The sequence below is a fragment of the Micromesistius poutassou genome, assembly GCF_964030765.1.
Source record: "Micromesistius poutassou genome assembly, chromosome: 4".
NCBI lineage: Eukaryota > Metazoa > Chordata > Actinopteri > Gadiformes > Gadidae > Micromesistius > Micromesistius poutassou.
Window position 1 is genome coordinate 2,344,131 of NC_140274.1, and position 112,486 is coordinate 2,456,616.

At 43.7% G+C, this 112,486-nt stretch overlaps 7 protein-coding genes and 5 pseudogenes across 12 annotated transcripts in view; 4 read left to right on the plus strand and 8 right to left on the minus strand.

Moving 5' to 3' along the window:
- Positions 1-1,066, plus strand: part of LOC311342368 (histone-lysine N-methyltransferase PRDM9-like) — a gene marked incomplete at its 3' end in the record, with an annotated part of 4,709 nt that extends 3,643 nt beyond the window's left edge. Inside the window, 1 exon segment of the mRNA XM_084467213.1 lies at positions 201-1,066. Coding sequence (XP_084323339.1) covers positions 201-1,066 — 866 coding nt within the window.
- Positions 1,067-4,919: 3,853 nt separating this feature from the next.
- On the minus strand, positions 4,920-31,665 carry LOC311342241 (putative E3 ubiquitin-protein ligase HERC6). Its single transcript, XM_084467068.1, has 23 exons — positions 31,372-31,665; positions 30,696-30,849; positions 30,500-30,570; positions 28,770-28,997; positions 28,454-28,545; positions 23,656-23,783; positions 23,355-23,497; positions 23,076-23,128; positions 22,694-22,785; positions 22,503-22,562; positions 22,268-22,364; positions 21,927-22,107; positions 17,828-17,979; positions 17,549-17,671; positions 17,201-17,299; positions 16,263-16,442; positions 14,470-14,616; positions 14,117-14,286; positions 13,833-13,899; positions 13,657-13,727; positions 6,827-7,010; positions 5,868-5,970; positions 4,920-5,765 (listed from the first exon to the last, which is right to left on the minus strand). Exons 1-23 carry the CDS (start codon positions 31,571-31,573, stop codon positions 5,545-5,547), a joined length of 3,018 nt encoding a protein of 1,005 aa, XP_084323194.1. The 5' UTR covers positions 31,574-31,665; the 3' UTR covers positions 4,920-5,544.
- Positions 31,666-56,445: 24,780 nt separating this feature from the next.
- On the minus strand, positions 56,446-57,806 carry LOC311342369 (C5a anaphylatoxin chemotactic receptor 1 pseudogene; annotated as a pseudogene). Its single transcript, XR_014684117.1, has 2 exons — positions 57,758-57,806; positions 56,446-57,468 (listed from the first exon to the last, which is right to left on the minus strand). The product of XR_014684117.1 is annotated as a C5a anaphylatoxin chemotactic receptor 1 pseudogene (transcript).
- Positions 57,807-61,066: 3,260 nt separating this feature from the next.
- LOC311342251 (C5a anaphylatoxin chemotactic receptor 1 pseudogene) lies at positions 61,067-62,796 on the minus strand (annotated as a pseudogene). The gene is made up of 2 exons: positions 62,751-62,796; positions 61,067-62,461 (listed from the first exon to the last, which is right to left on the minus strand). The product of its transcript is annotated as a C5a anaphylatoxin chemotactic receptor 1 pseudogene (transcript).
- A 2,301-nt stretch (positions 62,797-65,097) lies between these two features.
- LOC311342252 (C5a anaphylatoxin chemotactic receptor 1 pseudogene) lies at positions 65,098-66,999 on the minus strand (annotated as a pseudogene). The gene is made up of 2 exons: positions 66,954-66,999; positions 65,098-66,664 (listed from the first exon to the last, which is right to left on the minus strand). The product of its transcript is annotated as a C5a anaphylatoxin chemotactic receptor 1 pseudogene (transcript).
- Positions 67,000-69,315: 2,316 nt separating this feature from the next.
- Positions 69,316-70,867, minus strand: LOC311342370 (C5a anaphylatoxin chemotactic receptor 1 pseudogene; annotated as a pseudogene). The gene has a single exon. The product of its transcript is annotated as a C5a anaphylatoxin chemotactic receptor 1 pseudogene (transcript).
- Positions 70,868-80,666: 9,799 nt separating this feature from the next.
- Positions 80,667-82,379, minus strand: LOC311342250 (C5a anaphylatoxin chemotactic receptor 1 pseudogene; annotated as a pseudogene). The gene is made up of 2 exons (XR_014684118.1): positions 82,334-82,379; positions 80,667-82,044 (listed from the first exon to the last, which is right to left on the minus strand). The product of XR_014684118.1 is annotated as a C5a anaphylatoxin chemotactic receptor 1 pseudogene (transcript).
- Positions 82,380-85,560: 3,181 nt separating this feature from the next.
- LOC311342264 (C5a anaphylatoxin chemotactic receptor 1-like) lies at positions 85,561-86,850 on the minus strand. The gene is made up of 3 exons (XM_084467091.1): positions 86,807-86,850; positions 86,027-86,584; positions 85,561-85,688 (listed from the first exon to the last, which is right to left on the minus strand). Exons 2-3 carry the CDS (start codon positions 86,570-86,572, stop codon positions 85,623-85,625), a joined length of 612 nt encoding a protein of 203 aa, XP_084323217.1. The 5' UTR covers positions 86,573-86,584; positions 86,807-86,850; the 3' UTR covers positions 85,561-85,622.
- A 3,244-nt stretch (positions 86,851-90,094) lies between these two features.
- On the minus strand, positions 90,095-91,221 carry lbhl (LBH regulator of WNT signaling pathway, like; the record flags this gene model as incomplete). Its single annotated transcript, XM_084467214.1, has 3 exons — positions 90,095-90,165; positions 90,366-90,678; positions 91,150-91,221. The coding sequence occupies 3 exons, from the start codon at positions 91,219-91,221 to the stop codon at positions 90,095-90,097; spliced, it is 456 nt and encodes a 151-aa protein (XP_084323340.1).
- Positions 91,222-96,163: 4,942 nt separating this feature from the next.
- On the plus strand, positions 96,164-97,033 carry LOC311342372 (adiponectin-like; the record flags this gene model as incomplete). Its single annotated transcript, XM_084467215.1, has 2 exons — positions 96,164-96,221; positions 96,636-97,033. 2 exons carry the CDS (start codon positions 96,164-96,166, stop codon positions 97,031-97,033), a joined length of 456 nt encoding a protein of 151 aa, XP_084323341.1.
- A 284-nt stretch (positions 97,034-97,317) lies between these two features.
- polr2i (RNA polymerase II subunit I) lies at positions 97,318-99,989 on the plus strand. The gene is made up of 6 exons (XM_084467095.1): positions 97,318-97,464; positions 98,064-98,118; positions 98,495-98,568; positions 99,100-99,174; positions 99,380-99,431; positions 99,586-99,989. The coding sequence occupies exons 1-6, from the start codon at positions 97,403-97,405 to the stop codon at positions 99,646-99,648; spliced, it is 381 nt and encodes a 126-aa protein (XP_084323221.1). The 5' UTR covers positions 97,318-97,402; the 3' UTR covers positions 99,649-99,989.
- Positions 99,990-106,532: 6,543 nt separating this feature from the next.
- Positions 106,533-108,897, plus strand: snrpd2 (small nuclear ribonucleoprotein D2 polypeptide). Its single transcript, XM_084467096.1, has 3 exons — positions 106,533-106,634; positions 107,137-107,316; positions 108,471-108,897. Coding segments are annotated over exons 1-3 (357 nt in total). The 5' UTR covers positions 106,533-106,632; the 3' UTR covers positions 108,646-108,897.
- Positions 108,898-112,486: the final 3,589 nt, after the last annotated feature.

A 112,486-nucleotide genomic window follows, 5' to 3' on the forward strand; every position in this document is an offset into this window, starting at 1 on the left:
CAAAATAAAATATTTATGACTCTCTCTCTCTCTCTCTCTCTCTCTCTCTCTCTCTCTCTCTCTCTCTCTCTCTCTCTCTCTCTCTCTCTCTCTCTCTCTCTCTCTCTCTCTCTCTCTCTCTCTCTCTCTCTCTCTCTCTCTCTCTCTCTCTCTCTCTCTCTCTCTCTCTCTCTCTCTCTCTCTCTCTCTCTCTCTCTCAGGAGGGAAATCCCAGCTGACACCAGCACAGGGTTTCCCCTGTCCCAAGTGTCCGTATTCCTACACGTCTCAGATCTTCCTCCAGAGACACATGAAGAGGAGCCATGGTGACCTGTACGGCCGACTGCTGAGCAGCGGAGAACTCAAGGTGGAGACTAGTCTCCTCCCATACGTCGCAGCCTCCTCTCAAGAACCAATCGGAGCCTCCCCGGGAACCGTCCAAAGATCAAGCCAGATTCCAGCAGAAGGAGCCAGACGCCACAGTTGTGAGCAGTGCAGGAAAACCTTTAGTCACTCTAGAGATCTGAAGAAACACCAGCGCATCCACACTGGAGAGAAACCTTACCACTGTCAACAGTGTGGGAAAACATTTAGTCTCTCTGGTGACCTGAAGAAACACCAGCGCATCCACACTGGAGAGAAACCTTACCACTGTCAACAGTGTGGGAAAACATTTAGTCGCTCTGATAGTCTGAAGGAACACCAGCGCATCCACACTGGAGAGAAACCTTACCACTGTCAACAGTGTGGGAAAACATTTAGTCTCTCTGGTGACCTGAAGAAACACCAGCGCATCCACACTGGAGAGAAACCTTACCACTGTCAACAGTGTGGGAAAACATTTAGTCGCTCTGATAGTCTGAAGGAACAACAGTGCTTCCACACTGGAGAGAAACCTTACCACTGTCAACAGTGTGGGAAAACATTTAGTCAATATGGTCATCTGAACAGTCACCAGCGCATCCACACTGGAGAGAAACCTTACCACTGTCAACAGTGTGGGAAAACATTTAGTCGCTCTGATAGTCTGAAGGAACACAAACAACTTCACAGAGGAGTCTCCACCCAAACACACGTGAAGAAATAAAATGGTTCCGTTGGATCTGTTATTAGAATCAAATCTAACATGGTTCTTCCTGTTATATGTTAAAAGGGCACATGAACGGTATTAATTGTTTATCTTATCAACTTTATGTATTTATTTATATTCATGTCCATTTGAGTGAAGGTTTTTACCCAAAAAATTAACTGAAGAAAAATAGTTTGACAGAACATGTTATTAACTGAATTATTTATTATTTATTATTTATTTGTTAATTTGTCGTCAGTAAGGTATTGTAGATCTGACGTTATTGTTATATTTATTACATTTGTATTTATTTATTTATCCTGTAGAGATGCAAATTAAATCGGATGTGACAATCAGATGTCTGGTTTGTCTGGATAGAATAGAAGCAGTTGGACGAGCTGATGTCCCGTTACTGACCACCAGAGAGAAGCACAGCACCACCCGCATCACCCGATTGGCATTTCATAATAGGGTATAGGTGCTGGATTGAACCACTTTGGTAATGCCTGGGGCCTCTACGAATAGTCAAATCTTCTAACCTTTATGCCTCCTTTCCTTAACCTTTGTGGAAAACGTCATCGGGTCAAGGAAAGATGAAAAGGTGCTTCCTTTCACTTTACTAATCGACGTCACTGCGTGACGGCGGGTATTGCTGACCTCTAGCGGCTCTAGCGTGAAACTACAATTTTCCGAAGATTGACTACAACAAGCGCTCTTTAGATCCATGCGTCCTTCTCGTATTGATTTTAATCAGGTTATCGCCAACAATGAGAATCACTTAGGTCGGATTTGGCCAACGGGAATATTTGAGGCCACTTGAATCCAAATTCATATGTGGAAAAAAAAAAAAGAGGCTCAACTTATGTTGATGTTGAAATTAACTGCCCCCCAGTAGGCTAGTCTTTCTTAAATGTGAAGTCAGCATTTTATTTTCTTATGTTGTTTATTGTGTGCTTGCTAACCAGCAATCAATTAATTAATTTCGATTCAAATAATGTGTTTCTGGAATTGGTATCCATTATTATCAATTGTATTTTCTTCTCTTCTCTTCTTCTGCTTTACCGCGTCTCTCATGCGTCTTCGCGTAGAGTCAGTAAACTTCGTCGGTGGTTTATTTAAATATTGCCGCCGTAAAGGATTATGGGATACCAATATCTCCTTTCCTTTCGTAAAGGTTGGTCAGGAGTAACCTATGCTGAAGGAGGGTTAAAGGACGCATCGACGCTCCTTTCCTAAGCATTTTTAGAATTCGAGGCCAGTGGGGCTCCGACGGAGCGCTGCCGCGGGCAGCCCCGGGGGCTACCAGCCCCGGGGCGGCCAGCGTTCAGCAGGCAGCCCCGGGGGCGGCCTGGGCAACAATCCCCTTCTCCTCCAGCAGTTTCCGCCCCGGACATTGAACTACTGACCAGCTCTTCACTCTCGCAAGTATCCTGGAGGGGGCCTGGGAGTATGCCCAACCGGTCTACATGTGTTTTGTGGATCTGGAGAAGGCGTATGACCGGGTCCCCCGGGAGAAACTGTGGGAGGTGCTACGGGAGTACGGGGTAAGGGGTTCACTCCTCAGGGCCATCCAATCTCTGTACTCCCAAAGCGAGAGCTGTGTCCGCGTTTTCGGCAGCAAGTCAGTTTCGTTCCTGGTGGGTGTTGGCCTCCGCCAGGGCTGCGCTTTGTCACCAATCCTGTTTGTGATATTCATAGCCAGGATATCGAGGCGTAGTCATGGTGGGGAGGGGTTGCAGTTGGGTGGTGTGAGGATCTCATCACTGCTTTTTGCAGATGATGTGGTCCTGATGGCATCATCGGCCTGTGACTTTCAGCACTCACTGGAGTGTGAAGCGGCTGGGATGAGACTCAGCACCGCTAAATCTGAGGCCATGACTCTTAGCAGGAAACCGGTGGATTGCCTACTCCCGGTAGGAAATGAGTCCTTAGCCCCAGTGAAGGAGTTGAAGTACCGCAGGGTCTTTGGCTGGAGAATCGGAGCAGTGGGGGCGGTATTGCGTTCGCTTTACCGCACTGTTGTGACGAAAAGCGAGCTGAGCCGCAAGGCAAAGCTCTCGATCTACCGGTCGATCTTATCGTTCCTACCCTCACCTATGAGGGATGGGTGATGACCGCAAGAACGAGATTGCGGGTACAAGCGGCCGGGATGGGTTTTCTCAGGAGGGTGGCTGGTGTCTCCCTTAGGGATAGGGTGAGAAGCTCAGCCATTCGTGAGGAACTCGGATTAGAGCCGCTGCTCCTCTGCTTAGATTCAGTTGAGGTGGTTCATCTGGTAAGGATGCCCGATACTGGGCGCCTCCCTTGGGAGGTGTTCCAGGCACGACCAGTGGGGAGGAGATCTCGGGGAAGACCCAGGACTAGGTGGAGAGATTATATCTCAACACTGGCCTCCGAACGCCTCGAGATCCCCCCGTCAGAGCTGGGCCCCGTTTCCCGATAACGATGGATCCACATTCGTATGATCATTCTCACGAAGGATCTTTCGATGCTTCGTAAAATTTTTAGAGCGTTTCCCGAAACTCCTCTTAACAGGAACGCGCGTGCACTGCTCTTACGACGTTCGTAGGCTTGTAACTGTCCACTGACACGGTGCTGAAATGGGCTCGGTAGGAGGGGGAGACGCAGGAATGTAGTTAGATGAAACTACGTACATGTAGTTAGATTTTGTGGCAGCAAAAAAATATCTCCCCATTAAGGCCAACAGCAGAGAAGCCTACGAAAATAATTGACTAATATGAATGCTACAAATATTAAAACACAATTGATTAGGTCTAGGCCGACATATGCTATATCAGTCCTAATCCTGAACGCACCGTGTGTACATTTTTTCACGGCATTTTCCCCCCTGAAATAATTCCATATTACAAAAATAAAAAATATAGTTGTGTGACAACTATAGCATTTATCTAAATGTGCTGATTTCTGAAACATGCTTTGCGCAGCAAAGAGAGCAGACTTTCTCTGATTCCGCAGAAGGTTTCATTCATTCATTCAGTGATTGCCGTGCAGCGCACCCTCTAGTCTAGAAACTTTGGTGTCAACATTAAAAATCTGGTTTTATTATACGCCTTGTGACGTGGCGTTTGATCGGTAGCCTATGTATTTTTGAAAATTTAAATTGCTGCAATAAATGATGTTGTTGACTTATGTTGTTGACTTCTAACAGTAGTCTACGAGTAATATATCGGCGGTAACCACTGTTTTTGGGGTATTGCGAAATTGCACCAGCTGGACATTCAGTGGTATTGGATGTGTTTTATTAAAACACATCCAATACACTGAATGTCCAGCTGGTGACTCCACTGAGGCTATAGTAACGATGCTCTTAGCGCTCTACGAGTGCCCCTGGAGCCCTCGTTAGCTACGAGGGTTTTAACGACGTTTGTTACGCAACGATGCTTTCGGGAAACAGTGTGAAAACTCTACGATGCTCGTACGATGAACTTTACGAACCACGTAGGCTAACGATGCTTTCAAGAAACAGGGCCCTGGTCAATGTGGCCCGGGAAAGGGATGTCTGGGGCCCCCTGCTTGAGCTGCTGCCCCCGCGACCCGACCCCGGATAAGCAGATGAGGATGAGGATGAGGTCTAGTAGTTTGTTGACGCTGGTGTTTTATGAAGCTGTCCCACAGATGGTGCTGTTTCACTGTAAACAAACTGAAGTAGTTTAATAAGAGGGCAAATACATTGAGAAGTGTTTCTTTTTTTTATCTCTTTGTGCTAGACATGCAATTTTAGGTTATTTTATAAGGTTTATGTATTTAATATTAATGTTATGCAGAAGCATTTCATATGTAGAAAAGTTATTACTACTAGATTCTGGTCATTTAGACAATTAATTTCCAGTAAGAATAACAGTAAAACACATTTTTTTGAATGTCAGGTTTAATACAATGTGTGCTTGAAATATGATTATGAACCAAAGTAGTAACTGAATACAACAGCACATAAAGGGCATGTTTGTTCAGATAGGTTGTTTTGTTTATATTGTTTTGGGGTTATTGAAAGAACATTGAATATGAAGAATACACGTGAATAGACACATATACTAAGATGCACCAGACAGAACACCGCCTCCCTGAGTGCCGCCAATGAGTCAATGACCCTCTCCCACATTATCAATTAATGAATTGTGTCAAATAAACCTGCCTGTTAAATAAATGAGCTTGGTGTTTTACTTTCACAAATCGGCTGTGTCACTACCAAATCTGTCTGTTGGCGCATTCTATTGGCAATCCAGGCCGGTCATTCCTTCCAGGATTTATATGACGGAATGACACATCTGATCTGAAAGCGTTTCATTGCAACAGTCCGGAAAACATGGCATCATCTGATAACCGAACAGACACATTGTGTGCTTACATGATCAACAACTTAACGTCTTAAAAGCTAAATATATACCAGTGAGTCTACCAGATGGGTATCTGGAGCTAAATAAATGAACCCAATCAACGGATGTATGTTGTGACCTAACATCTTAAGGTGTGCTTTATCATTCCTCCCAGAAGCCTCTAGGGTGGTAAATGGCTGCCAACAGCATGCTTTTTAGAGTCCTTTTGGTGGGATATCTCCTGTAGTTGGGTAACAGTAAGAAGGAATAGCAGGTGAGGGCTTCTGGGAAATGGAGTTCAGTGGCATTGGGCAGGATCGCCACCGTCATCTTTACTTTCATTATCCCGATAATGGGCACACGATCCAGACCTGTGAGGAACACTGATGGCAAGACCGGTTATGATACAGATGATGTTACAAAGGTACATACATCATATGCATACTATGACTACTAAGTAATGTAGCAGCATGTTTAATACTTACAGAGAAAACGCTTCTTTTCGTCCTCGGTCAGTTCATCAAACACCTCCCAGAAGGTTATGATATTGGGGTGTGTTTCGCTGTACTCTCCTTCATACACTGTGTTCTGGGGGAGTTACAGACAGATTAACCATGACTCAACATTGCCATTTACTCATAGCGCAAACGCTTCTATCCGAAGGTACCGCAGTGAATCCAGATAAAACCCTGACTGAGTTTCAGAAAAGAAAGATGTCACGTGAATTGTAAATGATAACTTCTGACCCGATCATAATAGCTGTAGTCTCGGTGGCATACCCAGGAGAGCCATTTGGTTCTTTCTCATTCTCACCCTTCGTCTTGTTTTTCGTTTCGTTCTTCATTTTTTTAATATTATTCCTATATCCTGTCTCTTATCTCTTTCATTTTCTCCATCTTTTTTTTTTATTACTTGTTATCCATCCTTTTTCTCACTTTTCTCTATTTCTATTCTAACGTAGTTCACTCTCTTCTTTTCTACATTTACATTATTTTTCTTTTCTGTTGTTCTTTCTCCATCTTTTATTTGTCTTTTCTCAATATTCTCATTCTCCATCTTTTATCAAAATGTTTCTGCCCTCCATATTTTTCTCTTTTATTGCTCAATGTTTCTGTTCTTTGTCTTTTTAAATCTATTCTCATCTCCATCTATTCTCTTTCTGTTTTCAATTTCCTAATTTCTCCATCATGTTTTTCCCTTAATTTAATAATTTTTCCATTCTCTTTTATCTAACTTTTCTTGTACCGATCTTGTTCCGTAGTTTCATATTTTTAGATTGATCTTCTTTTGTATATATAACATAACAAAAAACAGATATTTCCTTGTGAAAACAGTATAATATTCAAACATTTAAATAACAGGAAAGTCAGGAAACAACCACATGCTGATATAATGATCTCCTCTCAATAAAATAGTGTCACTCGTTATGCCAAGTAGTGCAGACCTGCTTCATCACGTTCCAGTCAGTGAACTCCTGGCCCACCATCACGCCTCGTAACTCGTCCGGCTGGAAGAACTCCACCCCGTCTCTGTTGCACACCTTGAAGAAGCCCCTCTTGAACTCTTCGAACACCTTCTCAACGGATTTGTTGAAGACATAGTTGATGTAGGCGTTGACAAACTCTTTCCTGTGGATGGACAAAGTGCTATGCTTTAGAAAAAGCACACTTGTGTTGGTAAGCACCATTTGAACACGGTATAAATATTATTTACGGTGCAGGGGAGGGCCTGAGGGTTCTTATATCACATTTAAGAGCCTGCAAAACTATAATTAGTACTATTGTTTTACTAGGGTATAAAGTACATAACTGATATGCTTCCACTGCATAAGCTTTCTAGACCACGAAGATCTTCTGAGACCAATCTATTATTTATCCCCAGAGTAAACACGAAACATTGAATTTATTAGCAGGCTACACTGTGTCGCGCTGCTATGATGTTTGGGTCGATGCTTACGTAGCTGCCGCGGCTATCGCCATCCGGCTTAAACCCCACCCTACCATAAGGGGACTGTCGGTGGTGGAAACGCCAGCCAGATTTAGTGTAACCGAGCTGTCCTGCTCCGAGCTGCACCATATCACACCAAACTGTACCGCTCGGTGGAAACAAGGCATAAGAGTTGCCCCAACTCTGACCACTTAAAACAAGACTGAAGGCTTTTATGTTTGCTTTAGCTTTCTGATAAATCTTAAATACATTGCACTTTCTACAATGCTTTTTTAAAATCTTTGCCTTTGTTTTCTTTTATTTGTTTTCTTTTATTATTTCATTTTATTGTCTATGTGAAGCACTTTGAGTCTGCCTCGTCTGAAAAGTGTGTTATAAATAAAGTTGCCTTGCCTTGCCTTGCCTAACAATAATACATGTATTTCGGAATCTGCAATGGCTCACTAGCAATGTTGTCCATACATGTTTAATTGTACATAAAGGCTCCTGAATTATGCTGGTAGGGCCACTGAAATCAAATGATTTCATGTAGATGCACAACTTAACACCTTCAGCAAAGTCCTTATCCCGGTTTACCAATTATGTTAAGACGATTTGGGATTGGCCAGCCAAGCCAGTGAAATCAAGGTCCTTGGTTTTGAAGAAAGAAAGAGTAGTGAATAAATTCTGGTTTTCCACCTCAGAAACACAAATTGCTACCATCTCTCAGAAGCCTAGGGAAGACCTTGGACAACAGCCTCAGTGATATAGTGACTATTACGAACAGTTGCGAGGAGATGGAGGGTTGGCTGGAAGATGTTCACAGGAAAGGCATTCCAGTAAAAATCAAGGTGTGGATTTACCAGAACAGGATCCTGTGGTCACTGCTCCTCTAGGTGTTTCTGCCACCGTTTCAGACCTGGGAAGGGGCAGCAACGATACCTTTGGAAGTGGCTTGCTCTACTGAGGAGCCTGAGCAGCATCGCCCTCTATGGTAACATCTGCATACTAAGGCTCCCCCTGAAATCCACCAAGGAGGAATTTGAGAGTCTTGCATGCAAGGGAGGTGCTGCAGTTCAGAAAGTCAAGCAACCCTTGAGTCTATATTGCAGGGGAAGCAGTCAAGACCAGTAGGAAGTGGAGTGTAGAGGCTGCAGTTGAACAGGCAGAGTCATGGATATGCCATCAAGGCCTGGTGGGAGCAGTTTCCAGAGAAAGGACTGAGCTAGGAACCATCAAAAACCCCCATTATGACAAGGCTTGGGTCAAGGACCAGTGGCAACTACTCCAGAATGAGGTGAGAGCAGAATCAGGGCTTCTCAACAATGCAAAGGACTCTGCAGGGTGTTGTGTGCCTGTGGGCCATGCATTGACGCACCTAGCCCTAAGCTTCCCTATGCAAGCCCGGATCTACCATATGGGCAACCTGGGCAGTTGCCCAGGGGCCCTTGAGCCAATAGGGGCCCTTTGCGATTGGGTATTTTTTTTTTTTTTCCTCATGACTCAATTTAAACGCAAGCCACGGCGGCTGGCACTTCTCCTACAGCCCCTGAACACAGCACTCGATGCTCCTGCCCACCTTCACCTACTATCCAATCAGAATAAAATAAAATTTGTTTACAATAAACGAGGTCTCATGATTGTCTGTTCTACATGTCATTTTGATGATTTCACAGGTAGTGATTGGCAGCCGATCACAATGCACTGCTGATTGGCTAAAAATAAATCGGGGCGGGACCGATCAACATAACCGATTCGAGATCAGTTTTTCAACTAACGAATTACACAGTGTGTGTTTGTAACCGATCCGTGATCAGATATATGTTGCATGTTCGAGTAGCAGGGAAAATAATTTTAAACCAGCATTAACAGAAAATGGAGAGCAGCAATAAGCCGAGTGGGGCCGCCAAGCGAAAGAAAAAAAAGGAAAAGGAGGAAAAAGAAGCGGCAGCCAAGAAAAAGGTACAGCTAATAAGCAGCTTTTTCAAAAAAGCTCGGAATAATGAAGAGGAAGAAGACGTTAGCTTTGAAGCATCGACCGACACAATCTGGACTGTGGTCCTAACTTTCACCCCTGTTGGCTTTTACAATCTTTATCTTCATCATTTATTTCAACTTAATCTTATTCAAGTACAGTGTTTCCCACACATAGGCCAATGTGTGGCGCTGCGCCACAGATTGAACAACGAGCGCCACAAATTGATTCCGCTTTTCTTATTTATTTTTACTTGAACGCGATTTTTAAATGTAACTCCGCCAGCCCGTAATCGCGCCCCCGTAATGCTGCCAGTCCGACGTGTTCCCATTCCGACAGTCCTGTGCGCGTATGCAAATTAGCCATGTGCGCCAAACAGAAGAAGGGCCCTATCTTGCGACCGGCGCAATTGACTTTCTACACCGACGCATGTGTCATTGACAATTTGCTGTCAGGACTGAACAAACGCCTTGATGCATACAGGGACATAAATGGCCGCTTTGGTGTCCTGTTTGACATGGTCTGTGATGACACTGATCTTCGCAAAAGGGCCACTGCTCTCTCATCTTCATATCCAGGAGACTTGGATACTGCCTTAGCTGATGAGCTGATCCAGTTCAGGTCTTTTGTCAGCACTGAGCAAGATAAGACTCCTGCAAACTTGTTGCAGGTTGTGCTGAAGAATGGACTCCAGACAACATTCCCCAATGTTTTTGTGGCACTCAGGCTCTTTCTCACACTTCCTGTATCCAACTGTGAAGGTGAGAGGACATTTTCAAAACTGAAACAAATAAAAAATGAACTGAGGACAACCATGGGTCAGAAGAGGCTGACATCACTGTCCTTGATGGCCATTGAGTCGGACCTGGTGAGGGAGCTGGACTTTGAGGACTTGATCTCGGAGTTTGCAATGAAAAAGTCAAGAAAGAAGAACTTCTGAAGGTAAGAATCTATGTTATTAGTGTATTTGGTTGGCTAGATCACACAATACACAATATACACACCATGTACATCACCAAATAAATATCATAAATATCACACACATAGGAAGAGGGGTCTATAGAGTCCTCTACAGTATGTGCATCTTGATGGCAGCAGTGTGAAGTGTGGGTTGAGGGGCTGATCTGGGTCATTTGTTATTGTCTGTGCAAGGTGTGTGATAACTCTGTGATTGAGCTCTGGAAGCTTTGGTGTGGGATGGTTTGTGATTTTGGATTAATTCATTCATTTTATCATTGTCACTTGTATTTTTGAGTGAGATGGTAATATTTGGTTTACTGAACTGGACAGAGATTTGCTCTGTCCTCAGCTGGACCAGTCATTCAGCTTTGAACCAATAGGTGTGTAATTTGACATGCTCACATAATTGAAGTTGGCTGTAGCACACTGTGTATCTGTGTGTGTGTGTGTGTGTGTGTGTGTGTCTTTGTGTGTCTGTGTCTGTCTGTCTGTCTGTCTGTCTGTCTGTCTGTCTGTCTGTCTGTGCGTGTGTGTGTGTGTGTGTGTGTGGTCAGCGTGTCTGGTGGTGGCTCGAGTTGCCTGGGTGTAAATGTGGCCTCCCCTAAAGGTGTGGATGTTGGTGGGGGGGGGGCCCTCTGGGCTGACAGTGCCCAGGGGCCCCTGGGGGTACTGATCCGGCCCTGTCCCTATGCCCAATTAAGGGTAGGACTTGCGCTTTTAATGGCACAACAATGTATGAATTCTATTGAACTGCTGAACTGTTGTACTGCTGATCTGCTGCGTCAGCACAAAGTGTACAGACTACCTCGTGGAAACAGGAACCCTCATACCCCTCTGTCCCTGAAGAAAACGTAACATAGCTTTATCGCAACGACGCAAGTCAGCTGGCGACAGGTAGAGCGCACCCAGGACCCTCTCGGCAGCTCTTCTTCTTCTGCCTTCTTTTACTCAGATCTAGCTTATCGTAGCACTGACCCACGGGTCTGATAGAGTCACTCGTTGACTCTATCAGACCCCGAGGAATACTTCTTCTTCTCCTTCTTCTCCTTCTAGCTTATTGAAATACCCACACAGACTCAGGCTGTGAGGACAGAGCGTATTGCATTTATATCTAGCTTACTGAAATATCCCCCACGCAGACTCAAGCTGTGAGGATCGAGCATATTTCCTTTATATCTGGCTTATTGATCTAGCTTATCAAAACACTGCCCACGCAGTCTAACTGTGTGTTCACACCAAACACGACGGCGCGACACGTTTCAATACAAAGTGAACGTAGAGACGCGAATCGGGTGAAATTTGTTGTCGCCCAAACCTGCGACAAGATTTGATTGACGGCGCAACATTTTTCCACGTGAACGGCGAGCGCGTTCACGAGAATTTGCAGCGCGACAAATTAGCTGAAGTTGAAATATTTCAACTTTTCCGAGGCATTCGCGTGAGACAGCCAATCAGCGTTCACTCTCTGTGGGTAACGTGGGTGAAGTGACGTAAAACAGCCAATCACTGTTCAACCAGCTGGGCCAACCGTTCCCTGCACTCCGCAGTGAACCGCAGCTTGGAGGAGAAAGTGATTGTTGCCGTTTGCGACTCCTGGAGCTCTATATATCTATATATAATATTACATGATATTATATAAATTATATATAAATATCTATATAATATAAACTATATATATAATATCACGGCACAAAGCGGTGTGCGCCTCCGGATTATATTATTAACCCATAAACGACGGGCATTCCGATGTCTCTCCCTCTTCCACAACAGGTACAGACATGCAATGGTGGTTATCTCGGCCATGGTTGATGAGAATGAATTGGCATAAAGCACCGTTGGCGGGTAAAAGATGTTGTCCGACAAAATTCGCTGCACGATAAGTTCGCCTGACATAGCTGCACACATAACTGCACAGAGACAGATTTAGATTTGTCGCGCGGCAACATTCGCCTGTTCGCACAAACAGGCGAAAAGTGTGTCTTTTGGTGGGAACGCACAGTTACAGACTCACTCGTTGACTCTAACAGACATGCAAGGAAAGAACGTGTAGCCCTCTTACGAGGACCCCTCATGAGAATTTAGAATTTAGACTCTTCCAATGAATCATACTTTTCTCTAGGATTGTGTAAAACGGTTATGTATATTAGACTCTGTTAGCATTTAGGCTCTTTTTAAGAACCATACTTTTCTCTATCATTGCGTAAACAAGTTTTCGATCTAAATAAAAATACCTTACTACGTGTAGTAGTAGGCGAATAAATCAGTGCCTCAGTGATTGATCCGGCTTTCCAATAGGGGCCCGACCGACCGCCCACAGCTCTCCCAGCCTTCGCACAAGAGGTTAGTGGCGCATGATAAAAAAGGGTTGATGGTGACCAGTCCGGAGAGTGAGGCAATACAAAGAGGTTCAGACTTGTTCCCCACATCGTGGCCAATAGGGACTGAGGTGGTAAGAGACACCCCAGAGTTCGACATGTGTAGCCTAAAGTTAGTTTAACCTGATAGGGGCTTAACCGAGTGACCTGTGTTGGACGCATAGACCAGAGTCTTCCTCCACCGAGCTTAGCCGAGGATCTCTAACACGCACAAGAGGGCCAGCACAGGTTAAGCCCGGGGCTGCAGAGAAACCAGTATAGGGTACCCCCCCTCCTAGGCGACGGTCAGGAGAGGTCTTCCCACCTAGTGCGACTGAAGGTTCTCCCACAGCCCTCATACTATAAAAACCCATTATAGGTAAAACACTCGACAACACTCGGCTTACACTGCACTCGGCATCACAGGCGAGAAGGGGAGGAGGGCCTTCCATAACAATACAGAGGCTGCAGAGAAGGCAGTAGCGGTTGTACATTGAATTACGCCCCGGGCGAGACCACCTCCGTGCGCCCCCCCCTCCTTCCCCCCCGAAAAAGGAAGTGGGGGGTGGTGGCAGAGTTGTTGACGGGGGGGATTACGGGCTGGCGGAGTTGTTGACGCTTCTGTGCACGGCACCTTCTCAGCAAGCAGGGGCGCCCGCAGCCGGAGGGGGCGCCAACATGCCAACTCCCCACACAGCGATAGAACCGTGCCTAAAGCCAAGCTGAAGAGCTGGCTTGATCGCCCTCAACTGGGTCGGCTGGGAGAGGGTGTCTGTTCGAGCCGAAGCACCTCAGGTTACATCAGTGATGAAGAAAAGTTTGTTGAGATACTATTGTGATCTATATGCCTGCAGGTTGGTACATGTTAGTGATTCAAAATATTCAGCACAATGTTTGAATTCAGCTATATTGCCTTGTCTAGCTGTTGGATATATATAAAATGGTACCCTTTGGGTTCATGTCAACAAAGTAACTTTTTGCATGTTTTTATAAAAAAAAATATATTGTCTGGATGATACTGGATGATAATGGATTGACCTCAATCGTCCATAAACCTACTTGTTGGAACATGAGACAGGCTTCCCTTTTGCTGTTGAATCAAGTTCCACTATTCTGCCATCCCAGCCCACCTGCAACACACAATGACGCATGAGCCAATGAAATCGCGTGTCAATTAGAAAAGGCCTAAGGAAAGCCCATAAGGCCTTCTGTTTGTAAGAAGAAATTCAGCCTACCGTGAAGTTGAGGTCCAAATTGTCAAAGTCCTCAGAGGTGTAGTCTTCCAAAATGCAACACAAACTCCTGTAAGGATGGCCCCCACGGATTTAGTTGAACTGCCTCCTAAACCCTGCACTAGCCTTTGATATTTATTTGATTCTAGTTGATTCTAGTTGATAGAACCATTGATGTTTTTTAATTTAAAAAGTGTAAAATAAGCTACATGTTTGATTAGATAACAATATATTGACCACAGGAAGTCAAATTCCAGGCGATTTATTTCTGTAAAACTGTGACGTACCTTGCTACTACTGGCTCAAATTCTTTCATGTCTTCATAGGACGGTTTCACGTTGAGCAGCTTCTTGAAGAGAACTAATGGGAAAGGCAGGTTGATGATGTTGTAGTTATTCAAGGCAATGCCACACAGAACCCCGAACAGGAAGTACTTCTCCAATCTGGGCGGTTCAACCTGTCTCACACAAACACAGGTTGATGGTTGTTAGTGTGGAGTATATATATACACTATATTAGGAATAACGGTCAGAAATGAATTATCATACCGATATTTTATGTAACTTTAAGTGTATACTAATAATTGTGTGTTAACTGTGTAGACATAACAAAAGCTGTGAAGCTTGAAGGTTATTCTCACCTGGGCAGGGAACCAAGCTAGTGTCTTGCCTTCGTTATACATGAACATTTCTGACCCTGGGTCCATGAGCTCCTCAAACACGTTGATGAAGAAGTCTTTTTGGTTGACTGCTATGGAGGTCAGTTCCAGTTCTTCTTTAAAGTGCACCTAGATTACATTACAGGCTTTAGTCCCCTTGGAGTAAGTCAGCTTCAATGGATTCAACATTGCTCGACACCAGAACCCAAAGCCATAAAAGGGACAAGGAATTTCTCCCCCAAAGCCATTGAGATAGAGGCCCTAAGAAGGAACACAGTTAATAATATAATAATATTAATAATAATATAATAACATCTCAGTAATGAGCGGTCCGTCAACATTTTGATTTGGTTTGGAAACACAGCCATGAAAATCAACTGAAGGTGCTCAATCAAAGCAAATAAATAAGTCATGCTGGATTTCGGAGCGATTTTCAGCCATAAATGTGGAAATCGTTTTTTTCAATGTAAAGAAAGATAATTCTGTGTTTGGGTTGTCATGATCTCCCCTCAGTCATCTCATTCACCTTAGCTCCCAGTGTTTTGTCCGCTGGGCCCTCCTTCTCTTCACCTGCCAGCCACTCTCTGCTCATCAGTCCAACTGATCACTAATCAACCCGGCGTATAGACTCTCCTCTCAGTTCACTCAGTGCCAGATTGTCCTAGGTCATTTGTACTAGTCTCTCCAGCATTTTCCGGACTGATTCCCCGGTATCGACCCTGCCTGTCCCCGACCTGCCAGCTCAGTCTGTCCTGGTGATCCACCCTGCCTGCTCGGTCTGTCCAGGGGCCTCATGTACTAAGACTTGCGTGGATTTCTGACTAAAACTTTGCGGATGCCAAAATCTGGAAAGCTGCATGCGCACAAAAAAATCTGGATGTATCAATCCTTGCGTAAGCACGATTTCACGCAGATTATCTTTGTACGTCCCAATTAACGTGAAATTGAGCGCACATGCACAAACCCGTCTCTCCGCCCAGTCTCCTCCCTCATTTAATATGCTAATTAATATAAATAGGCCTGCAGTAGTGCGCTCTTTAGGAGAAAGGAGGAAATGGAGAAAGGAAGAAAAAAAAACTTTAGTGAATGCGAGGTGGAGGTGCTGATTTCGGAGGTAGAGGCCAGAAATAAGATCTTGTTTGGCTCTCTTTCCTCCGGAATCAGCACCAAAAGCAAAAAACTGGCATGGGAAAACGTTGTCAAGTTGGTCAAGCTCGCCCTATTTGAGCAAAGGGTGGCAGCTGTGATTTGGGATTGGCTCCTTTTTGGCCTAGGCCCGCCTAATTGTCAGTCTTGCCCGTCCAATCAGAGGGCTTTCCTTCGTTTACGTTCACCATCTAAAAAAGGCGTGCAAGTCAGCGCTCCACTGAGAGCTCAAGAATCAGTCACATCGCAAACAGCCTGCAGCTCCTCCCCCCTCCCCTCCTGAACGTGTGTGAGAGCCCTCCCACTATACAAATATAAGAAATAGTGCCGTCAGTTAAACGCACTATTAACGGCGTTAACGCAAACCCATTTTAAAGATCCCATGGCATGCTACTTTATGAATGCTTTTATATAGCTGTTAGTGGGCCCCTGTGAAGACTTGAAGACGTTCAAGAAATTCAGCCTTGGTGCAGAGTTACACTACGAGCCATTCCCACAATGAGCTCTCCACAAACGTTCCATTTTTAGAGGCGGGTCAAGGTGGAGGGTGGGGGTGTGGCCCTGAGCAGCTTGCGGCCACAGAACTGCGAGACACAAAAGAGAGAAAAGTTGACCACAGACTTATTTACCAAGAGTTGCCTCTTGAAAAAAGAGTGGTCGGCTGAAGACAGGTGGTGGAATGTATCTTCAACAAGATGTGTTCGTCTCAGTTTGAGCTGGAACCCTGGGGCCGCTTCAGGGTTGTGCTGGAGATTAACTTCAAAATCTGGCTTCACCATGGAGACATGTAACTCCAGACGGTGCTGATTCTGTAAGAAAAGAAGCAAGACCCGTCAAAACAAAATATACTGTTTGTTACTCATCCTTCTGGACCTCCTTCAATCTGTCTCCCCCACTCTGCATGCCGATGCCTCAGACACAGGTAGTTCCTTATCAAGAGCGCGATTCCTGGACTTGATCCCTCCCTTGTACAAAGTTGTAAGCCTTGTATGCCATCAGTCACCTCACTCTGAGACTGAGACTGAGTGACTAAAAGTAGCCTAAAGTAGCCTTTCACACATTGCAGTGGCAAATGGGCCTTCTACAGCCTGGCTATTCTATGAGTTTAGATCTCCTTATCAATCTATGTTAACCTTACAGCCTAGCAAAAATGAAATTATTATTACTTACATGACATATACATATATATTGCTATAGAATTTTAGCAATAGGTCTGACTGGACAGGCTTATGGCCTGCGACCACAGATACCAGATTTTCTACTTTTTTTGTTAGAGCCTTTGAATTATCTATTGCTGTCCACTGTCTTTTTTGCTGTTGCTGTCTGACTCCCCAAACTTAAAATCATTAATTATCAATTTTAATTAATAAAATGGTCCAGTAGGTATTAAATAAAATATGCCATTTATTCAATCACGCATTACTGCATATAGTAAAAAAATTGCCTGAATTATCATTTTGTAAAAGCAATAATGATCAGTTATGGTGCATCATTTCTACATAGTAGGCCATGTAGCATGTATTATTTGACAAAAACAATGGTGAGATATTCCCTCTGACAGTTATACCTTGAGATAATTTGCGTGGATGTTAAAGGCTGCCAACTTGCAAATGAGATTTAACACAAATGGATACCGGCAGAAGATGGCTGGTGCGTTCTCCTTTGCCTTAAATATAAGAAGAAGGACAATTCTTAATTACAAAAACTAAAACAACAAGTATCTAACATTTCTTGGAAAGTTTGACATTTTAGAGTATTTTATACTTTAACCACAACATTCCAGCACTAATGTTTTGTTGATGTAATGGTTGTAAAACAACTTCACACCTGTAAATATGATTTAGCACCTGAAAATACTGAATATGATATCTACAAATGAAAAGATATGAATACTTGATGAATGATTTGTTTCTACCTCCTTTTGTGAGTATGCAATCCAAAGGCCCACATCCTCAAAAACATTGTACTGTGAGTGTTCAATTTGGTCTACGTAGAAAGTATTCAGTGAAACCTTCAGAGACCGGCCAGCTTTATTAGCCTGTGAAAAATAATACATTGGTAAATAATAACAATAATTTAGAATGTTATGAAACCATATTATACAAATACTATAATAATGAAGTATAATAAGGGGCTCCTTTTAGCGTTGTAGAACGTGTCATTAAAAACGAATGAGAAAAGGCTAGTTTCTCACCTTGTAGAGCATCTTGAGGGTCTCCAGCAAGATTTTGATCTGATTGTCATGAGACTCCAGAAGGCCGTTCCTGAGAAGGAAGGACAGGGCCTGTTTGAACACCGCGATGTGATTGGTCAGGATGGCAGGGGGCAGGGAAGACCAACAGTCTCCTTAAACAACAATAAAAACAACATTGTACAAACACATTATATTCTTCCTGTAATAACATATACTACCTGAAATAACTAGAAACTAGAAAATGCACTTCCTATAGAAAATGTGGTGAGTGCTATAGTGCAAATTGAGGTTAAAATATGTTTAAAATGGCTGGAAACAAAAAGTGTCAAGTTAAACAAATAGCCGAAGTGATAAAGTTTGAACAAATGTCAGATAAAATATAGAATAGCTGAGCTGTTCTGATAAAGTTTGAATGAAGTCAGTGTTACAGTCAAGTAAGTATAGAAGACGTTAGTACTCTGTCTGGACTCGGCCCGCCCTGCTGAGGGCTATTCCATCAAAGTCGCTAACGAAAGCGGCGCTTAGTTGATTAACGCATCAACGCTCCATCAACGCAGTTCAGCCGCGCCTTGCTCAGGTTAGTTCAAACCAGGTTAGGGTTAGGGTTAGTTAATCCACGTTATCGTGGATTACGCGCGTTCACAAGATATGTAACCAGCCCAGAACCGTGAATGTCGAATCATGGATCAAATGTCCGAAAAGGACCGAGCGGGATCTTTTCCAGCGGCGAACAGAAGCTGCTTGTGGAGGTCTATGAGGAGTAGCCTACACGCATATGATAATATAATATAAGGCGTTAAGGATTGCCCTAGGTGCTTTTAAAACAACTCCTACAAGTGCATTATTAGTAGAATCTAAGGAAGCCCCTATTCATTTAAGGTATGAACAATTGTCTTTAACATATTGGGTTAGGCTAAAAGGAAGTGTTAACAACCCATCTATTTCAGTGCTTAGTGATTGTCGGGAATATTCTAAAAAGTCCAATGGATTTGAATTTGGTTGAATTTGGTTGGAATATTGACAATTTAGTGAATAATTATGGCTCCATGGCTGCTCCCTGATCCAGAGGTAAACATTAATTTATTAGCAGAAAAAAGCGAGCATCTCACCAAGCAAAGCGACCTCCCACACAACAGCAATGGAATTATATTTTATTATATTTTATTATATGCCTTGTGACGTGGCGTTTGATCGGTAGCCTACATTTCGGCTGCACATTTATTTTTGAAATTTGAAATTGCTGCAATAAATGATGTTGTTGACTTATGTAGTCTATGAGTAATATATCGGCGGTAACCACTGTTTTTGGGGTATTGCGAAATTGCGCCAGCTGGACATTCCGTGGTATTGGATGTGTTTTAATAAAACACATCCAATACCACTGAACGTCCAGCTGGTGACTCCACTATAGTAACGATGCTCTTAGCGCTCTACGAGTGCCCCTGGAGCCCTCGTTAGCTACCAGGGTTTTAACGATGTTCCACCTGCCTTGTGCCACTCCCTGCCCACACCTGACTCTCTGCCACAGCTGATCATTAATCAGTATCAGATTCTACCAGAAGGTTTGGTGAGATACTCTGCCTGGTTTTGCTCTGCTCTGCCTGCTCTGCCAGTATACATTGGATTCTCTGTGTCGTGATTTTCTGTTTTGGGATTTGGAACTTTGCCTAGATCTTTTGTACGTTACATTTTTGACTCTTAAGTTTGACTTTTGACCTGTCTGCCCTTTGTTTGAATCCTGAAGAAAATGAATACATATTTTTGCCAATTGCATCTGGTTTGCACCTGGGTCCTTATCTGCAAGTCTTAAAGGTCCCATGGCATGAACATTTCACTTTATGAGGTTTTCTAACATTCAGCTGCCTGCTGAATGCTGCCCGTTGTCCGGGGTTGCCGTGGTAGCGGGCAGGTCATAATCAGGCCATATAGAATGCAACATATTTAATAGCCTAACTTTCAAATAGATGGGAAAAAACATGAACGTCTGATTCGCAATAACGAGGCCTAGTGTTACGAGTAGCGTATGTGTGTGCGAGAATGGCAGTGTGTGTTTGTGAGTGGCGTCCGATAGTGAGTGGACGAGCGAGGAGAGCGAGCGGCAGCGTGTGTGTGTCAAGCTGCTTTCACACCGCCGCGCGGCAACTCTCCGCCTCTGTTCATTTCAGTGAGGGGAGGGCGGCAGAGGGGAGGCGGTTACAGCAGGAAGCGGTTGCCGCCCGCGTGAACGTGCACAGATTTGATAGATTATATAGATTTTATATATTTACAGATTTTTATTTAGCTTCTATAAACGCCTGGCCCTTTCACAGTGCTGCGCGGAACCCTCCGGCAGCGAGGCGTTATCAGGGTGCTTGCCGCGCGGCGGTGTGAAAGCAGCTTTAAAGTGCATGTCGCGATTCTGCCTTCTCACACCGCGAGACAGTGTCGCGATTTTGGTTTCGATACGCATATCGTTACAGCCCTAGTGCATTTCACATCTACTTCATTGAGATAAGCTCACAAATGATAAGGTTCATACCGTTGGAATCTGAAGTCTCAGCTTTCATATGACATGTTGTTTGTGTAGATGGTGTGACGTGAAAATAGTTTTTAATCATGTTAGCATTGAACTTCTACCAGAAGCACACATCCAGAAATGTAGGAAGAATCTAGCTCTGGCCATATAAACCAGGGTCCCCACACACACAAACGCCCAATGCTTAACAATCATATTTCTATTCTAATAACAATTTAAGTGCTATGGAAAAAATTTATGCCATAAGCGTTTAAGCTTTACGTTGTGTTTCTAAGTTATATGTGCTTTGAAACCCAAAATGAAGGCACGGCATGAATCCATAACGAGTCAATGCAAAGACGCCAAAAGAGGCTTGGCTGGAAGAACCTGCAGCATAAATTGAATGGCGCGGATTTCACGTAATTCTAGTGCTAACAATTCGCACAAATTGAACAATGAGACCAAATAAAGAAGAAAATATAGGCCTATAAAATATTATATCTGAAAATCTGTTCAAATATATTTAAAGATTAAAGTGTGGTGATTTGTTAAATGTGATGTGATTTGTTAAACGGTTCAAAATGTACCAAGTTGCGAAGTCTGAATTGTCAATGGTCTTCCATTATGAGGCATTCTAATGCTGTAGAATGCCTCATTCACTTTTGCATAATTGACGGAAAGAAGGAAAGTGTTTTTTTGCCTCTGATTCACGTCTTTCGTAGCACTCCACAAGCAGTCCGGTATCTTACTTAATGAAATTATGATCATATGATAATAAAAGTTGTTTTTTTTAATGCAAATGCTATTCGAAGCTAATATGAACATTTTAAAAGGGGAATGGTGTCTCTCAAGAAAAAAATGTGGAAGTAGTTAGGTCCCAAAAAGTTGTACAGAATAATAAAGATAAAGATAATAATAAAGCCTAAGAATAACAATAGTTGAGGGCTGCTTGCAGCACTAACCTAATAACCTTTAGTACTTGTAATAACCTGTACTACCTGTAATTACCTATACTGGTTTGTGTATGTATAATATAGAGCAGTAGTGATAGTGTGCACATCCCCAGCGGTGAGGTGCAGGGCAAAAGAGCTGGATACAACTTAAAGAATGAGACGCCCACACTGCTGTATCTCCCATATGTTTACTGGTGCTGCAACGTTTCCACCCGGCTGGGTCTTTTTTGTTGTATGTATAATATACCAGACAATCCATATGGACCTAATCTTTAATCAATGTTACAGCAGGACCTCCGGGGGTGAGCCTGGGCTGAAACCAAGGCTGAAGCAGGGAAGTTACGCTTCGTTTCCTGTTAAGCTTTCTGAAGGGGATTTTAATGAATACTGTGTACAGTATTTCTATAATGACCAGTCGACAAGGTGTTGATTTGAAATCTTTTGACACTTTTTTTTACAGTTTCCTACGGCTAGCCGAGTTCGCCAATTACGTGCTTACAGATACTGCAATATGAATGGTCAAATCTAATATGAAGCCAAAGAAAGTGGAACGCCCTGATCTCCCAGATTTGAGCTTTGTCTGTCATACATACCCCAGGGAGACTGCATAGGACCAAATGAACCAATCCGATTCAAGACAGAGGTGACTCACTTAGTAACCCAGACATCTTTCCATTAAGCTCAGTGATAATGAAGGCCAGGGGGATGACCTCAGTCATCACGCTGTAGTCCTCTTGGAGAAGAGGACATGTCAGAAGAACCAGGATCGCATCGGGGGACTTCAGCACAGTCCTTGCGTTTAGGAGATGGTCGACAATAACGGAAAAATTGATCTAGATTGAAAATAATCACATGGTTACAGTTAAAATATAGCTAAATATATCATAAATATGCTGTGCTTTGGGTGGAGGAATTCAATGATCCCTAATTTGGGTTCAGGATAAAATAATGTTCATTTCTAATATATTGTTAAATGATCTATTTGGTCTTAGCTCTTTGTTTGATCCATGGGATCTGCAGCAGCTGGTCAAAGGTCAGGGCAGCCCCCTCAACATCAGCCATCAACTCCCCTGTAGTTGATGGAGACAGACTGGAGGAGAGAGGCACAGCGGAAGAAGACCCAGGTTGTAAGCTAAAGGGGAGCTTAACCTGCTCCCAGGATGTGCACAGGTGAGATATGTGGGGACTGAACCCAGAACCCTTTAACCGTCCAGCACTAAGAACTTACTTGGGTTTTGCGAAAGCAGCAACAAGGCTCGAACTTGAAGCCAACATTAACAGTATTTCTCTGCAATGGATTACAATACAATAGTTAGCACTAATGATACAGCAGTAATAGACAAAATATGGAAGAATATAAATATATATATATATATATATATATATATATATTTGAATATAAAGAATGCAATAACGAACTCTATAGCCTCATGATCTCCTTTTTCCATCGCCTGCCACTTTTGTATTTTCTTTTCATCAAACCGGCTGATGGTCAGGTCCCTCGTCAAAGTCTATAGAAAATCACATCAGAAGAAATAACAGAAATCATTACAGGGCTCTTCTTAATGCTGTAGAATGCCTCATTCACTTTTGCATAATTGACGGAAAGAAGGAAAGTGTTTTTTTGCCTCTGATTCACGTGTTTCGTAGCACTCCACAAGCAGTCCATTAACTTATCAACCCTTATTTTCCAGATAATGAATGGTGTTCTATACATTATCCCTTACTTAATGACATTATGATAATGCGAAAGGTGAGGTGTCATTACATTATCATTATTGAATGTGTTTCAATACAATACCTCAACTGGGGAGTAGAGGAAGTTTGTGTTCCATCCAGCGGCTATTTTCAACTCTGTGTTTGAAGCAGGACAAGGTGAAACATGTTATGTGACACTACGCTAGATATAATAGAGTTCCTATTTAACTGGGCTACATAAAAACATAACAATTATTTACTTTATTAATCTGGATGCTGAGATCATATTATACTGTTTATATTCCAAAATATTAATCAGACCAATTAAAAAATCTATAAATAAAATGTAGTTTTATGAATAAAACATTCTTAATAACAGTACCATTGGGTACAGTTGATGCACCATCAGTGGCCCATGGCAGTTGTACAAGAGCTGGTGTTGAACCCTCACTCCCACTTTGACCTTTAACCTCGCTGCCAAAGGTCCAAACGTGTCCCAATGAGCCCAGTATTAAGGTGTGGTGGCTGGAAATATCAAAATATACATACATTATCATCAGAAACCAATGTCACCAAAGTATTTGAGCTTCTCATGCTTTTGCAACAAAAACAACAATATAATATATATTGGTCTTCTATAATCCACCACACATCCACATGAGATTAGGTCATGGGATTAGTACCTGCCGCATGCAATCTGTGAGACGGGTTCATGGATGCCCCGGACCTCTCGGGGTATTAGTTCACCGGCAGTAGAGCAGTGGCCCAGCTGCCCGCGGCTTCCATCTCCAAAGGTGAAAACCTTCCCGTCCTAGAGAGCCCAACATAGCAGGTAAAACACACCAATCAAACTCCCACTGGGACGCATTGGGTCTGCCCCCCCTCCTCTACAATGACTCTGTCCAGTTCGTCTGTCACACGAACACCAGCATAACTTTATGCAAATGTTTGTCAACAAACGAAACAATAGGAGAGTAGATGTGCAGGTCCAACGCAGTCTCACTCCGAGTTCGTCACAAAGCGACGCTTTGCGACCCTTTGCTGACGCAAAGGGTGTCCTTGTGCGTCTTCATTCAGCGCAGGAGGTTTCAACTCATTACAACGTAATCCTCTATCTGACGCCCAGGGAAAGCGCAGTATTAACCAGATGGCTTCACATAGAGACGTTTTGAGCATTCATCCCATTGGCCAACGGAGGACGTGAAACCAGGAAGTATTCTCCTCACTGTCCGTTTTTACGTTAACGGTGGTTTTACAGTGAAATCTGAGACATTTCTCAACACAACTACTACACCAACGTGTCCTTGTTAATTACACAACATGCATGGGTTAAGACTATGGACATCAGTCGTCGTGTTTTGTATATAATATTATAACTAAATAATTGTATATTTATATATATACATATTAATTAAATATTAATTACATTTTAATATTTAATTAATTCAATATTAAACCAATGCATTCCAATCGGGAGATTATTTTCGACTTCAGAAGGGGCGGGGGGCTGCGCAGGATTCGTCAAAACAACAATCCGAAACAATCCGAATTTATCCGAAATAAATTAATATATATCTATAAATATGAATGTGTATATCTATATATATATATATATATACATATATATATATATTCGAAGACCACCAGAGCTCCTCGAAGCAACGAAAATGGTCTATTAAATTCAAGATGGGTGTGCGAGATAGGGATATAGTGCCATACATCAATATGAATTTCATTCATAGAATTTGCGAGAGGATGGTCAATGGTCTGATACAGATCTCGTTATAACAAGAATTGATATCGATGTAACGAGAAAGTATGTAATGATAAGAAAGTGACAAGAAAATAAAGGCTACATGGTTATAATAATTTAAATATAATTAACTTATAAAGCGTATAACGAGACAAGGAGACGATCTAGTTGTGGGCCAGCAGAGGCTGAATTTTAACCAAATTTGGCCGATAACCTTATATATATATATATCTATAGTCTAACTCTATATACATCCATTGTATGATATGCTGTAAGTATAGCCTAGTTTTTATGTTATACCTGAACCACACTCCCATAGAAAAGGTACACGTGTTAGTTGGTGTTACAACCCTCTGCGTTGATTGGACGGGTGGAGGTGGATTGTCAATGGTCAGATACAGATCTTGTTATAACGATAATAGCTACATGGTCTACTTATAATATTATAACTAAATAATTGTATATTTATATATATAATATATCTTTTTAATATTTAATTTGTTCAATATTAAACCAATGCATTTCAATCGGGAGATTATTTTCAACTTCAGAAGGGGACTTCAGGGCGGGACGCTGTGAGGAGGAACATTAATGTACACAATGTATGCAGTGCACCGTTCACATTGCAAACGACTTCATGAGTGCAAACATAGCTCTGCTTCCAACCAGTCAAAGACGTTAAGTGCGTCAACTGAACTGCCATCAATTGTGTTGTTTTTGTCATAAACTAGGGTCCGCTGGCTAGGAAATAGACAGATATTCCAAGTCCTTCAAAAGGCACTGTGTAATATCTTTCTATTTTCCGCAGTTTAGACTTGTAATTAATAAGTTACTTTTGTATTGAACTTGACTCATTTCTTTTTTTAAATCGCTGTCTGGTGGCTTGTTACGTCACTCTGAGAGTGTAGTGACACAGCCCATAACCTATTTGTGAAAGCAAAAAACCAAGCTCACTGATTTAACGAGGCAGGGTTATTTGAAAGAATGAGTTAAGTTATCATGTGTGAGAGGTCATTCCTCCTCCTGAGTGTGCTTCCTATTTATGTTCACAAGCACCCCCCCCCCCCCCCCCCCACCCAGCTATAGACCTGGGATCTCTTTTATATCAAACAAGGTCATGCAACACAAGGGCGTTACGGACCCCTTACGTCCTTGCGGACCCTCCTTGCGTCCACCACAAGGGCCCGACGTGCGCCTCCCAAAAATTGTAACCTTTCGTCGAGGCGACGCAGCCGCAAGGCCTGTGATTGGTCCGCTCACTAAAACCCGACGCAGGACCATAAGCATTCACAACTATGTCGAAGCGTCTGTGTGGTCCTTGCGTTGCGTGAACGTGGGACCATAAAGAGCCCTTCACACAGCATCATCAAATGCTCCATTGAAACGCATTGGCAACAAGCCGTTGCTAGAAATTAATCTAAATTAGTTGACAAGAGATGGAATCTTGTCCATTAGAACTTCATCCAGGGTGCATCTTGGGATTACTCTGTGAAAATTCTGGGTCTCTGGAAAAAAAGCCAGCCCTAACCCTAACCCTAACCCTAACCATAACGCTAACCCTAACCCAAAACCTCAGACCCCCCCCTCCCTGCCCTCGGGGTCCGAGAGGGCCGAGTTTCGGTGTGGGGGTCCAAGTTAGGGCGGTAGGACCTTCCTATCTCAAAAACCTTCTTTCCACCACATTCTGATCCACTAGGTCTTGCACGCACACACTTCTGAGAGGCTTTGTCCAAAAAACAGTCCATTTTAGGAAAACTTTTTTTTTTGTAAGGGCTAGATCTCCAAATCTCAGATATGTCGTTCTCAGGACCCTGGGAAATGTGTGTATACGTTTTGGCATCTCTAGCTATCTCGAAAAGGCTGGAAAAGGGGTGTGACCTCCATCAGTAAGGTAAAAGTGCATAAGACATAGGTATGTGCATAGGTTAGTTTCTAGTCCCCATTTTTGGTGGGATGGAGGTGTAAATGTGTGCCTTAAGGTGTGTAGACACAGCTGGCCTGTGGACAAGTTTTTGAAGTCTGGGGTCAAAAGGTCAAAAGGAGCCAGCACCACGCCCCTTATGAGATAACAAAAAGTTAATGTGCATTTCTCTCATAACTTTTTGTCATTATTAAAGAGAGGCCTGATCCTCAGATATGCATGTTGGATGGCTAGGGTGTAGGTCTGGAAAGAACTTCAGGCCAAAATCTTGCAAGCGAGCCGCTGGGTGAGGCGCAACGAGATGGAGCACTTGCTGAGTAATTTCTTGATTTCTTGTTGATAATCGTATGCGTCCTTTGAGACCCCCGTTGATATAAAAGAGACCCCAGGTCTATAGCTTATTGTTACTGGCCTTGACTCAGAAGTTACCTATTGCATCACTACTTTTAGGTCTTCGGCCTCCTCATTGATCATTGTAGTATATTTGAATGCCCTCTTTCATAGATATGACACCACCACCACTGGGACGTGGCAACAATTCTCCATATCCATATGGGGAGGGGGGAGGGGGGTGCTTGTGGACAGTAGGGTACACTAGACATCAATAGGAAGCTTGCAATGAGGATTTCAATCACCAGAAAGAGTCACTACACACTCAGGGGGAGGAATGACCTCTCACAAATTATTTCAAATAACCCTGCCTCGTTAAATCAATGAGCTTGGTGTTTTGCTTTCACGAATAGGTTATGTGTCACTACCAAATATGTCTGTGCGCATCTCTCAGAGTGACGTAACTAGAAACCAGACAGTGATTAAAAAGAATGAGTCATGTTGATTACAAAAGTAACTTATTAATTACAAGTCTAAACTGTGGAAAATAGAAAGATATGGGGGGAGGTCGTTGGCAACCACCATAGCAACCACGTGGACGCAGGCCAATTGAAAATAATAGACACGTAGGCGTGTCACATGTTCAGAGCCGTTATTGTAATGCGTTTTCCGCTGTGGACCAACGCAGTTTTACTACAGTCTGGTGTGAGACTGGGTTTAAGGGACGTGGTTAGTTTCAGTTTTTGAGGCGGTCTGCTGAAAAAATCGGATTGTTGTTTCGACGAAATCCTGCGCAGCCTGCTCCCCCTTCTGAAGTGGAAATTTATCTCCTGATTGAAATACATTGTTTTAATATTTAATTAATTAAATATTTTTAAAATATATATTATATATATAAATATACAATTATTTAGTTATAATATTCTAAGTAGACCATGTAGCTATTATTGTTATAACAAGATCTGTATCTGACCATTGACAATCCACCTCCACCCGTCCAATCAACGCAGCGGGTTGTAACACCAACTAACACGTGTACCTTTTCTATGGGAGTGTGGTTCAGGTATAACCAGACAATATTAAAATATTTATAACATATTCATAAAAAATATATATATTTGTTGTGGGGGCAGTGCAGGAAGGTTGTTTGACACCATATATAACTTTATTTTAACGTGTGGGGGCAGAGCAGGAAAGTTGTCAGACAATATACAATTCAGACTATATACCTATACAATACTTATGAACAAATAAATATTTAATTTATGGTTGACTAGCTTACGGAGACTCCTTAGAGGGAAACACATACATGCTTCTTGATAAATCGATGGTGATATTTTGTGTAGGTAACACTGCAGGTAAAATATATGAATGTGTTCCTCACACAATGTACACTTTATCACAACAAAAAACTGAATATGACAATACCATATAGTGTTTGAAGAGAAGGGCCTGGCTGGTAGCCATGTGTGATTACCTTTGTTAAGACAACAGAGTGTTCTGCGCCACAGCTTGCAGTGGCGACCTCTAGTGGTTTGAGGGACGGTACTGCAACAATGTTAAACCTACCTGTTGGACATATGGAGGACATTACTATTACCGAATCATGAACTCTAAATCTAATTGACAGGAATCAATAATTCTAACACTTTCATTCAATAATTGTATTCAAACAGCACTAACAACAGGGTCAGCCGAAACAACAAAGACAAATAATCAGACATTGGAAAAAGCAGAAACTGATTTTTTTTTATTTTGTAAAATAACAGTCAAAAATAAATGTTGATGAGTACCCTTCTCGTCCACTCTGTTGAGTCCCAGTTGGCCCAGTTTGTTGGCCCCGCAGCAGTAGACCAGGCCTGAGAGAGCGATGAACAGGCTGTGGGTCCCGCCGGCCGCCACCAGGGTAACTGGTACCCCCGTGAGAGAGGGCACCGGGGCGGGGCAGGGCTGCACGGACACAGCCTTCCCTAGACCCAGCTGGCCGTGACTGTTGGAGCCCCACGAAAACACGTCTCCGGCTGGGGTGTGTGTGGAGGAAAAAACGGCCACACATCAACACACTCAAAATACAACAACAGATCGGTTAGGCCTTCCTAACTCTTGAAAACTCTGGAAAATGTCTGAAATCATTTTTTTTTGTGAATGACACAGAGCTTGCTGAAAGCATATAAGCATTTAATTTGCATTCCCTCAATATTCAGTTCTAATTTAAAATTGGCAAATCAATGATATATTATTCCGAAATGATACTAACTATTTATATAAAATATATTTTTATTTTATTAAAGGTAAGCTGCTAGGGGTTGCTCAATCAAAACAATAACATAAAAACATTTTGATGACGTTATGAAGTAGCGTGGCAATATGGGAGTAGTTGACTTTGAACCCATTGCCGCTGGGTTGGGTAATTTACAGAGGTAGGGGGTTGAAAGTGTTTTAAAGATACCATATCATGCTTTTTTAGGGTTAATAATTGCATTCAGGGGTACTGTTAGGGTTACATGCCTGTATGTTAAAAATACCCCTTATTATTCTCACACTGTTCATTTCTGCAAACCATCCATCCATGGGGATGTAATGCATATAAGATTGTATATAATACTGGTCAAATTGACTGAGACAAATGTAACAGACTTTAACCATGAATAAAACTATGGATTTCTCTGTTGGGACATTGTGCAAAACTATTTTGATAATAATAAGCACACAACTCAGCAAAACAGATCTAGTCGATGCTCCTCAATCTCCTTCAGCTCCCCTAATTTCCATGCTGTGTCCACCTTAAAAAGGAGTGATATAAACATTCTCCAGTCGAGGAAACATTTATTTAAATTGTTAGTGCACACCCGGTTTCAGCTTTTTTGAACACCATGAGCTTATGTGCTGTTCATGTGTCCTGGTAACAATGAGACACTCACGCTTACGCATGTTCCCGACAGCGACCGTTCATGTGCACTGTTTGGAATCTAAATGTTCTTCTTCGTCAGCGGTATATACCACACCAACAGGATTACCGCCACCATCTGTTGGGCGTGGAACATAGGTTCTGTGTTTGTAGCCTATCACCTACTGTCCTTTTGCTTTTATTTATGAGAAGCACTTTGTATTGCCACTGTATGGAAGGCTACACTTGCCCTTATCCATAGCTGGTTTACCAGTACACAACGTTTAAAACTGAGCAAAGTCGATGCCAACAGGCGGTTACAACGTCAATCAATAGTAAAGTGTAGACATGGCAAAAAATATGTGATACGATGCTGGATACTTTTATATTGAGTAAATATAAAGTATATATCTATATATATATATATAGATATATATATATATATATATATATACTTTCTCACTGGTCAAAACTTTTGCCTTGTGGTCCGCCATGTTCATGCGCGTCACCAGTAAACAATACGTCACCAACTGGGCAACTCTGTAGTAGAATCATCAGAGCGTCATGAGGTGACACTAAGCATTTACAAAGAAGATAAAGAAATCCAACAAATATTCAAATATCAATAAATATTACCTTTCGTTAAAGCCAAGGAATGGGAGTTTCCACACGCTACTTGGACTACTGGAACAGGAAAATGCAGCAGACTGTAAGGAAATCACGTCTTTGGTTAGTTAATGAGTTCATTTATTATGGACATTGTTGATGAATGAATAATCTTCAAATGTTGCCAGGGACCACAATATTATTAAGAATGATTTTGTGTCTTGACCTTGGTGTTTGGATCATAGACGTTATGTTTCCAACGCCGAGTTGTCCATCACCGCCTGCCCCCCAGGAGTACAGGTCTCCAGCTGTAGACAGCAAGAGGCAGTGGTCCTGACCGCAGGACAAGCTCACCGCACTTCTACAACCTGACACACGTCCTGCATGGGGGAACAACAGACAAATGCAAATGAATTGTGGGAAGTCGGAGGGAGTGGGACTAAAGTCATCGTGAACATTAAAACAGAATGGAATTTCATTATTAAATATTCGTGATACACACATTTATTCTCCATTTAGTTTAGTTTACAAAAATCATTATTGTGCCTCAGTACCGAAAGGATTCGTGTTGTGATATTTTCCCCATCCCCTTCCAAATTCCTCCGATTAGCGCATGCGCAGCTCATGACTTTAGTTTCTTTGAAAGTGAAACTTACAAAGTGAGCAAACCAGGCTGAATAAAAGGCTAAATAACAAATATTTCATAGATATATAGGGTAATACTAAGCGTAAAAATAAACAAGTTGATGTGAATTATTGTGTTACATATGTTGATAAATGGCAAATTGTTTATATAGTCCTATGCCTATTGTTTATATGGCGATATTTTTCTATATAACCTCAATTCCATTTCTTGCAGTGAACCCATATTGAAAGTGCTCATATTGTATAAGAAAACTCACCTGGCTTCGTCTGATCTTCGACACTATTTCGACCAAGTTGTCCTTTGGAGTTTTGTCCGCAGGACAGCACTGTGCCATCGCCGGTGAGGAATAAAGTATGCTGCTCACCACAACAGATGAGTGAGATGTCTTGGTTGATGCTCCACGACAAACGAGCTGGGTTTGGTTCGGCGGAGCAGTTTTTCCACCTGTACAGCTCCATCGTCCAGTTTGAACTAAACACGCAGACCTAATAAAACCAGAGTTAGATATAAACCCCCATCACGTAGTCCTCCGCCCAGAGACTGAGCGCTGCTTTCGTTTCCTGCTGTTTTACATCTGCCCATCCCATAATACCAGAGCGTATCATATATTTAATCTCATTTATGAGCAGATTTCTGCACAACAACCATCTTAATGAGTTATTTTATGTCCTCCAAAAAAAATGTTTTGGTATTTTTTCCCCCGTAGTATAATCAGCTACAACACATAATTCTTAGTTACCTACGTTTTTTCTGCTACAAGTAAATTATAAAATGTAAATAAAATAACGAAACATTGGTTTAAGCAACTCTAGTCGTAGCCGTCTTATTATCACCAGGACCATGAACGGTCCGTGTATGGTCCGTGTATCTTTTGGTCATTCGATTTTCCTTTCAGAAACGGGTATTTAAAAACAAAACGAGTGGTTATTTGATTTTCGTTTTAAAATACAAAAATTGAAATTGAAATACAAGGCGTTTTTCTTTTTCATGGTCAAAAAGGGATGAGCGAAATTAAAAAAATGATTCGATTTTAATTTTATATTTCATATAACAAAAAGAAAAATCACTAGAAAACAGAAACGAAAAAATGCCTGTTTTTTCATATTCTGAGACCGGATGTTGTAATTTACAGTAGGCTAGTAGTAGGCCTACCGTGACACATGGACGTGGAGCAGTAGCCTACGTCGTTTTCCGAAACAATAAAAGTGTAGGCTAGTGTAGTGTAGGCTACAACTGTGTCTCAGGGAAGACGACATGACAGCAGAAAAACTTAGTCGCATATCATATTAGCCTACTGTTATTTGTCCAAACGTTGAAATGCATTGTGTTTTTTTTTTACTTTGACGTATCCTTACCTTTGCTGTTCAGTCTATTAAAAAAAACGTTTATTTCAAATCAGCACCTGTTTGCCCCTTTGGACATTGCTGCTTTTGTATATACAGTGGCTTCTATAATGTTTGGGACAAAGATTTATTTAAAAAAACGTATTCCCATAATCAGGGATAGGAATTGAGCTCGCCCCCACTCCACTTGCTGTTTTGTTGTGCGTGTGAAACAAGTGTCTTGTTTTGAATTAATTAATTTCATAAGAAGCTTCCCTGACATGGCCAAGCTACATTCATAAATAAAAACCCTTGCCCCCCCCTTTCTAATCTTTCAAACAAAAGGTTAGGCTTCCTCCCCACCACCGCTACCAAAACTGCTAAAACACAACCAGTACATATATATTATGTTTTTTCCTTGTAACAGCCGAAAAGATGAAGGAGATGCAGGCATTGGAGAGGTCACTGAGAAAGTAGAAGAGCTTGTACTGGCATCACAGAGCCTACCAGATGTCACTGTACACTCTAAAAAGAAATGTTTAGACTCAACAAAAAAAAACAGTTTCCATTAGTCTTTCTTAGTTGTGACAACTTAATTTGAAATTGCATTGAACCAACAAACTATATTACTTTGGGTGAATTAGCTTTTCCTTTTCAGTCAAAGATTCTATTAAGTACTGCTTACTTAATAACGGTTAGCCTAAAGGCAAGTTTTTAAGTTGATAACTCATAAAAATTAAGTTACTCCAATTGGCTTTACCATATTATTATAAATTTTATTTGTTGTCTAGTTAATTACAATAATAATGCACACAACTTTTTAAGTAGCAACAATATAAAAAAAATCTGTTGCTCCAATTCGATTTTCTTCAGGTTTTTTTTTCTTTTGGTAATGTATAGCTTTCAAGAAAGTCAACCACTGCTTTTGCAATTACCTTCTTTTTTAATTTTGAAATAAACTTCAGATCGCAAAAAACTCAAATTTCAACTGCTCCTCAGTGACAAAAGCATTCCTTATGTGTTATGTATTCCTTAACCATCTTGAATACCATATCTATATATATTATATATACATATATATAATATTGTGACCACCTCTAAATCGCTGCCTCCATAGATACATAACAGAAAAAGCCAAGAGACTGGCTGCAAGTGACTAAAAGAGTAAGTAGAGGCCTATAATCGTCACAACTAAATAATGAAATATAATATGGAAATATTTCAACACCTTTGTTTTGTCCACTGTCACGACAATATTGAACATATAGCATAACATTAACTAACATGACAGTGAAACATTTTCTTGTTGCTTCTTCAGTTGAATAAAAAACACTTGAGCATTGCAATAAGAAAAGTCTCCATGGATACATACTGTAACAGCAAAAGCCAAGTAGTAGCCATGGAACTTTGTGTTACAAAGAACCAAAGTGTTACAGCAAGAGACTGACTGCAAGTGACTAAAAGCTGCATAACACAAGTATAATCGTCACAAGTAAGCCCACATCATTAATTTAAAAAACACACACACAAAAATATTCTCTTTGGGCTAAAATATGGACATATTTCTTTAAACAAGACCTTTGTTTTGTCCACTGTCACAACAGGATTGAACAGCATAACCTGACAGAAACTTTTTTTGGTTGCTTCATCTGAAGAAAATGTGACAGTGATGGATCTGAGATCTTTAGAAAATAGCGTTTTTCAGACCTATGACTTTAGCACTGCATCTCAGCCCATCCAGGCCAAGGAACAACTTTTGAAAAACTTCAAAAGTGTATTTAAATTGTAATGAACCTACATTTATATTTTATTTCTACATTGTTTTGTTTTATTTTGACATGATTCTGTATGACATGATTCTGTATCTATGTTTTATTTTGTCATTGTGGCAACCCGGCCCGGTCCCAATCAACGTAATGCAGAGCACCTGAGGACGTGAGGAGCCCCACGTTCATTCGGGGCTCTCTCGTGGCTGGGTGGACGGAGAGTCCAGACGTTGTGGCTGCGCCACGCAATCATCTTTTAGTTCTTTTTGTACAAGAGACTTATTGTTTAATTAAATGAGCCGTTGTGGCTGAACACCCAAGCGATTTGTGTGCTGTTTCGAGCAAGGCGGGTTCACTCCCCGAGGCGGGTTGCCACATATGGTGGAGAATGCGGGCAACTCGACCCAGCTACGGACACTATCAGGAGTGAACGCCGACGCCGGAGACGAAGCCGCCAGAGAAGACGCCGCGAGAGATGTGGCTGGAGACGAGGCCGCGGGAGACAAGGCTGCGGGAGACGAGGCCGCAGGAAACGAGGCTGCGGGAGACGAGGCCGCGGAGACGAGGCTGGCCGGCCGCCGAAACAGCGACGCGCAGGACCGACGCACCTCCGAGAGGCCACCCGAGGCTTCGGCAAAGGGTGGAGGAGTGTTGCAACCCGGCCCGGTCCCAATCAACGTAATGCAGAGCACCTGAGGAAGCCTGCTTAAAAGGCAGGCTTCCACGTTCATTCGGGGCTCTCTCGTGGCTGGGTGGACGGAGAGTCCAGCCGTTGTGGCTGCGCCACGCAATCATCTTTTAGTTCTTTTTGTAAAAGAGACTTATTGTTTAATTAAACGAGCCGTTGTGGCTGAACACCCAACCGAACTGCGTGCTGTTTTGAGTAAGGCGGGTTCACTCCCCGAGGCGGGTTGCCACATCATACGGTCATCTAATTTAGTTTTGTCAATCATCAGATCAACATGCGTGTTTATTGTTAGTGATTGGTGATTGGCCCATTCCTGATTACATGCGATATATAGCGAGGAGAATTCCGGAAGGGACGGGTTGACTCTATCCGCGCCCGTGGATGCTCTATCGGGTGGACGCTTGACTCTCTCCGCACCCGTGGATGCCCTATCGGGACGCTTGACTCTCGCCGCGCCCGTGGATGCCTTATCGGGACGCTTGACTCTCGCCGCGCCCGTGGATGTCTGATCGGTTGAGGGTTGACTCTATCCGCGCCCGTGGATGCCTGATCGGTTGAGGGTTGACTCTATCCGCGCCCGTGGATGCCGGATCGTTTGGACGCTCTTCACTCTCTCCGCTCTCGCGGACGCCTCATCGCTTGGACGCGCCTGATCGTTGGATCGGTTGGACGCTCTTCACTCTCTCCGCTCTCGCGGACGCCCTATTATTTGGACGCTCTCCGACGCTCCGTGGTCGCGATATTTTATTGGATTTCATATGCACATTCCTCTGAATGGGAACCTTTGTGTTTAGGAGTGAGGGGAAAAGTAGTGTAATATTGTGAACTATACAAACCTTGATGCTGAAGTTTTTCAGATAAATATTTGAAACTCATCCATGACTCTCTGCCTGCCTTTGCTGCCATTTTAACACATAAAAGTTTCTTGCAGTAGCTGACGTTGAGGGCATAAATTATGCCCATCAACAAGGCACAGGACCTTGGAATATCCTTCTCAATCAAACATTTGGTTCCTTCCACGACAATTGTTGCCATCCAGTGATCTGTCTCCAACGATGGCAATTTTCATCACGTGACTTTCAAAGCTGGTCTCGAACTCTTCATTGTCCTTGTAAAGCAAAAAAAAGGGAATTATTGTCTTCCATGTTTTACAATTGACCTTCAGTTTGTTTGTACATCTTGATATTTTTCTTGATGCTTTTCAGGTTGCATAAAATAACTGAACCAGTACATTTTTGTCAATTGTTCGTCTTTTCCTTTACATTGCTATTAAAGGGGAAATCCAGTTTAAAATGGTTCTGGGATATGTTTAGTATGATGACGAGTTCGAACGTTCAATGTAGAGCAAAAAAAGGCTATATGACGCAAAGATAAGATTATAAAGATGATTATAAATTACAAATAGTAAATAAATAAATAGCCTCAGCCTATCATAGGCTATTTGTAAGTAATCACAGTAAACTTAAACCTCACAGCAGTGACAAATCCCATAACATAAACACCCAAATGCATGTGTGGCGTGATAAAGGTTGCGACAACGCCACCTGCGGTTTCACCCGCAGGAAATCCTGAACTTCTAACAGTTCTTCATGTAACTGAAGACACAGATTCGAAATACCACAGGGGCGAGAGACGGTTTCAAATAAGGAGAATACTTTATTAAACAAAAATAATTATCCAAAATCCCCCACAATACTACTAATAATAATAATAATAATAATCACAAATTAGCACTGGGCAAGGATAAAAAACCAGTTAAGGGAGAGGGCAGGGGCTTACCAGGCGGCAGGGACAAATCAAAGTAGAAGGGTCCTTAACTTAAAACACCCGTGACACTTACACTCACACATCAAACGAAAGAAAAAGGGAATTGTGAAGGGGACCGCCACCAGGAACTGGACTGCCGCCTCTGGGCCACCGCGCCTAACCAAACACGAAACAAATCAATTAAAACATGCCAAAAAGTGCTGAACAAGACTGGTGGGGAGGAAAAGTAAAAGGTTTAACACAAAAATACTAAATAATACAAAATAATCAAAAACATCAATCAAAAACACCAATCAATAAATCAATAATAATCAGCCTCAATGAGAAGGTGACGATATTAATTGAGGAGCCCGGTAACCAGGCCAAAGTTGGCTCAAAGACTCGCGCGCCGGCGTCACCCGGCAAGCCAGACGCGTCCACAATGTATTGGAAGAGAGGGAGCCAAAACAGCAGCGCAGATCCAGGGAACGGTGGCTGGAATCGCGCCAGTGGATAACCAAGGCCTCACTCTGAGCTACATTACCGCTCCAGAGCGACTGGAAAGGGGCGCGCTGCGCGTCAAATCGCCCAGCAAAAGGAGCAAGCAATCGCACCCAGGAAGGGCTTCTGGCGGAGCGATGCGTCCTCCACAACCCCAGCAGCCGGTTACGCTGAACGATGAGGATCACACACACACACACACACACACACACACACACACACACACACACACACACACACACACACACACACACACACACACACACACACACACACACACACACACACACACACACACACACACACACACACACACACACACACACAACCACGCTGGCCACACCGAACCCCACAGGGAAGCGGAAGAGAGAGAGAGAGAGGACAGGTGTGCGCACCTGTATATATATCAAGTGCCCCGCCCCTCAATTAATGCGCTCAGCAGATTGACAGTGCCCCATATTGGTAAGGAGGGAGACGACCTGTCACACATGCACACTGCATTAATTGCATGATAAACATATCAGCTGATATGATTTTGGAATATGGGAATCATGTTAATTTGTTATTTTCTAGAGGGGACCTACATATGGAAGAAGGATGATAAAGGGGTATCTCGCTATGAAAGGAGTGCATGCAGCAGAGACATGAATTGGATCAGTCTGCATCAGCCTTACCATGAAGCAAGACGTCAGGTATGCTACTGTCTCAGCCATAATATTTTACATCATCAAACTTGTGGAATTTCTGTGTAACTATGAGCTAATGTGTGTTGTTGCAGTTATTTAGCCTGTATAAGATTAAAAACTATAATAGTATAACCAAACAAAATGCAATCATTTTTATTTTATTCATTTATATGAGAAAAACAAAACAAATAGGCATTGTCACATTTAGAAAACCTGAAACCAATGCAGTGTACATAGGACTAATGGGATTTTGTATACAATGAAATATTTACATTGTTTTCTTGTCTCTTTTAGGGTGCCCGCAATCTCAACCCCGTACCATATCAAGCTGACTACATGGGTCACAAGGTTCATATGGACCAAAATGAAAAACTGGCTATGTTTGGGGTCACCCATGTTTTAGCCATTGATGGCTTCAGCAAAAAGGTTGTTGCTCATTCTACAATGCCTATAAAAAACAACCTTGCTCTACATTTTGCACAGTGCACAGAGGTCTCCTGCCACTGTTCCACACATGTTTTGCAGCCAATAATGCTTCGGCAACACTGTACGAAGACTGGCTCCTCGATGAACTCTAAAAAACAAAATGAGAAAAACTTGTCATTCTCTGTGTGTGTGTGTATCCCCATCTGTCCTTAAAGTGTTCTTGATGTATTGGGTGACGGTGTTCTTTTTACTAAATAAGTTTACAACTTTAATGCTTTTAAACATTTCTTCTTATTGTATCATTACACCATTGGCTGTTACACAAAGGTTTGCATCAGTACATGTAATTCATTGTTGTGGATGAGACACAGCTGACCTTGGTTAGAGAATGTAAAAATGTATGTGTATTTGGAAATCTCAAATTCTGGCACACCAAATAAAATGGATCCAAAATTATTTTACATGTGGGACAATTACTATCTATTGCATACTTACTCATACAAACAACACAGCAGAACCCGTGCTTGATGGTCTGTAGCTGGGAAGGACTCAGTATGACTCTTTTAATGGCAGCCACATTGCTGAGCTCTCTGATTGCTGCAGTGACATCTGGTAGGCTCTGTGATGCCAGTACAAGCTCTTCTACTTTCTCAGTGACCTCTCCAATGCCTGCAGCTCCTTCATCTTTTCGGCTGTTACAAGGAAAAAACATAATATATATGTACTGGTTGTGTTTTAGCAGTTTTGGTAGCGGTGGTGGGGAGGAAGCCTAACCTTTTGTTTGAGAGATTAGAAAAGGGGGGGGAAAAAAAAAAAAAAAGCAAGGGTTTTTATTTATGAATGTAGCTTGGCCATGTCAGGGAAGCTTCTTATGAAATTCATTCATTCAAAACAAGACACTTGTTTCACACACACAACAAAACAGCAAGGGGGGTGGGGGTGAGCTCAATTCCTATCCCTGATTATGGGAATATGTTTTTTAAAATAAATCTTTGTCCCAAACATTATAGAAGCCACTGTATATACAAAATAATTAATGTCCAAAGGGGCAAACAGGTGCTGATTTGAAAAAAAGTTTTTTTTAATAGACTGAACAGCAAAGGTAAGGATATGTAAAAGTAAAAAAAAACACAATGCATTTCAACGTTTGGACAAATAACAGTAATATGATATGCGACTAAGTTTTTCTGCTGTCATGTCGTCTTCCCTGAGACACAGTTGTACACTCTTTTATTGTTTCGGAAAACGACGTACTGCTCCACGTCCATGTGTCACGGTACTACTAGCCTACTGTAAATGACAACATCCGGTCTCAGAATATGAAAAAACAGGCTTTTTTTCTTGTTTTCTAGTGATTTTTCTTTTTGTTATATGAAAAAAAATAATAATAATTTGAATATCGTACAAAAGTTAATTTATTTCAGTAATTCAACTTAAAAGGTGATAGTAATATATTATATAGACTCATTACATGGAAAAGGGAGATATTTCAAGCATTTTATTTGTTATAATTTAGATGATTATGGCTTACAGTTTATGAAAGCCCCAAATTCAAAATCTCTGAAAATTTGAATATTACATGAAATCAATAAAAGAAGGATTTAAAACACAGAAATGTTGGCCCTCTGAAAAGTATAATCATGTACTGAGTACTTGGTTTGGGCCCCTTTTGCATGAATTACTGCCTCAATGCGGCATGGCATGGATGCTATCAGCCTGTGGCCCTGCTGAGGTGGAAGACCAAGATGCAGCGGCCTTAAGCTCCTCTGCATTGTTTGGTCTCATGTCTCTCGTCTTTCGCTTGGCAATCCCTCATAGAGTCTCTATGGGGTTCAGGTCAGGCGAGTTTGCTGGCCGATCAAGCACAGTAAGCCCATGGTCACTGAACCATGTTTTGGCCGTGTGGGCAGGTGCCACGTCCTGCTGGAAGATGAAGTCAGCATCTCCATAAAGCTTGTCTGCTGAAGGAAGCATGAAGTGCTCTAAAACGTCCTGGTAGATGGCGGCGTTGACTCTGGACTTAATAAAGCACAGTGGACCAACACCAGCAGATGACATGGCTCCCCAAATCAACACAGACTGTGGAAAGTTCACACTGGACTTCAGGCATCTTGGATTGTGTGCCTCTCCATTCTTCCTCCAGACTCTGGGACCTTGGTTTCCAAAAGAGCTACAATTTGCTCTTATCAGAAAACAGGAAGTTAGACCACTGAGCAACAGACCAGCTCTTTTTTTCTTTGGCCCAGGTAAGACGCTTCTGACGTTGTTTGATGTTCAGGAGTGGCTTTACAAGAGGAATATGACAATTGAAGCCCATTTCCTGGATCCGTCAGTGTGTGGTGGCTCTTGATGCAGTAACTCCAGCCTCAGTCCACTCCTTGTGAAGCTCCCCCACACTTTTGAATGTCCTTTTCTTGACAATCCTCTCCAGGCTGCAGTCATCCCTGCTGCTTGTGCACCTTCCATACTGTTCCCTCCCACTTAACTTTATATTAATGTGCATTGATACAACCCTTTGTATCCGCTAAGTGTCAAAATTGAGTGTTAAAGGTCCCATGGCATGCTATTTTATGGATGCTTTAATATAGGTGTTAGTGGGCCCCTAATACAGTACTTGAAGACGTTCAAGAAATTCAGCCTTGGTGCAGAGTTACAGCCACTACGAGCCAGTCCCACAATGAGCTCTCCACAAACGCGCCGTTTTTAGAGGCGGGTCAAGGTGGAGGGTGGGGGTGTGGCCCTGAGCAGCTTGCGGCCACGGTACCATGCGCTAGTGTTTACAGTGGAACACTGAACACTCCGGGTGCTCCGGCGGGAGTCCTGGAGCTCTATATCTAAATAATATCATATTATATATAGATATCTATATAATATAATTTATAAAACGGGTGGCTTAAATCAAGCGATCTGATTGGTTGTATAATGAGCGTATACACACAGCTATGACCCCCGTTCAGTATACGGAGTTCAGTATCACTCCGCGCCTAACTTGAACTGTTGTTTATTTATATATAAAAGCAATAGCATAGTTCACTGAAGCCTAAAAATATGTTGATTGATGGAGAGGGTGGAAATGTTGTAAAGCAATAGGCACACAGTGAGTGAACTCAATAGTAGGCTAAATTGCCGGCGAACCGAGCTACCGTCTCTAGACTTCTCTCTGAAGGACGCTACAGTGTGTTGCATAGCAACCGCCGTACACTTTGTAGGCAGCCAGGAGGGACTACTTTTTTGTATTTGTTTAAAAAAAATGCTTTTCCGACTTTCTCGCTTTTTCAAAATTGAGGGTGTCTATGACTTTAATTTCACCATACTTACGCAACCGTTTTATAAAAGCAATAGATCACTTCAGTCAGTGAAATGTCAACGGGCCACGCCCCTTAACTGTGGTATAATCAGCTTTAAGATGATAATTGCTGTATGCCTGGAGACCATCCTGATCATGACCTGACCTCACATTCTGTTTCACAACACAGATCAGTCTGGTCCTCCAGCTGCCCACACCCATTTCTTATTTGAAGGCCATCAGTTCAAGACTCTTATCTACATCCTGTACGCCTTTACAAAAAAAATAGTGTGTGCATGTTTCCACGCACACTGGTCAAGATTGGATAATCTAACATTTGCTTTCATCAAGATTATGTCTTCTTCCTCCTTTCTATTTGAAACATGTAACATGTAATTATGAAGGGGGTTTTGTACTTTTCAATACATTGGTAGTCAAGATGATATAATAAGATGATATGAAGATAATAATGGGTGATTTAAATGCAAAAGTAGGCAGCCATAACCAAATCTATGACAGGGCCATGGGGAGGGAGGGCTGCGGCGCCATGAATGAAAATGGAGAGAGGCTAAGTCTAGGGGGAGTAGGGGAACCATAGCACATATTGACGCCGCACTGACTGGAGAAACAAAAAGATGGCACAAACAGCAAACTAATACACAGGTGTATTTATTAAAGGTATTATTGGAAGAATGCGCCAAGGGGAATAGGGAACTATAAGCAGAGCCAAATCAAAGAAAGCTAAAATAAAGTGACAACTACTAGTGAACACACACAACCTAGGCGACTAAATACAGAGGGCGGGGCAGACAGGAACAAGCCGGGAAAACAAGAGGTGGCGGCATGGCTGTGTATGTGAGTAACAACTGCTGCAAACAGTACACAGTTAGGGAAACACTTTGCTGTCCGGATGTCAAGATTTTGCATTTGACTTTGAGACCATTCTACCTCCCGAGGGAGTTCGGAAGTGTGGCCATGTGCGTTGTGTACGTTCCCCCCAGCGGGAATGCAGCTAGAGCCGCAACTCGCATTGCTGACTGTGTACACCAAGACCCGCGGTGCGCTCTGGGCGCCCCCGTGTTTGTAATGGACGACTTCAACCACTGCAAACTTGAATTAGCACTCCCTGGGTTTGAACAATATATTAAGTGCAGCACCCGTGAAAACAACACTCTTGACAAATTATTTATGGAAATGTCCAAAATGCCTGTAGCCAAACCAAAACCCCCACTGGCTAATCCAGATCACAACCAGATTCACTTAATTCCCACCTATAAAACCACGCTGAAACACAGTAAGCCACAAGTGAAAACAGTCACTGTGTGGTCTGATGATGGGATAGAAACACTAATAGGATGCTTCTTGTGTACTGACTGGAGTGTGTTTCACAACACAGACATTGATGTTACTACAGACACAATCACAGACTATATCAATTATTGCATTGACAGCATCCTTACAAAGAAAGAGGTTGTGGTCTATCCAAACAATAAGCCTTATGTAACCAAGGACATAAAAGATTGCATAAACCGAAAAAAGGCAGCTTTTAGAAAATACTTTTATGAAGACAGAACTGAGCTAAAAGTGGTACAAAAGGAACTGAACCAACTGCTTAATAAAGCCAGGAAACAGCAAAAGGACATAATTGAGAGCCACTTCACCACCATGAGTTCAAAAAGACTCTGGGACTCAATGACGGCCATCACCAACATGGTACCAAGCAAGGTACACATAACCACTACAGATGACCGGATGAAAGCTAATGAATTCAATGACTTTTGCCTTAGATTTCAAACTCAGGATTTTAACAATGAACACATTAGTGTCCTAAACTCCATCAGCACGGATATGAACATAGGGCATGAGATAGACTGGTTACAGATACAGTCACTGTTCCAGCATCAGTGTACTATAAGGCTAGGGGTCCAGATGGAATCTCTGCCTGCTTGCTGAAAACATGTGCGGAGGAGCTTGTCCCAGCCTGGTGCCCTATCTTTCAGCGATGACTTGACTCGATCACTTGACACACCATCCCAGCCCTATGGAAAAAGACTTTTATCACCCCAGTCCCAAAGAAGCCCTGTCCCAAAGAGAACAATGATTTTAGACCAGTAGCATTGACATCCATTGTAATGAAATGTTTTGAGAAATATATGGTGTCTCTTTTAAAAACGGAGGTAAACGATCCCCAGCAGCTTGCCTATAAACGGGGTAGGAGCACAGACAACGCTATAAGTAGCATCACCCACCTAGTCCTAAAGCACCTGGAGGACCCGAAGGCCTACGCACGTTTACCTTTTCTAGATTTTAGTTCGGCCTTCAACACAATTCAGCCATGTATTTTACTGGAGACACTTAAAAATATGTATGTAAGCTCTTTTATTGTTGAGTGGTATTACTCTTTTTTAACTAATAGGACACAATATGGTACATGAGGCAGTCTCAGACCCCAGATCCATCAGCACAGGGGCGTGTGAGCTCCCCTGGCCTTTTTACTATTTACAGCAATGAACGTGTGAGTAAACACCCACACAATTACATTGCTAAATTCTCTGATGACACTGCTATCCTTAGCTTACCCATTGACCGATATGGAGACAGAGAGTAGTCGTGTAAATTGGAATGCGGCTACCCGTCCAAAGACCAAACAACCCCATTCTTATCTGCTCTAGGCCCCCCCAACCAGCGCTGGCCTCGGCCACTGCTGGAACAACAGCTCCCCCGGTAGAGCGCTGCAGTGAGACGCTCTCTCTGCGTTCCTTCACCCACTCCACAGACACCTGCTGATTGTTGACTCTGTCTGGGACCTGATCAAGGTTGTCTCCATGGCAACTTGCTGTGTTATCTCTATGACACCCTGCGGCTGAGACACCGCGGTTGTGATGCCAGCCGAAGCGACTCTCCAGGCCGACACATACACAAACTCTTACATGGATACAGATACGCAATCACCCCCCCTACCCCCATCCCACGCCTTCACCGCTTTGGTTCCCCCCCAGTCTGACAAGACGGTCTGTGTCCAGCGCCTTAATGGCTGCAGGACCGGATGGCTGCTTGCCTGCACTGGGTTACCCACCCCCTCCCCTGTTGCAGGTTGTGTGTTTTCATGTTGTAGGTGTACTGACTATGTGCTTGTGTTGCTGAGGTGTGTCTTCATGTTGTAGGTGTACTGACTGTGTGCTTGTGTTGCTGAGGTGTGTCTTCATGTTGTAGGTGTACTGACTGTGTGCTTGTGTTGCTGAGGTGTGTTTTCATGTTGTAGGTGTACTGACTATGTGCTTGTGTTGCTGAGGTGTGTCTTCATGTTGTAGGTGTACTGACTGTGTGCTTGTGTTGCTGAGGTGTGTCTTCATGTTGTAGGTGTACTGACTATGTGCTTGTGTTGCTGAGGTGTGTCTTCATGTTGTAGGTGTACTGACTATGTGCTTGTGTTGCTGAGGTGTGTTTTTCCTGTTCCCACACTGCACTCCCCACAGGAGCACAGTCTGGGGGTTGCCTTTTTTTTCTCCTCCCCTCTCCTCATGTTATGCTGTACTTTCCTCATACTCTGTCCTCCGGTCCTGTCTGCCCCACTTGTCATATTGTCTGTTTGTGTGTATATGTACGGACTGGTTGATGGCATAATGTCACTGTACTTGTAACCAGTGACAATAAAGTCGATTCTATTCTACTCTTATTATACAGAGACCAAGACACAGCCTCCTACCATTCGGAAATAAAACAGTTGTTTTCCACAATTCCACTGACCAAATCACATTTTAAATGTACCAGGTGCAAGGGGACAGGCACAAACTCCATCTCTATGCCCTGAACCAAAACACTGGAACCACAGAATTAATCACCTGACAATGGCACTACATCAGAGAGGATAATCGACTGGGTCTCGGAGAATCAGAACCTTTTGCTGGTCCTTTAGATCACCATGTTAGTGAATGGTTTGTAGCTGGGGTCGGGAAGGTCAGAAACAAACACGTTCGGCATAACTGTCACAGAGCGAGGAACCGTGCTTACCAACCCAACCCCCTTTGGTTGTTGAACGGGTGGTGGATGATTTCTCATACAAAGCTCACAGTCAGCTATTACATGGCCAAGTTCATGGCAATAAAAACACTCCCGTTCCTCCCTAGAGCGTAAGGGAAGTGAAACAGAAACTGAGTGGGGGGAGAGGTAGAGAACACATGAGCGGGCTTATGGGTCAGTACAATTTCGTAGTCTAGACTGTCCTCCAACTAAATGGACGACAACACCTCTTGATAGTGGGGCGGCATAGCTAACCTATTGTTCATTTTGTGATAAAAGTGCCAAATTTGGTACATATATAGCTTAATATATTTAGAATAAATCTGGATATTGGGCCATTGCAGATTGGCATTCTGATGACCATGGCAGCCATTTTCCAAAATGGCTGCCAGCGATTACTGACATAGCACACTTTGGCCCCAAGTTGCTGTTTCCATGTTTTCAGCACCACAAATATTATTTACATACAAGTTAAAGTGACAAATATGTTTTATTACAATGTAAGGCCTTTACTTTATAGGCCGAAGCACGCGGTCATACGTGATACTGACACCCACATGTGAAAGCCGGTTCACAAGTTCCCTATTCCTGGTTTGGGCGTGGACCATCAGGCCTATATACATTGGTACAGGTGTTTCCTGAGCAGTGCTGTGTCTGACGTTGGCAGATGTTGTCGGTCCTTCAAGCCGCCTGTGCTCGACGCTGTTAAACTTTAGCAGTTGTGCAATGGTTAGGGCTGCTGATGTCGCTGGATATTCACTCTGGTCTCTGATGCTTGGACCTTCAAGGACCATGTTTACTAGTGCCAGCAGTAGGTTCGGCACAGAGTCTCTTTGGCAGCCTTCTTGGAACCCGGTGAAGGGTTCCAGCTCATCAAACATGTGGCGACGTACGTAGCATCACTGTCACTGTCCCATTCACATGCCTTGGTCAGGGCTGCACCAATGTCATCAGAGAATGCGAGGACATCCCGCCCCTGAGTATGAGCTTGCAGGTCTGGGATCTGAGCCAAGAGTCTTTCCTTCAATCTTGTAGTGTTCACTCTAGCGTTGAGCTTAATGCCAAGCTGCTCCATCCTTGACCTGTACAGATCAGCCAGATCAGCCAGCTTCAAGACTGGTGCAGTGCCCCAATGCCCCCCCAATTCCCCGCATTTTTTGAGCTTTGTGTTTTCTGACACGGTTGTAGAGGCCCACCAAGCATTTATTGTGATATTTGGATTCAAGTGCAACCATATCCCCTGCACTCAGTCGAGGCAGCAGTTCTGTGTCCTCTAAAATCTCTGCACATGTCTGAACTCGGTTGTCTAGCTGAAACGTTGCTGCCTCGTGTAAACCATCAGTGCCAGCTGGCTTGCAACAGAAAAAAACAGAGTGCTTCCTGTGCTGGTTTCTCAGTGCTAGAAGTACATCCCCTGGTGCGTTTACTTGGGCCTGAAATGGTGTCATTGTCGCCTGTACTGCTAGATTTCTTCAGAGCTCTCTTCTCTGCCCGTTGAACCTTTGTCTTGTTGAAGGCCAGCCTGCACGATTGATGCCGCCGAGCTTTGTTGACAACCAAAGCAGCTTCAAGCCCCTCACCATCTAGTTTCTCTATCTGTATATTTCTGGGTAGTTCATTCAGTTCATTCATTTTCAGTAGACTTTCAGCTAACGACATGTATGCACTCCCAGCATCCTTCCTCTTCGTCAGCATTGGGTCGGACAGCGTCTCATTACGGTCTTGTTGGCAGATGACACACAGTGCCCAGTTTATCTTGTTTGCAGGCTGTGAATTAGAAGATGTCGAGGGTGTTGGACACCCTGTGTCTTTTAGCAGAAACCTTTTTGCCATAGTCAATTAGTCACCACCACCACCACCTTGATGATTATGTGACCTGCAATAATACACCACATATTCAGTACATTCGTCAGAAAGAATGTCTTATATTTTATAACTAATACATTCTACTAGACCAACTAGTACTACTCTTTCTGATACTATAGTACTTGTAATAGTATTAATACTAGTCAGTCACTACTAGTCAGGGGAGAAACTCTAATATCAACTTTTAATATTTAATTTTTCTCAAGAGCAATTCCTGAGGGGTACACCAAAAGTAGTGCGGTAACAGCTGCAAACACTGGTTGATGTTACTGTAGCTAGCTAGCAAACGTCAGCTAACCGATAGCTAACATAAAGAGTGACCTGTAATTCAATGCAGTGAAAATGAAGACTGATGACGATTATAAATGTGTTTAATTGTATTGAGTGGTAGTAGTAAAGAAATGTCTCACATATCCTTTGTTTGAACTACTTACTGAGTCAGAGTCAGGAGTCAGCCACCAATGACAAGTCTGTCAGATTCCCACACACACGCAGTGTACCTGCTGAGGGCTGGGCAGCGATGTATCGAACCAATGTGAGGCAAAGGGCGGGGGGGCGCAATCTTTTGAAACTTAAAAACACGCTATTAAGTGTATATAATCAGCACAAGTGATTTCAATGCCTATTATTATTATTGAAATTACATAGTTATGTTTATGTTATATTTGTGATATATTGGGGGGGACAAATCATATTTTCCCAGGATGGGTCATGTCCCCCGTCCCCCCTGGGATTTCCGCCTATGCTACTAGTTCTACTATATTTATCAATGAGACGTCAACATTCTACATAAGTATAGGTATGTTACTTATGTGCTTCTGTACTTTTCTAACTAAAAAGAGAACTGTTTTTACTGATTCACGGCACTATATAAGACAATTAAATGACCAATTACTTTGTAAAAGTCCATAAAATGTGAGTGAGTATTTTTATTTGGTTCTCAGGGTTACTAGGATCTAGATTATGTCTGTTATTGCATGTGGGTCCAATGGGATAGGAAAGTTTGACCAACCGCTGGTGGCCATTTTGAAAAATGGCTGTCACGGCCACCAGGGTGCGAATTTGTGATGGCCCAATATCCAGTTTTGTTCCCAATATAGCTATCAACACATCTGCCAAATTTGGTGCTTTTATCACAAAATTAACAATTGTTATGTAATGTTGAGCTATGCCGCCCCACTATGAGCCTTACACTGAAGCAAGAGAGGCCACACCGCTTTAGGCCACTGCATAGACACTGCGATGCATTCAAACACACCAAAATACAAATCGATTTCCGATTCCCGGAACTGCGGAACCAAAGCCATTTGTTTAGTCACATCCAATGTGCCAAATGAGCTAGCTAGTGGGGAAGAGAGGGTGATTTGGGGTGAATGTGCTGCAATTGCAGCCTCCAATTCCAACCTCTGTATATTGTGATGAAAAAATCGACATGTTGTTAATTTTATAACTTAGGCCTTGTTTTATATATTTGCGTATTGTCTTTCCATCCTGCCTTTCCCCAGAGTCGACTATTTATTGACCTTTGTGCTTGGTTCAGCCTCCTCACCAAAGAGCGATGTCGTCAAAATGCTAACCCGTGTGCTCTGGTCAGCTGTCCTACCTTCCTCTTCAGAGTCAATCAAAATGTTAACCCTTATGCTGTGGTCAGCTGTCCCAGCTTCCCTTCTCTATGGGTCGCCGGCCTACCTTCCTTAGAGTCAACCAATAATGTAACCTTTGTACTTGGGTAAACGGGTCACAAGGGAGAAGACATCCTCTTAGGCACTCTTCTGCTTGATGAGAACACAGGTAACTCTGTGTCTTGGGTAAACATTACTTGATTTGATTATTGACATCTACAATGTGGGGAGAATCTGAAAACGGTATAAATAACTCTGGCAAACTGTATTCTGGACTCACTCTGCTAGAGAGGAGTCTAATGTATGCATGCATTAAATCTAGGATAATTGTCTTATTGTGTGCTTTTTTGCATTGAGAAATCTCATCTGTCCTAGACGCAATATCTGTTAAAGGAAATTGCCACGACAATTCAATATTCACCTCCTTTTCTGCCTCAATCCGGCGAATCTCCAGACTGTGCTCACGCTCAGCTTGCCTCTCTCTGCGCTCAGCCTGCAGCTCTCTCCTGCACCCCGCGCTCAGCCTGCTGCACCTCCATATGCAAGAGGGCCAACCTTACTTTCAGACGGGCGTCCTGAGTCGGCACTGATGAAGTAGGCGACAACGGATTAAAATGCGGTAATGTAGCGAGTAGCTTAGCCTCCGCCTTAGCCTGCATGTCTGCACCGGCATCACCACAATGAGAAGCCGCCACAAGGACAGCATTAGTTTTAAACGTGAGAAGGCTGCTCTTGCCTGCAAGAGGGTGAGAGGAAGACACATTTACGATGTCATAGCATGCGAAATAGATCAGGTTCATTCAGCCTTTGGACTATCACATAAAGTAACAGCATGTGTCATCACCGCTTAAGTGCATTTCTGTTTTAATTGTATGGGATAAAGTGACCTTTATTTTTATATTTTTCATTGACCACTTATTTTTTTGCTTAAGCTGGTTTTGTTCTCATATTTCCAAAAGCCTGTGTTTTGAAATTTGTGTGTTGCTACTGATTGACCTCACCATAAGTTATTTTATCCTGTTGTTTGTGGATTTTGCAGTGAGGCATATTTCTTTGTGCCGATAGGGATATTGTTCTTTCATATGGTTTTATGTGCCATTTTGTATACATTTATACAATAAACACTAAGTGATGATAGGCAGCGCCGTCGTATAGGGGGGAAAGGTTATGACAATTATAAGGGCCCACAGCCCGCTAGGGCCCACACACAGCCCCCAGTAGCCTCTATGACAAAATGATTATGCATACACTGAACTAATATATATTCATATGAATTAATCAGAATTAAAACAAGCCACAAATCATACAATATTCTAATTTTAATAATTTCAATAATCCCCTTGGCCCCTTCTTAAAAAATGGTTTGGTCCACACCGCGGTTCGTTTTTCCCAGGGAGGTGCACACTCAGGAGTTTTGAGGGGCAGGTGCCGAATTGTTGACGGGGGGGGGGGGAGGTGTTGGATCGCGGACGAGCGCTATTGTTAACGGGGGGTTGGATAGCGGACGAGCGCTATTGTTGGGGGCTGTGTGTGGGCCCTAGCGGGCTGTGGGCCCTTATAATTGTCATAACCTTTCCCCCCTATACGACGGCGCTGATTCCATGTGCTCTTTGTTTCACTTGCACATTTAAGTTAAATGCTACATATTTACCTGTGGACTATCTTGAGCCAGGACACTTTGTTTTTTGCATATCAGTGCTATAAATACCCACACCTATTTGTTGAGTGGTTAATTGAAAATGTATTTGCAATCAGAGGTGTAATAACGTGTTGCAAATCAGGGAAATGAGAATAAGACAATTAATAATACATAATTTACATAATAATACTCTGACTTGTTAAGTCGTTAAATATAAAAAAGGAAACAAATTGGGTGTATTACACCAGGCACCGTCAAGAACACTGAAAAACAAGAACATTTAAGGTGGCAATGAATGGGGGAGAGGGGCCCACACCGATATTCTTTCAGGGGGCCCAGAATTCCTAGCAACTGCCCTGATGATAGGGCTATGATGTTTGTCCATGTATCTACACAGTAAATTAAGAAACGGGAAAGTAAAGTAATAAGTAATGAAGTTACTTTTCAAATGCAGTAACTAGTAAAGTAATCATTACAAACCGATTACTTTACTTACTTGAATAGGCCATTTATCAAGATGGGGAGAGCGTGGGTGAGCCCAAATTCAAAATCGCTTGGAGCAAAGTCCACAAGACCTTCAGAGCAAAACCTGTGATGACAGAAAAGGACTACAGCTACATGACTGCCATGATGGAAGTCTGACGTCTGACCAAGTCTGACCAAAGACACATCATGGCTCCATTCCACAAGTGAGACTGTCAAGATCACATATCATTTTGCAATCACTGCAGTATTGGCGCTTCAAATAGCTGCATCTTAGTAAGGGATGATGAAGGACACAGTGTTTAACCATGAAGTGCATTTGCAGAAATCTTTGAATTTGTGTGCGAGGGTAGGAGTGTGAGGGGGGTGTGAGACTCAACTGAAATGAGGTACAATATTTCCATGGATGCTCCTCCTGTCAGCTGCATTCTGCTTGACGCATCCACCCACACAGACAGTAAGAGAACATACTTGAACCCTCTGTCACACACACACACACACACACACACACACACACCTTCAATTATTCAATTTTATTGAAGCAGAGTTCACCTGATTTTTGGGGGAAATTGTATAGGGATTAAATTGTTATTGTCCCAAAGGAATTCTGATTTTGAAAATTATTTCTCTTCATCTCACAAGAAACTTCTACTTTGAGTATGGGAAGTGTGTACTTTTGACACCTCTGATAATACACAATGAACACACCATTGTAGTTTAAATGCTCAGCTACTTTAATTTTGAATTCTTTTTAGCAGTTTGCTTTTTTCAAGTTCAGTCTATGCATAGTTAAACATTCCTCCATGCCATACTTCTCCCTGATTGTCTGCAAGTTCAAATCCTGTATAGGCTCCACTTGGTTCGGGGTAGACATTTCTTATTTTGTTCACTGCACATGAGGGAATGACTCTGCAGACTCTTCTCCTCAGCCAGCCATGCATCCACCATGTAAACTGGCGATAGGAACAATATCTGTAAGACCTAAAGCCAAAGGTTTTACACTACATGTTATGAAAGGATGAATTGAGGTTGTTTGACTCAAGCCAATACATGCCAGCCAATAATGTTTGCATTGTATTATTGTCTAGATTCTTTATATGTTACTGGAACTTTCAGTGTTGGCCAAATGAATATGTTATATAATTCTAAACAATACATTTGTTTATACCTGCCTGTTAGTAACTCCATCTGTTATGAGGCTGACGAGGGCAGCCCACAGTACATCTGGATTGAGGCAAACTGCCTCAATCCAGATGCATGGTAAATCTGTAACCACGTCTCCTGTTGTTAGGGTTATAATATGCATTTAGTGTGGTCGATTATTAGAAAATTCTTCAGGCCAATATAGTTATGCTTAATCAATATAGCTAGGTTGATCTTGAGGTTTACCCTGGACAGCTGCTGATATGAAGGTGAGTTGCTTGCAGCAAACCCTCTCCCTTTGAGTCAGCATTGGGAAACAATTGCCACAGCCACACCAGTGCATCTGCCCCACTCTCTTCTCCTCCTCCTCCTCACCTATGGCTATGAGATTATCATTCGCGAGATAAATGAGCTTTGCGCCCGACGCAAATCTAAAATGGGTTGGTCTGAAACCCGTAGGTGTGTTTTTGGCGTAACGTCCTCATCCTCATCGGGTCGCGGGGGCAGCAGCTCCAGCAGGGGGCCCCAGACTTCCCTTTCCCGGGCCACATTGACCAGCTCTGACGGGGGGATCCCGAGGCGTTCCCAGGCCAGTGTTGAGATATAATCTCTCCACCTAGTCCTGGGTCTTCCCCGAGATCTCCTCCCCACTGGTCGTGCCTGGAACACCTCCCAAGGGAGGCGTCCAGTGGGCATCCTTACCAGATGCCCGAACCACCTCAACTGACTCCTTTCTAAGCAAAGGAGCAGCGGCTCTAATCCGAGTTCCTCCCGGATGACTGAACTTCTCACCCTATCCCTAAGGGAGAAACCAGCCACCCTCCTGAGAAAACTCATCTCGGCCGCTTGTATCCGCGATCTCGTCCTTTCGGTCATCACCCATCCCTCATGACCATAGGTGAGGGTAGGAACGAAGATCGACCGGTAGATCAAGAGCTTTGCCTTGCGGCTCAGCTCTCTTTTCGTCACAACAGTGCGGTAAAGCGAACGCAATACCGCCCCTGCTGCTCCGATTCTCCGGCCAATCTCACGCTCCATCGTACCCTCACTCGCGAACAAGACCCCGAGGTACTTAAACTCCTTCACTTGGGCTAAGGACTCATTTCCTACCCGGAGAAGGCAATCCACCGGTTTCCTGCTAAGAGTCATGGCCTCAGATTTAGTGGTGCTGATCCTCATCCCAGCCGCTTCACACTCGGCCGCCAGCCGATCCAGTGAGTGCTGAAGGTCACAGGCCGATGATGCCATCAGGACCACATCATCTGCAAAGAGCAGTGATGAGATCCTCAGATCACCGAACTGCAACCCCTCCCCACCACGCCTACGCCTCGATATCCTGTCCATGAATATCACAAACAGGATTGGTGACAAAGCGCAGCCCTGGCGGAGGCCAACACCCACCGGGAACGGAACTGACTGGCTGCCGAGAACGCGGACACAGCTCTCGCTTTGGGAGTACAGAGATTGGATGGCCCTGAGGAGTGAACCCCTCACCCCGTACTCCCGCAGCACCTCCCACAGTTTCTCCTGGGGGACCCGGTCATACGCCTTCTCCAGATCCACAAAACACATGTAGACCGGATGGGCATACTCCCAGGCCCCCTCCAGGATCCTTGCGAGAGTGAAGAGCTGATCCGTAGTTCCACGTCCAGGGCGGAAACGTAACGGCGGAAATGGCGTAACGTGCAATAAACCAATGAGAGTGCCATCTCCCATCCCCTTTAAGAGCCAGCGAATTTGACTTGGCGAGTTGATATTTTGACAGCGCGTTTGCATTCTCCGCTGAGACAGATGCATGACCACATTAATTTCAAACTTCAAATAGCTCAGTTTATGGGCAAATAATAGGCATAATTCACACATGGAATAGCGTTTTCTTCTCCAACTTCAGAAACACTGAGTCGTCATGTAAATTGCGGCAAAGACAACTTAAAACATAGGCCTATATGATATTCGGACGCGGTCCTGTGGCCGCAACTGTGGGTCTATTTAATGATATGCGGCAATACATTAACAAACATCGTTTATTACCAGTATTGTATACATTATCGTTATCGACTTGTGTTGATAATATGCATGTGTCCCCCCGTTAATATACATTGCCATGGACTGTATTATGCGTTACGTGTTTAGTTTGCGTGTGTTTGATGGGTGCGCACACACACGCGCGCCAAGCATCATCCGCATTCATTCATTCTTTTAAACACTCACGGTCAAAAAAAAAAAGTTTTCTCACGATCAAATATTCATTAATCCTGAAGGTTATGGGCTTGTAGGCCTACACGATGTATGTGTCGTGTCAAGAAAATATGTTTGCTGTACGGTGTTTGCAGATGCATTGATTTAAAAGTACAATTTACTGCTGTATCAGCTGTTACACGAGATTTTTTATTTTGTTTTGGGAGGCTGGAATACACTTTGCTCGAGTTTATTATTATTGTTATTATTATTGTTATTATTATTATTTAAACGCATGGCATAGCCTACTCTACTGTGTCCATTCATGCGGCCCCTATGGAAAAAAATGGTTCCACAGTCCAAATGCTATTTCTATGCAGTTTTACTCATGAACAATCTTTGACACCATAATATTTAAATCAGGCTAATCGTTTGCATGTTTGTGCTGTGTATAGCCTACGTGTGTGTAATTGTATGCTGCAAACTAGCAACGATACATGCGTCGGTGTAGAAAGTCAATTGCGCTGGGTGCAAGATAGGGCCCTAAGTGTGGTTTACTGATCTTGAATTTAAAAATAATAATAATAAAAAACACAATATATATATATATATATATATTTGGCAATCAGCCGCTTAGTTTGCTTATGCCTCGGGCCGGCCCTGCCTTAAACACACAAAATCTCCCACCGATACAAATAAATGGAATAAATATACCCACAACAGAAGAGTTCTCATATCTAGGAAGCACTGTTAGAAATGATGGAGGAACAGGCAATGACATCAAAAGCCGACTCAACAAGGCAAGAAACACATTCAGAATGATGAACAATGTACAGTACAGCTAAGTACTGTACATTGTTCATCATTCTGAATGTGTTTGTTTGGTGTTAATGCAAAGTACAGCATCAACACCAAACTCAAGTTGTACCAGAGCTGTGTACTCTCCACCTAACAATACAGCTCTGAATGCTGGAGGATGACAAAGAAAGACCTTTAAGCTCTCTGCATTACACACAAGAAACCTCAGAAAAATCCTACGTATCTTCTGGACTAAAACCATCTCCAACCATCAATTACTTGCTCGGACCAAACAAGAAAGTATAGAGACCATCATTACAAGAAGGCAGTGGAGATGGATTGGACACATCATGCAAAAAGAACAGGATTACTAGAACCGCCCTACACTGGACACCTGAAGGCAAACGAAAGAGAGGACGAACCAAAGAAACCTGGTGTGGAACAGTGGAGAAAGAACTGAAAGCCATGAAGCAGGAGTTCTATCCAAAAGCTCGCCCAAAACAGACAGGAGTGGAGATCCTTTGTTGCTGCCCTACATGCCAGTAGACGTACAGGGCACTAAGTAAGCTTCCATCAAGATTATGTCGTCTTCCTCTTTTCTATTTTATAAATGTTACTGTCAGAAATATTAAGGTGGTTCTGGCCCCTTTCCCTACCAAAAATATATATAATAAATAAATAAATGTCCTAAAGACAGCTTAGGGGAAGAAAATTCACAGCCACAAGTGACTTCTAACTTTTATAAAACATTTACTAAATTGGTTGCGATGGACTACAAAATAAACACAGCAACAACATAAGCAAATATTTATTGAAAACCAATCATCATTCTTCCAACAAGCAATGCATGAGAGCAGCCCATCCAGAACGTCAGCCCTTGATGAGAGCAGCCCATACCCCCGCCACTTTGTGGGTAAAAGTAGCTCGCTACGTTTACAATTCAAATTCCGTGCAGTTCAATGCGTGCAAGCATTTTTTTCCAACTATAGTTCTTCCACTCCTTTATACAAAAATCAACAATTTAAACACATTCTAGGGTGTAATTCAGAATATCAATATTACAATATTGGCCATCACAGAGTTTAACATTTATCTGGACAGGTTGGACAACCACATAGCCTGAGTGCTTCTTCGTCGGCTACTAAGTTAGGGTTACTCTATCACATCTCTGCAGTCATCTCTGCAGTCGCCGTGCCACTGGACTTGGAGTTGACAGCGGCACTGGTCTCACGGCACGTGGGTTCTTCTCTGATGAAGTTGAAGTGGCTGCGAAGGGTTCGATTCATGCTGGACCGGAAGTCACGACCCAAACACACATAGAGAATGGGGTTGAGGCAGCTGTTGATATATGCCAGGCAGCGAGCCAGAGCGTGTGCCACGTTTATGTTGGGCCGATGCGGAGAAGATCGACTGTGTAAAGTTATCATAATATCCGTAATGTGCAGCGGCAGCCAGCATAAGAAAAAACTGGTGGCGACAGCGATGATGACCTTCAGGGTGCGTTTTGAGCGGACATTTCCAGACAATGAACTGGCTTTAATGTAAACCACAACATGGCTGAACACGATGGCCATGAAGGCAAGCAGGAATCCGAAAACAAAACGGAAACCAATGATGATCTGGGAGTTGACCTGAGAACGCTTTCCCAAGCACTCCTTCTTTGTGTCAAAATCCGCTTCCCTGGTGAAGAGCAGCTCTGGAATGGTAGCCAACAGTGCCAGGACCCAGGCTCCCACACAGGCCCAGGCCGCCAGCCTAGGGCTCCTGTTGTTCTGGCACCAGATGGGCCAGCTCACCAGCATATAGCGGTCCAAGCTGATCAGGACCAGCAGCAGAACACTGCAGTACATCACCAGGTAGAACAGACTCTTGAACAGCGTGCAGGCGATGGGGCCAAAGTGCCAGTGGTCGTCGTGGGCCAATGGCACCATTAGGATTGGGAGGAAGAGGCAGCACAGAAGATCGGCCAGGGAGCGGTTGAGGAACCAGATGGAGGTGACGGTGCGAGGCATGCCGAACCCCGTCACCCACACCACCAGAGCATTCCCGGGAACGCCCAGGATAAACACAAGCCCGTAGAAGACCAGGGTCACTATTTGGATGGGCCTAATTTCAGGCACCAGGGTATCTTCAAATGGATCGTACATCATGGTATCATTGAATGCATCCATGGTTGGTGTAAACTGTTGGAAAATAATTGCTGATCAAATGAAAACTAATTAAAACTTACTGCACCATATCCATAGACATACATGTAGGCTAGAAACAGCTAAACATAGTATATACTATCCTCAAACCTGTTGAAAATGTTTCTCTTCAAGAAAAAAAAAGGAATCAATTAAAATCAATCATGTATTAATCATTGTCTTAGAAATTGTTTGAGAGTTAGATATGATCTTTTTCAATCTTTCAAGTTGGATAACTTGTCAGAAAAGTTTAAAACATCTTTAATTGAATATAGTTTTAACTTACAGCTTCAGAGTCCAATTTTATGTTGGTTAAGTGCTGCACTGCATGACAAATTCACCCTTCTCTTTGAACAGAGCAACGTCTACAGTGTACATATATAGCGTACACAGCACACACAGACCCCACCCTGAATATGTTTGTGTGCGTCTGTCATAGGAAGAACTATTGCTGTCATTAGAATAACCAAGCTCCCTAAAAATAAAAAGGGGAAATCAGCTTTTAAGACAGAACATTGCAATGTGTGTGTGTGTGTGTAATATATGTTATGCACCTGGCCTAGGGGTGCCAAGCTACACAACAAAAATGATGGGAGACCAGTTTTCCAAACAAAAATAAGTATTTATTAAATAAACTAAGTTAAGTGTTCAAATCATAATTCAAAATATGGGATTTGGAAGTCAGTAAATCAGTGGTGTGTAGGCATGAGTGGATTATATGTGTGTGTGTTGTTTCAACAGAAGTGTTGAAAGGTGTGCATGGTGGTGGAGCTGAAAAGGAAATGAACAGAGAGATGGAAGGACTGGGGAAGCAGGCTTTTATAGGGCGTTGGCACCCGGGCCCAGGTGCACGCCAATTTCCAATCAATGATGTCACTGCTCCCCAGTCCTAGAAACAAATAGACAGAATGAATAGGGGACAAAGCAAACAACAACCCATAACCAATAACCATAAAATCTAAGAGTGCAATGACAAAGAAATATAACACAATGTACAGGGAACCGTCACATATATGTAATATAAAAATCTGACCCTGGTGGTTATCAAAGAACCTCATCACTTGACACTTGAGTACTTGATGCAGACATAGACAATTGCACCTACTGTTGCACCGATTGTACCTACTGGCACCTTGCACAACACTAGCCACAGTATATGGTGGAAGTGTATGTGGGGGGGGGGGCGGGATTCAGTTGGTTGCAATCTCCTTCCCCACCGCCTCCTCAACTTTACACACTGGACCTGTGATGGAGAACTTCACCTGATTTTTGGGGGAAATTGTATAGGGAATAAATTGTTATTGTCCCAAAGGAATTCTGATCTTGAAAATGATTTCTCTTTATCTCACAAGAAACTTCTACTTTGAGTATGGGAAGTGTGTACTTTTGACACCTCTGATAATACACAATGAACACACCATTGTAGTTTAAATGCTCAGCTACTTTAATTTTGAATTCTTTTTAGCAGTTTGCTTTTTTCAAGTTCAGTCTATGCATAGTTAAAAATTCTGCAATGCCTCTCCCTGATTGTCTGCAAGTTCAAATCCTGTATAGCATTGGTTCTCAAAGTGCGGCCCGCGGGCCAATGGCGGCCCACATAAACATTCCTGGCGGCCCGCAATGACATACAGATGTAAGTTTAAAAAAAATAAAAAATAAAAAATAAAATATTTTTTTTCTGTTCTAAATAAGTTTTCATTCTGAAATGCACACAGGACTGTTATATCCCAAATTCAACTGTATAGGGCAGAGAACCCCAGGGATTGTGTGTTAGTTAAAATGTTTCTCAAGGTTTTCTAAAGTTGTGCCAGGTTTTGTCTAATTTGTTATTTGAAATGTGTTTATACTGGATGCAGACCAATACATATTAACTGTAGAGATGCAACCTGGTCATTAAAATTTTTTTTTTTTTTTTGGGCAAGCAGCCGCTTAGTTTGCTTATGCCTCGGGCCGGCCCTGCCTTAAACACACAAAATCTCCCACCGATACAAATAAATGGAATAAATATACCCACAACAGAAGTTCTCATATTCAGAGTTCTCATATCTAGGAAGCACTGTTAGATATGATGGAGGAACAGGCAATGACATCAAAAGCCGACTCAACAAGGCAAGAAACACATTCAGAATGATGAATGTGACATATTTTAATTGTAATATTCCCTAATGATACATTTTTACTGTAATACTCTCACATAACCATATCCAGTAGCATAGTTTAGAGGTAATTTCCCCTCACAATCGCCAGAGGGCAGTACTGAGCACATTTAACAAAGTTACAAAACATTTACACTAGGGGCAGCAACGGACACACAGAGGAATCGAGAAAACCATAGAAGAAGTCTATTCTCACCTGATATAAAACTCGGACTCCGCCTTTATAGGGCAGAATCTCTTGGGCGGCGTATCGATTAGATGTAAAGCTTAGAGACGCTCCACGCGTGTTATATACGATCCCTCTCCTTTTGTTTCATAGACGATAGACAATAGACCAATAACCTTAACCAAATAAAGTGAGTTAAAAACGATCCTGTCTCGGCGGCCTTCCCTGGACTAAAATTCATAACATGAACAATGTGTGGAAGTCCACGAAGTACAGCATCAACACCAAACTCAAGTTGTACCAGAGCTGTGTGCTCTCCACCTAACAATACAGCTCTGAATGCTGGAGGATGACAAAGAAAGACCTTTAAGCTCTCTGCATTACACACAAGAAACCTCAGAAAAATCCTACGTATCTTCTGGACTAAAACCATCTCCAACCATCAATTACTTGCTCGGACCAACCAAGAAAGTATAGAGACCATCATTACAAGAAGGCAGTGGAGATGGATTGGACACATCATGCAAAAAGAACAGGATTACTAGAACCGCCCTACACTGGACACCTGAAGGCAAACGAAAGAGAGGACGACCCAAAGAAACCTGGTGTGGAACAGTGGAGAAAGAACTGAAAGCCATGAAGCAGGAGTTCTATCCAAAAGCTCGCCCAAAACAGACAGGAGTGGAGATCCTTTGTTGCTGCCCTACATGCCAGTAGACGTACAGGGCACTAAGTAAGCTTCCATCAAGATTATGTGGTCTTCCTCTTTTCTATTTTATAAATGTTACTGTCAGAAATATTAAGGTGGTTCTGGCCCCTTTCCCTACCAAAAAAATATATAATAAATAAATAAATGTCCTAAAGACAGCTTAGGGGAAGAAAATTCACAGCCACAAGTGACTTCTAACTTTTATAAAACATTTACTAAATTGGTTGCGATGGACTACAAAATAAACACAGCAACAACATAAGCAAATATTTATTGAAAACCAATCATCATTCTTCCAACAAGCAATGCATGAGAGCAGCCCATCCAGAACGTCAGCCCTTGATGAGAGCAGCCCATACCCCCGCCACTTTGTGGGTAAAAGTAGCTCGCTACGTTTATAATTCAAATTCCGAGCAAATTTAATAGCAAAAACGACTATGTTTTGAAGCTATTAGGAGCCCAAATCATATTGCCAGTCAGGTAAACAATGTTATTTATAGTAAAAAAAAAAAAAAAAAAGGGGGGTTTCAAAAGTGTGATGAGTGTCCTTTCAGTCTGCTCCCATGAAAGTGGACGAACAACCCCACCCTATGGCTGGAGGTGTTGTGTCATAACCTTGCATATAAAAAAAGGATGTGTGTGTGTTTGAAATTCATCCTTGCTATTCTAGAATGTGCCGTACAACTGCACACAATGTATGCGTGCAGTTCAATGCGTGCAAGCATTTTTTTTCCAACTATAGTTCTTCCACTCCTTTATACAAAAATCAACAATTTAAACACATTCTAATGGGTGTAATTCAGAATATCAATGTTACAATATTGGCCATCACAGAGTTTAACATTTATCTGGACAGGTTGGACAACCACATAGCCTGAGTGCTTCTTCGTCGGCTACTAAGTTAGGGTTACTCTATCACATCTCTGCAGTCATCTCTGCAGTCGCCGTGCCACTGGACTTGGAGTTGACAGCGGCACTGGTCTCACGGCACGTGGGCTCTTCTCTGATGAAGTTGAAGTGGCTGCGAAGGGTTCGATTCATGCTGGACCGGAAGTCACGACCCAAACACACATAGAGAATGGGGTTGAGGCAGCTGTTGATATATGCCAGGCAGCGAGCCAGAGCGTGTGCCACGTTTATGTTGGGCCGATGCGGAGAAGATCGACTGTGTAAAGTTATCATAATATCCGTAATGTGCAGCGGCAGCCAGCATAAGAAAAAACTGGTGGCGACAGCGATGATGACCTTCAGGGTGCGTTTTGAGCGGACATTTCCAGACAATGAACTGGCTTTAATGTAAACCACAATATGGCTGAACACGATGGTCATGAAGGCAAGCAGGAATCCGAAAACAAAACGGAAACCAATGATGATCTGGGAGTTGACCTGAGAACGCTTTCCCAAGCACTCCTTCTTTGTGTCAAAATCCACCTCCCTGGTGAAGAGCAGCTCTGGAATGGTAGCCAACAGTGCCAGGACCCAGGCTCCCACACAGGCCCAGGCCGCCAGCCTAGGGCTCCTGTTGTTCTGGCACCAGATGGGCCAGCTCACCAGCATATAGCGGTCCAAGCTGATCAGGACCAGCAGCAGAACACTGCAGTACATCACCAGGTAGAACAGACTCTTGAACAGCGTGCAGGCGATGGGGCCAAAGTGCCAGTGGTCGTCGTGGGCCAATGGCACCATTAGGATTGGGAGGAAGAGGCAGCACAGAAGATCGGCCAGGGAGAGGTTGAGGAACCAGATGGAGGTGACGGTGCGAGGCATGCCGAACCCCGTCACCCACACCACCAGAGCATTCCCGGGTACGCCCAGGATAAACACAAGCCCGTAGAAGACCAGGGTCACTATTTGGATGGGCCTAATTTCAGGCACCAGGGTATCTTCATCTTCAAATGGATTGTACATCATGGTATCGTACATCATGGTATCATTGAATGCATCCATGGTTGGTGTAAACTGTTGGAAAAGATTTGCTGGTCAAATGAAAACAATTAAAACTTACTGCACCATATCCATAGACATACATGTAGGCTAGAAACAGTTAAACATAGTATATACTATCCTCAAACCTGTTGAAAATGTTTCTCTTCAAGAAAAAAAACAAGTAATCAATTAAAATCAATCATGTATTAATCATTGCCTCAAAATTGTTTGAGAGTTAGATATGATCTTTTTCAATCTTTCAAGTTGGATAACTTGTCAGAAAAGTTTAAAACATCTTTAATTGAATATAGTTTTAACTTACAGCTTCAGAGTCCAATTTTATGTTGGTTAAGTGCTGCACTGCATGACAAATTCACCCTTCTCTTTGAACAGAGCAACGTCTACAGTGTACATATATAGCATACACAGCACACACAGACTCCACCCTGAATATGTTTGTGTGTGCTGTCATAGGAAGAACTATTGCTGTGTCATTAGAATAACCAAGCTCCCTAAAAATTAAAAGGGGAAATCAGCTTTTAAGACAGAACATTGCAATGTGTGTGTGTGTGTGTGTGTGTGTGTGTGTGTGTGTGTGTGTGTGTGTGTGTGTGTGTGTGTGTGTGTGTGTGTGTGTGTGTGTGTGTGTGTGTGTGTGTGTGTGTAATATATGTAATATAAAAATCTGACCCTGGTGGTTATCAAAGAACCTCATCACTTGACACTTGGGTACTTGATGCAGACATAGACAATTGCACCTACTGTTGCACCGATTGTACCTACTGGCACCTTGCACAACACTAGCCACAGTATATGGTGGAAGTGTGTGTGTGTGTGGGGGGGGGGGGGATTCAGTTGGTTGCAATCTCCTTCCCCACCGCCTCCTCAACTTTACACACTGGACCTGTGAAGGAGAACTTCACCTGATTTTTGGGGAAAATTGTATAGGGAATAAATTGTTATTGTCCCAAAGGAATTCTGATCTTGAAAATGATTTCTCTTTATCTCACAAGAAACTTCTACTTTGAGTATGGGAAGTGTGTACTTTTGACACCTCTGATAATACACAATGAACACACCATTGTAGTTTAAATGCTCAGCTACTTTAATTTTGAATTCTTTTTAGCAGTTTGCTTTTTTCAAGTTCAGTCTATGCATAGTTAAAAATTCCGCAATGCCTCTCCCTGATTGTCTGCAAGTTCAAATCCTGTATAGCATTGGTTCTCAAAGTGCAGCCCGCGGGCCAATGGCGGCCCACAGAAACATTCCTGGCGGCCCGCAATGACATACAGATGTAAGTTTAAAAAAAATAAAAAATAAAAAATAAAATATTTTTTTTCTGTTCTAAATAAGTTTTCATTCTGAAATGCACACAGGACTGTTATATCCCAAATTCAACTGTATATGGCAGAGAACCCCAGGGATTGTGTGTTAGTTAAAATGTTTCTCAAGGTTTTCAAAAGTTGTACCAGGTTTTGTCTAATTTGTTATTTGAAATGTGTTTATACTGGATGCAGACCAATACATATAACTGTAGAGATGCAACCTGGTCATTAAAATTATTATTTATTTTTTTGGCAAGCAGCCGCTTAGTTTGCTTATGCCTCGGGCCGGCCCTGCCTTAAACACACAAAATCTCCCACCGATACAAATAAATGGAATAAATATACCCACAACAGAAGAGTTCTCATATCTAGGAAGCACTGTTAGATATGATGGAGGAACAGGCAATGACATCAAAAGCCGACTCAACAAGGCAAGAAACACATTCAGAATGATGAACAATGTACAGTACAGCAAAGTACTGTACATTGTTCATCATTCTGAATGTGTTTGTTTGGTGTTAATGCAAAGTACAGCATCAACACCAAACTCAAGTTGTACCAGAGCTGTGTGCTCTCCACCTAACAATACAGCTCTGAATGCTGGAGGATGACAAAGAAAGACCTTTAAGCTCTCTGCATTACACACAAGAAACCTCAGAAAAATCCTACGTATCTTCTGGACTAAAACCATCTCCAACCATCAATTACTTGCTCGGACCAAACAAGAAAGTATAGAGACCATCATTACAAGAAGGCAGTGGAGATGGATTGGACACATCATGCAAAAAGAACAGGATTACTAGAACCGCCCTACACTGGACACCTGAAGGCAAACGAAAGAGAGGACGAACCAAAGAAACCTGGTGTGGAACAGTGGAGAAAGAACTGAAAGCCATGAAGCAGGAGTTCTATCCAAAAGCTCGCCCAAAACAGACAGGAGTGGAGATCCTTTGTTGCTGCCCTACATGCCAGTAGACGTACAGGGCACTAAGTAAGCTTCCATCAAGATTATGTCGTCTTCCTCTTTTCTATTTTATAAATGTTACTGTCAGAAATATTAAGGTGGTTCTGGCCCCTTTCCCTACCAAAAATATATATAATAAATAAATAAATGTCCTAAAGACAGCTTAGGGGAAGAAAATTCACAGCCACAAGTGACTTCTAACTTTTATAAAACGTTTACTAAATTGGTTGCGATGGACTACAAAATAAACACAGCAACAACATAAGCAAATATTTATTGAAAACCAATCATCATTCTTCCAACAAGCAATGCATGAGAGCAGCCCATCCAGAACCTCTGCCCTTGATGAGAGCAGCCCATACCCCTCGCTACGTTTACAATTCAAATTCCGAGCTCTTTGCAAATTTAATAGCAAAAATGACGTATGTTTGTTTTGTTTTGGAGCTACTAGGAGCCCAAATTATATTGCCAGTCAGGTAAACAATAATGTTATTTATAGTAAAAAAAAAAGGGGGGTTTCAAAAGTGTGATGAGTGTCCTTTCAGTCTGCTCCCATGAAAGTGGACGAACAACCCCACCCTATGGCTGGAGGTGTTGTGTCATAACCTTGCATATAAAAAAAGGATGTGTGTGTGTTTGAAATTCGTCCTTGCTATTCTAGAATGTGCCGTACAACTGCACACAATGTATGCGTGCAGTTCAATGCGTGCAAGCATTTTTTTTCCAACTATAGTTCTTCCACTCCTTTATACAAAAATCAACAATTTAAACACATTCTAATGGGTGTAATTCAGAATGTCAATATTACAATATTGGCCATCACAGAGTTTAACATTTATCTGGACAGGTTGGACAACCACATAGCCTGAGTGCTTCTTCGTCGGCTACTAAGTTAGGTTTACTCTATCACACACCAGTCATCTCTGCAGTCGCCGTGCCACTGGACTTGGAGTTGACAGCGGCACTGGTCTCACGGCACGTGGGTTCTTCTCTGATGAAGTTGAAGTGGCTGCGAAGGGTTCGATTCATGCTGGACCGGAAGTCACGACCCAAACACACATAGAGAATGGGGTTGAGGCAGCTGTTGATATATGCCAGGCAGAGAGCCAGAGCGTGTGCCACGTTTATGTTGGGCCGATGCGGAGAAGATCGACTGTATAAAGTTATCATAATATCCGTAATGTGCAGCGGCAGCCAGCATAAGAAAAAACTGGTGGAGACAGCGATGATGATCTTCAGGGTGCGTTTTGAGCGGACATTTCCAGACAACGAACTGGCTTTAATGTAAACCACAACATGGCTGAACACGATGGCCATGAAGGCAAGCAGGAATCCGAAAACAAAACGGAAACCAATGATGATCTGGGAGTTGACCTGAGAACGCTTTCCCAAGCACTCCTTCTTTGTGTCAAAATCCACCTCCCTGGTGAAGAGCAGCTCTGGAATGGTAGCCAACAGTGCCAGGACCCAGGCTCCCACACAGGCCCAGGCCGCCAGCCTAGGGCTCCTGTTGTTCTGGCACCAGATGGGCCAGCTCACCAGCATATAGCGGTCCAAGCTGATCAGGACCAGCAGCAGAACACTGCAGTACATCACCAGGTAGAACAGACTCTTGAACAGCGTGCAGGCGATGGGGCCAAAGTGCCAGTGGTCGTCGTGGGCCAATGGCACCATTAGGATTGGGAGGAAGAGGCAGCACAGAAGATCGGCCAGGGAGAGGTTGAGGAACCAGATGGAGGTGACGGTGCGAGGCATGCCGAACCCCGTCACCCACACCACCAGAGCATTCCCGGGTACGCCCAGGATAAACACAAGCCCGTAGAAGACCAGGGTCACTATTTGGATGGGCCTAATTTCAGGCACCAGGGTATCTTCATCTTCAAATGGATTGTACATCATGGTATCGTACATCATGGTATCATTGAATGCATCCATGGTTGGTGTAAACTGTTGGAAAAGATTTGCTGGTCAAATGAAAACAATTAAAACTTACTGCACCATATCCATAGACATACATGTAGGCTAGAAACAGTTAAACATAGTATATACTATCCTCAAACCTGTTGAAAATGTTTCTCTTCAAGAAAAAAAACAAGGAATCAATTAAAATCAATCATGTATTAATCATTGCCTCAAAATTGTTTGAGAGTTAGATATGATCTTTTTCAATCTTTCAAGTTGTATAACTTGTCAGAAAAGTTTAAAACATCTTTAATTGAATATAGTTTTAACTTACAGCTTCAGAGTCCAATTTTATGTTGGTTAAGTGCTGCACTGCATGACAAATTCACCCTTCTCTTTGAACAGAGCAACGTCTACAGTGTACATATATAGCATACACAGCACACACAGACTCCACCCTGAATATGTTTGTGTGCGTCTGTCATAGGAAGAACTATTGCTGTGTCATTAGAATAACCAAGCTCCCTAAAAATTAAAAGGGGAAATCAGCTTTTAAGACAGAACATTGCAATGTGTGTGTGTGTGTGTGTGTGTGTGTGTGTGTGTGTGTGTGTGTGTGTGTGTGTGTGTGTGTGTGTGTGTGTGTGTGTGTGTGTGTGTGTGTGTGTGTGTGTGTGTGTGTGTGTGTGTGTAATATATGTAATATAAAAATCTGACCCTGGTGGTTATCAAAGAACCTCATCACTTGACACTTGGGTACTTGATGCAGACATAGACAATTGCACCTACTGTTGCACCGATTGTACCTACTGGCACCTTGCACAACACTAGCCACAGTATATGGTGGAAGTGTGTGTGTGTGGGGGGGGGGGGGGGATTCAGTTGGTTGCAATCTCCTTCCCCACCGCCTCCTCAACTTTACACACTGGACCTGTGAAGGAGAACTTCACCTGATTTTTGGGGAAAATTGTATAGGGAATAAATTGTTATTGTCCCAAAGGAATTCTGATCTTGAAAATGATTTCTCTTTATCTCACAAGAAACTTCTACTTTGAGTATGGGAAGTGTGTACTTTTGACACCTCTGATAATACACAATGAACACACCATTGTAGTTTAAATGCTCAGCTACTTTAATTTTGAATTATTTTTAGCAGTTTGCTTTTTTCAAGTTCAGTCTATGCATAGTTAAAAATTCCTCAATGCCTCTCCCTGATTGTCTGCAAGTTCAAATCCTGTATAGCATTGGTTCTCAAAGTGCAGCCCGCGGGCCAATGGCGGCCCGCAGAAACATTCCTGGCGGCCCGCAATGACATACAGATGTAAGTTTAAAAAAAATAAAAAATAAAAAATAAAATATTTTTTTTCTGTTCTAAATAAGTTTTCATTCTGAAATGCACACAGGACTGTTATATCCCAAATTCAACTGTATATGGCAGAGAACCCCAGGGATTGTGTGTTAGTTAAAATGTTTCTCAAGGTTTTCAAAAGTTGTACCAGGTTTTGTCTAATTTGTTATTTGAAATGTGTTTATACTGGATGCAGACCAATACATATAACTGTAGAGATGCAACCTGGTCATTAAAATTATTATTTATTTTTTTGGCAAGCAGCCGCTTAGTTTGCTTATGCCTCGGGCCGGCCCTGCCTTAAACACACAAAATCTCCCACCGATACAAATAAATGGAATAAATATACCCACAACAGAAGAGTTCTCATATCTAGGAAGCACTGTTAGATATGATGGAGGAACAGGCAATGACATCAAAAGCCGACTCAACAAGGCAAGAAACACATTCAGAATGATGAACAATGTACAGTACAGCAAAGTACTGTACATTGTTCATCATTCTGAATGTGTTTGTTTGGTGTTAATGCAAAGTACAGCATCAACACCAAACTCAAGTTGTACCAGAGCTGTGTGCTCTCCACCTAACAATACAGCTCTGAATGCTGGAGGATGACAAAGAAAGACCTTTAAGCTCTCTGCATTACACACAAGAAACCTCAGAAAAATCCTACGTATCTTCTGGACTAAAACCATCTCCAACCATCAATTACTTGCTCGGACCAAACAAGAAAGTATAGAGACCATCATTACAAGAAGGCAGTGGAGATGGATTGGACACATCATGCAAAAAGAACAGGATTACTAGAACCGCCCTACACTGGACACCTGAAGGCAAACGAAAGAGAGGACGAACCAAAGAAACCTGGTGTGGAACAGTGGAGAAAGAACTGAAAGCCATGAAGCAGGAGTTCTATCCAAAAGCTCGCCCAAAACAGACAGGAGTGGAGATCCTTTGTTGCTGCCCTACATGCCAGTAGACGTACAGGGCACTAAGTAAGCTTCCATCAAGATTATGTCGTCTTCCTCTTTTCTATTTTATAAATGTTACTGTCAGCAATATTAAGGTGGTTCTGGCCCCTTTCCCTACCAAAAATATATATAATAAATAAATAAATGTCCTAAAGACAGCTTAGGGGAAGAAAATTCACAGCCACAAGTGACTTCTAACTTTTATAAAACGTTTACTAAATTGGTTGCGATGGACTACAAAATAAACACAGCAACAACATAAGCAAATATTTATTGAAAACCAATCATCATTCTTCCAACAAGCAATGCATGAGAGCAGCCCATCCAGAACCTCTGCCCTTGATGAGAGCAGCCCATACCCCTCGCTACGTTTACAATTCAAATTCCGAGCTCTTTGCAAATTTAATAGCAAAAATGACGTATGTTTGTTTTGTTTTGGAGCTACTAGGAGCCCAAATTATATTGCCAGTCAGGTAAACAATAATGTTATTTATAGTAAAAAAAAAAGGGGGGTTTCAAAAGTGTGATGAGTGTCCTTTCAGTCTGCTCCCATGAAAGTGGACGAACAACCCCACCCTATGGCTGGAGGTGTTGTGTCATAACCTTGCATATAAAAAAAGGATGTGTGTGTGTTTGAAATTCGTCCTTGCTATTCTAGAATGTGCCGTACAACTGCACACAATGTATGCGTGCAGTTCAATGCGTGCAAGCATTTTTTTTCCAACTATAGTACTTCCACTCCTTTATACAAAAATCAACAATTTAAACACATTCTAATGGGTGTAATTCAGAATGTCAATATTACAATATTGGCCATCACAGAGTTTAACATTTATCTGGACAGGTTGGACAACCACATAGCCTGAGTGCTTCTTCGTCGGCTACTAAGTTAGGGTTACTCTATCACATCTCTGCAGTCATCTCTGCAGTCGCCGTGCCACTGGACTTGGAGTTGACAGCGGCACTGGTCTCACGGCACGTGGGCTCTTCTCTGATGAAGTTGAAGTGGCTGCGAAGGGTTCGATTCATGCTGGACCTGAAGTCACGACCCAAACACACATAGAGAATGGGGTTGAGGCAGCTGTTGATATATGCCAGGCAGAGAGCCAGAGCGTGTGCCACGTTTATGTTGGGCCGATGCGGAGAAGATCGACTGTATAAAGTTATCATAATATCCGTAATGTGCAGCGGCAGCCAGCATAAGAAAAAACTGGTGGAGACAGCGATGATGATCTTCAGGGTGCGTTTTGAGCGGACATTTCCAGACAACGAACTGGCTTTAATGTAAACCACAACATGGCTGAACACGATGGCCATGAAGGCAAGCAGGAATCCGAAAACAAAACGGAAACCAATGATGATCTGGGAGTTGACCTGAGAACGCTTTCCCAAGCACTCCTTCTTTGTGTCAAAATCCACCTCCCTGGTGAAGAGCAGCTCTGGAATGGTAGCCAACAGTGCCAGGACCCAGGCTCCCACACAGGCCCAGGCCGCCAGCCTAGGGCTCCTGTTGTTCTGGCACCAGATGGGCCAGCTCACCAGCATATAGCGGTCCAAGCTGATCAGGACCAGCAGCAGAACACTGCAGTACATCACCAGGTAGAACAGACTCTTGAACAGCGTGCAGGCGATGGGGCCAAAGTGCCAGTGGTCGTCGTGGGCCAATGGCACCATTAGGATTGGGAGGAAGAGGCAGCACAGAAGATCGGCCAGGGAGAGGTTGAGGAACCAGATGGAGGTGACGGTGCGAGGCATGCCGAACCCCGTCACCCACACCACCAGAGCATTCCCGGGAACGCCCAGGATAAACACAAGCCCGTAGAAGACCAGGGTCACTATTTGGATGGGCCTAATTTCAGGCACCAGGGTATCTTCAAATGGATCGTACATCATGGTATCGTACATCATGGTATCATTGAATGCATCCATGGTTGGTGTAAACTGTTGGAAAAGAATTGCTGGTCAAATGAAAACAATTAAAACTTACTGCACCATATCCATAGACATACATGTAGGCTAGAAACAGCCAAACATAGTATATACTATCCTCAAACCTGTTGAAAATGTTTCTCTTCAAGAAAAAAAACAAGTAATCAATTAAAATCAATCATGTATTAATCATTGTCTTAGAAATTGTTTGAGAGTTAGATATGATCTTTTTCAATCTTTCAAGTTGGATAACTTGTCAGAAAAGTTTAAAACATATTTAATTGAATATAGTTTTAACTTATAGCTTCAGAGTCCAATTTTATGTCGGTTAAGTGCTGCACTGCATGACAAATTCACCCTTCTCTTTGAACAGAGCAACGTCTACAGTGTACATATATAGCGTACACAGCACACACAGACCCCACCCTGAATATGTTTGTGTGCGTCTGTCATAGGAAGAACTATTGCTGTGTCATTAGAATAACCAAGCTCCCTAAAAATAAAAAGGGGAAATCAGCTTTTAAGACAGAACATTGCAATGTGTATGTGTGTGTGTGTGTGTGTGTGTAATATATGTAATATAAAAATCTGACCCTGGTGGTTATCAAAGAACCTCATCACTTGACACTTGGGTACTGTGACAACCCGCTCCCCACCCGGGGGAACCGGGGGGTGGTGGTCGACGGGGTATACCGCCTTCACCCACCAGTCGGCAGCAGAGCGTGCGTCGGCACCCGGCGCAATCACCGGGATGCAACGCACCTGGCCGGAGGGGGGGAGAGTCGGCATAAAAGACGAGCATGGACGCACACCGGGGGGAACAAGAAGGACCAGCAAAGAGCCAATAGATATCGGAGAGTCTCACGGAGGCCACAGTTGTTCTAGTATTTGCTTTGCATTGCCTTGTACCCATTGAGCCGAATAAACGCCAGCTTCGGCTCACCCTGGAATCTGAGTGTGGTGCATTCCGTGTGTGTGTGAGTACCATTCGTGAACCGGGCTGCCACATATGGTGGAGGATGCGGGCAACCCGACGCCACTACCTCACACGGTAACGTACCCACTCAATCCATCATGCAGAACCCCGACGGCACCGCCGCTCCCTCTGTTGTTCAGAGACAACAACAGCTCCAGGCACAGGCTGCCGCGTTACAGCGGGAGACGGCGGAAAGTCTCGCTCTGCTCCGCGAAGCGGTGATCCGGCTCACGCAGCATGCCGTCCGCGACGCGCCGACAGCCACGCCGACGGTCGCGCTGACAGCCGCTCCGACCAGCCGGCTCACCAAGCTCGGACCGGACGACGATGTCGAGGCGTACCTGGAGGTATTTGAGAGGACCGCCCGGAGGGAGAACTGGCCGGCGGAACAGTGGGCCCACATCATCTCGCCCTTCCTCACCGGTCCCGCGCAACAGGCGAGCCAGGATCTACCACCCGAGGACGCCGAGCAGTATCCAGCGCTCAAGCAGGCCATACTGGCCTACTACGGGCACAACCTCGCGGCCGCGCCCAACGGTTTCACGACTGGCGGTTCGACATCCATGGTCCAGCATGGTCGGCTAGTAAGGAGGTGGCTGACCACGGGTGAGGGACCCAGCCCGGTGGATCGGGTACTCATAGATAACACCGTTCGCCAGCTGCCGGCCGACGCCCGGAGGATCCTGGCCCACCACCATCCCGAGACGGTAGACGATTTGATCCGGCAATTGGAGAACTGGCAGGTAGCCCAGCATCTCAGCGCCAGTCCCCGGACCAGCCTGCGGCCGACCGAGAACCGACGAAACCGGAGGGGGCCCCTGACGGCGTCACGGACACCACCACCGGAGCCGCCGGTCGTGTCCCGGGAGGGTCGAGAAGGGAGACGGTGCTACGCCTGCGGCCAGCCGGGGCATTTGGCACGAGACTGTCTCGGGGACAGAGACGTGTCGATGCCATCGGCTTATGCGGACGAGGGTACGTACCGACCCTGTATGTTGGCCACCTGTTGGGCACAGGGGGTAGCTGGGTCCCCGACCATCCCAGCACGGGTTATGACCCAGGACACACAGGCCCTCCTGGACACGGGGAGTGTGGTGACCCTCCTTCGTCCCGAACTGGCGGGGGGGAAGGGGGGGGAACCTATGGAGGTGGCCTGTGTACACGGGGATACCCGGACCTATGGGTCATGCCATGTGGTCATACGGACCCCCTACGGGGTGTTCACAGCCCGGGCGGGGATCGTACCCCACCTGCCGGTACCCCTTCTTATCGGGAGGGATTGCCCGATTTTCCACAGACTCTGGGATCCGGAGCGGGAAAATCGGGTAAGGGGAGAGCCTGCTCGCCGAGCGAGGAGGAAGGGGCGGCCGGCGTATGGGGCCATCCGGATACCAGCGACCCAGGAGGAGTCATCGGCAGAGGACCCCGGGCCCGAAGGGGACAGACCCTCGCCACCGGGATCTCCAGCCCGCTCGGGAGGGCACGCTTCGGGATCACAGCGGCTCAGACCCGGCACCTCGGATACCCTGACGGCGCCAGACCTGGACGACCCACCCAAGGAAGCAGAGAGTTCTCCTCTCACCGAGTTTTCGGACTTCCTACCGGAGGGGGGGGTAGGAACCACTCGGCCGGGCCAGTTCGCGAGCGCCCAGCTGCAGGACGACGCCCTCAAACACGCCTGGAGCCAGGTCCTCGCACACGACGGACAGACCCGGGACTCGGTGAGTTGCCTGCCACACCCACATTTTAGCACCAGGGGGGCTCTGCTATACCGGGTGGTGGAAAAGGACTGGGCGGTGACCGAGCAATTAGTGGTCCCTCGGACGTATGTCAGCAAGGTGCTGTATATGGCCCACACGCACCTCCTGGGAGCACACCTGGGCATGGACAAAACCCGGGATTGGGTCTTGGCGAGATTTTACTGGCCGGGGGTGAAGAGGGACATAGAACGTTACTGCCAAACGTGCCCGGAGTGTCAGCGGGTAGCTCCCCGCTCCTCGGCTAGGAACCCACTTATTCCCATGCCCATCATAGAGACTCCGTTCGACAGGATAGCTCTGGACATTGTGGGCCCCCTTCCCAAGACCAGCAGGGGACACCGGTACATCCTGGTGCTGGTAGACTATGCAACCCGGTACCCTGAAGCCCTGCCCCTGCGCGCGGCCACCGCTAAGGCGGTAGCGAGGGAGCTCATGCTTCTGTTTAGCCGGGTGGGGATAGCACGGGAAGTACTGACAGACCAGGGGTCGTGTTTTATGTCTCGGGTCCTAAAAGAACTGCTCAGACTTCTCCAGGTCAAACAGCTCCGGACGTCGGTGTACCACCCCCAGACGGACGGCCTGGTGGAACGGTTTAATAAAAGGCAAGGCAAGGCAAGGCAAGGCAACTTTATTTATATAGCACTTTTCATACACAAGGCAGACTCAAAGTGCTTCACATATAAACATTGTCATACAATAAAATAAAATAATAGATAAGTAAAAAGTAAAATAGATAGAAATTAAAGGCAAAGTTAAAGAACAACATTTTAGAAAGGCAGAGTTAATAAAAATGCATTTTAGAAAGGCAAAGTTACTAATAAAATTAAAATAAAAATAGAAACATTGTAGATTTAAGATTTAGCAGAAAGCTAAAGCAAACATAAAAGTCTTCAGTCTTGTTTTAAAAGCTGTCAGAGTTGGGGCAAGTCTTAAATCCTCAGGGAGTTTATTCCAGCTATTTGTTGCATAGTAACTAAATCCTGCTTCCCCATGTTTCGTGTTGACTCTGGGGATAATTAACAGATTGGTCTCAGAGGATCTTAGTGGTCTAGAAGACTTATGTAGTGGAAGCATATCAGTTAAATATTTTGGCCCTAAACCATGTAGGGATTTGTAGGTTAGCAACATGATTTTAAAATCAATTCTCTGACATACAGGGAGCCAATGTAATGATTTGAGAATTGGTGTAATATGTTCAAATTTTTTGGTCTTTGTTAGAACTCTAGCAGCAGCATTCTGAACAAGCTGTAGTTGCCTTTAGAGTTTTTTTTGGGAGACCTGTAAGGAGACCATTGCAGTAATCAAGCTTGCTAGTGATAAAGGCATGTACAAGTGTTTGTAAGTCTTCGGTAGACATGAGCCCTCTAAGTTTTGCTACGTTTTTAAGGTGATAATATGCCGATTTTGTAACTGATTTGATGTGACTGTCGAAATGTAAATCTGAATCCATAATAACCCCTAGATTTCTGGCTTTGATTGAGGTTTTCAAGGACAGAGAGTGAAGGTGTTGGGTAACTTTAAGCCTTTCGGTTTTAGCACCAAATACAATTATCTCGGTTTTGTCCTCATTTAGTTGAAGGAAATTTTGGCACATCCAGTCTTTGACTTGCTCAATGCACTGGCACAACAGATCTATGGGCTGATAGTCATTTGGTGATAGAGATACATAGATTTGCGTGTCATCAGCATAGCAGTGATGGTCAATATTGTTATTTTGCATGATTTGCCCTAGTGGGAGCATGTAGATGTTGAATAGAGAGGGTCCTAAGATCGAACCTTGTGGGACTCCACATGTCACGTTTGTTGATTCTGAAACAAAGTCGCCAATGGAAACAAAGTAGTTCCTATTTTGTAGGTAGGACCTAAACCAATTTAAAACTGTGCCTGAAAGCCCCACCCAGTTTTCTAATCTGTCCAAAAGTATTGTATGGTCTACAGTGTCGAATGCAGCACTGAGGTCTAGTAGCATTAGTATTGAGATTTTGCCAGAGTCTGTGTTAAGACGGATGTCGTTTACAACTTTAATAAGGGCGGTCTCAGTGCTGTGAAGGGGTCGAAATCCGGATTGGAAGGTGTCATAGCAACCAGTTGATGCCAGGAAGTCACTAAGTTGCTGGAGGACAATTTTCTCAATGATTTTACTTATGAAGGGTAGATTTGATATTGGTCTGTAGTTGTTAATAACAGAGGCATCTAGGCTCCGCTTTTTTAAAAGGGGTTTGATAACTGCAGTTTTTAAGCCTTTTGGGAAAGTGCCTGATTGGAGAGAGTTGTTAACTATTTGCAATATGTCTATTGCTAGGCAGTCAAAAACATTCTTAAAGTGGTTGGTAGGTAAAGTATCAAGGCAACAGGTGGATGGCTTCAGTTGTGTCACAGTTTCCACAAGAGTTTTAGAGTCTGTGACATTAAAGCATGTCATTGCCACGTTACTTTTGCCTGAATATGGTGGTAGTCCAGCATTTTTGTTTAAAGTGGAGACATTGATGGCGCGTCTGATGCCTTCAATTTTATCAGTATAAAATGCTGCAAACTCATTGCATTTCTGAGTGGAATGAAGGTCAGGTGGAATGAAGGTCAGGTGGAATTTGTGTTGGGGGCTTAAAACCTTAAAACAGATGCTGAAAAAGGCCATGGACGCAGATGGGAAGAACTGGGACCAGCTGTTGCCCCATGTACTGTTCGCGGTGCGGGAGGTGCCCCAGGCTTCTACGGGTTTCTCTCCGTTCGAGCTCCTGTACGGGAGGAGGCCTCGGGGAATCCTGGATCTCGCCAAGGAGACCTGGGAGAGTCAACCGTCACCCCACCGCACCGCGGTGGAACACGTCGAACAGGTGAGGGACCGGATGGCCCAGGTCTGGCCCATCGTCCGGGAACATCTCGGGCGTGCCCAGCAGGCCCAGGCGAGGGTCTACAATCGGGGAGCCCAGCTGCGCGTCTTCCGGCCTGGGGATCTGGTGCTGGTCCTGGTCCCGACGGCGGAGTGCAAGTTCTTGGCCAAATGGCAGGGGCCATACGAGGTGGTCGAGAGAGTTGGGGAGGTAAATTACCGAGTGCGTCAACCAGGGAGGCGGAAGCCTACCCAACTGTACCATGTGAACATTTTGAAGCAGTGGAAGGGGGGAGGGGATCCGCCCGATCCGGCACCCCTGGGGTTGGTGGCCCGACGAGGAGTTCCGGTGGTCCCGGTAGGAGAGGACCTCAGCCCGGCCCAGAAGCGAGACCTCGCCGACCTGGTCCTGCAACACCAGGACGTCTTCTCCGAGCTCCCGGGTCGGACCACGGTGATCCAACATGACATCCGGACGGCGCCTGGAATAAAGGTGAGAATCCCGCCCTACAGAGTCCCGGAGGCCAGACGGGCGGCGATCCAGGAGGAGGTGGCCCAGATGCTGCGGCTGCACGTCATTGAGGAGTCCCGCAGCGCCTGGTCCAGTCCAGTCGTCCTCGTGCCCAAACCTGACGGGAGTTACAGGTTTTGTAATGACTTCCGACGGCTGAACGAGGTGTCCGACTTCAACGCCTATCCCATGCCAAGGGTGGACGAGCTGATCGAGCGACTGGGACCGGCCCGGTATCTCACCACCCTGGACTTGACCAAGGGATATTGGCAGGTACCCTTAACCAAGTCCGCCAGGGAGAAGACGGCATTCGCAACCCCGGAGGGCCTGTTCCAGTACACCGTTCTCCCCTTCGGAGTCCATGGAGCCCCGGCAACCTTTCAACGCATGATGGACCAGATCCTGCGGCCGCACCGGGCCTACGCCGCCGCCTACATAGATGACATCATCATCCACAGCGACAGCTGGGATGTCCACATCCAACAGCTGAGGGCCGTACTGGGCGAGCTACGGAAGGCTGGTCTCACCGCCAATCCGGCCAAATGCCGTCTCGGGTTGGAGGAGACGGCCTACCTGGGCTATCAGGTGGGTCGGGGAAACGTCAGGCCCCAGGAGAGCAAGGTGGCTGCCATCCGGGACTGGCCCCGACCGACCTCCAAAAAGCAGGTAAAGTCGTTCTTAGGGCTGGTCGGGTACTATCAGCGGTTTATACCCGGTTTCGCCACCCTGGCCAGTCCTATGAACGACCTAACCCGAAAGACATTGCCAGACCGGATCCGGTGGACGGAGGCGGCCGAGAAGGCCTTCGAGTCGCTCCGGGGAGCCTTGTGCTCCGAACCGGTGCTCATAACCCCAGACTTTACTTCTCCCCTCATAGTGCACACCGACGCCTCGGAGGTGGGGCTGTGGGGAGTCCTATCCCAGGTCCGGGCTGGAGAGGAGCACCCCGTCACGTATATCAGCCGGAAGCTCCTTCCCAATGAGAGGAATTACTCGACCGTGGAGAAAGAGGCCCTGGCCATCAAATGGTCGCTGACCAAACTCAGGTACTACCTCCTAGGTCGGGAATTCACCTTGGTCACCGATCATGCGCCGCTGAAATGGATGGCCGGCGCCAAGGACTCCAACGCCAGGGTGACGCGGTGGTTCCTGGCCCTCCAGGACTTCCGTTTCAAGGTGGACCACCGACCTGGCAGAGAACACGCGAACGCCGACGCCTTGTCACGCCGGAATGCCTGCCTGGGCTGGGTTCCCGGGGACCGGAGGCCTCAGCTAACGGGGAAGGGATGTGACAACCCGCTCCCCACCCGGGGGAACCGGGGGGTGGTGGTCGACGGGGTATACCGCCTTCACCCACCAGTCGGCAGCAGAGCGTGCGTCGGCACCCGGCGCAATCACCGGGATGCAACGCACCTGGCCGGAGGGGGGGAGAGTCGGCATAAAAGACGAGCATGGACGCACACCGGGGGGAACAGGAAGGACCAGCAAAGAGCCAATAGATATCGGAGAGTCTCACGGAGGCCACAGTTGTTCTAGTATTTGCTTTGCATTGCCTTGTACCCATTGAGCCGAATAAACGCCAGCTTCGGCTCACCCTGGAATCTGAGTGTGGTGCATTCCGTGTGTGTGTGAGTACCATTCGTGAACCGGGCTGCCACAGTACTTGATGCAGACATAGACAATTGCACCTACTGTTGCACCGATCGTACATACTGGCACCTTGCACAACACTAGCCACAGTATATGGTGGAAGTGTGTGTGTGTGTGGGGGGGGCGGGATTCAGTTGGTTGCAATCTCCTTCCCCACCGCCTCCTCAACTTTACACACTGGACCTGTGATGGAGAACTTCACCTGATTTTTGGGGGAAATTGTATAGGGAATAAATTGTTATTGTCCCAAAGGAATTCTGATCTTGAAAATGATTTCTCTTTATCTCACAAGAAACTTCTACTTTGAGTATGGGAAGTGTGTACTTTTGACACCTCTGATAATACACAATGAACACACCATTGTAGTTTAAATGCTCAGCTACTTTAATTTTGAATTCTTTTTAGCAGTTTGCTTTTTTCAAGTTCAGTCTATGCATAGTTAAAAATTCCTCAATGCCTCTCCCTTATTGTCTGCAAGTTCAAATCCTGTATAGCATTGGTTCTCAAAGTGCAGCCCGCGGGCCAATGGCGGCCCACAGAAACATTCGTGGTAAGTAAAAAAAAAAATATATATATATATTTTTTTTTTCTGTTCTAAATAAGTTTTCATTCTAAAATGCACACAGGACTGTTATATCCCAAATTCAACTCTATAGGGCAGAGAACCCCAGGGATTGTGTGTTAGTTAAAATGTTTCTCAAGGTTTTCTAAAGTTGTGCCAGGTTTTGTCTAATTTGTTATTTGAAATGTGTTTATACTGGATGCAGACCAATACATATAACTGTAGAGATGCAACCTGGTCATTAAAATTATTATTTATTTTTTTGGCAAGCAGCCACTTAGTTTGCTTATGCCTCGGGCCGGCCCTGCCTTAAACACACAAAATCTCCCACCGATACAAATAAATGGAATAAATATACCCACAACAGAAGAGTTCTCATATCTAGGAAGCACTGTTAGATATGATGGAGGAACAGGCAATGACATCAAATGCCGACTCAACAAGGCAAGAAACACATTCAGAATGATGAACAATGTGTGGAAGTCCACGAAGTACAGCATCAACACCAAACTCAAGTTGTACCAGAGCTGTGTGCTCTCCACCTAACAATACAGCTCTGAATGCTGGAGGATGACAAAGAAAGACCTTTAAGCTCTCTGCATTACACACAAGAAACCTCAGAAAAATCCTACGTATCTTCTGGACTAAAACCATCTCCAACCATCAATTACTTGCTCGGACCAACCAGGAAAGTATAGAGACCATCATTACAAGAAGGCAGTGGAGATGGATTGGACACATCATGCAAAAAGAACAGGATTACTAGAACCGCCCTACACTGGACACCTGAAGGCAAACGAAAGAGAGGACGACCCAAAGAAACCTGGTGTGGAACAGTGGAGAAAGAACTGAAAGCCATGAAGCAGGAGTTCTATCCAAAAGCTCGCCCAAAACAGAGGAGTGGAGATCCTTTGTTGCTGCCCTACATGCCAGTAAACGTACAGGGCACTAAGTAAGCTTCCATCAAGATTATGTCGTCTTCCTCTTTTCTATTTTATAAATGTTACTGTCAGAAATATTAAGGTGGTTCTGGCCCCTTTCCCTACCAAAAAAATATATAATAAATAAATAAATGTCCTAAAGACAGCTTAGGGGAAGAAAATTCACAGCCACAAGTGACTTCTAACTTTTATAAAACATTTACTAAATTGGTTGCGATGGACTACAAAATAAACACAGCAACAACATAAGCAAATATTTATTGAAAACCAATCATCATTCTTCCAACAAGCAATGCATGAGAGCAGCCCATCCAGAACGTCAGCCCTTGATGAGAGCAGCCCATACCCCCGCCACTTTGTGGGTAAAAGTAGCTCGCTACGTTTATAATTCAAATTCCGAGCAAATTTAATAGCAAAAACGACTATGTTTTGAAGCTATTAGGAGCCCAAATCATATTGCCAGTCAGGTAAACAATGTTATTTATAGTAAAAAAAAAAAAAAAAAAAGGGGGGTTTCAAAAGTGTGATGAGTGTCCTTTCAGTCTGCTCCCATGAAAGTGGACGAACAACCCCACCCTATGGCTGGAGGTGTTGTGTCATAACCTTGCATATAAAAAAAGGATGTGTGTGTGTTTGAAATTCGTCCTTGCTATTCTAGAATGTGCCGTACAACTGCACACAATGTATGCGTGCAGTTCAATGCGTGCAAGCATTTTTTTTCCAACTATAGTTCTTCCACTCCTTTATACAAAAATCAACAATTTAAACACATTCTAATGGGTGTAATTCAGAATGTCAATATTACAATATTGGCCATCACAGAGTTTAACATTTATCTGGACAGGTTGGACAACCACATAGCCTGAGTGCTTCTTCGTCGGCTACTAAGTTAGGTTTACTCTATCACATCTCTGCAGTCATCTCTGCAGTCGTCATGCCACTGGACTTGGAGTTGACAGCGGCACTGGTCTCACGGCACGTGGGCTCTTCTCTGATGAAGTTGAAGTGGCTGCGAAGGGTTCGATTCATGCTGGACCGGAAGTCACGACCCAAACACACATAGAGAATGGGGTTGAGGCAGCTGTTGATATATGCCAGGCAGCGAGCCAGAGCGTGTGCCACGTTTATGTTGGGCCGATGCGGAGAAGATCGACTGTGTAAAGTTATCATAATATCCGTAATGTGCAGCGGCAGCCAGCATAAGAAAAAACTGGTGGCGACAGCGATGATGACCTTCAGGGTGCGTTTTGAGCGGACATTTCCAGACAATGAACTGGCTTTAATGTAAACCACAACATGGCTGAACACGATGGTCATGAAGGCAAGCAGGAATCCGAAAACAAAACGGAAACCAACGATGATCTGGGAGTTCACCTGAGAACGCTTTCCCAAGCACTCCTTCTTTGTGTCCAAATCCACCTCCCTGGTGAAGAGCAGCTCTGGAATGGTAGCCAACAGTGCCAGGACCCAGGCTCCCACACAGGCCCAGGCCGCCAGCCTAGGGCTCCTGTTGTTCTGGCACCAGATGGGCCAGCTCACCAGCATATAGCGGTCCAAGCTGATCAGGACCAGCAGCAGAACACTGCAGTACATCACCAGGTAGAACAGACTCTTGAACAGCGTGCAGGCGATGGGGCCAAAGTGCCAGTGGTCGTCGTGGGCCAATGGCACCATTAGGATTGGGAGGAAGAGGCAGCACAGAAGATCGGCCAGGGAGAGGTTGAGGAACCAGATGGAGGTGACGGTGCGAGGCATGCCGAACCCCGTCACCCACACCACCAGAGCATTCCCGGGTACGCCCAGGATAAACACAAGCCCGTAGAAGACCAGGGTCACTATTTGGATGGGCCTAATTTCAGGCACCAGGGTATCTTCATCTTCAAATGGATTGTACATCATGGTATCGTACATCATGGTATCATTGAATGCATCCATGGTTGGTGTAAACTGTTGGAAAAGATTTGCTGGTCAAATGAAAACAATTAAAACTTACTGCACCATATCCATAGACATACATGTAGGCTAGAAACAGTTAAACATAGTATATACTATCCTCAAACCTGTTGAAAATGTTTCTCTTCAAGAAAAAAAACAAGGAATCAATTAAAATCAATCATGTATTAATCATTGCCTCAAAATTGTTTGAGAGTTAGATATGATCTTTTTCAATCTTTCAAGTTGTATAACTTGTCAGAAAAGTTTAAAACATCTTTAATTGAATATAGTTTTAACTTACAGCTTCAGAGTCCAATTTTATGTTGGTTAAGTGCTGCACTGCATGACAAATTCACCCTTCTCTTTGAACAGAGCAACGTCTACAGTGTACATATATAGCATACACAGCACACACAGACTCCACCCTGAATATGTTTGTGTGCGTCTGTCATAGGAAGAACTATTGCTGTGTCATTAGAATAACCAAGCTCCCTAAAAATTAAAAGGGGAAATCAGCTTTTAAGACAGAACATTGCAATGTGTGTGTGTGTGTGTGTGTGTGTGTGTGTGTGTGTGTGTGTGTGTGTGTGTGTGTGTGTGTGTGTGTGTGTGTGTGTAATATATGTAATATAAAAATCTGACCCTGGTGGTTATCAAAGAACCTCATCACTTGACACTTGGGTACTTGATGCAGACATAGACAATTGCACCTACTGTTGCACCGATTGTACCTACTGGCACCTTGCACAACACTAGCCACAGTATATGGTGGAAGTGTGTGTGGGGGGGGGGGGGGGGGGATTCAGTTGGTTGCAATCTCCTTCCCCACCGCCTCCTCAACTTTACACACTGGACCTGTGATGGAGAACTTCACCTGATTTTTGGGGAAAATTGTATAGGGAATAAATTGTTATTGTCCCAAAGGAATTCTGATCTTGAAAATGATTTCTCTTTATCTCACAAGAAACTTCTACTTTGAGTATGGGAAGTGTGTACTTTTGACACCTCTGATAACACCATTGTAGTTTAAATGCTCAGCTACTTTAATTTTGAATTCTTTTTAGCAGTTTGCTTTTTTCAAGTTCAGTCTATGCATAGTTAAAAATTCCGCAATGCCTCTCCCTGATTGTCTGCAAGTTCAAATCCTGTATAGCATTGGTTCTCAAAGTGCAGCCCGCGGGCCAATGGCGGCCCGCAGAAACATTCCTGGTGGCCCGCAATGACATACAGATGTAAGTTTAAAAAAAATAAAAAATAAAATATTTTTTTTCTGTTCTAAATAAGTTTTCATTCTGAAATGCACACAGGACTGTTATATCCCAAATTCAACTGTATAGGGCAGAGAACCCCAGGGATTGTGTGTTAGTTAAAATGTTTCTCAAGGTTTTCTAAAGTTGTACCAGGTTTTGTCTAATTTGTTATTTGAAATGTGTTTATACTGGATGCAGACCAATACATATAACTGTAGAGATGCAACCTGGTCATTAAAATTATTATTTATTTTTTTGGCAAGCAGCCGCTTAGTTTGCTTATGCCTCGGGCCGGCCCTGCCTTAAACACACAAAATCTCCCACCGATACAAATAAATGGAATAAATATACCCACAACAGAAGTTCTCATATTCAGAGTTCTCATATCTAGGAAGCACTGTTAGATATGATGGAGGAACAGGCAATGACATCAAAAGCCGACTCAACAAGGCAAGAAACACATTCAGAATGATGAATGTGACATATTTTAATTGTAATATTCCCTAGTGATACATTTTTACTGTAATACTCTCACATAACCATATCCAGTAGCATAGTTTAGAGGTAATTTCCCCTCACAATCGCCAGAGGGCAGTACTGAGCACATTTAACAAAGTTACAAAACATTTACACTAGGGGCAGCAACGGACACACAGGAAGTGAGAAAACCATAGAAGAAGTCTATTCTCACCTGATATAAAACTCGGACTCCGCCTTTATAGGGCAGAATCTCTTGGGCGGCGTATCGATTAGATGTAAAGCTTAGAGACGCTCCACGCGTGTTATATACGATCCCTCTCCTTTTGTTTCATAGACGATAGACAATAGACCAATAACCTTAACCAAATAAAGTGAGTTAAAAGCGATCCTGTCTCGGCGGCCTTCCCTGGACTAAAATTCATAACATGAACAATGTGTGGAAGTCCACGAAGTACAGCATCAACACCAAACTCAAGTTGTACCAGAGCTGTGTACTGTCCACCTAACAATACAGCTCTGAATGCTGGAGGATGACAAAGAAAGACCTTTAAGCTCTCTGCATTACACACAAGAAACCTCAGAAAAATCCTACGTATCTTCTGGACTAAAACCATCTCCAACCATCAATTACTTGCTCGGACCAACCAAGAAAGTATAGAGACCATCATTACAAGAAGGCAGTGGAGATGGATTGGACACATCATGCAAAAAGAACAGGATTACTAGAACCGCCCTACACTGGACACCTGAAGGCAAACGAAAGAGAGGACGACCCAAAGAAACCTGGTGTGGAACAGTGGAGAAAGAACTGAAAGCCATGAAGCAGGAGTTCTATCCAAAAGCTCGCCCAAAACAGACAGGAGTGGAGATCCTTTGTTGCTGCCCTACATGCCAGTAAACGTACAGGGCACTAAGTAAGCTTCCATCAAGATTATGTCGTCTTCCTCTTTTCTATTTTATAAATGTTACTGTCAGAAATATTAAGGTGGTTCTGGCCCCTTTCCCTACCAAAACAATATATAATAAATAAATAAATGTCCTAAAGACAGCTTAGGGGAAGAAAATTCACAGCCACAAGTGACTTCTAACTTTTATAAAACGTTTACTAAATTGGTTGCGATGGACTACAAAATAAACACAGCAACAACATAAGCAAATATTTATTGAAAACCAATCATCATTCTTCCAACAAGCAATGCATGAGAGCAGCCCATCCAGAACCTCTGCCCTTGATGAGAGCAGCCCATACCCCTCGCTACGTTTACAATTCAAATTCCGAGCTCATTGCAAATTTAATAGCAAAAATGACGTATGTTTGTTTTGTTTTGGAGCTACTAGGAGCCCAAATTATATTGCCAGTCAGGTAAACAATAATGTTATTTATAGTAAAAAAAAAAAGGGGGGTTTCAAAAGTGTGATGAGTGTCCTTTCAGTCTGCTCCCATGAAAGTGGACGAACAACCCCACCCTATGGCTGGAGGTGTTGTGTCATAACCTTGCATATAAAAAAAGGATGTGTGTGTGTTTGAAATTCGTCCTTGCTATTCTAGAATGTGCCGTACAACTGCACACAATGTATGCGTGCAGTTCAATGCGTGCAAGCATTTTTTTCCAACTATAGTTCTTCCACTCCTTTATACAAAAATCAACAATTTAAACACATTCTAATGGGTGTAATTCAGAATATCAATGTTACAATATTGGCCATCACAGAGTTTAACATTTATCTGGACAGGTTGGACAACCACATAGCCTGAGTGCTTCTTCGTCGGCTACTAAGTTAGGGTTACTCTATCACATCTCTGCAGTCATCTCTGCAGTCGCCGTGCCACTGGACTTGGAGTTGACAGCGGCACTGGTCTCACGGCACGTGGGCTCTTCTCTGATGAAGTTGAAGTGGCTGCGAAGGGTTCGATTCATGCTGGACCTGAAGTCACGACCCAAACACACATAGAGAATGGGGTTGAGGCAGCTGTTGATATATGCCAGGCAGCGAGCCAGAGCGTTTGCCACGTTTATGTTGGGCCGATGCGGAGAAGATCGACTGTGTAAAGTTATCATAATATCCGTAATGTGCAGCGGCAGCCAGCATATGAAAAAACTGGTGGCGACAGCGATGATGACCTTCAGGGTGCGTTTTGAGCGGACATTAACAGACAATGAACTGGCTTTAATGTAAACCACAACATGGCTGAACACGATGGCCATGAAGGCAAGCAGGAATCCGAAAACAAAACGGAAACCAACGATGATCTGGGAGTTCACCTGAGAACGCTTTCCCAAGCACTCCTTCTTTGTGTCCAAATCCACCTCCCTGGTGAAGAGCAGCTCTGGAATGGTAGCCAACAGTGCCAGGACCCAGGCTCCCACACAGGCCCAGGCCGCCAGCCTAGGGCTCCTGTTGTTCTGGCACCAGATGGGCCAGCTCACCAGCATATAGCGGTCCAAGCTGATCAGGACCAGCAGCAGAACACTGCAGTACATCACCAGGTAGAACAGACTCTTGAACAGCGTGCAGGCGATGGGGCCAAAGTGCCAGTGGTCGTCGTGGGCCAATGGCACCATTAGGATTGGGAGGAAGAGGCAGCACAGAAGATCGGCCAGGGAGAGGTTGAGGAACCAGATGGAGGTGACGGTGCGAGGCATGCCGAACCCCGTCACCCACACCACCAGAGCATTCCCGGGAACGCCCAGGATAAACACAAGCCCGTAGAAGACCAGGGTCACTATTTGGATGGGCCTAATTTCAGGCCTCGGGGTATCTTCAAATGGATCGGTATCGTATATCATGGTATCATTGAATGCATCCATGGTTGGTGTAAACTGTTGGAAAAGAATTGCTGGTCAAATGAAAACAATTAAAACTTACTGCACCATATCCATAGACATACATGTAGGCTAGAAACAGCTAAACATAGTATATACTATAAATATACTATAAATACCTAAAATAAGGAATCAATTCAAATCAATCATGTATTAATCATTGTCTTAGAAATTGTCTGAGTTTTAAAACATCTTTAATTGAATATAGTTTTAACTTACAGCTTCAGAGTCCAATTTATTGTTGGTTAAGTGCTGCACTGCATGACAAAGGCACCCTTCTCTTTGAACAGAGCAACGTCTACAGTGTACATATATAGCGTACACAGCACACACAGACCCCACCCTGAATATGTTTGTGCATCTGTCATAGGAAGAACTATTGCTGTCATTAGAATAACCAAGCTCCCTAAAAATAAAAAGGGGAAATCAGCTTTTAAGACAGAACATTGCAATGTGTGTGTGTGTGTGTAATATATGTAATTTATGTATGTAATATAAAGATCCGACCCTGGTGGTTATCAAAGAACCTCATCATTGTGTCCTGTACTTGATGCGGACATAGACAATTGCACCTACTGTTGCACCTATTGTACCTACTGGCACCTACTGGCACCTTGCACAACACTAGCCACAGTATACACAGTATAGGAAGTGTGTGTGTGTGTGTGTGTGTGTGTGTGGGGGCCACCGCCTCCTCAACTTTACACACTGGACCTGTGAAGGAGAACTTTAACCCCCCCCGCCTTTTTTTTACCCTATTCTCCAATCGTTTTGGTTGTAAGCAACTCATTTACCACAAGATTTTTGAAATCGTTCCAGCAGGGCTGCCAACTTTTGGTTTTTGGCCGGAGTGAGACTTTGTAGAGTCTTATAATGCTTACCTCATGACAGAGTCCGCGGGTGGAATTGTCGGGGGGTCTCTCCCGCTGTCTCACTCTACCGTCGGGGAGTTTGGAAGGGAACAAACAAGATGTGTGGCGTGTGTGCGTGTGTAAACAGGCAAAAGCGTGTGTCACACGGTGAAACTGTGAGAGTTGGCAGCTCTGTTCCAGTATCGAGCAAGAACACTGCAGCCGTAATCGGCGAAAATAGCCTGCAATGTAATCCTTTGGGGCAAAAGCACCCCGTCGTTTACGTCCTCTAAAAGTGTTGGTTTTGTCACTGACATGCTCATATTATAATGTGGCGAGCAGCACGGGAAGGACGAGACGGGAGCCCCGGTTTAGCAGTTCACAACTCTTGCGCCCCTTACACCGCTCGAGTAGAGAGACTAGAGTTGCCTTTATTAACACACGGAGTACACACAGAAACACCCTCCACCTAACCAATCAACATGAACATCCCAGTGACGGTGTTATACACGTTCTCCAACCCCACCGTCACTGAGGTGGAGTTTAATAGGTCCCATATAGTCAGGGGTGCACATAACTGGTACGCAAGTACGCATGTGCGCCCATAATCAGGGATGCGTAGAGTCACTTGTGTCACTACTACGCTTTTGCGTAACTAACTGTCAGGTCATCAAAAAAAAAAAATACACTTGTGTCTTGTCATCACTCAATGGAATAGACTGCTGTGGGAGATGTCGAAACGAAATCGTTGCTGTAAAAAAGGGCAAACGGAGCCGGATCAGAAGAAAATATTTTTTTCTGAAAAGTGGCTCCTAGATGTAGCCTGGCTCTGCCCACCTCTGTACTTCCGCTCAATTTTCATTTCCCTTCAGTACTACGTTTGGGTCTGCGGTATGTTTGTGGATTTTCTCAGCCAAATCTCTGGCTGGGCCAATCAGAGAGAACATTGACGGTGAGATTGTGCGCTGGTTTGAGTCGTAGTCAAACGTCAGCGATTGGTTATGGCAGATCCAGAGTGGCACTGGGGCAGATCTAATAGTTTCAAACTCCAACAGACACCCGCCTTCAACTGAGTTAACGCTTGTCAATGGAGAGTGGCCAGACTCTCTGTGCAAATGAAATGAAGTACGAGATTCTGGTAGGACCAGGCTATCCTAGATGTGCCGTGGCTCGAAACTAATGATATTTTGCACCACAATAAAATGTGGTGCAAAATATGCCGCTCGCCTCCACAGCTAACAAACAAAACAGGCGCGTTTTATACAGGCTCAAAGAATTTCAATCACCCATGTCTTCTTATGCCGAGGATATTCCTTTACTGAAGCGGGTAGGAGTAAATGTCTGGTGCGCATATCACTCATGTGAAGGGGAGACACGGATAATGCAGACCATCGCGCAAACCATCAGCGAGTTGAAGTGTGCTGAATTTTGGGGGCTGCTTTTTGACGGATCATCATAAAAGGACATCATAAAAACTGAGCAGGAGATCGTTTACATTGTGTCCGTGTCCAGCAACGGAGAGTTTCTAGGGCTGATTAAACTCAGTGCCGACCGAACCGCGCAGGCCATAACAGACAGGCTTGTGAATCTTTTTCAGGATGCAGGCTTGGATGACTGAACGACAAAGTTGGTCGCCGTGTGCCAGACTGAGCTGCCATCAACGTTGATGTGTACAACGGAATTGTGCCAAAACTACGCCGGCTGGCTGCAGTTGGAGACTCCCTCGTGCACATTCTGTGCACCGCGCACACACTTGAGAACTGTTGTCTGTGCGACTTGTTGAACATTATGTTAGTTAATTTCAGGCACCAGGGTATATTCAAATGGATTGCCAGTAGTATCATTGAGAAGAAAATAATCCATGGATGGCTTAAACTGTTGCATGGAGAATAATTGCTGGTCAAATGAAAACAATTTAAACTAACTGCACCATATCCACAGACATGCTAGAAATAGCTACACATAGTTACTATCCTTAATCCCAATGTTTCTCCAAAATAAAAAATAAGAAATAAATTAGGGTTAGGGTTATCAAACAAACATTCATTATTATCCATAAATAGTTGGCTAAATAGTGAGAAAAGTTTTAAAACATCTTTAATTTCATAGTTTTAATTTACACGTCCATTTTTATGTTAGTTAAGTGCTTCACTGCACAACAAAGAGAGACTCTTCTCTCTTTGAACAGAGCAACTTGTATAGTGTTCATGCACATATGAAGTATATTTAATGTGCTGTTAAATTAACCAAGCTCTCTAAAAATAAGTCAAGGGAAATCAATGACAATGAGTATGTGTGAGTGCATGCATGTTTGTGTGTGTTTGTTGTTTTTATTTGTGTTCTCTGTAACCAGATGTTTTCTTTTATGCTGCTTTCTTGGCCAGGTTGCTCTTGAAAAAGGGTTTTAATCTCAATTATTTACCTGGTTAAATTAAGGAAAGAGACACATCTTCTCATACATACTACTTAGACTAGACATAGCCTATCACATACTTAAATGTTGTTGGGATGATTTTTGCAATACTTTATTTAATGACTCGTCTATTTTGGGGGATGGAAGACACAGATTTCTCAGCCCTCTCCTTTCCTCTTTCACTGGGGATATTCATACTGCAAGATACTTGATGTTGGGGGTTTCCTCCCCCGCCATCAGGGGTCAGTTGAGGGCCGGTGCGTTGCTCGGGGGAAGAGTTGGAGTGTCATCCCTGAAGGCGTCTGACTGAAGGTCTGAAAAATGAATGAATGTGTCACATGATACATGTCTGTGTGTGTGCCAACCACATTTTGTAGCCACTTCATCTTTTCAACATTGCAGACACTTTGGTGTGTGTGTGTGTGTGTGTGTGTGTGTGTGTGTGTGTGTGTGTGTGTGTGTGTGTGTGTGTGTGTGTGTGTGTGTGTGTGTGTGTGTCATACGGACAACCTACCAATGAGGGACGGGCTTTGCTGATGGTTCAGGATAACCGACCTCTCGTCCCCTTCGTCCTCCTCTTCCTCGTCCTCTTCGTCCCCCCAGTCGGCGATGTTTGCCGGGGGAATGCACTGCTCCAGGAACAGGTCCTCCTCGTCGTCCTCCAGGTCGGTGCCCTCGGGCGGCCAGCGCAGCTCCCCGCTCTCCACCTCGCTCAGCTCGGTGGGCTCCACCACGATGGAGGGCAGCCGCTCCTTCTGGTGGTCCCAGTCCCCGCAGTGCAGGGAGCTCTCGGGCCCCGGCGCCATGGCAACTGCCTCCGGGAAAATCTGGCGCCAAATGGTTGCCGATGAGATGGAGGTGAGTAGGAGAGTGTAGGATGAGATTTAAAGATGAGTGGCCCCCTTCCCCCTGCTTGTTTCCCCCCCTGTGTGTGAAATGAAATCCACCTCCGTGGATTGCTGATCATATTCCCCTGTGTGTTCCACGTTATTTAAGCTCCCCAGTGCCTCTTGCCCGTGTGGTCTGTTCTGCGTGAGTCTGTTGTGTTTATGTGTTTCTGGGTCTCCTCTCTTCCTCTACCCCGATACATTTGTGATGCCTGTTGAGAGTTTTGAGGTTTCTTTCTTTGTTTGGCTACACCTTTTGCCATGACCTAACTATAGGTGTTAAGATGATTATTGCTGTACGCCTGGAGACCTCCTTCAGCCAATCAGTTTAACAATCCAGTCGGAAGAACGCCAAAAATGTTTCTGCATGAATTACAGGTGTACCCAGTTATAGTATGGTCTTACTCGTACCTGGAATCGCAGACTATTGTCCATCCTCTGCATCTCCTCGATGCTTGGATCCTGACTGATGCTCTCTTCCATTTCTCTGTTGAAAGGGACATGACTTTAATGCATTAATGGGAGTGGCAGCACACAACAATGCTGACAATGAGAAAGAAGGAAAGACGGTAAATGTAGCTGCATTGGTGGGTCTTTTCTTTTGTATATATTTCTTTCATTTGAAACGCACTTTAGGTGTTCAAATTAAATAGTATGCCTAAAAAACGGTTTTGAAAGGCTTTTGTATTACCTCTGCCTCTGTGTCTGGCTGTCCAGAATCATTACCATGAATTCACATCATTCATTTGTATTTGATAACCATCAGCTCACGCGTGCTGTATGACATCTACATCCTCTGTGTGTGTGTGCATGTTTAAGTATATTTCCACACACACTGGTCAAGATTGGATAATCTTAGATTTGCTTCCATCAAGATTATGTTGTCTTCCTCCTTTCCATTCAATACATCCCATTAGCTGAGGAAATATAAGACTGCCCCACAGTGTCTGCAGGCCAATCCATCACCTACTCCACCATTGCCAATCCCTCATAGCAAGACATTATGAACCGTTGCATGGTGTTGACCCTAGCTGCCCCTCAGTCTCAGCCTCAAGATCAAATCAATTTAATAGAGAAGTCTGATATTTAAATGTTAATTTTTGCATAAAGGATCGGCTGTATGTGTCAGCGGGCCAGGCTTAACCTTAATCTGTTGCGGCTGTGGTCTCCACTAACGTTGACTCGGGATTAACGGTGAGCGAAGATCTGTCTGAAGCCTCTTTTACTCCTCTTTTCCACTCCATTATTTCTAAAGGTCAATCCGACCCTGGCATAAGTTATTTTAAATAGTGGACAGTTTCGCCTTGAAGATAACACTCTTTGACATTGTAGTATAAACAATTTAGTATTATGAAGGTAATGTTGAATACACTTATTTTCCTTAACTTGTCAGATTCAGCCAAAGTGGAATAAATCTGTACACCCTGTCCTTGTCCTAAACAGAATCCCCTTGGTGGCGATGCTTGTATTAAATGTGCCCGGCCCTAACAATTCTGTACAGAACTGCGTTGTCAAGTTAAGCTTTCTGTACGCCACCTGGGATGGAAACCTTCAGCTCTCATAAGGATGAGCCGCTAAGCCCTGTTGTAACCCCTCCCTTAAAGTCTTTTTCTACTCTCACACCTACAAATCTCACCCTAGCTATGACATTTCTAGGTTAAAACAATGTATGTTGTCCGGCTACACTACCCGAGAAGAGTGCAATAAAAATTTTGCAAGACACAGCCGTCGCAAAAATATTGTTTTATTATTATTATTATTTTTTTTTTTATGTCTCCACAACAAATACTGCTGCAAAACGGCATTCAGCATTTCTTTGGATGAGTCAAAGCTGTGGGCCTGAGATGAAGTAAGCGACAGGAAATTGTGGTTTAGATTTCTCAATATTATGCAATCAATTTTGTGGGCATACTAAAAGAGCTGTCAGTACGCCCATGGAGTTTGACAAAAAAAATGATGTGCTACGCATGGTAGCCGGGTAATGGTGTTTTGTATCTTATGAGACAAGCAGTATCAGAGCTGCAGTGACCTTAAGCCTTCCACTTACTCACGCAGGTCAATTCACACTCACACATGTCACTATGTTTCTTTACTGTGGACATCTGCATAAATCAAGAGTGTACTACCCCTATAGCTTCTTCCTCTAGTTGAGACCGGTTGAAGTACTGAGGAGAATAGTTATAGTAGCAATAGTGTGCCTGGGTAGAAAGGAAAGAAAATAGCCGGCAAATGCACCCATTAACACACTTTCCTTGTGCTATTGGGTGAGAGAGAGAGAGAGAGAGAGAGAGAGAGAGAGAGAGAGAGAGAGAGAGAGAGAGAGAGAGAGAGAGAGAGAGAGAGAGAGAGAGAGAGAGAGAGAGAGAGAGAGAGAGAGAGAGAGAGAGAGATAATGCAACCATGTCTTACCCTTCTATCGAGGGCATGTAGAAACACTCTTCAGCTGAACACAGCTCAACATTGGTGAAGTTGGGTACCTCCGCAACAAGTAGGGCTAAATCAAGAAGAGTAGCAGGAGGAGGGCTGCAGGTCCCACAGCTTCCCCCCTCCTCAGATCCCCCAGGCAGGCCGCTGGCCTCCAGGGCGAGGCTCGGGTGGAGGGGCCCTTATCCAGGGACGGGACACAGGAGCCGCAAGCTGTGGACAGGGGGTTGGTTAACAGGTTGGCCCTCTTATCGATAAATCTCCACCGCTGTGTCCGGTCGCACAGAGAACAAGAACAACGGCACCCCCATTTGACAGCCTGCGCCAGCCTCGCGTTGTCTGCGATGACCCGACTTCCATCCACTCCGGCACCCACTCCTCACTCTTTCTCTCTCTGTCCGTCTCTCCCCACATCGTACCCTCCCACCCCTAACCAGGCTTTGGGGGAGGAGTGGGATTAGCGTCTCTTTCAATTACAGAGGCTGGGCGGGTGACGTCAGCTGCGCCCGTCCACCGCTCCAGGGAGGCGACCAGGAAACACACAAGTGGCACCCGGGCGCCCCTGGGCCCACCCACCTCGACCTCGCTCGCACACCGCGGGCAGGAGACGTCTCTCCGGCCTCTCTCCAACCAGAGCTTTCGACGCCCCCTTTGCTGTCTGTTTGCCTCAAAATTGAAACCGTCTCTCGCTGCATCTAAATATGTTTACTCCCACTGCGTCCGTGGATTTGGATTTGGACGATTCAGGGAATTAGCTCTTGGATCAAGGGCTCAGTGGTGGGATAGGGATATAAATATAAACAGGTTATCACTTGCTCAACAGGAAGAGTCTCCCCATGTTGGGCTAAATTATTATGTATATGGTGCAGAATTATGATACCATATGATATGTCGAACAAGTAGCAGGTTGAACTACAAAGACATCATTTGTAGAAACATATTCATATTTAAGTCATTTATATAGCTTTGAATTTGTCATAATATACAAGGGAATCTATATACAGAGGTTCTTGAAGCTCATTCTATGCATACGGAGCAAATACACATATGACAGGAAGGAAGTTACAAGTCACTAACATAATTTTTCAAGTCTTGTATACTAACATCCAATTTTGCCGCCATTTTCATTATCTCAGTAGAAAGCCAGCACATCAGTTTTTATGAATATTACCTCATTACTTCAAAATAGTTCCTCCTCACTGTGACATGCAAATGTCACAGTGAGGAGGAACTGGGGCTTTTTATTTCATGTGTCATCTGTAAGGGTGGTGAGACTGTAGTGTCACTCTACCACACAAGTCGACCGGAGGAACTTTTTGTCTTTGAAGCTAAAAATGACCATGTGTGGGAATCTAAAGACCCTAATGGAAATTACTTCTTAACCAATCCTGATGATGAGAGCGTTTTTGGGTTTCATTTGGACTAATAATAATAATAGTTATAGTCTTCTGGATTGAATTGTTGTGTGTTAGAAGTATCCTATTGATCATGTAGATGGGGAATAAAGGAATTTCCTTCTCCTTACCTGATTGATCTTTGTGTCACACTGTCTCTCAAACATACGTCAAGATTATGCATGGTTCTCATTTTTTGTCCTTTGAACCCTAAGACCTTCATCAGCTCTGCGGCTGCTTCTTCCTGACCTCACTGTGGTCACCAGGTTATCAGTGAGGACTGATGTTATCGTCTGAACTATATCTGAAACATACTGCGTGAGGTGTGAAGGAAGGTTCATTTGCTGATAAATGCGTGGGGTAGGCCTTTTCTAAATGTAGCAAAAATAAAACTAAGGAGTCCATGCTGACGTCACAATACAGTAACGCTGGGGTCTTTTGTATAAGCCATTTAAGTATTATTCAGTTTTTTTATAGGGAAACCTGTGCCTTCTGCAGATCATCAGATTGTACAAATTATGTGTGTGTGTATTTTCTGTTGTAAATATAGGTTATATTAAGGATGTAGTAACTTAATGCCATTTCACATTGCCTTTAACAGGCATGCAACCAAGTTCCCCTTTCACAAGTACAAGACAATCTACTCTGATGAAACCAAGATGACGTTCAGGCCATTTCCTATGGAAACCAACTTCCTGATAGACTCTCTGCAACCCTGTTGCACAGGGCTCACTCTATTAGAGAGGAGCCTCCTGCTTTCCACTCTCATACAGAACAGACAGCTGAGACAATATCAATTGCATTGGGATGCATTAAATTCAAATGAATAGTGTGAGACAAAAAAGGTGGCATTGCCTGTTTCATGTTTCATACTTTTTATGATTATAAATTGAAGGAATTGTTTAATTATAGAGTAGAAAGGAATTTTTACAGCTTTCTGACAGCAGCCGTCCAACTGGTTTGGGTAGCTTTCGATGGGTTCTCAGACTACAGTCCTTTTAAAAAAGAAGGAGACAATGTAATCACTACATCGAACCACCAAAATGGTATACGTAGTTAATACATTGGTTCCCAACCTTGGGGTCAGGAACACACTTTGGGTCGCCTGATGTGCCCATGGGGTCGCTAGAGATTGCTGTCATAAGCTGAAGAATAAACCATATAATTGTTTTAAATGTCTCATACACAACCTGTATATACGTACCAACTGCATAATGATTCATTGCCAATAGAAAAATACAACTAGTGTGTAGTAGAGCAATGCGATTATGTTCATCAGGACATTGATATTACAGGCAGATGTTAATTGGGTTAAATATATTTGTGCTGAAGCAGATGCACACAAGTTGAGATAGCAAACATTTTCAGAGCTGTGTTACGCCAAGAAATAGCCCTCGCCCCTGTCCCCAGGGGGCTCTTAGGGACTGGGCTATCAGCATTCTTCTACAAGCAGACACAAGGTAATGTGCACTTTGCTACCTCTAGACAACTGTCAGTAGCATTTTGAAGGCACAGGTTCGCTCTTATTATCTACAGTGTGCAAAACATAGAATCGGACATTCAGACTTGCGTGTCCTTCCTCCGTTTGCTGTCAGAAGTCTTTCAAGATGGATTCACGCCGCGGAGACAACAGTGAGGGCACAGGAGAAGGCAGTGCTGATGCTGGTAATAGCACCGCTCAGTTGTTGATCATGTAATTGCAACTTAAAGTCATAATTTGAAGCCAATTTTATTTGGTTATTTTGTATTTTTATTTCTACTTTTTACAAACATCAAGCTATGCCACCAGCTGCTTTAACTTAATTGTTCGTGACATACCAATATTGTAGTTGATACATTATCAAGGTCCTTGGATTCAAGTCTGCACTTTATTTGCATTTAAATTACTACAATTTTACATCCTTTAAATATACCTTTAGGCCTACCTATACGGTAAGATTTGTGTCAGTTCTTGAGTAACTTCTGTGTTTTTATACTCTTTATTACCCCTAGGCTGGTCCTTGGCCTCCGGCCTTTCCTGTTTGTGTCTAGATAACAATTGTTATCTATCATCATGTGTACATCTTCTGCCCATTCTAGAGCACGTGGTTGCCTTCACGGCCAAACTGGCACAGGGAGACAGCTACCCCTGTCACTCTGGAGTGCTGAAGTTTGCCAACGTCTGCATCAACGAAGGTGATGCCTACAACTCTGAAACTGGCATCTTTACCTGCCCTCTGGATGGCCTTTATCACTTCATGGTGCACATGTCTGTGTATGGACGGGCCCAATGTGCCATATGTAAGAATTCTGAGACTGTAGTGTCAATGTATCACACCAGTCTGCCTGATAAATGCAGCCAAGTAGCAAGTGTCAGCACTGTTGTGAAATTAGCTAAAAATGAACAGGTCTGGGTTTCTACCTGGGGCCCTGGTCGAAATGACTTCTTTGCCAGTCCTGATAACGACAGCATCTTTGTTGGATTTCGTTTTGGATAATGTTTTTATTGCAATCGGTTTACATGGCAACTATTTTGTTGGCCGAGCAAGGATTGTTTCTCGTTGTAATAAGTGATGTCATTGAGTCGTTGTACATCGAATTAACACGATCATGTAAATCGTTTCAAAAGTAATAAAATGATTGCCCTCTACTGGATTATCTTTGTGTCAAGTGTCACCTGTGACAACAAAACGCCAGTCCACTGGGGGGCGCTGTCTCCAAACTGACACACCTTTTTATACATAACACATGCGCAGTTGTTCTGTTGTATGTTGCCCAAACTGATGGGAGCGCATCGCCAACTTCACGAAACTCAAACTAGTATAATCATTGGATCGTTTGATCGATCTCATCAATAAACCCCTCCAATGGACCTGGACAGCGGAACATATGAACCCGGGTTCGTCGGGATCCGTTTCTGTCAGGAATGGTAAGATCCCCGGACTGAATGATGGAGATAATGCGGCGCCGACATCACGTTATTGTCATTGACTGTTAATGTGTGAGAGGGTGATAGGGGTGATAGGGTTAGTAGTGATAGGGTGATGAGAAGCTCAGCCATCCGCGAGGAGCTCGGAGTAGAGCCGCTGCTCCTCTGCTTAGAGAGGAGTCCGTCGAGGTGGTTCATCTGGTGAGGATGTTCACCTGGGGGCGGCCGCCTCCCTAGGGAGCCGTCCAGTGGGCATCCTTACCAGGCACGACCAGCGGGGAGGACCCAGGACTAGGTGGAGAGATTATATCTCAACACTGGCCTGGGAACGCCTCGGGATCCCCCCGTCAGAGCTGGTCAATGTGGCCCGGGAAAGGGAAGTCTGGGCCCTCCTGCTAGAGCCTCTGCCCCCGCGACCCGACCCCGGATAAGCGATTTGAAGATGAGATGTGTGAGAGTGACTGAGACCAGATTTGACGATGAGATGAGATGTGTGAGAGTGACTGAGACCAGCAGTTCAGACGTTTACACACGTGTGTTCTGATCAAGTCACGTAACTTTATATAATCTGTGTTCTCTGCGCTTGTTCTGTTCCCCAGTAACAACATGTTGTATCCGAAAGAAGACAAGGAGAACCGCATCCTCCTCTATGCAGTAAGTAACGTGAGGAGATATCATGTTCCCCGGAAATACGCATGAAACTGTGGCCTAAGGATAGGATGTATCATAACATAGCCGATTAGAATTATGATGCTTTAACCTCTTTCCTCAAGTTGTATCCTACCAGCAACAACCACAACAACACCGCTACTTATGTACCCTATTTGGGTATTTTTGGATGTGGTTTAAATGTGTGTCTCCGTATGGAGAGACACAATCTAAACATATTTTGATGATGTTTGACCCGAGAGCTGTGCCCACATTGTAATTGTTCAGTGATATCCTTACTACGAGTCTTCATCACAACACTAGTGCTGGTTACTAGAGCTTTCCCCACGAGTTGTACTGATGCTCTTTCCTGAACTCTCAGTGTAGAAACTGTGACTACCAACAAGAGGCTGACAACAGCTGCATATACGTCAACAAGATCACTCATGAAGTAGAGTAAGTACACATGGTGAATACTTGTATATGCTACATAGTTTCATTGGTTTATTGTCCATGGAATGGCTAATGTTGTTAATGTTAATGCTTTGCCATTTGAATGTGTCCTACTTGTAGTAATAAGAGATTGCAGGCAAAGCCGTTTTTGTTTCGGTTAATTTAAGTATTGCTTCTAGTTCTTCTATATACTCCCCCATACATATTCATTTCAAAGCATTTCAGAATGTGAATGATGTGGGTCTAGTCTCGTGCTGCCTCTCTAGTATGTAACTCAGCAGGTCGAGCGGCTGCGGTCCTGTGACGGGTTGCTAGTTGCATCATCTGCTCTTCGGAAAAAAAATACACTTTACTTATGGAGTGGTTTTTAGAGATGGGTCAGAAAAGTGTAAATAAATAATAATCAAACAACACTGTATCTATAACCACAGTGAAAGAAGTGGAAATGCGTATTGGCGCATCATTTATGTTATTTTATTCTATGGCCAAATATCGTAAACTGATTCAACTGGTATCTCCCTATTTATATTCTAGTGAGCTGACTCAGATCATAGCTGATGTATCCCAGGATCCCACGTTACCCAGAACAGAGGATCATCCCTGTCCCAAGTAAGTGTCCATGTCCAGTACAGATCCAGACCTCTTCCCAGAGGCGCACCACTTGTTCTTTTGGTTTGCTTAACCTCAGCTCTACTTTACATTTTTGAATGTTAACAAATTTTACGATTTGGTTTAGCCTCTATCCGTTTGTTCTATTTGGTTCCATTCATTTCTATGTTCTGGTAACATTTATTATATTCATTTATCTTCTCAGATGTGGCCACAAGGAGGCAGTGTTCTTCCAGTCCCACAGTATGAAAGCTGAGGTAATATCTTCCTCTGTCCATGTCAATAAGTTTCAATGGCTAAACATCCATACGCATGAGGGTCTGCATGAGGTGACCGATAACCATGGGTGTTGCGGACTAGTAAAACTCCTAATCACACTTTTTGATGCCTCCACTTCATGTTCTCCCACAGGATGCGATGAGGCTGTACTACGTGTGCACTGCTCCTCACTGCGGACACCGGTGGACAGAGTAGAGGACGTGTTGGTTATGATGTCTGCCGTCCACACCCAGGCCCCCTGGCTTCTGCAGCATAGAAGCTTTGTTGTTAAAAGCGTTGTTGCAAGTGCAGTCTCTAGAAGCTAAGAGTCTGAGCTTCTAGAGTCTGATTTCTGACCTACATTGGATGCCTGTTTTATCGTGGTAGTTAGTCTGTTGCTAGGTCTCAATACAACCGATGGTGGGCAACAAGAGCCGGCATCCATCTGTGTGTCTTAAGTTGTTTCAGGCGTCACATTGTAAACGCAATAATTTAAAGTTTTTAACTTTTTTTTCTTATTTTGTAATAATACGTTGTGATAATAAAAAGATACCACATTTTTCAAGAAACTCAATTTTTTCTATAATCAAACTATCCGTTTGAGTCTCATACATTAAGTCAACAGTCACACCTTTGTAGTTGGTACCAAAGTAAATTTTGGTTGTGGTTTCATCAGTGTGTGTGTGTGTGTGTATATATATATATATATATATATATATATATATATACACACACACACACACACTGATGAAACCACATATATATATATATATATATATATATATATATATATATATATATACTGTATATGTATTTATGTGTATATATTTTTTATAATAAATTTATTTATATCCATATATATATATTCACGAGAAATATTTTTCATTGCTCTGCTGTGTAAGAGCAGTGTAAATTTCTCTCATATACCTACTGTGTTAATGTAAATTAGTGATCAAATGTAAATTACAGCCGAGCAAACGACATGCCACAGCCAAATAGACAAAACCAATCCCATGACGCAAACAATGACAAATACTAAGCAGGCTAGGAGATTTGGTTAGTCTCGGAGGGATGTGCAAGGAAATAACTGCCTCAGTTGGCGTTTCCTCAAAATGTAAAACATTGTTGAAACGATTGAGCACTCTCACATATCTGACAATAAAAAATCAACAATGTTATATATCTGTTATTTATTTGTTATTCTATAGTCATCATTACTTAATAATCGTGATATTCAGATATTTATTTTTACTATTAATCCTATGAATACGCAAAAAGGATAAGGTCGAATTGCCATGACAAATGTATTTGTTCAGCCCTGCATCATGTTTTATTCTTAGGGCTTCAAACGCCATTGAAGTTAAATGACCCTCTGAGCAATCAAACAAACATGAAGCGAATCATGAGGGAAGTGTGTGTGTGTGTCCTGATATTTATCTGGATTATAGATATAATTGATGGATTTGAATAGGTTATTTGGATTGATTTTAACTTTTTATGTTACTGTCAGTTGTTCATCGATTAATCCCAAACCTATAGGCTTACACTGTTTTTACAGGCACCCTTATATAGGCGATAAGCAGAGGTAAGTTTTAGTAGGGGCAAGTTTTAGTAGGGGCTACTTCAATATACAATATAAACTTAGCATGATTGACTGAAATATAAAATAGGCCTACATCCACTTAAGGCCTATCATTTTACGTGAAATGGTCTAGTCAACAGAGGCTAATTCAAAGAGGAATGCCATATGTTGAGCTGTCTGTGAGGTATAGAAGGAAAAAGTACAAAACAAGTAAAATAATGTTATCAATCAAAAAATCAAGCCACTGTGGTCTATAGGCCTGTGTCCCCAGTCAGTGGTGGTTCTATCTAGACCGTTTCAGGGGGTCAGGCTGGGTTCAGTCTCCTATTCGAGGGACCAAAGTACTATTCAACGTCCGTGGTTCTTTAGAGCTATCTCTGTCCTAAACGAGGTGTATCTTGTTCATCCATCTGTTTTTACAGGTTAGAATAGAGCATCACTTAACACCGCAGGGGGTACACCCGTAAGCAAAGAACAATGCCCTTATTGACTTGACTCTGAAATAAACTGCAAATGATAGCCTACTCAAAAATACAAAAAAAAAAAGTCTAATAATAAGTAGTGAACCGCCAGTGTTCCCAGAACGCACAAGTGTTCACATGTAGATGTAGGCCAAGGATTATGGACAACCCTTTTTTAGATTGAGTCAAAGTTGATGGGTTAAAGTCAAATGCTTGGCGTACTATACGTTGACCTTGGTCTAATAACCCCACTTTGCCTGTCAACCTCCCGGGCAAATCTAGCATGCTCCACCGTGCAAGGCCTATTGACAAAGATGTTTGTTTCCCCGACCCAACTATAAAGCATTAATAGAGGGTTACAACGTGTTATTCTTTTTTAAACAATTTAACTGTTGGGGTTGCGACGAGTTATGATGACACCATGATCATTCAGAGAGCAGAGAGATGCTTGGGTCCCGGGGGCGAAGCACCACGCAGGTGAAGTGTTGAGTTTCAGGAGTGGGAGGAAGTGTTGTAATTAAAGCAGAGTTCAGCCATCAGTCAGAGAGGTTCAGCGGGCCGGGCTCCAGAGGAACGACGCGCCTCTGCTCTCCAGTGGCGGGGACACAGTGCGCCGTGCAGCGGGCCGGGCTCCAGAGGAACGACGCGCCACTGCTCTCCAGTGGTGGTGACACGGTGCGCACGTGTTGCGCGCGGTGTTTTCGGCTCGCCCGCGCGTCGTATCCGCGTCGCGCGTCGCGTTCTCCTGTCATCAAGGGCTATATCGCAGTCAGAATGCAGACTGAAACTTTAAGGACGCGGGTCATGTTGAACGTGGAGGATTTGAAAACCCCTGCACATTTTTACCATAAATCCCCGTTCAGCATCAGCAGCCTACTGCGACGAGAGGGTGTGATGTGTGGAGAGGTCGACGCGCTGCAAGGGGTTGCCATTACGCACGGAGGCAGACCCTGCTCTGGAGTCCCCATTACGCACGGAGGCAGACCCAGCTCTGGAGACCCGGGCACGCCGCCACTTGACCCTCAGGACCGCACGGAACACGGCCGTGGTTGGATGATCTTCAACAACGCCGAGGAAGAAGGCAAAGAGGAAAAAGTGACAGTTCTTCCAATAGACAAACTGGGGGGAAATAAGTCCGAATCGAAGAAATCAGAGGAAGAAGAAAAGGTTAAACCGCAGAAGCCCCCGTTCAGCTACAACGCGCTCATCATGATGGCCATCCGCCAGAGCCCGGAGCAGCGGCTCACTCTGAACGGCATCTACGAGTTCATCATGGGCCACTTCCCGTACTACCGGGAGAATCGACAGGGCTGGCAGAACTCCATCCGGCACAACCTGAGCTTAAATAAATGCTTTGTGAAAGTGCCGCGCCACTACGACGACCCCGGCAAGGGCAACTACTGGATGCTGGACCCCTCCAGCGACGACGTGTTCATCGGGGGCACATCTGGAAAGCTCCGGCGCCGCGCGTCGTCGGGCCCCACTAGGGGCGCCAAGCTGGCCCTCAAGAGGGCCGGCCACGGCCTGACGTCCACCACGGCGACCAGCCTCGCCTTCGCCGCGGCGGGCTCCTTCTACTGGCCCCTGCAGTCGTTCCTGGCCCTCCAGCAGCCCGCGCGCCCCCCGTTCTGCACTGGGGCCTTTCTGGGGCCCAGGACCCACCACCACTCCGGTTACGCCACGTCGGTCCTGTCGCAGCGTACGCGCCGCCATGTGAACGCAACGTGTATGGAGGAGGAATCCGCGCATCTGCAGAGGAGTCAGGAGAGGAACCAGGAGAGGACCCAGGAGAGATCTTACTTTGGAGTGAGTTGCGCACAGTCGAGCCGCCATCAGATCAGCGCAACCGCCGCGTTCTCCGCGTCCATGATCCCGTTGTCTCTGTCCGACCCCGGGCCGTTTAATGTGCTTTCCGGACAAACCAGTTACTTCTACTCGCAACAAATGCCCTATAGCGCAGTGTTTAACCCGTGCCAAGAGGAGCGGGTCTTCTCTAGGACTTTCCAGGGCAGCGCGCTGTGTAAGAACGGTCAGTCTGAGTGTGTGAGCGCCTATGAGTTCCCGAGTTACTATCCTCCACTCCATCCGACCCCCGGGGTGTAGGAACACGTCCGCTCCGTCCGACCCCCGGGTCGGAGGAACACGTCCGCTCCGTCCGACCCCCGGGTCGGAGGAACACGTCCGCTCCGTCCGACCCCCGGTCGGAGGAACACGCTGCGTTTGAGGGCCAGGGTTTATGTTGCTCAAATCGAGAAAGTATGGAGGACACTTTCTAAACAGTGCAAATCCTCCGCGCTCTTAGACTAACCAGTAAGTAGGCCTGTCCCTGTCTGTTATAAATGCTAATTTCAATTTTGAATGCCTTTTTTTGACCAAAATACACTCGGACGTTTTTAAATGTTATTAATCCTAATATGACATTATTTTGCTTATATTAGATGTATTAATCAGTATGCTATAGTCTATTTCATTTCGGCAGGCTTAAGTCAGTAAAATGTATCAGGGGGCTATTTACTGTTTTTACCATGTTTGTTTTTAAACCAAAGCTTCCTGCTGTTTAATTTAGATTTGCTTATGTTGATATTTTATATGTCTGTAGGCCTATGCCCTCTCTTAGACAATATGTATATAAATCATTGATGTATTTGCCTTGCATTGATGCATGCAACTGTTTTATAGCTATATGTAATTATGAATAACACAATAACATTAAAAGTCAAAGATCACCCTCTTATAAACCAATCGATTAACTCAGACAGACTTACAGTTTGTTATTCGTTTTAACTTTTTTTTAAATACATTTTGAGCAAATATTTAGAGGCTAGATGTAAAGTATTTTATTGTTATTGCCTGTTGATTATTTGGACTCGGACGTAATATAATTGATGGATTAGGCGATTTCTCAACCTTCTTAGGCCAGTGCATTGTTGAAAATAAAATTGTAACACCAAATTAAGAAAAAAATATTTGCTATTATTTGTTTTAAAGTAAAACAAATAATAGCCCCAATAATGAACCTGTAAATATATTAATCAAATGATTGAATGCCTATTCTGTTGTCTAACCTATGTGCTCCAAATGTCAACATCCAAGAGGAAACAAGTCTCTGAACGTATTTTGAAGACACACAAAATAGGAGTTATGGGAACAAGGAAGTCATCTTTTGTCTGTGCTTAACCATTTGCAGGAACATGTAGAGGTCTAATGTGAGTCAGGGATCATCCACAGTTCACATTCCAGTCATCAGTGCAACAACATCAATGCAGACTATATGCAGCATTATAACAATGATGCACAGCTTTTGTCTGCATGTCTGATGGTGTCGTATGTGTCAATAAAATCAGACGTGTGGTGGGAGAACAGATTATGAGTCTGTGTTTGTCTGTGTAACACAGATTAGATTTTTGTTTTGTCGTGGAAAGGCGCCTCTTTTAAACAAAAGAGTCTTTCATCAAAAGGTTTCAGTCTGTCAGCCGTCAACGTCTTCCTGCTCACTCACATTCACAGTCGCCCGTGGTTAAACAAGACGGCAGGCATCGGGTAACCAGCAGCAGCGTGTGTTGGCAAACTCCAGGTCTAGATAGATACAAAGATATAGCATTTTCTTCCCCTGCATGAGTAATTGTGGCTGTACCACTTGGAGTTCAGGCGAACCAAGTTGTGAATCAACAGGTCTGGATCAAGTTTTGTGTCCTGGGTTAGTGTAATGGGATACTGTTGTTGGCATAATAAATAACTTTCTTTATTTGACATGGACTAATATCCTAACAGCTCTGGATCCTCCCCAGTCGAGCAGAACGTGTAGTAGAAGAGTAGGGCATAAAGCGACATCTGGACATGCAACACAGGGATCCTTGAGTAGAAACGGGGCGACTATCTCCCACATACAGTCTGGAAAACTGATGAAAACATACTTATTTCTTCAATTTACTGTAAACATTTATCATGGCTATATAGGCCTATTATATTGTACTAAATGATATGTTTTGTTCTGTTGTTATGTATGCTATAGGCCCATGTGTATATTAGAAAATTGAGGTGTGTATTTTCCTCTATGTGCATCTTTTTTGCTTCTTTTTTTTCAAATAAAAAACAATCCTGTAAGGTGTGTGCTTTCTGACAAAACAATAATATATCATATACATCAGTTCATGTGAATTAATCACAATATGAGCGGCACTTTAACAGGCTTCTGAATACAATGGCTTTGATAAAAATAATGGGTTTTCTGTTAAACATGAAAGCATTTTAAAGGTTTATGCTCTACACAATCTTAAGAGAATGCCACTTTCTAAAGTTAGCCTTTCTCTGGAAATGAGTCCTGAACACTGTTTTCTCTCGGGAGCATACAGGATGAATGTATGTTCTTGTAAGTGAGCTCCACAGGTATGCTTGCCACCATGTGAAATAAGGTGAGTGGGTTGTGCAGCCCTAGGCGTCAGTCTGTCTCCAACCAGAAAGCCAATCCCTCAATGCTTCATTGAGGAACAAAATGTTGCACGTCTCTGGTTCCTCACACACCTCTCCATCATTCTTTTTGACTCAAAGAATAAAAAACGACCCATTTGATCCCCAAGCAAGCATCTAGGGCATTTATTGTCCTTGGGCTATGCAAACGTTATACTTATTTTTATAAATAATAATAAATAATAAATCCAACATAATTGTTTTTCATACATATGTGTGTGTGTATGCGTGTGTGTGTGTGTGTGTGTGTGTGTGTGTGTGTGTGTGTGTGTGTGTGTGTGTGTGTGTGTGTGTGTGTGTGTGTGTGTGTGTGTGTGTGTGTGTGACCCTCTGTAAATGTAGTGGGATTATGTGTTATATACAATCAAGAAGATACACTGTACGCCTCGCAAGGCTATATTATTAAAGTGTATATAATACCTATACCTGCCTATTCGGCTTTGCGATCAAGACCTAATGGGATAGGTCGGAGAACACCAATGGGAAAGCTTGCTGCAGCCAGTGTTGCCAGATTGGGCGGGAAATCTGGCCCAATCTGGCAACACTGTTGCTGACCCGGGTTTGGTTGGAGAGCTTTGAGCGCCCATATCCAGACCCGGAAGTAGTCACAGCAGCACGAGTTCGTTGGGTGTTCGTTGAGAACACAAGAAGCCGGTGGACAGGACCTCAGATTGATCTTAAGCCCTAAAAATGTAAGTGCAATAGATCATACCCGTGTTTTCTGAAACAGTTAAACACCTTTAATGAAATGCTATTGAATTGTAGCTCCTAGCTACCACGTCAAGCAGCCATGATGCACTGCTAGCATGTAGCATGATGGCTAGCCTAGCATTAGGACGAGTATTATGAATGAAACTATTATTATTATTATTATTGTTATTATTATTATTAACGGGATGACTGTGTGTACGCTTGGATAGCAGACTCCACATAGGCTCGTTCGTAATGTATAGTCATTCACTTTCGTGTGTGTGTGTGTGTGTGTGTGTGTGTGTGTGTGTGTGTGTGTGTGTGTGTGTGTGTGTGTGTGTGTGTGTTTGTGTGTCACTACAGGGGGGTATTAATTAATTAAAGAACAGAATAAAAAAACAAATTGTCTTCTTTAATATAAGATACTAAGATGTCTTTCAGTTTTGTTGATACTGCCTGTTCCAAACATGTATATGGACCTTGTTATGTGGTGTTAATTCCCAGGAGTCTATTAACCAAGCCCAAGTCGGAGATGACTCCAGAGGAGCTCCAGAAGAGGGAGGAGGAGGAGTTCAACACGGGCCCCCTGTCCGTGCTCACACAGTCGGTCAAGAACAACACACAGGTCCTCATCAACTGCCGCAACAACAAGAAGCTTCTCGGAAGAGTCAAAGCCTTTGACAGGTATCATAATCGTGTGCATTAAAAACATAAGTTGAACCCATCTCTGTATGAAGATGAAATGGACACCCCTTGAGATTGGTTTGCGGTAGATGACCTCGACTCGTACATTAACCTGCTGACTAAGTGTTGACGTGACAGAACTGTCCTCAGCTTATTGAAGCTGAAAGGAAGAGGGTGTTAGCCCTGCCTCAGAATGAACAAAAAATAACAACGCATTTATTTATAACAATTGTTTATCAATGTTTTTTTTACAAAAAAAATCATCAATGTGATTGGCATCTCCCAACTTTAATCATATTTGTGTACGACCATCTCTACCCCTCGCATTTCCCTTGTGTAGCAGAGGCCGGTTCGACCGCTCACGGGTCTCGAACCTGCCACCTCTCGAACTACGACACTACCGGCACGGGAGTGGAACGCTCTGACCACTGAGCCAAAAGCCCCGGCTTCTAACTCAGCGGCTAGAAGCGTTCTTAAGGCTAGGGGTGTGAGGATTTATAACGCACTAACGCCAGCTAGCCCAGGCTAGTTGGCATCCGTTACACTTGGTCACCTCCTTCCCATCCCATCACCCACTCATCTGTTACTGTCGTAGTAGCCAGTTCAACATGTGTAGTCAGTGTTAAAAGCTTCATAGGTGCGCTCCTCAAGCCAATGATTCCTTACCACCATCAGACGCAACGGAATCCATTATACACTAAGTGAAGCTACATGAATAACTAAGAAGTGAGTATACAGATTATGGTGAATAAATCCCACTGATGTTCACTAGACCCAGATGGAAATGTAGAACCAGCGGAGAAGGCTGCAGAAGAAATATTGTTAAAGCTCTGTCTGTTTTGAGTGGTAGGACATTTGAGACTCTTCTGAACGTTTTGGCAATAGTATGCTTCATGACACGCATAACTTTGTTTTAATATCTAAGAATCTGTAACGCTTAACTAAAATGACCAGTGGCTGAGAGGAGGCTGTCTGTGACTTGGTTGTGACCGACTCAAATGAACCAGTGGCTTCAGTAACGGTGGTGTAAGTGGTGGTGGTGTTAATGGGAGCAAGTATCTGGTTCTTCCAGAGGTTGAACAGTGTTTTTAGTCCTAGAAGTTGGGAATTTTGCAATAAACATGTTTTCTATGCTTTACTGTCTCTTCTTTCAGACACTGTAACATGGTGTTGGAGAATGTGAAGGAGATGTGGACGGAAGTCCCCAAGAGTGGCAAAGGGAAGAAGAAATCTAAACCTGTGAACAAGGACCGGTACATCTCTAAGATGTTCCTCCGGGGAGACTCTGTCATTGTTGTGCTGAGGAACCCGCTCATCACAGGGAAATAAACATTGAGCTTTTTGGTCTTTTTTTTTCTTTTCTTCTGTTGTCTCCAGTCAAAGAAGCTGTTTAGATCTTGACAGTCAATTGTTGTTGGAATGCTTTTTTTGTTATGTATGAACAACCTGTTGTCATTGTACAAAAAAGACAGAGTGCAGAGACATTTTCTCTGTACACTGATTAACATGATGACCTGATTTAGTTTTTTTGTGGGGTGTTATTCCTCTGTCCCTTTTTTCATTTTGATAATAAAATGTTAAAACCAAGTCAGTTTAACTTTGAATATATTTTCTCAACCGTAGTTGTGTAAAAAAAAATCGGCCCCTTAATTATCTGGTCTGACACTAACGAGAAGAACGCAAAGCCTTTGGATGCTTTCCAGAAAGTCAGGCTGACATTCTCATATTCCTTAAACCCCTTAGTCAAGATTCAAAGCCGGCACTTAGCTTTACTCCATGGTGTTAACTTTAAAATACAAATTCACTTCCTCCCACACTCCTGTCAGCCCTTCACCTCCTCCGAGTCATCCTTTTACTCTTCCCCCCCCACCCCCACCATATCTTTGGTGTCGGGGTTGATTTCAGCGAGTAGTGCTCAATAGGCGACAAACTGCCGTTTAAAGGCTGTCTGCATTATTGATGGGAGCAGATGTGCTGACTGTTACTTCACACCCTGCTCTCTCCGTCTCATGCTGCCACTCATCACACTCTTGCCCTCCTGACCACTCTGTTAATTGTCCTGAACACTCAAATTGTATTTAATCTCTTCAAACTAAAACTATCCATTTCAGTGGTTAGGTGTCGTGGCGACCCTCTCCATGAGCGCAAAAAACGGAAACCGAAAAACCCAACACTGAATGCCTTGTTCTGAGCTTCTCTGAGAGCGGTGACATTGATATTTTGGGTTATTTGTATTTGATGTATTTTGAACAGGTGTTTTTCGTTTTTACATTTTATATAGTCCGATACTCCGATTACGACTTTCTTCACTAAATTCTCATTTTATGGTTCTGGACTGCTTTATGTGAAAGCGGTAGCCTATAAGAAGTCTTCAAACAAGCCTACAGCATGGGAAGTTGGCCTTCTAAGCTCTTATTTCATCATTAGCCGTCATACCCTCGGCTATAAACAAACATGCCATATCTGACCTGTTTGAGTGGCAGCTGTATCGTCTTTCATAATTAAACAATACAGTTGGCATGAGTAAGGAAGCCGACAAATCAGAGCTAAACTTTTAAGTCATTAATCAACAGCGTACAAATGTAGACCATAGGCTACAACATGATCAGCCTGTTGGCAATCACGTTGTCTGGTGAACTGTAAAAGTACTTTGTATCGCTTACGGCAACTCCTGATTTCTCTTGCATGTTTGGGAGGAATATCAAGTTGCCTGAACCGGGAACTGTCAGATGTCCCTAGTGATTGATGTTGGATCTTGCCAGGCCTCACTGCCAGGTTTCTATTCGAAAACCAGGTTTTATTCACCAAAAAGGTAGGTATGAGAAGACCACCTAGACACATTTATATGTGGACTTATATGTAAAGCTAAATGTAGATTTACCAACATCATTATTGAGCCTCCCCTTTCTTTCTTCTTTTGAATTGCTGCCTCCAATGTGCCATGCATAGCCTGTTTCTCATGTTTCTTCACCCGCTGAAGAGATACTTTGGAGGGTCCATCTCCCCCCAGATTTGGAGGAGGGTGATTCATGGCAGGAAGGGAGATGTTTTATTCAGCAGGCAAGGGGCAGAGGGTGCGATAAGAGGGGAAGTGTGATTATGATAGCGATCGTCCATTCGTCTATACGAGACCCTCTGAGGAACGCGACACCCTCAGCTTCACGCGCGGTTCACACCCATCGATCGGTCCCGGTAACCGGAGCGGCCGTAGGTCCGTGGTGGTGGTGGTCCGGGGGCAGAGCTGGGAGGTCAGGTGAAGTGAGTAAAAGGTATCAGCTCCGTGAACACAAGCCACTTACCCCTCACACTCATCTCGTGTGTGATAGTGAACTACAAAGTGCAATGCTTCAAGGACAAGTGCATTGAGGGCTAAACAGAAAAGATCAAGTAGCCTACACCAAGCAGACATAGGATAGGATGGGGTGTCTGGTTCTATTGGCAAACAAATGATGCATGCACTGATGTGACGAGACAAAGACATCCTAGACCAGTGGTTCTAAGACTTTTTATACCGCGTACCATCTCAGAAAATATTTATCTCCCCAAGTAGCCTACCACCATTATGACCGATGTTATACCCCATAACAAAATACAGCAGCGTCGGCCTGCCCTATTCAGCAATGCACATTTCACGCAGGCGGCACATTCATTCCTTTAACTTATAATTTATTTATTTAAACCCCATTTGAATGATCTCATGGTTAATGCAATTAATCGTACTAGTGTTTTGATATTAGCCTATGTTTTAAAATAAATTATAGCCTATATCACTTTCTTTTTCTTTGGAGATTCCCCTGCGTAGGCCTACCACTAAATAGCGCACGCGAACCACAGTTTGAGAACCAGACTATTTAGTAGCACACAACGAGGTGAAAACATCTCCAGGGTCGAGTTTAATTAGTTTCATTATGTTTGGTTTATGCGACAGTGATTCTGATGTGATTGTGCTTATTTGATAAAAGAAATAGGTAAACGTATAATTTCTTAATATTTAATGTATTACTGCTTATCTTTATTTGCATAGTTTCTTTTATGTTTGCTTAACGATTCAAAAACAACGTCAGAACAGCGATATCGTGTGCATTATAAATCACTGCGATTATATACCGCCATCTAGTGGCAGTTAGTGGAAGCCACCCGATATGTGAAACAGCTTATCTACCCCAGTAGAGGGCCCAGTTGTACTTAATATTAGATTCCTTTATGTATTTATATCGTTCTGGGTCGTTTTTACGATTGCCTTCCTTTTTAAATGTTGTATTTTAAACTCTGGTATGAGCATTACAATCTCTCTCTCTCTCTCTCTCTCTCCCTCCCTCTCTCTCTCTCTCTCTCTCTCTCTCTCTCTCTCTCTCTCTCTCTCTCTCTCTCTCTCTCTCTACTAACAGATGAACCAACATATGTGAAGAAATCAGGCAGTTAGCTTTTAAGAGGAACAAACCGATTTTTTGGTATTTTATGAGTGCTGTTTTCTAATAATCTGGCAAAGGCATATATGCAAAAGGCAAGAAGAGCAATAGCAACAGAGTATTTGTTGTCATTCGTATTTGACCTGAGTCAACAAATAAAGGTGTATCTGTATACAGATAGGCGAACATTTCCATTTTTAAGGCCTGCTTCTTTAGAAATGAATGTGACTATGTTGACATCCATTATATTTCTATATTATCCATAGATTTTGCTAACCAGCCCTGTTTTGTAGTTTCGACTTTTTAGGCAGAATTCCTTTAGTTCTTTTGAAAACTATTTTTTTTAAATCATTATGATATGATTTAATGTACATAATAATTATCTGCAAATCACTGCCAACTTTTTCCCCCATGTGTTTAATATGAAGATTAGTTGATCTAACAGATTAAAAAGCCTATTCAAATATGGCTCCAGTGTGCCACTGTAGTTTCCGACTAAATAAATTCAGGGTGCAGCTTTTAAAACCTATAGCAGCTGTTCAGACTGGTTAACTGGTGTGTGTGTGTGTGTGTGTGTGTGTGTGTGTGTGTGTGTGTGTGTGTGTGTGTGTGTGTGTGTGTGTGTGTGTGTGTGTGTGTGAAACAGAGAAAGATTGGATGTCTGAATGTTTACACATACTGTGTGCATATGTAGGCCTAATGGATTCCTTATTTTTTTTTTTTTACTTCCCCCTATTTAGAAGAATAGCACTTTCAAGAAT

What these genes read in the sequence shown, in the direction of transcription:
- polr2i (XM_084467095.1), top strand. Translation starts at nt 97,403, where the DNA reads ATGGACCTGGACAGCGGAACATATGAACCCGGGTTCGTCGGGATCCGT. An exon ending in GAGGATCATCCCTGTCCCAA is followed by an intron (nt 99,175 to 99,379) that starts GTAAGTGTCCAT and finishes TTATCTTCTCAG; the next exon opens with ATGTGGCCACAAGGAGGCAG. An exon ending in CCCACAGTATGAAAGCTGAG is followed by an intron (nt 99,432 to 99,585) that starts GTAATATCTTCC and finishes GTTCTCCCACAG; the next exon opens with GATGCGATGAGGCTGTACTA.
- LOC311342241 (XM_084467068.1), bottom strand. Translation starts at nt 31,573, where the DNA reads ATGGAGCTGTACAGGTGGAAAAACTGCTCCGCCGAACCAAACCCAGCT. An exon ending in GGAGATCATGAGGCTATAGA is followed by an intron (nt 22,563 to 22,693) that starts GTTCGTTATTGC and finishes AATCCATTGCAG; the next exon opens with AGAAATACTGTTAATGTTGG. An exon ending in CCCTCAAGATGCTCTACAAG is followed by an intron (nt 17,672 to 17,827) that starts GTGAGAAACTAG and finishes TATTTTTCACAG; the next exon opens with GCTAATAAAGCTGGCCGGTC.
- snrpd2 (XM_084467096.1), top strand. An exon ending in AGAGTCAAAGCCTTTGACAG is followed by an intron (nt 107,317 to 108,470) that starts GTATCATAATCG and finishes CTCTTCTTTCAG; the next exon opens with ACACTGTAACATGGTGTTGG.
- LOC311342264 (XM_084467091.1), bottom strand. Translation starts at nt 86,572, where the DNA reads ATGGATGCATTCAATGATACCATGATATACGATACCGATCCATTTGAA. An exon ending in GCTTGGGAAAGCGTTCTCAG is followed by an intron (nt 85,689 to 86,026) that starts GTGAACTCCCAG and finishes TCGTGACTTCAG; the next exon opens with GTCCAGCATGAATCGAACCC.